The sequence below is a fragment of the Mobula birostris genome, chromosome 22, assembly GCF_030028105.1.
Source record: "Mobula birostris isolate sMobBir1 chromosome 22, sMobBir1.hap1, whole genome shotgun sequence".
NCBI lineage: Eukaryota > Metazoa > Chordata > Chondrichthyes > Myliobatiformes > Myliobatidae > Mobula > Mobula birostris.
In genome coordinates this window covers 32,094,330-32,238,508 of record NC_092391.1, presented here as the reverse complement: position 1 = coordinate 32,238,508, position 144,179 = coordinate 32,094,330, and positions in this window count along the sequence as shown.

Below are 144,179 nucleotides of genomic sequence, written 5' to 3'. Positions count from 1 at the left end.
AGGTTTGTTGAGGCTTTATAAGGTACTGGTGAGGCCTCACCTTGAGTATTGTGAACAGTTTTGGGCCCCTCAAGTGCAGCCATTGGAGAGGATCCAGAGGAGGATCACAAGGATGATTCCAATAATAAAAGGGTTATCATACGAGGAATGCTTGATGGTTCTGGGTCTGTACTCACTGGAATTCAGAAGAATGAGGGGAATCTCACTGAAACCTTTCGAATATTGAAAGGCCTAGACAGAGTAGATGTGGAAAGGATGTTTCCCATGGTGGGAGAATCCAGGACAAGAGGGCACAGCCTCAGAATAGAGGGGCACCCTTTCAAAACAGAGATGCAGAGAAATTTATTTAGCCAAAGGGTGGTGAATTTGTGGAATTTGTTGCTATATGCAGCTGTGGAGCCCAGGTCACTGTGTGTATTTAAGGCAGAGGTTGGTAGGTTCTTGACTGGACATGGCATCAATGTTACAGGGAGAAGGCCAGGAACTGGGGTTGAGGAGGAGATAGAAAAAAAAGTATCAGCCATGATTGAATGGTGGAGCAGACTCAGTGGGCCAGCTGGCTTAATTCTGCTCCTATGTCATATGGCCTCATGGTTTTATGAAAATGAATGTGATGTATGGAGGTAAAAAAGAACAGTTAGAGTTTATGTGGTGACAAGTGGAGTTACAGCAATTTTCGGATGTGAATGATTGGGAAGCATCCAACTAGACAGGCACACAATCAAAGCTCTCAATATGTAACCAGTGGGAAACTGAAGCCCAAACTGTAGCACTAAACATAGACTGTTATAGCTGCTTAATGCTAGCAAGTTGTTTGAGAAGGGTATTGGAAAACTCAAAGGCATGAGGCCAGGATTGAACTGGATGAAGCAGCAACACCAAGTTTCCATGAAGCTACGTTTCAAAGTGGATGGTAAACTTCAGAGCTTGCAGGTGTCTCGCATTCTCTCCAAGGTTCAGTGGAATGATTGGGCCAGGCCCGTTGTCATGATAATCAAGGAAGGGAGGTCAGAGCTGTCTGCATGTGCAAGGACTTCAAAGTGGGCATCAGCCCAGTGCTGCATATTGTGCAGTATCCTCTGCCATGAATAGAAGATATTTTTGAGTCTTTGGCGGGCTGGGAGAGATTTTCAAAGTTTGACAAGTCTCTGTCTCTGTCTCTGTGTGCAGTCCAATAATTGGTACAAGTAATTGTCTTGGATGTTTGGGATCACAAGACCCTGTTGAGCATTGGTAATGTAAAATACTGCATGTCCGTTCACTGGTTCTTTTGTGAGACTGGCGGGAGAGCTGTATTGCTAGGCCAAGGCCATGGAGTTGCCTGTTGCAAATGCCCAAGAAAGGAGACACCAAGGTGGTGTGGGACAGCCTATGTGATGCACGCTGGAATCCTACTGTACTGGGGTCTGGCTCCTCCTGTCTGTGCTGCTCTCTGGTGTTCCCTCAGTGGAAGAACAAGCTGGACCATGACTATATCCCCGTAATTCTACAGGCATGCCACCCATAGACTTGGGGTATATTTATTATTTTTTATCTTTGTTACTAATTTTTTCTGAAAACCTAACCATATGTACTATTTATGCTACATGCTGTTGGTCATATGATTTGACTTCTAGTCAAGATGGCACTTGCGTACAAAGCTCCTTTGATCGACATTTTCTTGATAAATCATGAAACCATATATTTCACTTTTTATGGCTTTTACGTTTGCTTTTCATCTTGAATGTGATCCTGGAACTGTTGGAGCCCGTGATTTGCAGTTTGGAGATGGTTTGGGTGTCCCAGCACTCTGCAGTCTCTGAGAGAATTCTAGGAGGCAAAGTAGCGTATGTGAACCTCATTGCAAGAAGGATCAGGTGCGAGCTGATGTTCGACTGCATTTTTCTGATTGAAGCTACCATTGTTCACCAATTAAAGTGATGAGGGAGATTGAAACATGAAGCAAATTGCAAAGCTGAGCACTGACTGCCTGTCTTTTGATTTCTGTTGGGAGAGGTATCACTCTGCTGCTAGAGAGGGGAGACTGCCTTTTGAGTTTTGATCACTGGTGAGTCTGCACTGCTAAGAGAGGGGTGACTGCCTTTTGATCGCTAGTGGGTTCGCTCTGCTAAGGAGAAGGAAAGGCCTGCCACTGTGCCTGGAAAATATTGTCCATATTTTCTGCATTTTGGATATGGACTTGGATTATAGACTTTTCTTCAGTCTTATAGTTTTAATATTGTACCAGGGATGGGGAGTTGAAGGTCGATGTGCCTGTTCTATTTTTATTTGTTTTTTGTGCGTGGAGGAGGGATTTGGGGTGATGATCATGTTGCCATTCTTTTCTTTCTTGGTTTCGTGGCTATCTGGAGAAGAAAAATTTTGGAGTTGTATAGTATGATAATAAATGAACCTTTGAACTTTGGCCCAGATTAGCACTGTTTTGTTTGGCTGTATTCATGGATGGTTGAATGATAATTTAACTTAAACTTGAACTTTAGATAGTGTTAGGCCTCTTAAAGAACATGAAGATTAGTAAGTCCCTGGGGCCTGATGATATATACCCCAGGTTATAGAGAAGCAAGAGGAAAGATTGCTGGGCAGTGACTAAGACCTTCATGTCCTCTCTAGCCACAGGCAAGATCGTGGAGAACTGGTGACTTGCTAATGTTGTTCCATTACTCCAGAAGGGAACCAAGGATAATCCTGAAAGTTGTAGACCAATGACTTTCACATCAGTGGTAAGGAAGTTACTAGAGAGAATTCTTAGGATAGAATTTATGAGAATTTGGAAAACCATGGCCTAAGAGGGGAGAGCTAGCATGGCATTGTGAAGGACAAGTTGTGTCTTATTAGAGTATTTTGACAAGTGGATGAGGGTGATTGATGAGGGTAGAGCTGTGGATGTTGTTGACATGGATTTTAGCAAGGCATTTGATAAGGTCCTTCGTGGAAGGCTCATCCAGAAGATTAAGATGCATGGGTTCCATGGTGAATTGACCATTTGAGTTCAGAACTGGCTTGTCCTTAGAGGTGGCTGTCAAAGGGACTTATTCCACCTGGATTATGTGATTATGTTCTACAGGGATCTATACTGAGACATCTGCTGTTTGTAATGTATATACTGTAAATGTCTTGGATGAATGTGTGGATGGGTGGGTAAATAAGTTTTCAGATGATACGAAGATTGGTGATGTTGTGGAAAGCATAGAAGACTGACAAAGAATACGATGGGATATACAAGGGGTGATTGATAAATTCGTGACCTAAGGTAGAAGGAGTCAATTTTAGAAAACTTAGCACATTCATTTTTCAACATAGTCCCCTCCTACATGTACATTCTTAGTCCAGCAGTCGTGGAGCATACGGAGCCCTTCTTTGTAGAAGTGGTCCAGAGCAGGGGTGATTGATAAGTTCATGGCCTAAGGTAGAAGGAGATAAGTTATTAACTTCAAACTTCCTGCATTATCACTCAAAGAGTTGAACTGCACATGCATGTAACAAGAGCATCTTGGACCTCCAGGTGGTCCACAGCAGGGGTGATTGATAAGTTTGTGGCCTAAGGTAGAAGTAGATCACAGCTCTCGTTACATGCACGTGCGGTTCAAATACTTGAGTGAAAATGCAGGAAGTTTGAAGTTAATAACTCATCTCCTTCTACCTTAGGGCACAAACTTATCAATCACCCCTGTTGTGAACCACTTCTGGAGGTCCAAGACGCCGACTTCTACAAAGAAGGGATCAGTATGTTCCACGACCGCTGGACTAAGTGTGTAAATGTAGGAAAAATAAATGTGCTAGGCTTTCTAAAATTGCCTTCTTCTATCTTGGGCCACGAATTTATAAATCACCCCCCCCCCGTAGATCAATGCAGAAGAGGGTGGAGAAATAGTAGGTCAAGTTTAATCCAGCCAAATGTGAAGTGCTGCACCTTGGTCAGTCAAACGCAAACACTGTTAAGGGCAAGATATTGAATAGTAGTGATGAGCAGAGGGATCTTGGGGTCCAAGTTCATAGCTCCCTGAAAGTGTCTACATAGGTTGATAGGGTGGTTAAGAAGGCATTTGGCAGCCTTGCCTTTATTAGTCAAGGCATTGAGTTCAAGTCAGGAAGTCAATTTGCAGCTTTATAAAAATCTAGTTAGGCCGCATCTGGAGTATTGCATATAGTTCTGTTCACCACATTACAGGAACAATTTTGAGGCTTTGGAGAGATGCAGAAGAGGTTTATCAAAGTGTTGTCTGGCTTAGAGGGCATGTGCTATAACAAGAGGTTGGACAAACTTGGGAGGTTTTCTCTGGAGGGGTGGAAGCTGAGGGCAGATCTGGTAGAGATTTATAAAGTTATGAGAGGCATATATAGAGCAGACAGACAATATCTTAAATTGGATAACTATATGGACAGGAAAGGAATGGAGGGTTATGGGCTGAGTGCAGTTCGGTGGAACTAGCTGAGAGTAAGAGTTCCACACAGATTAGAAGGGCCAAGATGGCCTGTTTCCATGCGGTAATTGTTATATGTTTATATAGTTATATCTTTATCCAAGGGCTGAAACGTCTAATACCAGAGGGTATGCACTTACGGTGAGAGGGGTCATTTCGAGGATATGTGAGGGGTAAGCTTTTCATTCAGAATGTTGGGTGCCTGGAATGCACTGTCTGGGTGGTGGTAGAGGCAGAAACATTAGAGACTTAGATTGGTACATGATTAAGTGGAAATGGAAGGATATGGACAATATCCATATAAGATTAGAAAAGATCAGAAAAGATTAGTATAGTTAGCCATTTGATTACTAGTTTGGCACAACATTGTAGGCCAAAAGGCCTGTTCCTGTGTTATACTGTTCTATGTTCTACCTTGATTTGATTCTAATAGTAAGTGTTAGATTCAGCTTTAATGTGAATCCCCATAGAAAATATATATATGGATTATTTCCATCACTGACATCTGCATTGCTTTCCTGACTGTAGAAGTTCAGCTCCTATGATTAGAGGTTTGTCTGGAATTACATATTTATCTGGAATGCAACCAGCAATGAGAGAAAATTCAAACAAAATTACATAGTTATAAGGCAAGTCACTTAAAATGGAGGTATGTGGAGTTTTCTTCTTGCAGAAGGCAATGAATCACTGATATTTTGCACACTAGTGTTTTGTAGTGGCTAGCTATTTAGAAATACTTAAAGTGGCGTAAATAAACTTTTTGGAGATTGGGAGCTATTTGAGATCTGATATAGAGGAACTGTAGAGGTCTGGGATGGATCAGCTGTGACATCATTGAGTAGCAGGGCAGGCTTGAGGGACTGAGCCAGAGAGTGGTGAATCTGTGGAATTCATCGCCAAAGATGACTGTGGAGGCCAAGTCATTGGGTATATTTAAGGCAGAGGATGATATATTCTTGATTAGTTGGGGCATGAAGGGATATGGGGAGAAAGCAGGAGACTGGAGCTGGATTAGTCATGACAAAATGGCAGAACAGACTCGATAGACCAAATAGTCCAATTCTGCTCCTTTATCTTATGGTCTTACGGACTGAATAGCCTGGACCTGCTCCTTATTTGTATGTTCTGTACTGCACTGTTTTTCAATCACTTTCCATAACTCCCACTCTTAACACATTTTTGCTCAGTCTTAGGACTATATTTGTTGTTTATGCTCTTTATTGTTTAACAGTAACTTGCCATTCCTGCAACCACGTTGTTATTAAAGTATTACATTGGTGTTCTTCTATATAAACCAGTTAAAGGAACCGTGATAAAAGCAAACAGAATTACAGAGGCAGCTGTAAGAAAATGAAACCTTGAACACCTCCACTTTATTTTTGAAGAAAGATATTGCAAAAAGATTCCCTTCAAGTATTTCTCTCTCTGTATAAAATGAAGAATATTAGGGTGAAATGATCCAGACACACCTTCTATGTATGTGATACATTTCTTTGTTATTGATCCCCAAATGGATGGCAACAGAAATTCACACCAAATTTATTTAAAATTTTATATTATATACTCAGTTTGGATCTTACAGGCTATGCACCAAGTCCTAAAGTGGGAACAGATCTTTAACTAGAATGCAGTTGTTTTTTGAGGGATGCCTTTGGTTAATGAATATAAGTTACAGCATATGACACTATGTCCAAATACTTTTAAAATTGCAGAGTGGTGAGAAAATATGTATAATGACGATAAAAGTTTTATCATCCTGCATTTTGGGATGAAATTTAGGGCAGATGAAGGGTGGAAGTAGTCTGGCGATTCCCATCTGACCTCTCTCATTACCAACGTGTTTTCGCACACAGAACTGCTGTTCACTGTAGGTTTCTTTTTTTTTTGTTTTTCACACCATCTCTGTAAACTCTGGAGACAGTTGTGCATGAAAATCTCAGGAGATCATCATTTTCTGAGATACTCAGACCACACCATCTACCACTAACAATCATGCCACCATCAAAGTCACTGTGATCACATTTCTTCCCCATTCTGATATTTGGTCTGAACAACAGTTGAACCTCTTGACCATGTCTGCATGCTTTTATGCATCAAGTTCCTGCCACATGATCAGCTGATTAGCTGTTGGCATTAACAAGCAAGTGTACTTAATTAAGTGGCCACTGATTGTACATGCACTCTCCCCTAAGAGGTGCACATCGGATTAAGTGCACAAAGTATATTTCCCCCGTGTGAGTGGTAGAATATTGGAGCAGTTGAATGGACTGTGGGAAGGAAGTAGGAAGTTAAAGGCTGCTTGAGTCTGGACTGAGTAAACTGATTCCATGCTGTGAGAACTTACAGCACGATCTCCAGCAAACAAAAAGACACAGGAGCCTTTCTAAATAATGCATCTGTTTATCCTCCTGTAATTTAATGCTATGTTTCTGATCTGTGATCAACACATGGGATTAAATGCATCAGTGCATTCTAATTTGGCAGAGCTGAATCTGCCTTGTAGGCATATTTGTGACAAAAGTGAACATCACTCACTCCACTGCACTAAGTTACCATCCAGCACAAGACGTGGACTTGTGAATTACATATGAAATTGGCTAATGTCGCACTGACAACAGGTCTGCACTCATCCTACTTCTAAGAATAACCTCCCCCCTCCACCCAATCCATCCCCATGAGATAATGCTACAATTTCTGCATGAAATTAGTTGGTCTTTTTCCAAGACTATCAAAACCATCTGCTACTCATGTGCAATGAATGCACAGTCACAACAAAGCACATGGGGCACATTCTCAAAAGCATTTAAGCCCATTTTCACCCAGATATTTCTATTCATCAGGATTCCCTGGAAGTAAACTGCTCTCAGAAGCTGCACTGATACCAAAGAAATCTTGCTACTGTGTTACCAAAAATTGAGTCCAAAAGCACAGAATTCTTTAATATTGGATTATGCTTGACTGAGTTTGAAACCTATTGATGAGAAAGCAACTCTAAGAAGATACATAACTCAACCTTTCAAATTTCAAGCTGGTCAGTTGCGTTCATCGTTAGTGTTACGGAAGCTGAAGCTTCAAGATTTATGCCACAAGGAAGAGATTTTTCCAGGGAACCCGGAATCAGGTTTATTATCATTGAAACTGCACATGACATGACATTTATTTTGTACCAGCAGTGTAGTACAAAGACATGAAATTCTACAAATTACAAAAATAAATATATAGCCCAAAAAATAAGAAATAATGATGTAGTATTCTAGAGTTCATGGACTATTCAGAAATCTGATGGTGGAGGAGAAGTTGTTTTTGAATCATTAAGTGAGGACCTTCAGGATCCTCTATGGTCTACTCAGTGGCAGTGATGAGTGTGTTAATATGTGTATGCATAATAAAGAACTTCAGTTCCAAGTGGGCAATGTGGGTGATTCACCAGGAACCAGAAGCTTCGATGGTGACCTAGTCCCGTGCATTCAGAGTTGAACTGAAGCAGCTTCTGTAAATAAAAATGTTCTATCATTAAAACCATGCCAAGTGCATCTCTGCTAAGAACAAACATAACATGCTGTCAGAAGTCGATGTGAGGAATACCATGTGCGTCAAGGAAAAGACACTAATGACAGAGAGAAAAACTGGACAAAGAAGTGACAGTGCACGTTGTTCCTGAATTCACCAAAAGAAATTCAGGTGAGAGACTGAAAATGCCCAAAATGGATAGCTATGTCCTTCTGCATCTATGCAATCTAACTGGAAACACTTCAAACAGCAATTCAATATATATTTAGCAGCTAGCAGAGAGGGAGGGACCGATGAACAATTGAAAGTGTCTATTTTTCTACATGTAATTTGTGTAGATGCTTTGGACATCTATAGTGACTTTCAGATTGATGAGACAGCCTTTACGTTGAACACTTTGATGACAACATTTGAGGAGCTTTTTTGTCTCAAGTAAAAGCATCATGTTTAAGAGATACAGGTTCCTTTCCTGTTACCAGAAACAAAGTGTTAGCTTTGACCAATACTTAGCTGAGCTTCACTCACTGAGTAAATCCTGTGAGTTTGGAGAATTGAGAGACTTGCTAGTCAGAAACAAAATAGTTTGTGGATTCTCAGAAAATAGGCTCAGAGAAAAGTTGTAGGGCAGTGGAGACCACACAGGCGCAAGCTAAGGAGCTGCACAGAGCAAGAACAACTGTGCATGATGTGAAAATAGAGGGGCAGAGCACAAGGCATTTCCCAAAGCAAAGAGGTAGGCTCAAACAGCAAATGAGGCAAATGTCAAGGTAGGCATATTTCAAAGATATGCCCTGCTTATGGAAAGTCCTGCAATAATTGTAGGAAAGAAAAATCATTTTGCAAAGTGCTGCAAAGCTGGGGCTACCAAGAGAAAGGTGTACACTATTGCCAAGGAAATGGAGGAAGTCATTGTGGATTCATTGCAGACTGCTGGTGCTGGTAAAACAGAATGGATTGTTCCAGTGACTGTTAACATTACAGAGCAAAGTGAAGATTAGTTCTGGGGTAAATACTGAGCTGGAGGATTACATAGAAATCGTAAGGAAGCAATTCAGATTCAAGCTTCAAGGTCATTTAATATCATTTCCAATACACAAGTGTAAAGGAGAATTAAATTATTGTTAGTCCAGATCCGTCGCAGCACAAAAAAAATAAGATAAGATAAAGAACTCAATAATAATTATTTTAAAAACACAATAAGTATAAGTACATAATACAACTTGTATAGATAAATTAAGTTTACCTTGAACTTTGAATGTATGCCCATAAAGTGATGCCCAGGTTTGTCTGTATCCAACTGAGAGGAAATGATAAAGTAGTGATGGTTGGGGATGTGAAGGGATATTAGGTGGGCAGCACAGTAGTATAGTGGTTAGCAGAACGCTTTATAGTACAGGTGACCTGGGTTCAATTCATGCTGCTGCCTGTAAGGTGTTTGTAACATTCTCCCCGTGACCGCGTGAGTTTCCTCCAGGTGCTCCAGCTTCCACCCACAGTCCAAAGACATACCAGTTGGCAGGTTAATTGGTCATTGTAAATTGCCCCATCATTAGGCTAGGATTAAATCGGGGGATTGCTGGACGGCATAACTCAAAGGGCCGGAAAGAACTACTCCATGTTGTATGTCAAAAATAATAATGTGAGTGGAAGTGTTTTTCAACCTTCATGCTTGGGGAAAGTAACTGTTTATGAGTCTGGTGGACCTAGCATGGATGCTACATAGTACCTTCCCTGATGAGAGTGAGACAAAAAGTCCATGTGCAGGGTCGGTGGGATCCTTCCTGATATGACTGGCCCTTCTCTGTGTATATGTCCTTGATGGCGGCTAGGCTGTTGCTGGCAATGCATTAATTAATTAACTGCTGTTGTTTGTATCTGACTCTTCCAAAGAATGTTTGCTATATCATTAAAGGAAAGTGAAAACCAGAAGGAAAATAACCAATCAACACTAATTAAAATGTGGCACGTTGCATTGTTTTAAAGCAGTGTTTCAATTTGCTCTCCATGCGTGACCTTATTTAACTCTCTGCTAGTGCCATGAATCTTTTGGCTGGACTGCAGGTTATGTTATTGTTTCATAATGAATTATTGCTGTACTGAGGAGGTGAAGGAGCTTGCAGGGCAAGTTTGCCTCCACAAAATTATATTCCATATGCCAACATGAGGCAGCATTCTGAGATATCCATGGACTAATATCTTGACCTGCACCATTCTGTTCTGACCCTACAGAACAAGCAGGGAATTGCGGGAGGTGGGGTGACAGGTCAGGGGAGCGGAGCAAATGCTTAGTGAGAAATAAATAATCTTATCCTACAGCAAAATCATCCTCGCACAGTACAACTGTCTTAATTTTAACTGAAGTTTTGAAATTAGACTTGAGGGTTTGTTAGGTTTTTTCATAAGTAACCTGTCACTGTCCTGTCCTTCCTCTCATTCCTGCTCAGACTTATTGCTTAATCATATAGTCTTGGTACAGATTCGTTAGACCTTATTGCGATATGATTGAACTTTGCGCAGTGTGCAAGACCATTAGAAAGAACCCATCAACAAATGAAAATACTTCAAGCATAAAATAATTTCTGCACAAGAGATGAAATGGGGATTGAAGCAAACAGACCAGAATAGTTTTATCTTGAGGGAACACCGACCTGCAAGAAATACCATCAAATGCAGAAGATATACGTTTTCCATTCATATGAACGTGATAGATACACCAATGTAATTATCCCTGGTGTTTAGTCACACGATAACAAGACACCCACTGTGCCTAGTTATGTTGTTAGTCTCATGCTGTTTTATGATGTACAGTTTAAGAAGCAAGTGAACCACAACATTCTTAATTTGCTGTGAACAATTTACTGATGTTCTCTGTGTGATCCAACTGTGACCCCTACAGGTCTTTGACAGCAATGTGTTAACTGGAAGTGAAGATGTACTGACTGCCCTTTTTATTGAGTTTCCTTTGCAGCTGGAGTACAATATTGCTGTGTTGTGGAGTACAATGAAATTAAATCAGTGCATGTGTGGTTCATTACTTGACTGTTGTGTTTACAATGGTGGATTGCATTCCACGTTTACTTTGCTGGGATCTGAAATAAATAATACGGCTCCTTCAAGATGGGCCGTTAAATTGGTTTTAAGAGAGAATTGAAATGAATGCCATTAGTAACGAATACACGTCAAGGGTATAATAGTGATGCATACTGGTAGAAACAGCCCATTATTCACTGTCATTACTGTTGCATTGAGCTCCTTATTAATATTCCCTTCACAATTTGGAAAGGATGCAAGAAATCACTCAAGAAATTGTTTTAAAATTTCAGTCTTGATGCTTTTTTAGGCTCATTTTGTGTTATTAAGCAAAGCTTAATGATGGTACTGAAATTCAATAGTAAAGATATGAAAGCATTGTATTTTATATATTGTGAATTCATTGTCAGTGTGCAATTCAAGATCACAGGCATTCTGCTGCTAATAAAGTTGTATAACTGACCTTGTTGGATTATAGTTGGCACTGGTGACAACCTCAGTACATTGTTACATTGTTGGCTAAAGAATTTGGTTACATATCGTATACTCCTACTTCCACTTCTCTTTTCTCCTAGAAACAAATAATTGCTAGGTAGAGGTTATCTTTGAACTTCACTTCACTTCACTTCACTTCACAAACAAAGTAAATTTTTATTGTACTTGTTTCTTTATAACAATCTCTAGTACTGAGAAGTGCATCTCTCCTCTATTTCTGTTGGAACATCTCGCGAACCTTATACCATATATACCATATCTATAGGATGTGTAAATATATACCACTATGTAAGCACACACACACGTTTGGAGTAAGGAATGGAAGCACAAGTGCACACGCACAAATAGGACAAAAACTTAACAAATGAACATCTTTAAGTTTATCAATGGACACGAGAAAAGAGGTCATGGGGTTAGATCAGGAGCCTGCCACGATTTGTTTTAACTTTGACTTTACAAAAAATACTTAAGTTCATGACAAATCTGTCATTGTGAGAAACAAGGTAATAATGATGTTTATAAAGAAAAGAAGAAAAATAACGACGTTGTGCATGATAGCTTTCAAGCATGAACTATGTCATTGTAAGACCTGGAATTGGATAGAGTCTCTGGTTATTTTGAAGGAATGAATTGAAAATACACGTGGACTAAGATGTTAACTGTCCTGTGCTATCACCAGTGGGATCATCAGTTGATCTGCCACCTGTCTTCAGGAGTTTCTGCCCGCTTATGATCAAGACTCCCTCGAGGTGGTGGGCCAGCAGTGCTAAAGCACCACCTCCCACTGGTGAGCTTAAAAACTTGGCATCTGCCTCTATCAGAGTTGTTGGTCGCTTCCATCTAATAGATAGTCTACTCTTCAGGTCTCTATGCAACTACTGAAGGGTTTGCAAGATAGGTATACACTGTCTGACTATCTGCCCCTCTGGACATACTTGGTCCACACCCATGCTGATCCTGTCTCTGCTGCCTCAGCTGCAGCCCTGCTGGTTGACTTGATCTCTCTTCTAGTGAAGCCAAGGACACACAGCCAATTCTGGAAAGTGTATGCAATAAAACCATGGCAGCCTACTTTGAATGGATAGCATGAGATCTTCACCCTCTGTCTCTGCACTCTGATCTTAATTCTGCATACTTGGTTAACCTGCACTCATGGGCTTCATCGATGTTGACTTCCCAGGGGACTGTGAGTTCACCAATAACCGCTTCCCTACTGCTGTCAGACCAGACGATTATATCTGGACACAATGTGGTGAAAGGTATTTGCTCCGGGAAACTGCCTTTTCCGTCCAGGTCGGCCTTGACACACCAATCATTGGCTGAAGAAAGTATGCTTGATCGTAGGCCTGCGCTGTACACCCTTGACTTGGAGCCTTCTTTCACAAATGATATGCGATGTTTTGTGCAGCATGGGGCATGAGATAAGTTGTGCTGCAGTACTCTCTGCTCAACCGCTTCTGTTACAACTTTGAGAACGTTGTTATGTCTCCAAGTGTACATGCCACTGGAAAGATTGACTCTGCACGCACTCAAAATATGTTGAAGTGTTCCCTTCTCACCACAAACAGCACACCTGTCTGTCTTATCTTCATACCAGGTGATGAGGTTGGCAGGTGTTGGGAGCAGATCGTATGCTGCTCTGCATAGAAAAGAAATGTGGAGCAGTTTCATCTGCCATAGAACATTCCAAGATAGATGTCATTGTTCAACACATTCCCACCAAGTCCAAGCCCCTTGTTCGGCCAGGCCAACTGTTTTAGATAACCTCTTCTCCTCTTCTACCTCTCATATTTCTTGTATTACAAGCTCACGGCGCTCCTTACCTGTAGAAGATGTGGGTTGTCCATCCAAGTCCCTGGTGGCCTAGCTGGGTAGCCCCAACTGTCTCCTTGTGCTTCAATCTAGTCTCTGCCTAATCAATTGCTACACAGGCTGACCACTTCCTGCCTGATCTCACATCCGGCTGAGTGTTCTTGATGACAGGGTCTTTTGAGTCTTGAAGCATCAAGAATGATCGTACCTTGGCTACCTTGACCTTTTCAACAAGGGATTGCACTAGGATTGTAAACTTTGTCTGGCTACTGTGGATTGCAACATTGGTGAGGCTGCTCAGTACTCCAAGCCACTTTTTCACGTACTTGTTGATCTTCCGCTCCATTGCCTCAACATGAGACATCGCCACTTCATGGGCAGTTAGTGGTCACATTATCCATGGCATCAGTCCGTACTGCAAGCACCACAACTTCAACTTGCCAGGCAAGCTACACTTGTCGACAGACATCAGACCTCTGCTGATCTGTTCTCCTATCTCTTGAACTCTCTTGGTGTCTCTCAGCTCCTCTGTGTACCATCACCCAAGGCCCTTAACTGGTTGGTCCTGAATGGATGTAATCTCCTCTCCACAAAGGGTGAAATGAAAGTCAACCAGCTTTCCTCTCCTAAGAACAAGATTCCTTGACTTCTTGGTCTTAAACTTAGTACTCTTTCCACCGCCTCCGTGCTAGGACCCAAAAAGATGAGACCATCCATTAACGCTTGTATTGGCGGTAACTCCCCTCCACCATCAAGTGCGACACCTGGTCCCACTGATTCTGCAACCCTCACAATGACCTCCATGGCTAACACAAAAAGGATGGGTGAAATCCCATTAGGATGGGCATATCCCATTAGGATTCCAACATCCAACATCCAAGCTCTGTCACCTAGTTGTAAGCTGCTGAGTGGAAAACCTTATCCGGAAATCGTTGTAGTACTGCATAACAAAGTTCCTCACCTTAGCAGGAATCCATAGGAATTCCATCGCAAACTCAATCAGGACATGGGGAACAGAACCATATGCATTTGCAAGATCAAGCCAAACTACAGCCAGATTTCTTCTCAACCTTTTCAACTCCTGGATGGTATGCCATATCATACTAGTATGTTCAAGGCTTCCCGGGAAGGCTGGTATTCCTGCCTTCTGCACAGATGTATTTACCAATCCATTCTCTATCACAAATGAAGATATTCTTTCTGCTAGAATGCCAAACATAATCTTCCCCTCTACATTCAGGAGTGAAATTGGTCAGAACTGATTTAATGTAGTAGAATTCTCCTCCTTCAGGGTGTATACTCCTTCAGCCTCACTTCATGACAAAGGAACACCTTATCTCCACACCAGCTTTAACAATCTCCACAAGCATTTCCTCAGCTATTCACACTTCTTGAAAGCCTTATACGGCACTCCATTAGGGCCTGGCACCGAGCCTGACCTTGCCTTTCTGATGAACTGTTCAACTTCTGCTAATTTGGGTTCTGACAGATCGAACTTCACTCCTGGCTCTGTATGCTTCACAAGCCCTGAAATGTCAAGCAAAGGAGCCTCCCACTGTTCGTTAGAGTAAGTGCTTGCCGGGTGATCCTCAAGTTCTTGTTGAGAGATGTTAAGCTGTCCGCTCTTACTTTGTTCAAACAGTTTCTTTGTAAACTCCTGAGGGCTCTCAAAGAATGACTTTCTTGCCTTCTCTCTGTTCTTTCTCTTTTTACGTTGTGACTCTGCATGATAGAGTGATGCTAACTTTTTTCGAAAATACTCTCAGAGATCAGCAAGCCCTGGCCTGTTACCCTCACTTGCTACCTTCCACCTCTGTCTCAACGACCTAAGCTCTCTCCTCAACCTACTAATCTCCTTCTGCCGCCTGCTTGGTTGCTGTGTAGGCTTTGCTTTCTTCTACTCAACCAAACCAAACCTGTACTTTCCAACATTGTAAATCATGTTGCCCATCACTTCCAACTTCCTCTTTGACGTTCCCCTGAGAGTGTTCTCCAACATCATACTGATATCCTCATCAAACACACGCCGAGCCTTCTCATCGGCCATTGCTGGCCACTTGACCTTCCTCTTCTTCTCTACCTCCTCACCACCGCCATCATGCGAAGGATCTGCCTGGGTACTGTGGTCTGAAACCTGACCTGGGTTATCTCTCGTCTGACCTGGAGTATGATGACCCTCTCCAGAGCGAATCGTTGTTATATATAAAAAGTATTTTTTTTCAGTTCATGCAAAACATACAGAATTAGCTGTTGAAAATAGCATTGCTGAAATTGATGGTATGAAATAACTACTCAAACCAATACCATTTGGCCATACCAGAAGGCCATACTTTGAGTTGAAATAGTTTGAAAAGTGCACACGATATCAGCAAATGTTTTATGCCATTGAGAGAAAATGTCTTGGTTACCAAAATAATAGAGTTTTCTGGAGCATTTAATTCTATACTGATGTATATTGGGGAGAGCGATAAATTTGGAATAAGGAATCAGAAGTTGAATGAGAATGTCTTTCTGAAGGAGTTGCCCTGATGCTGAATTTAGGCACTTTTGGAGACCATATGCTGTGAAACAAGTTTTCAGCTAAGTGCGGAGCAAATTCAGACAAAGCTACTAAACGTACACGATCTCAGATTAGAGTTTGCACACAGAATTGCAAATCTGTAGAAGTAGTACCAGGAATACAAAAGCTTTTCATCCAATGCAAATTACAACAGTAGTTTCTAGTCTTAAATCAAAAGTAAATTTAACAATCCAAACTGGAACCCAAAGGATATGGATCAAAGTGGAGCAAATTGTGCTTATGGATGTAACAGAAGCCATTCAATGCACTTACCTCAAGTTGAAGCAACAAAATGTCTAAACTGCCTGTGAAGGGCATATATCATCACTATGCAACATTTAACATCAAGGTTATTGATTCAAGATTCCTTAATGTAATTTCCTGTACAGAAGCATAACAAAATAATTGTTACTCTGGATCTGGTGCAGCACAAAAAGACACCAAAGATAAAGAACACACAATAATAAACACACACAATTAATATAAATACATAAGAAAAGCTATATTCATGGATTGTATGTCCATAAAGTGACACTTGGCTGAACATAAGGTGACTGATGAGGAAGAATAAAGTAGTGCTGGAGTTAGTGGCTGGAGGTGTTGATCAGTCTTACTGTTTGGAGAAAGTAATTGTTTATGAGCTGTGCTGGTCCTAGCGTGGATGCTATGTAGCCTCTCTGATGGGAGTGGGACAGACAGTCAATGAGCAGGGTGTGTGGGATCCTTCATGATGTTACTGGCCCTTTTCTGACTCCTTTCTGTATATATGGCCGGCTGGTGGCGTAGTGGCACCAGCGCCGGACTTCAGAGAGAAGCCTCCCAAGTTCGAATGCAGCCGGCTCCCTTGCACGCTGTCCATCCGTGCTGGGTTGAGATTCGAGCTAGCAACTCGGCCTCGTAAAAATAAGAAAGCCTACTAAAAAACCCGTCATTATGGCGTCCCAATGACTCCACTCGGAGCTAAGGGTTTTTTTCTTCTTCTGCTGTATATATGTGCTTGATGGTGGGTATGTGCTTCTGCCAGTCATGCATTGAGCAGTTTTGACTACCCATTATAGAATTTCCCTGTCCATTGCAGTGCTGTTTCTATACCTAGCAATGATGTAGTTTGTTAGGATGCGCTCTGCTGCATATCTGTAGAATGACATGAGTATGGATGTGCAAAGTCCAGTTCTCTTCATTCTCCACAGAAAGTAGAAGCATTGGTGATCTTTCTTGACTGTGCAGGAGGTTTTCTGGGACCATGAGAGGTTGAGTGTGATGTGCACTCTTAGGAATTTGAAACTGCTTCCAAAGTAAAGAGGTGGGTGAGGGGTGCGGGTTTTCCTTTGCCTTATTGACATTAAAGAAGAAGGTATTTGTCTCAACCTCTTTCACCTCTTCTCTGTTGGCCGTCTCATCAATGTTGGTGATGAGCCCCACTGCTGCCGTGTCATCAGCCAGCTTGACAATGTGATTATTCAGGTGTTTGGCCATGATTCTTCTGAAGTCGATGACCATCTCCTTTGTTTTGCTGACATTAAGTAAGAACTTAGTTGCCTGGCACCAGACCTCGAGGTCTTCCACCTCCTCTCTGTGGGCCATCTCATCACTGGTGCGATCCTCACCAATGTCGTGTCATCAGTGAACTTGACAAAGTGATTACTTGGGTGTTTGGCCATGCAGCCAAATGTGTGAGCAGGGTGTACAGCAATGGGCTCAGCACACAGTCCTGGAGGGCAACTGTGTTGAGGATGATGGGGAAGGAGGAACAGTTATGCATCCTGACTGTCTGAGGTCTGTTCGTTAGGAAGTCCAACACCCAGGTGCACAGTCATGAATTTAGACCAAGGAATAGGAGTTTGTTCACCAAGGCCTGTGGAACAATAGTGTTGAATGCCGAACTGAAATCCAAAAACAGTATTCTGACATAAATGTTCTTGTTCACTGGGTGTGTCAGGCCAAGTCACCTGATAAAATTATTCTAAAAGTGTAATTTTTTCACTGGAAGAAGCCATAAAATAGAATTTATTTGTTAACTACTTCAGACTGGAGAGTTGGGCCAATTTACTTTCATTTCATCAATAACAGAAAGCAGAATGCCTTTAAGACCAATAATTAATGGGTTGGTATATTAACATGATTATCCATACTGAAACAAGTTGTTCAATAATGGTCATGGATATGAATTCAAATAGGTTGACTGAAGCAATAATTATAGTAAACATGAGAACAGACTCGCATAAAGTATTGAAGATTACAGGCCTGATAAGATATTTAGTAGGCCACAACCATCACAACAAAATAACCAACATTGACTAACCCACTAATTTTCAGAGTATATAAGGAAGTACAATTTTCATTTAGCTCAATACCTGTCAGCCACCACTGTTAAGATTAGACCATGCATACGGTACCATGTTGAATTTGCAGAGCAGTTGGTGAAAACTTTCAGATATGTGGAGAGGAGAAGATGGTGGTGCAACAGAGCACGCAGTGGCCACTCCGGTGATGAGTATCTGTAATCTGTCAAGTAAGGTGCCGGTCAAAATTCTGATTTGATGGAGGCAGATGTGAGAGCACGGAGGAACATCTGGTGAAACTCCTGAAATGCCTGTTTCGCTGCCGCTGCTACTGTGTGATCCGAAAATCTCCGGAGGGGAAGGCCCCGAGTCCTTGGCTTTGCTTGTTGCTCGGCGGCCGGGGCGGGGTCGAAGCGCTCGGCAGAGATGATTCTTGGTGCTCGGTGTCGGAGGGCTGGTCGGAGGCTCAAAGTTGTCGGGTGGACTCAGAGTCGGCTGTGGTCGGGTGATTCCAGGGTGCTGCATCGGCAAGTTTGCGGCTCTGGAGGTTCATAGCAGGGAGAGTTTCTCCCTTCTACCGTCTGCGTGAGACCTTGGGGCTATCGGGACTTTGAGACTTTTTTTTACCGTGTCCATGGTCTGCTCTTTATCAAATTACGGTATTGCTTTGCACTGTTGTAACTATACGTTATAATTATGTGGTTTTTGTCAGTTTTAGTCTTGGTCTGTCCTGTGTTTCTGTGATATCATACTGGAGGAACATTGTATCATTTTGTAATGCATGCATTTCTAAATGACAATAAACGAGGACTGAGTGTCCTCATAATCTAAAAATCCAATCTAATCATATTCCCTCTTCCGATGGTCCTAGTGCACCTTATGTTGCTGAAACACGAAAAGGGCTTTTTTTTTGATTCTTAACTTCTCCCTCTTCCTCCACATTGCTAATTTGTATTGAATATGTCATAAATTGAAAGCACAGACAGATTGATTATTCTGGAAAATGACTCCAACATAACACACTGCAGGTTTTAAAAGATTTAAACAACTAAACAAAAGAATAAAGTTATGGAGAAATACAAAGGGAGCAGGCAACATCCGTGGGAAAGAAAGCCATCAAAGTTTAGGGTCCGCAACATGAGGTCATCTGACCTGCAGTGCTGGCAAGAATTTGAATTAGGACTTTCTCTTATATGTTTTGGGTTACTTGAAGCAGAATAACGCTGATATCAATTGGTGTAGATAGCAAAGGAAGTTAGGTCACCTGTGCCAAAAGTTAGGCAAAAGAAATGAAGCCCAAAAAAAAAACATGATGCCAATGCTAGAAATCTGAAATAAAAACAGGATATTTGAAATACTTGACAGATAAAACAGAAACTCTGAAGAGAGAACCAAATGATCAAGGTGATGATCTTTCCAAAGATATTGCCTGGCCTGCTAAAACACAAAAGCATTTTCTGCCTTCATTAAATGTGAACAAGACATAATTATATGCAAATAAACAAGCACAGGTATGATGCCAAGAGACCAAAAATAGGAAGTTACAAGAACCAATCTCATGGAAACTTAATCCAGGCTGCTTTGATATTTTGGATATGCAGAAATTTGTTTTTCTCTTATTTTTGGAAAAATTTCAAGAAAATTTGGAATTTCTAATGGAAGCTACGACATGGCCCAAACTAATTAACCGAGCTTGTTAACAGCATTACCTCTTGCAAGGCCATCAAGGAAGAGCCTACAGTGAGCATGGATTTATTCTCTGAGAGTAGTTTGCAACCTTGGGTGTTCAGTTTGATAAGATGCCAACATTTAGCCACAGTGTCCTATTGATATTCTCTGTGTTAATAATAAAATGAGAATATTCTCATAAAAATAAAATCTGAAAGAAATTGATCCTATTTTGTATTTAGTCTTGTTAATTTGGAGCAAGGTCCTGATGAATACAAAACAATTTATTGAGTGGCTTAGGGCAATGGTGTATTCTGGATCTGGAGCATCAAGAAACTGATGGACCAACTTTGATCAAAAATGTTGATTTTTACTTATTTGAATTGGGAAAAGAATTTAATCTTGATTGTAAAAAGAAAAATCTCGCAGACAACAAGAACAACTCCTTAGTGGAATAATAGATACCTCTTAGTAAATGAAAATATATGCAATATCTATAATTGAGTTGGGAGTATTCATTTGTCAATGGATTTATATTACGTGGTAATATCCTTAATCTCAGGATTTCAATGCAACACAAAGTGACCTAAAATTTAAGTGAATATGTTTGTCTAGTGTGTAGAGAGGAGGAATAAAAATGTTGTAAAGCATGAATAGATGAAGGGAAACTCATGAATGCTAATGAAGTAAAAATTGCTAATTTCAGCATCAGGATGAGTGTTCATTTTTTTAAATGAACACTCGCCCTGATGCTGGAATGAGTGTGCTGTGTGAATCATGTGTGAAAGTTTGTGCCTGTCTTAAAGATGTATCATTGGTTGCTCTGTGCTCATATTTTGTATTGTATAGGATTGTTGACTAAGATATTGAGTGTATTTGAAGTTCCCATTGATAGGGTACCAAATTTTCAAAGTTGTATTTTAATCTGAGAAGTCACCAGCCTATGTAGCAATGTTGTTATGGGGATAAATGCCATGGAAATGGACCTAGACCAGAAACACTCTAAAATTCTTCAGTGCTTTGACTGGTTCAAGTTCCTATCATTGAACATCAGGTCATTGTCTTCTAGGCATTCACATACCTCTTTTCCTTCAGGGATCTTCCATCTACACCCTCCAGCCTCATAAACCTGTCTTCTATCCTCCTCGTGAAAGCTATAACCATCATTGTCCGGTGTGTTAGCCTTAGTTTGCCTGACTGGAATTATTTCTTTCTACCTCAAATCCACCTTTTCTCCCTTTTCCATTCCTATCTAATTATATCCACCAATTTGACAGTTTCTACCTGGTCCGAACTAGCTTAGTTTCTTCATAAATCCCTCACACCGCCATCCCAGGATGGTGTGGTGGTCCTCTTGCTTTTTCCCAAATGAGTTTCCTTAGAACTCATTTACCTGACTGGACTCATTCTTACATTGAATACATTCTCCAGCTCCACTCACATGTAATTTCCCAAACTGATATGTGTCCAAGCTATATCCATCTTTTTGTGAGATATGTCGAACAGTCTTGTTTCAGTTCTGTTCAGGCCTCCTCTCTCACCTCTTTGGTTGATACATTGACAATAATATTGATGTCGCTTTCTGCACTCATTGTCGAGATAGCTGTGGGAATATGTTGGATTTGAATATCCATGTAGTCCTGTACCTATCTCAGCTCTATTTCCTCCCATCCTGCTTCCTGTAAAGACTCTATGAAAGGAAAGAGTACAGAAAAGATTTGAGGATGCTGCCCGGACTTGAGGAACTGGGTTATAGGGAGAAGCTGAGCATCCTAGGTCTTTCTGCTTTTGCATGTAGGAGACTGGAGAATGTTCTTACAAAAATGTATAGAATCATGAGGGGCATAGATAGTGAATGTACACAGTCTTTTGTTTTCCCCCCTGAGTTGGGGATTTGAAAGCTACAGGGTATATTTTTAAGGTGAGCCAGGAAAGATTTAATAAGAACCTGAGGGTTGTCAGTGTATGGAACAAACTGCCAGAGGAAGTGGCTGAGGCAGGTGCACTAACAAGACTTAAAAGACCCTTTAACAGGTACATCAATAGGAAAGGTTTAGAGGTCTGGGGAATAAACATGGACAAACGGGACCAACATAGATGGGCACCTTGGTCAGTGTGGATGATTTGTGTTGAATGGCCTGCTTCCATACGCAGTGACTCCACTCCGTTCCCCCAGTCCCTCTACTTATTGCTGTATCTACTTTGATGGTAAGACTTCACCAACAGGTGCTTCTGAGATTTTCTGCTCTACCATAGCTGAATGATACTTGGCACATTTCACCAACTCTCCTCCTGGTTAAACAAGCACATGCTTCCTTTGGTTCTCACATTTCACCCCACTAGCATCCACATTCAGTGGCTCATCCATTATACTTTCCACAACCTTCAAAGCAACCCAGCACCAGAGATCGTTTTCCCCTCCCCTTTGCAACCTTCCAAATGCATCATTTCCTTCCTTTCAAAGATCTCCATTCTGCCCTTCAATCTCTAACAACCACTTGTCTTCTCATAGCACTTACCCATGTAAGTGCAAAATATGCACTGCTGACTGTTCTACCTCATCCCTTCCTGGAGAACCAAACATTCCTTTCAAGTGAAGCAGTGATTCACCTGCCTTTGTTCTACTCCAGCGCAATGCATGGTGTTCACAGTGTGATCTCCTCTGAACTGACAAAGCCAATCACAGATTGGGTGATCACCATGTGGACTACTTCTGGTCAGCTGCAGGTTGACCTAAGCTTCTAGCCACATTTCATTTCAATCCTCCATCCCACTTCCACTCTATCCTGTGTGGATCTGGCTTCCCACACTATCCCAACACAAGCTTGACGTGCAGCATCGTATCTTCTATTGTTAGGCTTAGATATCAAATTGAACAATTCTGGGTAGCTCGCTCCTTCTGTTTTTATCAGAACTCGAAAGAATATTCATCTGTAATATTAACCTATTTTTGTTTTCTTTCAGACCTATTTCAGATTTCCTGCATCTGTAGTTTTATTTTTAACCTGCACCTTGCATTATTTCATCAATGTTTCATTCCACATGGCTAGAATTGTATTTTTCACCCCAAACAGGGCAAGCTCTCATATGTCAGAGGCTTCTCAGTTTCATGGACATAATGCACACACTTATCTTAAAATGAGATTCAGGTCAAAGAGAACCTGTTACGTCCGTTGGTGGGTGCTGTAGCACAGTGAGCATTACCTTGTTAGGAATAGCAAACAATCCCTGCTTTGAGAGTCAGTACACAAACTTAGAGAGGTGTTTAGTGAATGTCATAAATACTTTAGTTTTCTTCATTCCTCAAAATGTGGATGCTATTAGTTTTTATTGCCTATTCTGAAATCTGGTTGAGTCAATATTGGTGGACTGCCTCCTTGAAACGCTGACGAGCCGATGACAGTATTATCATTCTTTTGGGGAGAGGGGGTTAGTATTTTGACCCAGCTACGAAGAAGGTATGGCCATATACTTGTATTAAAGGATGGTCTGTGGAAAAGAGGGAATTTGAGGGTAATGGTTTTCCCCTGGGCCTTTTGCCTTATCAACCCCACAAACTCTGACTGAGAGGAAAAGATGTGCAGAAAGATGATCAATGAGCTGCTACAGTGTATTTTCTAGTGTTCTACTTTGTACTGTTGCAGGAAAAGTGAATATTAAAGCAAGCATGTGTTATGGCAACCAAGTGGCAGCTTTATCTTGGATAGTGTTTAGTTTTCTGGATATTGCTTGACAGTAGGCCAGATTAATCCCGACAGATTAAAAGTATTCATCCACTTCCCTGTTTTGCGCCCTGTAGATGATCAAAGAGCTTTGGCGATTCTACAGGGGAATTACTTGCAGTGGAATTCTTAGCCTCGACCTGTTCTTGAAAGTCAAGTTATTAGGCTTCAAATCAATAATGACTTCCAAAGATTGGACAATGACGAGGCTGCTGAATGTCAAGGAAAGGTGGTTAAATTCCACTACATTTGAGGTATTCACTGCATCATGGGCTATAGAAATTACTTACCTCATTTCAACCCAAGACTGAACTTTGTCCTGTCCATAAGGGTGCAAAATGCTATATTGTCCAAGGAATTGAGGTTTTACACACCTCTTGTTCAATCATTAACAAATATCCCTGAAGATCATATCTCCTTCTTAAACAACAATGAGGGTCATCAACAGAGAAGAAGCTCACAATTTGGAAGTTAGCTGGTACCTCTTCATTTCAGGAGTTGTTCTGAAGACAGACATGGTGCTCAAGATAAAGATTAAACTGCAGTTGGGTAATTATATGATTTTTTTTGCCCTTTATTGATCATTATCCAACATTTGCTCACGGTTATCTAGAATGAGATCCACTGCCAACTCCCTCCATATGTCTTTGGAAATCTTTCTCTGAAGATTGTACCATTCATCACCCAATGTCTTGTTACCACATCTCTTCATCTCACCCTTTACTAATGCTGCAGTTTCTATTTCTTTGTTTCTTTCAAAAGTCCTTCTCCCTTCTCCATTACCCTATTCATTCCATCACTTAATGGTGTGTTTTTAAAATGTTCTTCAAAAGTGCAACCAAGTATTACATGAGGATTAATGCAGTGGCATTAGAAAGATTGCAGAGAAGATTTATTAGAATGGTTCCTGAAATGGAAGGCTTTACTTACAAAGGAGAGATTGGTTAGGCTTGTTTGTTTGCATTCTAACATCATGGGCTAAAATGGTAATTTTTTTGAGGGGGGGGTTTGTTGTAAAATTATGAAGAGCATAGTTTAGGGTAGAATGTCAGAGTTTTTGCTCAGGTGCAAGGAGTCTAAAATTAAATGTATAGATTTAAGGAGAAAGCACAGAGACATTTAATGCGTGGCGAAGCAGGTACAATTTGGATGGATTAATGAACCGGAAAAGAGTAGAGTTATAGGGGGTTTAATGAAAGTAAATGGGATAGTCATGGTTGTCATAGACATGATGGGCTGAAAGGCTTGTTTTTGTACTGTACAAATCGGTTGCATTTTTGGACAAGTTATCCAGATAATTGCACACCTACTATCTGCTGCCATATTTTCATTCTGAGCATTCTTAAACATGATCATTTGAAAATTTTCAGCCTTAAGCCACTTCTTCCTTGGTTTGAAGTTCTGCTCAACCAGCATCAATAGGCATTTAAGTGAAATGGCTATGCAGGTAATTATGTCAAAGCTCAAAAGCCTGACACCAAGACAAAAGATTTAGCGATATTCACCAAAGCAAAAGATGGAAATTGGTTGGGAATTTGGTCCACATCAACTGACTATAAATGCATGTGGATCAGAACATATCACTGAGCTCACATACTCTTCAGCCCAGCATTCCCAGTCCAGGCATTAAGAAAGTAGAAATACTAATCCCATTAAGCCGCATTTGGTTGGTGGCCTTCATGATTCAAGGGCCTGTTCTGATGCTTCCTGCGTGTTGTGCCTCCACCAGTTTGTCAGGAAGTGAATTTTAGACCAAAATCTCTTTTAAATTGGTGAAGTTCCTCCTCAGTTATCCTGTAAGCCTCTTACTGCCCACTTTAAACCAATTGTGTATCAGGAAAACATTTTTTATCATCTGCCTTCAGTGTTGTGGCATGCAAAGGAGAAAATAATTCAATCAAAATGAAACCTAGCAGAACTTTGTGAGAAGTCATCTCACTGCTTTGTGCTTTCATGCGACATTTCACTGCTCTGGACATCATCCTTGTCGGTGTCGAGTATGTGATACTTTGTGCTCGTGCTGGGAAACTTGCCTTTGTGTGTGCCTGTCTCAGTGGGGACTCTGCAAATTGATGCTCTGCTGCCCTGTGCACTTGGAAAGTTAAATGTTTGCAAGTAAGATGAAAGAAAAATCAACAGCAGAGCTTTGAAATAAGCTGCATTAAAGTGAATCACTTTGCCAGATGTTCATGTCATCATGATGCAACTGATGTGTGCTTCTTCTGGAACAACATCCTTCTTCGACAGAAGAAAGTTTAATAAATAGACAACAATAAAGACACTGCCTCTTTAGAGATTTCTGATTTCAGCGTCCTTTAGCCTTCAACTCCCTTCAAAATGAGAAAACCAGCCTAAGTAAAGATTTAAAGTAGTCATGAAATGAGTGGCAGGGAGATTTTGCTCAAAGCAATTTGCTTTTGCAAGTAATAACATGAAAAGCAATCGTCAAGGTTTTCTGCTTTGGCGGGGACTAGAATAAGCCAGTGCTTCTCTTCCTGATCACCAGCTGGTAGCACCAGCTCAATACTGAATGCTTGATTTTGTACCAAAGATCAGGCCTGAAAATGGTGCCCTTCTCGTCTAATGGTCTGTCTGGAATGCCAAGTCTAGAATTTGAGTTTGAATTGGCTTATTATTGTTGTTTGTACGAAGAAATAATGCTTGCCTGCCATCCAGACAAATCATTCCAAACGGAAGAACATTGCGGTATTAAAAGGAAACTAATGCAGAACATAGCGTTGCAAGAGATGCAGAGGGTAATTAATCCTTACAGAGGGGTGGCTGCTTGGAATGCGCTGCCAGGGTTGGAGTTGGAAGAATTTATGAAGCTCTCAGCCAGGCACTTGAATGTGCAGGAAAAGGAGGGACCTAGTCATTGTATAAGCAGAAGGGATTAATTTAGTCAGGCATTTAGTTAGTTTGGCACCAGTGCTTTATTACTCACTGGTTGAAGTTACAGAGAAAGTTCAGAGCAGGTAGGCAAATTAGTTGCAAGAGCCATGAAAAGGTAGATTAGGAGATTAAGAGTTCAGAAAGCTGATAATCAGAATCAGAATCAGGTTTATTATCACCGGCATGTGACGTGAAATGTGTTAACTTAATAGCAGCGGTTCAATGCAATACGTAATCTAGCAGACAGAGAAAAAAAATAAAATAAAACATAATAATGAATAAACAAGTAAATCAATTATGTAACACACATAAAAGTTGCTGGTGAACGCAGCAGGCCAGGCAGCATCTCTAGGAAGAGGTGCAGTCGACGTTTCAGGCCAAGACCCTTCGTCAGGACTAACTGAAGGAAGAGTGAGTAAGGGATTTGAAAGTTGGAGGGGGAGGGGGAGATCCAAAATGATAGGAGAAGACAGGAGGGGGAGGGATGGAGCCAAGAGCCTCCTCTACTGTAAAGATGAAGCCACACTCAGGTTGGAGGAACAACACCTTCTATTCCGCCTGGGTAGCCTCCAACCTGATGGCATGAACATCGACTTCTCTAACTTCCGCTAATGCCCCACCTCCCCCTCGTACCCCATCTGTTACTTATTTTTATACACACATTCTTTCTCTCACTCTCCTTTTTCTCCCTCTGTCCCTCTGAATATACCCCTTGCCCATCCTCTGGGTCCCCCCCCCTTGTCTTTCTTCCTGGACCTCCTGTCCCATGATCCTCTCGTATCCCTTTTGCCTGTCACCTGTCCAGCTCTTGGCTCCATTCCTCCCCCTCCTGTCTTTTCCTATCATTTTGGATCTCCTCCTCCCCCTCCAACTTTCAAATCCCTTACTCACTCTTCTTTCAGTTAGTCCTGACGAAGGGTCTCGGCCTGAAACGTCGACTGCACCTCTTCCTAGAGATGCTGCCTGGCCTGCTGCGTTCACCAGCAACTTTTATGTGTGTTGCTTGAATTTCCAGCATCTGCAGAATTCCTGTTGTTTGCGTTTTTAAAATCAATTATGTATATTGAATAGATTTTTTAAAATGTGCAAAAGCAGAAATACTGTATATTAAAAAAAAGTGAGGTAGCGTCCAAAGCTTCAATTTCCATTCAGGAATCGGATGGCAGAGGGGAAGAAGTTGTTCCTCAATTGCTGAATATGTGCCTTCAGGCTTCTGTATCTCTGACCTGATGGTAACAGTGAGAAAAGAGCAGGCCCTGGGTGCTGGAGGTCCTTAATAATGGACGCTGCATTTCTAAGACACCGCTCCCTAAAGATATCCTGGATACTTTGTAGGCTAGTGCTCAAGATGGAGCTGATTAGATTTACAACCTTCTGCAGCTTCTTTCGGTCCTGTGCAGTAGCCCCTCTATACCAGACAGTGATACAGCTTGTCAGAATGCTCTCCACAGTACAACTATAGAGGTTTTTGAGTGTATTTGTTGACATGCCAAATCGCTTCAAACTCCTAATAAAGTATAGCCGCTGTCTTGCCTTCTTTATGAATGCATCAGTGTGTTGGGACCAGGTTAGATCCTCGAAGATCTTGACACCCAGGAACTTGAAACTGCTCACTCCCTCCACTTCTGATCCCTCTGTGAGGATTGGTATGTGTTTCATCGTCTTACCCTTCCTGAAGTCCACAATCAGCTCTTTCGTCTAACTGACGTTGAGTGCCAGGTTGTTGCTGCGGCACCATTCCACTAGTTGGCATATCTCACTCCTGTACGCCCTCTCGTACAGATTCTACCAACAATAGTTGTATTCTCAGCAAATTTGTAGATGGTATTTGAGCTGTGCCTAGCCACACAGTCATGTGTATACATAGAGTAGAGCTGTGGGCTAAGCACACACCACTGAGGTGCACCAGTGTCGATCGTTAGTGAAGAGGATATGTTATCACCAATCTGCACCAACTGTGGTCTTCCGGTTAGCAAGTCAAGGATTCAATTGCAGAGGGAGGTACAGAAACCCAGGTTCTGTAACAGTTCAATCAGGATTGTGGAAATGATGGTATTAAGTGCTCAGCTATAGTTGAAGAACATTATCCTGAGGTAGATGTTTGTGTTGTCTAGGTTGTCTAAAGCTGTGTGAAGAGCCATGGAGATTGCATCTGCCATTGACCTATTGTGACGATAGGCAAATTGCAATGGGTCCAGGTCCTTGCTGTAGCAGGAGTTCAATCTAGTCATAACCAACCTCTCAAAGCATTTCATCACTGTCGATGTGAGTGCTACTGGTGGTTAGTCATTAAGGCAGCCCACACTGTTCTTCTTTGGCACTGGTATAATTGTTGCCCTTTTGAAGCAAGTGGGAACTTCTACCCATAGCAATGAGAGGTTGAAAATATCCTTGAATACTCCCGCTAGTTGGTTGGCACAGGTTTTCAGAGCCTTACCAAGTGTTCCATTGGGACCTTCTTCCTTGTGAGGGTTCACTCTCTTTAAAGACAGTCTAACATCGGCCTCTGAGACAGAGATCACAGGGTCGTCAGGCGCAGCAGGGATCTTCACAGCTGTAGTTGTGTTCTCCCTTTCAAAGGGTGCATAGACGGCGTTGAGTTCATCTGGCATTCATACTATTGGGTTTCGCTTTATAGAAAGTAATGTTTTGCAGTCCCTGCCAGTGTTGCCGTGCATCTGATATCGCCTCCAACCTTGTTTGAAATTGGATGGAAGCCTAATAGTACATTTTCTCATGTTTTTGTGTCTACTGCCTGACAAGAGGGGATAGAAAAGAGAAAGACTGAAGAAGGGTTTCTTTATTATAGTGGCTACTTTTCTGTAGCAATAAGATGTCGATGGAGAAAATAGAGGGGAGGCTACTATTCAAAATTACTAGAGTGTTAATTTTCAGCAACTCGTTTTCTAATCTCTGTGTAACCCTCAGGCTCGCCCAGCTCATGTTCGTCTAGGGGAATCAGCCTTCGGCCCCACCAAACTGGGTAATCACGTTTGTGTGGATGATGTGTAATGTACCCCCATTTACAAACCCACAACGCAAAATATCAGACAGTACACCATATGCAATTAAATAATAGACTTTATGAAACTTAATCTGAATATAGGATTAGTAATGAAAAGAAACAAAACATAAAAAGGCCCAAGTCAAATTACGTTGGAGCTCACTCAGTAGTCATTCTTCCACCATTGGTCTCTTCCGAACGTTGCCGACCTTCGGACACTCAGATCCCAGTCCACTCCATTCGGTGATCTATCAGCTCTCTCCACACACGTCTTCCCTCTTCATCTCTCCTCGACAAAAGACCGCGATAAATCCCGGCTCCCAGACACACAAGAAAGAGCAACATTTCTCCCATTGGATAGCCACCAAATTCCAATCTCTAGTCATAACCCAAACATTGCTGTTGCAGAGAAACCATTACCTTAACAGTGGGACATTACATAGAAGCCATTACATTAGCCTTAGCAGTGAAATATTAAAGCATGTTACACTCTCTCCCCACCGAATTTAGTCATGTCCTCATAACATTGAGATAATTGGCCAACCCTTCCTGAAAAACACAAAGCCCAATCCAGGTGCAAAAGACAGTGACATAGCGCCCCAAAACAGTAGAGATCATGCCCTGTTCCCCAGGTGCTACATAGGCCAACCTGTCTGGTGGTTTCCTAATTCTCTGAGGCCTTCGTACCTCCTCACCTAACTCTTCAGGCACAGAGGCTACTGGTGATAGTTCGGGTCTACCTGGCGAATCCTCCCTCAATCTATCACTCATGCCCCCCTGAAACTTGGAGCCCCCTGTCCCATGTCCAGGCCCTGCTTCCTCTCTTTCAGGGTTCTGCTGTAACCCAGGCTGCCAACAGATAGCCATCCCCCCCACTTCACCTGATTCAGTTGGAGAAGGGCCAGGAGTCTCTTCCTCAATCAATGAGGAGTTAGCAAAAGGCAGTATGTACCACACATCCAGATCATCATCCTCCGAATCAATATCCCTCTCTTTGGCGGGGCCTAGCCCAGCCTCTCCCACTGTGGGCCCTGCAGCCACCCCTACTAGGTGTAGGCTCCAAGTCGGGCTCTGGGTCTACCTGCATCTCTTGTCCCAGGGGCAACAGGTGGTTCCGATGAAGAATCTTGACAGGCCCAATGCCCTCCTCTGGTTTCACCCAGAAAACTGGTAGGTTTGGCATCTGACTCTCCACCACATAGGGTGTGGTCGCCCAGCAGTCAACCAACTTGTGCTTTCCCGGTAGCCCCAAAATACTTAAGAGGACTCGGTCTCCCGGCAGGAGTTGGGAGAACCTCACCTTCTGATCGTACCTCTATTTCAACGATTCTGCTTGGCGGCCGCAATCCCAGCCAACTCATAAGCCCTTTTCAGCTCTCTCCTCATATCAGACACATACTTCAGTTAAGGCTTCAGTGGTAAGTCACCCTTGTCAGTCCCAAAACAAAGGTCAATGGACAACCTAGCCTTGCGCTCAAACATCAGTACCCAGTAGCTTCATTTCATGTACAGTTGTAACAATGAACCAGATGCTCAATATGTTGGCTCCACTTGCTCTTCTTGCTGATCTCCAGGGTCCCGAGCATGTCTAGCAAGGTCCGATTAAACCTCTCTGGCTGGGGATCGCCCTGCGGGTTGTAGGGCGTGGTCCTCATCTTCTCAACTCCAAGCATGCCCAGTAACTCATAGATGAGTCTGCTCTCGAAGTCCCATCCCTGGTCACTATGCATCCATCTGGGGAGGCCATAATGAATGAAATACTTCTCCTATAACAATTTTGCTACCTAAGTTGCCCTCTGGTCCTCGTTAGGAAAAGCCTGAGCATATCTGGTGTACTGGTCTCTGATGACTAAGACATTCACTGTGTTGCTGGCATCGGGTTCTTTGGACAGGAAATCCATACACACCAGGTCCAGGGGCCCTGCACTCTGCAAGTGGGACAAAGGAGCTGCCCAAGTAGGCAGTGTCTTCCACCGTATGCAGTTAATGCATGACATGCAGTATTCTTCAACCTCCGACTTAATTCGGGGCCAGTAAAACCAGACTCTGAGCAATCCATAGGTCTTTTCCACCTCCAAATGTCCAGAATCATCATGAAGTGACTTCTACGCAATTCTCCGATACTTCTTGGGCAGAACCAGCTGGCAACACCGAGGTCGGTCTGGGGGTGACGTGACCTAGTATAAGATCTAGTTCTTCAACTCCAACCGAGGCCATTCTTTCAGTAATGGGGGCACTGAAGCGTGTTTCGTCTTCTCCACCTGAGCCATGTCTCCCTTTTCAACCGCGGACCAAATAGTGCCAATGCCCGGATCATCTCGCTGAGCTGCTGCCACTTCCCCAGAACTCAATTCTGGCAGCTGGCTTGTCTTTAGAGCAGTCAGGTTACAGTAAACCTGGCGTATGGCGTCATCAGAAGCGCCCAATTGATCCACTGCTCAATCCAGCCTCTCCTTTTCCTCTGCCTTCACGGTGATGGTAAACTGACACATGGCCTTCACCCCAGGGGCAGGAACGCTCTCCTACTCCTTGTCCCTGTCCAGTCCCTCATGCATCCATCGGGACAAAGCATCAGCATCAATCTTCTGGTTCCCCGGCCGGCACTTCAGGCTGAAATCATAGGCAGACAACGCTGCCAACCACCGATGGCCTGTGGCATCCAGTTTCGCCAAGGACAGGATATAAGTTAGGGGCTTGTTGTCCATCCTCACCTCAAACTTGGCCCAGTAGAGATAGTCACTCAGCTTATCCACCACCGCCTGTTTCAACACCAGGTATTCCAACTTGTGAGTGGGATAGTTTCTCTCGGAGGGCAACAAACTCTGGCTGACAACCGCCACAGGCCTCAGCCCGGTGCCCTGATCCTGATACAGGATGCCCCCTGAACCCTCTTGGCTGGCATCTGTGTGCAGTACATACGGCAATCAGGGGTCTGCAAAAGCCAGCACCGATGCCTGGGTCAGCAACTCCTTCAGTGACGGAAAAGCCTCCTCACATTTTACATCCCCACCTCTGAGGGCTCCAATGGGTTTAGATATTCTCCACCCTCCTGTCTCTTCTCCCTCTCCCTTTCTTCCCAAAGGGAGGGTAACCACACAGAAACTGATTCAAGGCGTGACTCACTTTGATGCAGCCCTTCACGAATCTCCGATAATAATCATAGAAACCAAGGAACGAGTGCAGAACACTCACAGTCTGGGACCTTGGCCAAGTGGTCACTGCTTCTATCTTAGCCGGGTCTGTAGCTACTCCATTCTGTCAAATTATGTGTCCTACATAGCTAACAGATGTTTTGCAAAACTGGCACCTGTCCAGGGAAAGTTTTAACCCTTCAGCTTTCAGGCAGCCGTACACCTTTAGTAGCCTCACTTCATGTTCTTCCAAGGTGGATCCAAATACTATGAGGTCATCCAAATACACCAACACCTCAAGCAAGTTCATATCCCCCACCATATTCTCCATAACCCGCTGGAAGGTAGCAAGGGCTCCTGATATGTCCTGGGGCATCCTTTCGGAAGAATCCCAGGAGATATATAAATGCCATCTTCTCTTTGTCAGCCTCACTCATCGGGATCTGCTTATATCCGCTCCTCAAATCCAGCACACTAAACCACTTCGCACCACTCAGACAGGCCAGCGCGTCTTCGACCCTCAGGACCGTATACAGGTCAGGCCTGTTCAGAGTCCTATAGTCCACACACAAGCGTACCTTCCCGTTTTTCTTCCGGGCCACTACTATCGGAGATGTATAGGGGCTTCGAGACTCAGTGATGATCCCAACTTCCTTCAACTTACACAAATGCTGCCACACGTCTTCCACATCTGCAGGGGCCAGTCGCTGTGACCTCTCTCTAAACGAGGTGTCCTCGGTCATCCGGATAGTGTGACAAGTGCTCTTGGAACAACGCACATCAAACTCTCCAATGGAAAAGACACCTTCCAATTTCAACATCTGCTGAGCTCATTGACTTAATTAACTTTGCCTCCAACTTTCAACCTGCCCTCAAATTTACCTGGTCCATTTTTGACACTTCCCTCCCCTTTCTTGATCTTTCTGTCTCTATCTCTGGAGACAGCTTATCTACTGATGTCTACTATAAGCCTACTGACTCTCACAGCTACCTGGACTATTCATCTTCCCACCCTACCTCTTGCAAAAATGCCATCCCCTTCTCGCAATTCCTCTGTCTCCTCCACATCTGTTCTCAGAATGAGGCTTTTCATTCCAGGACAAAGGAGATGTCTTCCTTTTTTTTAAGAAAGGGGCTTCCCTTCCTCCACCATCAACTCTGTTCTCAAACGCATCTCCGCCATTTTACGCACATCTGCTCTCAACCCATCCTCCCGCCACCCCACTAGGGATAGCGTTCCCCTTGTCCTCACATACCACCCCACCAGCCTCCAGGTCCAACATATAATTCTCCGTAACTTCTGCCACCTCCAATGGGATCCCACCACCAAGCACATCTTTCCCTCCCCGCCCCCCTGCTTTCCGCAGGGATCGCTCCCTACGCGACTCCCTTGTCCATTCGTCCCCCCCATCCTTTCCCACTGATCTCCCTCCCGGCACTTATCCTTGTAAGCGGAACAAGTGCTACACATGCCCTTACACTTCCTCCCTCACCACCATTCAAGGCCCAAGACAGTCCTTCCAGGTGAGGTGACACTTCACCTGTGAGTCGGCTGGAGTGATATACTGCGTCCGGTGCTCCCAATGTGGCTTTCTATATATTAGCGAGACCCGACGCAGAATGAGAGACCATTTCGCTGAACTCCTATGCTCTGTCCGCCAGAGAAAGCAGGATCTCCCAGTGGCCACACATTTTAGTTCCACATCCCATTCCCATTCTGACATGTCTATTCATGGTCTCCTCTACTGTAAAGATGAAGCCACACTCAGGTTGGAGGAACAACACCTTATATTCTGTCTGGGTAGCCTCCAAACTAATGGCATGGACATTGACTTCTCTAACTTCGGTTAATGTCCCTCCTACCCTTCTTACCCCATCCCTTATTTATTTATTATTATTATTTTTTTCCCTTTCTTTCTCTCTCTCTTTTTTCTCCCTCTGTCCCTCTCACTATAACTCCTTGCCTGCTCTCCATCTTCCTCTGGTGCTCCCCTCCTCCCATCCCATGATCCTCTCCCTTCTCCAGCCTTGTATCCCTTTTGCCAATCAACTTTTCAGCTCTTGGCTCCATCCTTCCCCCTCCTGTCCTCTCCTATCATTTCAGATCTCCCCCTCCCCCTCCCACTTTCAAATCTCTTACTATCTCTTCTTTCAGTTAGTCCTGACAAAGGGTCTCGGCCCGAAACATCGACTGTACCTCTTTCTACAGATGCTGCCTGACCTGCTGCGTTCCACCAGTTTTTTGCGTGTGTTGCATCTTCTCTACCAGCCTCCTTTTCCAACCCGGTGGCACAAGGGAGTCCCTGAAGTTGAATGACTCAGTGGTCAACTTTTCCCCTTTTCCAATAGTTTCTCCCTGGCATGCCTCACGGGGCACTAGACATTACTGTCACCAGGAAGAAATGCGCCAGGGACATCTCCCTCTTGAAGGTGACCTCCCTCTTCATAGTGTTCCTGACGATCACTGCCATCCTGCTTGCCTGTACAACCGAGGGCCTCTGCAATTCGGCCCTCTCCAGTATCCCAGCCGGAAATCCCGACTCCCCCTCATGGTCGTCCGGAGCATCCACTAAGGGGGCTTCACCCTCAAGCACTCCGGGAAATTTGGGGCTCCCCATCACTCTCGCTACTTCCCCAGGCCATACCACCATTGGCTTCAACTGGGTGAACCACACAGTCCCTCGTTTAAATTCAGTATCCAGCCCAGTGCTGCCATGCACTTCCTCAAAAGCAGCTCGAAACACTGGATGCACGGAAAATGTTCCCAAAAAGCTCTCACCCGCCGTCTCCTTGCAGGCCGCCATGAGCCGCCTCACAAGAGGGGTGGTTGGTCCCCAACAGAACTGAAAGGCCGCTCGTCTCAACAGGGTCCAGACAAACCAGTACTAATATATCAAGAACCTCAGACACTCCCATATTGGCCTCTGAGAGCTCCAGTTTTACTGACAAATAACTGTCGTATGGATAATCACCAGCACTGGGACCCCAAATCTCCAATGCACTGAATGGTATCAAGGGTAAATGCGTCAGATACCGGTTGTAAAATGAACGGTACAGTAACATGACCTGCGTCCTGGTGTCGAGTATGGCTTTAGCATATATTCCCTCTATCCGTAGGGACACACTGGAGCGTGGTCCCACTAAGACTTCAAGAATAGGGTCTTTTTCTTTCGGGAGTTCCTTGGTACATTGCTGGGAACCTGTTCCCCTAGAGACACCAGGCATTCCTTCACTGGGTCTCCTCGAAGTTTCCCGACACATCTCCCTGCTTATAAACCCAGGGGCTCGCTCTCCAAGGGGCTTCCGGCTGCTCACATTCCCACCAGAGGTGTCCCTCTTCCCCACAATTATAGCACACGCCAGCAGTCGCCCCTCTTCTCGCGGAACCCCGGCCATACGCAGCCCTCTGCGTAGTCCGTCCCCTTGGGGGTGCCCTCTCTACCAGTCCTATCATACAGAGGTTCCGCACCCGCTGTTAACACCCAGGACATCTCAGTTCTCAGCTCCGCCACCATCTCCTGTACCATTTCCCAGGTTGGGCTGGCCCCGGTCACTTCCCCACAAGGGACTACTACCGAGGACTGTTACCCTGCTGACAGAGTCCTCTCGTGGCCCCAACGCGTTCTCCTCCTCCCGCACCTCTCTGATCAGCTGAACAAATGAGGGAGGGGGGTGCGTTTTACGGGACTGCCGGAGACCTCAAGCAATCATGTCCTGGGGCTGGGCGCCCTTGGCTATCTAGTTCATCCTTAACCTATCCACCTCAGCCCCTGAATGACTCTCCAGTGCTGCAAACAATTTAGCTGTCTCTCTAGCTGAAAAAGATACGCAGAAAGCCTCTCCCCCTTCTCCTGACACATGTTTTGAACCCCCCCCCCCCCGCCAGGAGCTCCAGTGTGCTCCCTGTCATACCAAAAGCACTCTCTAATGCATCTGGATACTCAGCAAGGGAAGCAGAGGGCTGGTTGACTGTCACGCCTCTTACTACATCAGTCACCAACCCCTTCAAACTTTCAACCAATCTCTGTCGCTTTTCATCATCAGAGCACTGCCACTCATCTAACAACTGAGGGGTCTTCTCCACCCACATCTCATACTCCTCTTCTCCCTCGGGGGTGGGCATTATTCCAGAGAAAATTCTTAGCTTCCAGCAGAGATCTGCTGCCTGTGCCCTGGGCCACTTATTCGCCAGGGAGGTAAGGGCTGACGCCAACTCAGACCCTCACTCTTCACTGGGGATGGGGACTAATTAAACTTCCCAAATCCAACCACTCTTTCCCCTCACTCCTCAGAAACAATAGAACCCTGTCTCTGAAATCTCCGCCCCCAACTGCGGGCAACGCAGCTTGTGACCCAGCCTGCTGGGCTCCCTTCTCCTCCTCCCTGACAGTATGGACAGGCCATGGCCCCACCTCACGGGGGCACAGATAGAAGCTGGCAGTCCCACCACCATTATGTCAGTGCTAGTCTGAACTAAAACGAGGTCTGAGCCCACCATTTTATCAAACTTTCGCACTACAATTTCAACTTTGCCAACAGCTTTAACCATACTCAAGAATTGAACTAACAATTCATCCGGGGTACGAATATCCACCCCACTCAACTTGCACGCATTAATTCCAGCAATCTCACAGAGGCACACCAGCGTTCCGCCCCAGCAGCAGCCATACCAACACTGATTTAGATAGGGCAATCACACTGCATCCAATGGAATCAATCCCAGATGAGCCCCCACAATTGTAACCCTCAGGCTCACCCAGCTTGCGTTCCTCTAGAGGAATCGGCCTTTGGCCCCGCCAAACTGGGTAATCACATTTGTGTGTAACATACCCCCAGTTACAAACCCGCAAAGCAAAATATTAGACAGTACACCACATGCCATTGAATGATAGACCTTATGAATCATAACCTGAATACAGGGTTAGTACTGAAAATAAACAAAACAAAAAAAATGGCCCAAGTCAAAGTCAAAATTACATTGGAGTTCACTCAGTAGTCATTCTTCCACCATCGGCCCCCTCTGAACATTGCCAACCTTCGGACCCTCAGATGCCAGTCCACTCCATCCGGTGGTCTACCAGCTCTCTCCACACGCGCCTTCCCTCTTTATCTCTCCTCGACAAAAGACCTCGATAAAACCTGGCTCCCAGTCACACAAGAAAGAACAACATTTCTCCCATTGGATAGCCACTGAATTTCAAAGACCTGTTATCTCTAGTCATAATCCAAACGTTGCTGCTACAAAGGAACCATTACATAACAGTGGAACCTTACATAGAAGCCATTACATTAGCCTTAGCAGTGAAACCTTACAGCGTGTTACTTCTGCAAAAGCTCCACTGAAACTGGGCAGATAACTGTTGTAACCTTGCATGAAATCACTTTAAAGTGGATTTGAAGCAGATTGACATTAATAGCATCTTCTAAATCCCCGCCTGCTATTTGCAATGTAGGCGACGCATATGTCAGATTTGTCAGGATGAGTGCAGCATGCGGGCAGAACATAGCATAAATTTCCAAAGATCTATGAAACATTTGGTGCTAAGGTTATGGGCAATGCAGTGTGATGTTTCACTGCAGATGCATCTTCCATTAAATGAAAATGTTATATTATAACTTTGATGGACAGGGAGGCAACTCAATTGAACAGTAATGGGCAATATATCCTGCAAAATTTGATATATTGTCCTAGTGTACACTACAGCTTTCGGTCCTCTGTGGACTGCAAGAAACCCTGGTCATGTATTGGTTTTAATAAATTAAACACCACAAAACATTTATTAATATGGAATCCATTATATTTTTCATTTTTAATGCAATTAAACTCCAAAAGTCTGGCATCCTCAGAGCTCTGGAAGGTTCCTCTGACTATGATTTCTGTAACATTGCCAGCACACTTTCAATGCACTCTTTATGGATGTTACATCGAAATACAATAAATTTGCCAATGAATTGATGGAATATAAGGGAAGTAGAGAAAACAAACACTGCTGAGTTCAAAGAGAACGCAGGAATCAGGGCTCCAGTATATTTAGACAGAGTGCAGGGAAAGTGAACCGCAGCAAGCTTAAATGGAGTATGCGAAACCAGACTCATGAATTTAAAATGAGTACAGGACCCAAGCACCTGGTGAGCTTAAAGAGAATGTACAAGGCAGAACCAGTGAGTTTAGAGGGAATGCTGGAACAAAGTCACTACTGTTGAATTTAAGGAGAATGGTGGATTGTATTGGTTTTATGTAATCACGTGTACCAAGGTACAGTGGAAAATATTTGTTTGCATACCTTCCAGACAGATAATTCCATACATAATTATATTTGAGGTAGTAAAACAGAATGTAGAGAAGTGTTATGGTTACAGGGAGAGTTCAGTGCAGGTAGACAAAGTAAAAGGGCCTCAGTGAGATATCTAGGAAGATGAAGAGTTTGTCTGTGAGGGAGTAAGGATAAGCACTCCTATGTTTTGAAAAGTGAGTACTGGAAATGGGGCCTCATTGAGTTTAAATGAAGTGCTGGAACAAGGTCCTGGTGAGCTCAAAAAGGGCAGGAACTCCATTGAGATATCTGAAAAATCAGGTATTGGAGTTTTACTGTGTTCACTTTTCATTCTTTTTTCTCTTCTAAAGTGAATTAGCTTTGAAGAATTACAGGAACCAGATCATAGAATTATCAATCCAGTATGGCACAGATGAAAAATATTTTGGACACTGTATCTGTGCCAGCTATTGTTTTTTTTACAGCAATTCATTCAGTGTCATTCCCCCACACTTCTCTCAAAACTTTCTGTAAATTATTTTTCTCAAGGGCTTATTCTACCATTATGGCAAAAAAAAAGTAATTACTGCACATGCAACACACATCAAAGTTGCTGGTGAACGCAGCAGGCCAGGCAGCATCTCTAGGAAGAGGTACAGTCGATGTTTCAGGCCGAGATTCCTGTTGTTTGCTTTTTAATTACTGCACATGCTGTGATTTATTCTCATGCAAAACATGCCTATCAATCACATGGCCCTCAAACTAAAAAAAACATGATTTCACTGTTTTCCTTTCTGATAACTTTGTGTTAATGATAGCTAAAGTCAACAGGTAATGAAGTTGCCACATGACCAGAGGTATTGAATTAATTCAGCTTTGACTTAATTTCTTCTCAGAGAACTTAAATGCTTTGAGTCATAGTCATAAAGCACAACCTGTCATATCCATGCCATCCTTTTTGCCCATCTATCCTAATCCTGTTTATCTGCATTAAATCCGTATCCTTCTATGCCTTGTCCATTGAAATATCTGTTTACCTGCCTCTAAAACATAGTAATTGTTTCTGAATCCACCATTTTCTGTCACAAACAAGAGAAAATCTACAGCTGCTGGAAGTCCAAGCCACACAGACAAAATGTTGGAGGAACTCAGCAGGCCAGGCAGCATCAATGGAAAAAAGTAGTCGACGTTTCGGACCAAGACCCTTTGGCAGTGCTGGAGAAAAAAAAGATGATGAGCAGATTTTAAAGGTGGGGGGAGGGAAGAGAGGAATGCAAGGTGATGGGTGAAACCAGGAGGGAAGGGATGAAGTGAAGAGCTTGGAAGTTGATTGGTGAAAGAGATACAGGGCTGGAGAAGGGGCAATCTGAAAGGAAAGGACAGAAGGCCATGGATGCAAAGGAGAAAATAGAGGGACATTTCTCACTCTCTAGCAAAGTGGGCATGCTTTGGCCTTCTCTTCAATAGTTACATCCAGTCCTGGCCACCAGGAGTAGCTGTGTGCAATTTCTTTCATGCCCACAACACCACAGTGTCCTGCATGTAGCTCGTCAAACACTTACTTACTGTTGGAGGAATGACAACACGGTAGCCCCACGGTAAATGTCATGCTTGGACTGTGAGCTCCTTCCATTCAAGCCTGGCAGGGTTTCAATTCTATGGTTGGCTCCTCTTTCTTTTTGTGAGTTACCATGTCCAGCACTTTAGATAGAACAGGCTCATTACGTGTGTGCTTCTGGACTTGCACCATAGTTATCAGAACTGTAACAGCTAAGGGAAGTCTGCACAATCCATCAGCAATCCAATGGTCCTCGGACCTCCTATACTTTATATCATACTGATGTGCTGATAGTAACAGAGTCCAACCTTGCGTTTGTCTGACAGCTAGGAAAGAACTGCCCACATGTGGACCAAAAATTGATGACAAGGGCCATTGTTCTGTCAGTAGTGTAAATTATCAACTAAAGAGGAATTAATGGAATTTCTGAACTCCAAAGATAGTTTTGAGTGCTTCCCACTCAATCTAGGCATTGTGACTTTCTGTCTTGTGTAACGTCCTTCATGCAAAAGTGATTGGACATTCTTCATCCGATGGCATGATATGTGAGGTAACTGCCCCCACACCATACGGTGATGTATTGCAGGTCAAATGTATGGGCAATGATGGGTTGAAATATGTGAGTGGTTCAGATTGTGACAAATCTGTCCATGGCCAGTGTGTCCATGGCCAGTGTGTTGATTTATTTTAAAGCACATGAACTGGTTTCATCATACTAGCTAGGTTCAGAACAATCTTTGTGTAGTATGCTCGTAGCCTTAAGAAAGATCTTAATTGACTTACATTCTATGGTAATGGAACCTCCATGATGGACTTCACCTTTATTGCTTTTGTAAAGCCCTAAGTTGTCCACTACATGGCCCAAATATTCAATCAAATATCAAAAGATCTCACACTTGTCCATCTGGACCTTGAACCAATATTCTTTGAGTCTTTGTAGTGTAGGATATACATCTTGTAGGTGCACATGCTCATTTTTCTCACTAATTGTAAGTCATCCAGATAACACCCCTGTGAGTCTGCTCAGGATCAGGTCTATCACTCGCTTAAGAAGTGCAAAAACTGAGGTGATGACAAACAGAAGCCTTTAGTACCTAAACATTCCTTTGTGAGTCACTATGGTCAACAGTTCCTGTGACTCTGGCTCCATGTGCTTCTGCGAGTGCACTTGACGTAAGTCAATCTTGCTAAGTGGGTTCAATAGATTCAATAGCTACATTTAATGTCAGAGAAATGTACACAATATACATCCTGAAATTCTTTTTCTTCACAAATATCCACGAAAACAGAGGAATGCCCCAAAGAATGAATGACAGTTAAACATGAAAACCCCAAAGCCCCTCCCAGCTCCCTCCTCCCACGCACAAACAGCATCAAGGCAATGACCACACCCCCAACTCCACCAGCAAAAGAGCATTGGCGCCCTCCACTGAGCACTCAGTGGTGCAGCAAAGCATTAATAAAGTCACAGACTTACAGTACCCCAAAGACTGCTCGTTCACCCAGTAATTTGACGTACTGCAAGTTCTCTCTCTCCCTATTAAAGGAAAAAGAGTTGTTCCCACTTCACAGTGAGAAGGGAGATATAACAAACAACTCGCTGATTTACGGTGTTAAAAGTCTGTTACATCGCTTTATCCGAGCTCTGTGACCAAAGAACTCAGGTCTCTGGACATACAGCCAGAAGCTAGCCTGATGGTTAGATAGAAATAGAAATATCTGTCTTCCATCCAATTCTGCAAAACGGTCATCATTGAGCGAAGGACAGTATTGTTCAGTCATAAGAATTGGGTTAATGGTTACCTTGTAGTCTCCACAAAGCCTTAAAGACCTACCCTTTTTAGGACAGCAGCCACTGGACTTGGTTAAACTTATAATGCTGATCCCAATACCTTGCTCTTGACCAGGCATTGCAATTCAGCCTCTACCTTTGGTCTGAGGGTGTATGGAACTTGCTTTCAAGAACTTGGGTGTTATGTTGAGCTTAAAAGTAATTGTTTGATCTAAACCTCGCAACAAAATTAAAGGTTCAGGTGAATAGTGGTCCTTTAAGACTTTAACTATGTCCTCACAAGGGTTATCACTAGGCTTAGCAGGTTAAACTAGATGCATAATAAATTAAAGAGTTTTGTGCCCATCAGAATCGCAAAAGTTGGAACGAGTATCATCTGAAATTTGATTTGCCAGTGCAAAATATTCAAGTTTTTCAGTATATAAACTCCATTGCTCTGTCTATTCATCATATGGCCCCCTTACTTCTAAATATAATCGTCATTTTCAAACACAATCATGTTCCAGAAAAGTTAACTAATTTTAACATCTATCTCCCTCTCTTATTTATTTTATTTAACCATCCCATTGTCTTTCTCTCCCCTTGGATCCTCCACTCATCTCACTTCCTGTGGCCGTTTTCTTGTGGCGTGCAGCATCTCCATTTCACTGGCCCATGTTACACAGCAGTACATTGCCAACATTGCACGTGGACTTTTCTTGCCGAAAGGAACAAAACAATAAATATCGCATGGTGACTTGTCACTTCATCGCCAGTTGTTATGTTTGTGATTCTGGGAAGCCGGGTGGCCATGAATAACAAACATGAGAGACGGAGAGGTGAGGAAGAAATGTGCTGCTATTTATTTTACTTGTTTGTTATCTACCCAGAATTCCCTCTCACTTTACACTCAGTACATAACACACAGGGGAGCTTGTCAGCAACCCATAAGGTTCAAATTATACGTGAATACATAACAGATAACTCTACCGTAGGGCAAAACACGGTTGCCATCTGCCCTATTTATGCCTTTCATAGTCTTGTGTACTTCTCTCAGGTCACCTGTCAGCCTCCTCTATCCCATGGAAAATACAGTTGAAGTCAGAAGTTTACATACACCTTAGCCAAATACATTTAAACTCAGTTTTTCACAATTCTTGACATTTAATCCTAGAAAACATTCCCTGTCTTAGGTCAGTTAGGATCATTACTTTACACCCTATCCTCGTTATATGCAGGGGATACGTTCCTCGAAGTCGACGCATAATGTGAAAATGCATAATGTGAATAATTATTTAAATGGAGAAAATAGGGATGCGTTCTTGAGAGCTTCCTAAATATGTTTTATCTGTGTGCAAGGGGTTTCTTCTTTTATGTTACTGTGTAGGCTAATTAAAATGGCTTCTTTGTTATGTTATAATCAAAATGGCTTCTCTGTGATGTTAACTGCTGAGACAGTGGTTCTCTTTCTAGCAGCTTGTTTGGGTTATATTACTGATAAGGAGGATTGTATCCATTTATTAACCAATTAGGATAAGTGTTATTCTTTCTTGTGTGTCTGTAAGTTATTGTGATGCCCGGATTTTTGGGCAGAAGGCACGATGGGGAGAGAGAGAGTGGATGCGATGCCGTGAGCTGGCCGACGGGTCGGACCCCAAGTCGGAGTCCGAGGTCCAAGGTCTTCGGCGAGCAGAGGAGACGAAGGCAGACTCATGTGGAGAGTCTGGTCGACCACCGTGGTTGGACCCAGGCGGCGGGTCGAGGTGGTCAGAGGGGATCGAATGGTGAAAAGAGGATCGGTACTAGAGCTCCAACTGTTTGTGCACAAAGAGATTGAACTTTGATAAGTTTGGCGCCTTTTATTTTCCTTTTATATTTTATCTCTATCAATTACATAGTTCCAGTAATATCTGTAAACTGTAATTCATTTAATTGTCTATGGTGTATTGTCTGCTATTTGGGCGGGGTGGGGTACATCACACAGCATACACACAAACTTAATTACCCAGTTTGGCAGGGCCAAGGGCTGTTTCCCCTAGACGACAGTGAGTTGAGCGACCCTGAGGTTTAACGGGGGGGCTACATGTAATTTATTCACATTTTCATACCAATACGACACAAAAGCAGTACCACAAGGCAACATTCGTATTATATTTCATCAATTTCAGGTAATATTCAATGTAATAAATCATAAAAAGTTAACATACTAGGTTGCACAGTACTCACTAACAGTGGCAGGTATGTTCGTTCCAGGAGATGAGTGGTTGTTGTGGTGTCGAGCAGCTTTACATGGATGAGCTGGATGGTTGTGCGTCGTCAGGATCATCAAGGACAGCGAAGGGGTGAAGGAAGACTCACAAAACTCTCAGTACAGCCGGCAGCAGGAGATGACACCGGTTTGAAGAAAGTGGTGAGGATTGTTTGCTTGGCAGCATTTTGTTTCTCAGCATAAATTTGCTTGTAGGGAAGAAGGCTTGACTGCAGGGAATGACTGAAATGCTGACTCCGTTCTAAACTTGGGTCCATGTCCATCGCCATTTGTGCCATGTGTTCCACAGCCTTAAAAAATTCTGCCAGTTGCTTCAGAGTGGAAGGCCTGACCTCTTTCCAGGATTCATCAGTGTTGTTGATGGCATGTCTGATGTTGAAGGACTTCCGCCATTCCCTCACCATTGGTAAGCTCCCGGGATTTTCAGAATCCTCTGTTGCTTGCGGCATCTGAGAGACAGTTCGCCATAAAAAAATACGCCTTGAATGTGGATATCACACCTTGGTCGAGTGGTTGAATCAGCGATGTTGTGTTAGGCAGCAGGAAATGCACTGTTAATGTTAGGATGAACGCTGTCCAAATATTTAGGATGGGCTGGTGCATTGTCAAGCAACAAAAGAACTTTAAAGGCAAGATTCTGTTCCCAGTAGCAGTGTTCAACATCAACAGCAAAATGATTAGCAAACCAATCTTCAAAGATTTGACCAGTGACCCATGCTTTCTTGTTAGCTGCCCAGTGGACAGGAAGCATATTCTTACTCAAACCCTTAAGAGCACGGGGGTTTAGTGAATGGTAAACTAAGAGAGGCTTCATCTTATAGTCTCCTTCGGCATTGGAACACGTAAGCAAAATCAAACTATTGCTGCCTTGAAACTTGACGCAGTTTTTTCGTTCTTAAGTGCATTTCAGCATACGCTTCCAAAAAAACCTGGTCTTGTCTGCATTGAACGCCTGCTTTGGTGTGATGCCTAACTCAGCTACCATAGCCCGCAACTGCACGGGGTAGCATCCCAGAGCTGTGTTACCTTCACCTGATGCCACCCTGTTTATAATTTCCAATTTGTTTTCCAAGTGTTAAAGTGGTTCACTGCTGCTTGGCTGATGGCCCAGGACTTGACACCAGACAATTTGGAGGCATAGTTAAATATTTCAAGCACAAAATCACTGCACCATAGGTAAAAACACAAAAGTTTAAGAGCGCAAGATCACACATCCACGTGTTGCCAAAACCAATACGAGACTAGAAGGAGTGAGACTGTGAGGCGTGCGCACGTGACTTGTATTGGTGGGACAGTAGTGTTCCTCGTATAACTGTGAGTTTTGGACTCATGTAATGAGAAATTGGTAGAAATAGGTTCCTCGCATGACTGTGAATCTGTATTGTCTGAAGATGCATATAACGAGTTTAGGGTGTATTTTAATAATGTGAAATGTCAGAATAATAGTAGAGAGAATGATTTATTTCAGCTTTTGTTTCTTTCATCATATTCCCAGTGGGTTTGAAGTTTACATACACTTTGTTAGTATTTGGTAGCATTGCCTTTAAATTGTTTAACTTGGGTCAAACGTTTTGGGTAGCTTTCCACAAGCTTCTCACAATAAGTTGCTGGAATTTTGTTCCATTCCTCCAGACTGAACTGGCATAACTGAGCAACACACATCAAAGTTGCTGGTGAACGCAGCAGGCCAGGCAGCATCTCTAGGAAGAGGTGCAGTGGACGTTTCAGGCCGAGACCCTTCGTCAGGACTAACTAAAGGAAGAGTGAGTAAGGGATTTGAAAGTTGGAGGGGGAGGGGGAGATCCAAAATGATAGGAGAAGACAGGAGGGGGAGGGATGGAGCCAAGAGCTGGACAGGTGATTGGCAAAAGGGAATACGAGAGGATCATGGGACAGGAGGTCCGGGAAGAAAGACAAGGAGGTGGGGGGGGACCCAGAGGATGGGCAAGAGATATATTCAAAGGGACAGAGGGAGAAAAAGGAGAGTGAGAGAAAGAATGTGTGCATATAAATAAGTAACAGATGGGGTACGAGGGGGAGGTGGGGCCTAGCGGAAGTTAGAGAAGTCGATGTTCATGCCATCAGGTTGGAGGCTACCCAGACGGAATATAAGGTGTTGTTCCTCCAACCTGAGTGTGGCTTCATCTTTACAGTAGAGGAGGCCGTGGATAGACATGTCAGAATGGGAATGGGATGTGGAATTAAAATGTGTGGCCACTGGGAGATCCTGCTTTCTCTGGCGGACAGAGCGTAGATGTTCAGTAAAGCGGTCTCCCAGTCTGCGTCGGGTCTCGCCAATATATAAAAGGCCACATCGGGAGCACCGGACGCAGTATATCACCCCAGTCGAATCACAGGTGAAGTGCCACCTCACCTGGAAGGACTGTTTGGGGCCCTGAATGGAGGTAAGGGAGGAAGTGTAAGGGCATGTGTAGCACTTGTTCCGCTTACATGGATAAGTGCCAGGAGGGAGATCAGTGGGGAGGGATGGGGGGGACGAGTGGACAAGGGAGTTGTGTAGGGAGCGATCCCTGCGGAATGCAGAGAGAGGGAGGGAGGGAAAGATGTGCTTAGTGGTGGGATCCCGTTGGAGGTGGCGGAAGTTACGAAGCTACCCCGCAGTTCCCGTTTCTACCTCCTACCCAAGATCCACAAACCTGCCTGTCCTGGCCGACCTATTGTCTCAGCTTGCTCTTGCTCCACCGAACTCATTTCTGCATACCTCGACACTATTTTATCAGCCCTTGTTCAATCCCTTCCAACCTATATTCGTGACACTTCTCACGCTCTTAAACTTTTCGATGATTTTAAGTTCCCTGGCCCTCACCGCTTTATTTTCACCATGGATGTCCAGTCCTTATGTACTTCCATCCCCAATCAGGAAGGTCTCAAAGCTCTACGCTTCTTTTTGGATTCCAGACCTAATCAGTTCCCCTCTACCACCACTCTGCTCCGTCTAGCGGAATTAGTCCTTACTCTTAATAATTTCTCCTTTGGCTCCTCCCACTTCCTCCAAACTAAAGGTGTAGCTATGGGCACTCGTATGGGTCCTAGCTATGCCTGCCTTTTTGTTGGGTTTGTGGAACAATCTATGTTCCATGCCTATTCTGGTATCTGTCCCCCACTTTTCCTTCGCTACATCGACGACTGCATTGGCGTTGCTTCCTGCACGCATGCAGAACTTGTTGACTTTATTAACTTTGCCTCCAACTTTCACCCTGCCCTCAAGTTTACCTGGTCCATTTCCGACACCTCCCTCCCCTTTCTAGATCTTTCTGTCTCTGTCTGTGGAGACAGCTTATCCACTGATGTCTACTATAAGCCTACTGACTCTCACAGCTATCTGGACTATTCCTCTTCTCACCCTGTCTCTTGCAAAAACGCCATCCCCTTCTCGCAATTCCTCCGTCTCCGCCGCATCTGCTCTCAGGATGAGGCTTTTCATTCTAGGACGAGGGAGATGTCTTCATTTTTTAAAGAAAGGGGCTTCCCTTCCTCCACTATCAACTCTGCTCTTAAACGCATCTCTCCCATTTCACGTACATCTGCTCTCACTCCATCCTCCCGCCACCCCACTAGGAATAGGGTTCCCCTGGTCCTCACCTACCACCCCACCAGCCTCCGGGTCCAACATATTATTCTCCGTAACTTCCGCCACCTCCAACGGGATCCCACCACTAAGCACATCTTTCCCTCCCCCCCTCTCTCTGCATTCTGCAGGGATCGCTCCCTACACAACTCCCTTGTCCATTTGTCTCCCCCATCCCTCCCCACTGATCTCCCTCCTGGCACTTATCCGTGTAAGCGGAACAAGTGCTACACATGCCCTTACACTTCCTCCCTTACCACCATTCAGGGCCCCAAACAGTCCTTCCAGGTGAGGTGGCATTTCACCTGTGAGTCGACTGGGGTGATATACTGCGTCCAGTGCTCCCGATGTGGCCTTTTATATATTGGCGAGACCCGACGCAGACTGGGAGACCGCTTTGCTGAACATCTACGCTCTGTCCGCCAGAGAAAGCAGGATCTCCCAGTGGCCACACATGTTAATTCCACATCCCATTCCCATTCTGACATGTCTATCCACGGCCTCCTCTACTGTAAAGATGAAGCCACACTCAGGTTGGAGGAACAACACCTTATATTCCATCTGGGTAGCCTCCAACCTGATGGCATGAACATCGACTTCTCTAACTTCCGCTAATGCCCCACCTCCCCCTCGTACCCCATCTGTTACTTATTTATATGCACACATTCTTTCTCTCACTCTCCTTTTTCTCCCTCTGTCCCTCTGAATATACCTCTTGCCCATCCTCTGGGTCCCCCCCCCTGTCTTTCTTCCTGGACCTCCTGTCCCATGATCCTCTCATATCCCTTTTTGCCAATCACCTGTCCAGCTCTTGGCTCCATCCCTCCCCCTCCTGTCTTCTCCTATCATTTTGGATCTCCCCCTCCCCCTCCAACTTTCAAATCCCTTACTCACTCTTCCTTCAGTTAGTCCTGACGAAGGGTCTCGGCCTGAAACGTCGACTGTACCTCTTCCTACAGATGCTGCCTGGCCTGCTGCGTTCACCAGCAACTTTGATGTGTGTTGCTTGAATTTCCAGCATCTGCAGAATTCCTGTTGTTTGCTGGCATAACTGAGTCAGGCATGTAGGCCTCCTTGTTCTCACACACTTTTTCAGTTCTGCCCACAAATTTCGGATTGAGGTCAGGGCTTTGTGATGGCCATTCCAATACTTTGACTTTGTTGTCCTTAAGCAATTTTGCCATATCCATTTGGAAGACCCTTCTGCGACAAAACTTTAACTTCCTGGCTGATGTCTTGAGATGTTGCTTCAATATATCCACACAATTTTCCTTCCTCATAATGCCATCTATTTTGTGAGGTGCACCAGTCCCTCCTGCAGCAAAGCACTCCCACAACATGATGCTGTCACCCCCATGCTTCACGGTTGGGATGGTGTTCTTCGGCTTGCAAGCCTCACCCTTTTTCTCCAAACATAACAGCGGTCATTATGGCCAAACAGTTCAATTTTTGTTTCATCAGACCAGAGGACATTTCTCCAAAAAGTAAGATCTTTGTCCCCATGTGCACTTGCAAACTGTAGTCTGGTTTTTTATGGCGGTTTTGGAGCAGTGGCTTCTTCCTTGCTGAGCAGCCTTTCAGGTTATGTTGATATAGGTCTTGTTTTACTGTGGATATAGATACTTGTCTACCTGTTTCCTCCAGCATCTTCACAAGGTCCTTTGCTGTTGTTCTGGGATTGACTTGCACTTTTCGCACCAAAGTACGTTCATCTCTAGGAGACAGAATGTGTCTCCTTCCTGAGCGGTACAACAGCTGTGTGGTCTCTTGGTGTTTATACTTGTGTACTATTGTTTGTACAGATGAACGTGGTATTTTCAGGCATTTGGAAATTGCTCCCAAGGATGAACCAGACTTGTGGAGGTCCACAATTTTTTTCTGAGGTCTTGGCTGATTTCTTTTGATTTTGTTTGTAAACTTCTGACCCACTGGAATCGTGATATAGTTAATAAAAAGTGAAATAATCTGTCTGTAAACAAATGTTGGAAAAATTACTCATGTTGTGCACAAAGTAGATGTCCTCAACGTCTTGCCAAAACTATAGTTTGCTAATAAGAAATCTGTGGAGTGGCTAAACAATGAGTTTTAATGACTTCAACCAGAGTGTATGTAGAGTTCTGACTTCAATTGTGAGTCAATTCTGTCCTACCTCTCCTGATAATTAAATTCAACCAGTCTGGGCAACAGTCATGTCAAAAGACAAAGTCAAGTTTATTGCTGTTACACAATGTAGATGCTTATTTGCAGCAGCATCAAAGACACATAGCATCATAGAAGTAGTATTCACAATTAAGTATAGACGATACAGAATCTTGATAAAAAAAGAACACAATTACAATGAAAAAGCAATGTTTACTTCTGTACAAAGTGATCATAGTGTTGCTAAACACTATCAGGCTTGCATTAATTCAGTTTCTACTCTGAGAACTTAAACACTATGAGTCACAGAGTCATTTCTTTAGCCGGGGGTGTTGAATCTGTGGAATTCATTGCCACAAACGGCTGTGGAGGACAAGTCATTGAGTATATTTAAAGTGGTGATTGATAGGTTCTTGAGTAGTAAAGGCATCAAAGCTTACAGGGAGAAGGCAGGAAATAGGGTTGAGAGGGAAAATCAATCAGACCTGATTGAGTGGCAGAGTGGACTCGATGGATCAAATGGCCTAATTCTGATTCTATATCATATGCTCTTGTATCCTCTGCATTTATTTTGAGGTGCTATCGAATCTTGTAGGTCAAAAGCTTAAATCGTGAAATTCCCAACAGAAATGAAAAATGCCAAAGTAAATGGGTAAATACATGGGTAAAAATGTGTAAATGATCAAAAAGTTTCTCAGTGATGGTAAAAGTTAAAGAAAGCCAAAAATGTTGAAGACTTCCTCAAAGCAAATCTCAGCAGGAGCAGAACGGAGGGTATCCCACTCCCTGTGCAAAACCTCCGCCCACCTCACCACTCCTCACCACCCAGCTTCCCGTTCTCCCATCTCTAGCATTAAATTAGGGGACTGCTGGGCAGTGTGGCTCAAAGGGCTGGAAAGGCCTACCCCACACCGAATCTCAATCAATAAATAATATTCTGAGGGAGGAGATGGTACAGTTCCCCTGAATCAATTTAAAGGTTTAAATCCCTAGCAACCTATACAGTTATCAAGTGCATGTTAGGAAGGGTAATGTGACAATGACTGCTCATGAAACTTAACATTGCATGTTTTAACAGTCGTGTAAAGAGACTTGCCTTTTTTCTGTGTTCTATAAATCTTAGAAGAAAATAGAAGTAAATTCGAACCATCTTCATTAAATAGTCCTCAGGTGATGCATGGACACCTAATCTTAAATATGATTCATCTGTTCTCAAGGAACAACTGTTTCCTTGAAAGGAAGACAATTGGTGGAATTGAAGAAGGGCGCAAATTGTTGTCATGAAGTGATAGAGGATGGAAATAGGCTCATCAGCCCAGCACATCTTCACTGACCTTCTGCCACCCATTTACACAAATCCTATATTAATCCTATTTTCCTTCCATTCTAAATACTCCTTCCAGATCCTCCCTACCGAATTATTGTCCGGCTTTACAGAGCTGGCTGCTCTGCGCTTCTGCCCCACTGGTGTGAAAACTGGGGACCGAGGCTTGGCTTAGGCCTACTCTGGCTGCTCTGGGAGCAGGTCTGGGACTCATTCTGGTTTGGAATGCTGTTGACTCACTTCATTTGTTTGCACAATGAGCTTTTTTTTAACCTCCCTCTTTCTCTGTGCAGTGGTGTTTGTTTTTTTTGTTTTTTTAAATTGGGTTATTCACGTTTCTTGCTTTGTGACTGCCTCTAAGCAGACAAATTTCAAGGTGTGTAATTTATAGATTTATTTGATAATGTACTTTGAATTTTGAATCTACTTGTTACTTGCACACTGCAGGTAATTTGCAGCGGCCAACCAATGCACTGACCCACGAATTGTTGAAGTTTGGGAGGAAACCTGAACACTTGGAGGAAATGCACACACTCAGAGAGAGAGAGAGAGAGCGCAAGCATGCAAATTCCACACAGGCAGCGCTACAAGGCAGGATTGAACCTACCTCTCTGGTGTGAGATGGCACTTCGACTAGCTGCACACTGTGACACCCTGAGAAGAGGTAAAACGTAAATAAGAGGATTGAACTGGCTGAACTTCCAGGGAGGACTTGGCTAGTCAGGGATTTAATTAAATTGGAGAACATTAGAAAAAGAGTGAGTGATGTTAAAGTGAGATCAGCTGTTATCAATAAAAATGCAAAAAGTACCCAGAATGAACTGAAACTATTAATATATAATAAGTGCAACAAGGAGAACTATAACATGCCACAGGAAGATCAGTTCTGGAATTAAAAATTTAAACAAGAAAAAAGGTGAAAGCAAAGAAGCTCCTGGGATACCCAGCCAGTTTGATTCACTGTACATGACATCAGAAAGTGGTAAATCTGTAGATAAAACAATAGCAATGGGAGCAATATTATTCAGCTGTAGCATTGAAGAAATGTGCTCCAGAATGAGCTGTGCCTTTACTGAAGCTATTCCAGCACACTTACAACAATAGATCTGTCTGATGAAGTGGAAAATAACCCTTGTGTGTCCTGTTTGCTGAAAAGATAAAATGAGTTTGTTCAAATATGACCCAACCCCTATTCTCAATCACAACAAAATGATGTAAACTTCTCGTGGTAGCACTATGAAGTGGCACTTGCTATTTCTCAGTTTGAATTTTGCAAGGACCATGAAGCTCTAGATCTTATCACGTACCAAACAGCTTAATTCCAAAAGCGGCCTTTCCATATTAACAACATTTGACAGAGTGTGATACTTAAGGTGTACTGAACTGCTTCCTTAAGGTTATTATAGCTGGGGGTGGTAACGGGGACAATTTCCCACTGCCTATTGAATATTCCCAATGGCGCACACCTCAAATAGCCTCTGACTACCAAGTCCAGCTCCTGGCCTTCACGTGTGGCTTAGCTACTAAGCCCAGCAAAATCATTTCTACTGACAGGAGAAGGGGCAAAGATGTGTTACTGGTGCCTTAAAACCAGTCACTTCGGGCAGATGGGGCTCAACAGCTGTGGTTGGCAGCTCATCTAGGAGAAGAAAAACTCTGATCTCAAACCTCCACTACCTTGCAGCCATACCCACTCATGAGGAATGCTTCGGGAGTAAACCACAAGGGAAAAATCCGGAGTTAGAGTTCCTAAAGCAGTCCTATATTGAGCCAATGCTGACTGGCATCTCCTGCAATGCTGCTGGTGCCAAACTGTATCGGTCTCTGCCATTCCTTTGGATTCATTAATTGCATGGAGAACGGGAGCTTGCTACATGGGCAGCACCTTGCTCTCCATATTGTACTGCCCAAACTAGCATATCTAGACAGCTAGGACATAATATCCAGTATCAGCTCTGACCGACGGAGGCCTCGGAGACTGAACAACTGAAATCAAAGGGGAAGCACACTGCTCAGAGTAGTTGGAATCGAATATCAGACAAAGGAAGATGGCTGTGATTATCAAAGGTCAATCATTCCAACTACAGGACATTACTGAAAGTATTCTGTGCTCAAACAGCTTCGGATGCTCCATCGTTGACCTTTCGTTGATCATAAATTCAGGATTGGGGAAGTTCAATAAGAGTTCTTCAATATTCAATTTCATTTGTAATTCCTGAGTAAATGCGGCAGACTGTAAATGATAAGTAACATTTGGTTTACAGAAGTGTCAGACAATGACTTCTCTAGCAACAGAGAATTCAGTCACCCACACTTGACATGTAATGACATTGTCAGAGCTAATATCCCCACCATTTAGCATGCTGGGGAGACTCCATTTATCTGCACCTAATGCACTAGTCACATAAATCAAAGTTGAAAGGAAATTTATTATCAAAATACATATATGTTACCATATACAACCTTGAGATTCAGTTCCTTCAGGGCAGTTACAGGAAATAAAAAAATATAATAGAATTTTACAAAAAAATCTATACATAGATAGGCAAAGATTGACAACCAATCAACGTGCATAATGAGATAAATTGTGCAAACACACAAACCGAGAACAAGAGTTGTTTGGAAAGGATCTTTGGAAGTGAGTCATTAGGTTGTAGAATCAGTTCAAAGAGTGGGGAATGAAGTTATCCATGCCAAATGTCCACAATAGGGAGGCCACAAGTGCAAGTCAGGGAGTGGATACTGAAGAGAACGACTCAACTCATGAAGTCCTTTGGACCATCTACAAGTAATAAGTCAGTGGTGTGATGGAATGCTCTCCACATGGCTGAATTTGAATTGCTCCAACAATTTGCAAGAAGCTCAGCAATGTCCAAATCAAATCAGTCCACTTGACTGGCTCTGATTGAACAAGGAAACATTTATTACTTAGACCAATGGCACACAACGGTTGTGATGGGTACTGTCTGCAAAATGCACTGCCAATACTCACTGAGGCAGCTCTAACTGAAGACTATAGCCTCTGTCACCAAGAAGGGTAAGGGAGCTGACCACCTTTAAAATCATATACAATTCTGACTTAGAAATTTCACATCAGTCATTCACCACCAGGTCTAAATTCTGGCATTCCCCCTGCAGTATTTTGAGACCAACGTTGTGAAAAAGATGGGGGCAGCTCAATAAGATACTGTAGTTCCTTGCCATCTTCTTAAGGGCCATCAAAAATGGGTAATAATTGCCTTGTCAGCAACATTAATATTTGAAAGTTAGTCAAATAAAATGGAAGTACAACAATGTCTAGGGATTTAATTTGGCAATAAACACAACTTGGGGAAATACTATAAACAATAGTGACATACAATAATGGGTATCATTTGAAACTGTATTAAACATACTGCTCTAAAACAGGGACAGATAATTCACTGAAGAGATTCAAGGAATGGCTAAAAGCAAAATACAAAATTAGTTTACATTGTGTACTTGTACAGTAGAGGAGGGCATTACTCATAAAAAGACAAGATTGGAAATCAAAAAATTGTAAAGTTGAGGAACTGTGAAATTAAATTATTCAACAAACTAATAAAGCAAAATATTTTGAACAACACACACAATATGCTGGAGGAGCTCGGTGGCCTGGCAGCATTTATGGAAAAGGGTAAATATTTGATGTTTTAGGCCGAGACCCTTCATCAGGACTGGAAAAAAAGACGAGAAGTTAGAGCAAGGTAGGGGGAGGGGTGGAACAAGTGCAAGTTGATAGATGAAACTGGGAGGGGGGAGGGATGAAGTAAAGAATTGGGAAGTTGATTAGTGAAATAGATAAAAGGTTGGAGAAGGTGGTATCTGATAGGATAGGGGGGAAGACCATGGAAGAAAGGGAAGGGGGCGGAACAAGAAAGTCAGGCTGACAACAAAGTAAGGAAAACATGGACAGGATAAAGTGGAAGCCAACATAATGAAATAGCTGTCATATTTAATAATTTCTTAGCTCTTGTGGATATGAAGACAGACTTGAGAATTAATGGAGGTGTTTTAGCCTTTGTAAGTGGCCAGGTTTTGGGAGTGGTTGTGAGCATGAAACTAGTCTACATGAGACATTGGAGTAGAAAAGCAGCATCCACCACTGAAGATCCTCACCACACAGACCATGCTCTTTTCTCACTGCTGCCATCAGGAAGAAGGTGCGAGTGCCTTAGGACTCACACCAGCAGATTCAAAATCAGTTATTATCCCTCAATCATCAGGCTCTTGAACAAAAGGAGACAACTGCACTCATTCTACTCCTGGTGTTCCCACAAACGATTGTCTTATTTTAAGGACTCTTTATCTTGTTACTTCATGCTCATTACTTATTGCTATTTATTTATATCTGCAGTTGCAGTTTGTTGCCCATCGATCCTGTTTACAGTTACTTTTCTGTAGATTTGCTAAGTATGCCCACAGAAAAAAAATTTCAAGGTTGTATGGGGTGACATCTATGTATTCTGATAATAAATACAACTTTGAACTTGGGGTTCAAATTAACAGACTTCAGAAATTCATTTCCAACCAGATGAGTTCTACATTTAACGTGTTGTATTGGGGAAATCCCCTCCTGTGGCTATATCAATGATTCTGATGTGTGTAGTTATATCAACAAGGTTGAGGATACTTGTTCAATTCTCAGAGGTCTTCTGATCTTCCTGGGGCAGTCAGGAGCCCAACATAATTGGGAATAGCCCAGGGCTGATGAATGTGCTAATAAAATCTGTAGCTTTCCTGAATAACAATATTGAGAGTTTGTACTAGAAGCTTTGGTTAAATATTTGGTGCAATTTTGTAAATTTTACCACGCACTTTGTTATCCTTGGAGCGTGGATAACCTCACTTAGCTCAACTCTAACCTGACTGCAGAATAGATGGATTCACTTTCAAGTACTCTACAACTCATGTTCTCAGTATTATCTGTCTATCTAGTCTTGTTTTCCATATTGGTTGTTTGTCCATCTTTGTTTGGGTGTATTTTCTTGGATTCTGTTATATTTCTTTGTTTTACTGTGAATGTTTGCAAGAAAGTGAATCTCAGGGTAGTGCAGTATATAATGACGTTTCCATGCCTTGGTAGCTGCCCTACTGAAGCTGCCCAGAACGGCTGGAAGACCAAGATTTTTCCTGTAGAAGTGGGATGCAGGGGATTCGTTGCTACATCTACGACCAGTCTATTGAAGAAGATGGGGGTGAGGGGTCACTCCCTCCAACAAGCAATCAAGTCTTTGTCAGATGCAGCAGAAGAAAGCAGTAGTTGGATTTGGATTAAAAGGAAAGACAACAACTGGGCTACAAGATGAAGACAGGAGGGTATGGAACTGAAGGGGGCATATCTGGGATGCCAAGTAGCACCGTTGAGCCCTCTGGAGATGCCGTGGGCTTATCAACGAAACGTCAAAGAAGGAGGGTGCCCACCTGAAGACCCCAATGACGTACCTACCCTCCCTCCTTGTCACCACTCCAAGCCCACTGCCAACATCTAGAGTGCTGACTTACCATAAGGATTGAAACATCAAGTCCTAGTAGCTCTACTAATTACTTTGAATTTGAATTATTATTGAAACTCACAGTCACCAAGGCCCACACTTCAATGAATGTTTCTATATTGTCCCAGGGAAGGGACATGATGGGCAAATGGAAGAGGTTTGGAGTGGTGGAGAGTTCCCCTAGTACCTGCAGCATCACAGGATAGAGGGGGTTTAGCACACGTTGGCTTTAAGTGGAGGCTAAGCTACCTTGATCCAACTGAACACCAAAGAAGCTTGAGGTGATGTCAGGCACTGGCAGATACATGCAGCATTGTGGAACAGATGTTGCTGCTAGCTGGACATACTGGTCACATGTACCGGTAGCTCTTTACGTGAAAGTTGCTCTCAGCGTCTGCAACAGTTCAAGAAAGTGGTTCGTCAGCTCTTTCTCAAGGACTAATTTCTGCAGAGCATTTTGCATTGGGAAGGCAAAGATCCAGTTGTCATGGTCTATGTGGGTATCAACAACATAGGAAGAATGAGGAAAAACGTTCTGAAGGTATTTTAGCAGCTGACAACTAAATTATTATCAGATGACATAGGAGCAGAATTAAGCCATTTGACCCATTGAGTCTGCTCCACCATTCCATTATGGCTGATTTATTGTCCCTCTCAACCCCATTCTCTTGCCTTTTCCATGAAATCTTTGAGCCTTTACTAATCAAGAACCTATCAACCTCCACTTACAATGTACCTAAAAGACTTGGCCTACAAAGCTGTCTGTGGCAATGAGTTCCAAAGATTCACTACCTACTGGCTAAAGAAATGCCTCCTTATCTCTATCTAAAGGGACATCCCTCTAGTTTTAGGCTGTGATCTCTGGTCCTAGACTCCCTCACTATAGGAAACTTCATCTTCTCCATATCCACCCCTCCAAAGCTTTTCAATATTCAACAATGAGATCTTCCCCTCATGCTTCTAAACGTGACTGCATACAGGCCCAGAGTCTTTAAACACTCTCTCATGTTAACCTTTTCAGTCCCAGAATTATTTTCTTGAACTTCCTCTCAACCATCTCCAATGCCAGCCATATACTTTCTTAAGTTAGGGGCCCAAAACTGCCTACATTATTCAAAGTGTGCTCTGACCAATACATTATAAAGCTTCAACATTACATCCTTGCTTTTATTTTCTAGTTTTCTCGAAACTGTAAAGTTAGCTTTCATTTCCTTCCTTACCACCTACTCAACCAATAAGTTAACCTCTAGGGAATCCTGCACAAGAACTCCCAAGTCCCTTTACACCTCTAATTTTTGATTTTTTTCCCCTTTTAGAAAATAGTCTATGCCTTTATTCCTTCAATCAACGTGCATTGCCGTACAATCCTCAATTCTAGATTCCATCTCTCACTTCGTTGCCCATTCATTAACCTAAGTCCCTCTGCAGACTCGCTGCTTCCTCAACTCTACATGCTCTTCCAACTTCTACTGTATAATCTGCAAACTTGGCCACAAAGCCATCAATTTTGTCATTCAAATCATTGACATATAACGTGAAAAGGAGCAGCCCAACACCACCTGTCACCCAGTGCAGATATGGCCCAAGTGCGGAGTGAGAATCACTGAAACAGGTCGATAGTTCACAAACTTTAATGCGAACAATGTTAAGGGGTAAAGTAAACAATAAATGCTAGGCCAAGCAGGGCCATTAACTAAAACTCTCAGATGGAAAACAAAGCCTACACTACAGCTGAAAGGAACAACTAAGAATAAAACAAGCACCGCTAGTATTCAGAGTCAGTTGACTCGATAGTCCAATTTCAGAGGCAGTGAAGCACTGCTGTGTCCAAGTCTCAACAAATACTACGACAGAATGAATGGAGTTAAGTGCTGTCACAATGAAATAATAATTAGCTGACATGTGCATATTTGTTTGTCATATATATTAATGATCTGGATGATGGGGTTGTAAATTGGATTAGTAGGTATGCAGATGATATTAAGATAGGTGGAGCTGTGGATAATGGAGTAGGTTTTCAAAGCTTTCAGAGAGATTTAGACCACTTAGAAGAGTGTGCTGAAAGATGGCAGATGGAGTTTAATGCTGATGAATGTGAGGAGCCACATTTTGGTAGGCCTAATTAAAATAGGACATACATGGTAAATGGTAGGGCATTGAAGAATGCTATAGAACAGAGGGATCTAGGAATGCATAGTTCCCTGAAGATGGGATCTCATGTGGATAGGGTGGCGAAGGAAGCTTTTGGTATGCTGGCCTTTATAAATCAGAGCATTGAGTATAGGAGTTGGGAATTAATGTTGAAATTGTACAAGGCATTGGTAAGGCCAAATTTGGAGTATTGTGTACAGTTCTGGTCACCCAATTATAGGAAAGATGTCAATAAAATTGAGAGAGTACAGAGGAGATTTACTAAAATGTTGCCTGGGTTTCATCTCCTAAGTTACAGAGAAAGGTTGAACAAGTTGGGTCTTTATTCTTTGGAGCGTAGAAGGTTGAGGGGGGACTTGATAGAGGTATTTAAAATTATGAGGGGGATAGATAGAGTTGACGTGGATAAGCTTTTTCCATTGAGAGTGGGGGAGATTCAAACAAGAGGACATGAGTTGAGAGCTAAAGGGCAAAAGTTTAGGGGTAACGTGAGGAGGAACTTCTTTACTCAGAGGGTGGTAGCTGTGTGGAACGAGCTTCCAGCAGAAGTGGTTGAGGCAGGTTCGATGTTGCCACTTATAGTTAAATTGGATAGATATATGGACAGGAAAGGAACGGAGGGTTATGGGCTGAGTGCAGGTCGGTGGGACTAGGTGAGAGTAAGAGTTCGGCACGGACTAGAAGGGCCGAGATTGCCTGTTTCTGTGCTGTAATTGTAATATGGTTATATTCACGAGCACAGTTGCCAAATCTGCTGTGCTGCTGAATCTGTGAGTTGTGACATCACCAGGCTCAAGCTGCCAACCAGAAAAGGCCCTCTTTATTCCCATCCTTTGCCTCTTGCCAGTCAGCCAATCTTCTATCCATGCTAATATATTTCCATGGGCTCTTATCTTGTTAAGCAGTGTCACGTGTGGCATCCTGTCAAAGGCAAAGGCAGTCCCTAAAGGTTACCTGGCCATGTGCAAACTGGCCTAGGGCTAAAAAAAGATCAGAGAGTTAAATGCATGGCTCATAGATTGTTGTGGGAGAATTTGTTTTAATTCATGGGACATTGGTATCAGTATTGGAGAAGGAGGGAGCTGTTCCAATGGGAGGTTCTCATTGTGAACTAGGCTGGGACCAGGATCATGGTGATTCACATTACTAGGGGTAAGGATAGGTCTTTAAACTAAACAGTATAGTGCAACAGCTTGAAGAATGTGGAGAAAGTAAAAGTGAATGAAAGGGCGATAAAATAAAGTGAAGGAGAAGTCTCCAGAAAAAAAGAATAGACAAAAAGTTTCAAAAACGGTAAGCATTTAACTTCAAACAACATGGAGACAAAATTGAAAAGACTGGTTCTTAGAAGGGGACTGAGAAATTATATTTCAATGCAAAATAAAGTAGATGATCTTGTATTGCAGTTAGAAATTGGCAGGTATGGTATTGTGGGAATCACAGCGTAGTGGTTGAAAGAAATTCACAGCTGGAAGCTTAAAATCCAAGGTATTGAATTCTATTAAAAATACAGGCGAATGGGCTTTTTTTTTTGGTCTTAAAAAAAAAACCAAATGTTTGGAAAAAAAGTGAAAAAGCATCAGAAGTTGTAGAATTCTTGTGGGTAGGGATAAGAATCTGCAGGGGTTAAAAAAAGACTCCCTGATGGGAATGATATAAACAGTAACCAAGATATGGAATAGCAAATCTTAGGCATGAAACAGCCTGCAGATGCTGGATTTCCAAAGAAACACACACAAAACGCTGGAGAAACTCAGCAGATCAGGCAAGATCCATGGAAATTAACAGATAATCAACGTTTCGGGCCAAGATCCTTCTTCAGGACTGAGAAGAAAGGGGGAAGGTGCCAGAATAAAAAGGTGGGAGTAGGAGAAGGATGTTAGCTAGAAGGTGACAGATGAAGTCAGGTGGGTGGGAAAGGTCAAAGACTGGAGAAGAAGGAATCTGATAGGACAGAAGAATGGACCATAGGAGAAAGGGAAGGAAGAGGGGACTCAAGAGGAAATAATAAATAGGGGAGAAAAGGTAAAAGATCAGTGAGGAATAGAGGGAGGGGGGAAATAGCTTTACCAGATGCAGAAATCAATATTCGTGCCATCAGGTTGGAGGCTACACAGATGAAATATAAAGTATATATTCCCGAGGGTGGTCTCATCTTGGCACAAGAAGAGGCTGTGGACCGACATTTTGGAATGGGAATCAGAATTAAAATATTTGGCCACCAGGAAGACCCGCTTGTGGCAGATGGAGGGGAGGTGCTCGATCAAGCAGTCCCCTAATTTACGATGGGTCTCGCCAGTGTAGAGCAGCGGTCCCCAACCACCGGGCCACTGACTGTTACCGGGCCGCACGGAAACGATATGATTTGGCGATAGGAGTCAGCTGCACCTTTCCTCATTCCCTGTCACGCCCACTGTTGAGCCATCATGCATGAAAGGTCATTACCCACGCGTCATCCATGTCAGTGTGGGAAGAAGATCAACTCCTCGAGCTTGCAAATGATGGCGGGCTGAAAAGTATGTTTGACATAACATCTCTGCCGGCATTCTGGATCTCAAAGTCAAGGCTAAATATCCTGAGATAGCCACGAAAGTACTGAAAACGTTGCTTCCATTTCCACCATACCTCTGCAATGAATGCAACAAAAACTAAATTGTAGAATAGACTGGACATAAGGAACCCCCTTCGAGTATCGCTGTCTCCCATCACCCCTCGATAGGACCGTGTTGTTGCAGGGAAACAAGCCCAGGGCTCCACTGATTCAGCGATATTGGTGTGTTGCAATGATTTTATATGTTCATACGGGGAAAATATGTGCTGTGTGTTTAATATCCAAACGTTACTTAAAATGTTATGATGCTATTGACTTACTTATATAACCATATAACAATTACAGCAAGGAAACAGGCTATCTCTGCCCTTCTAGTCCAAGTTGAACGCTATTCTCACCTAGTCCCACCGACCTACACTCAGCCCATAACCCTCCATTCCTTTCCTGTCCATATACCTATCCAATTTTTCTTTAAATGATAATATCGAACCTGCCTCTACCACTTCTACTGGAAGTTCGTTCAATACTTATTTCAAGCTCCCCTGTCCTCCCCTGATAATTGACTTATCACTATATTCATGCAAGGAAAATATACACTGTGTGTTTAATATTAAATTTGTTAGAGAAACCCTTTTAGAAACGAAATTGAGTGTATTAGTCACTGATCACCTATATTCCGGTCGTGATTAACAACCCCACCCCCCCACCCCCCCCACAGAATCGCCAAAAACAATTTGTAGAAAAACTCGGCATGTACACGCACTGGTGCTCACGCAAGGCTTCATGGTCATGGTAGTCTCTCGGGGTAAGCAATGTATTTGACTGCTACTCTTTTCCGTTCGCAACCCTACCCCCCCCCCCCGCCCCCCCCGGGTTGGCCAGTCTGCAAGAATATTGTCAATATGAAACCAAAAAAGGCTGGGGACCCCTGGTGTAGAGGAGGCTGCACCAGGAGCACTGGACACAACGGACGACCCAAGCAGATTCACAGCTGAAGTGTTGCCTCACCTGGAAGGACTGCCTAGAGCCCTAAACGGAGGTGAGGGAGGAGGTGTATGGGCAGGTGTGGCACTTTGGCCACTTGGAGGGACAAGTGTCGAGCTAGATTAGTGGCAAAGGGCGAATGGACAATGAACCACGGAGGAAGATATCCCGGCGGAAACCTGAGTGGGGGTAGATAAAGATATCTTTAGTGCAAGGAACCCTTTGGAGATGGTGGAGGTAGCAGAGGAATATGTTGGATGCAGAAGCTGATGATATGGTAGATAAGGACAAGGGGAACTCTAGCGTGGATATTCAGGAAACGGAGGCGATGTGCCTGAGGGCAGCATGAATAGTGGAGGGAGGGAAACCCCATTCTTTGAAGATGGAAGACATTTCTGGTGTCCTGGAATGGAAAACCACATCCTGGGAACAGATGAGATGGAGGCATAGAAACTGAGAAAACAGAATAATATTTTAACAGGAGACAGTGTGGGGCAAAGTTTAGTCCAGATATTAAAGGGAATCCATAGGTTTATATAAGATGTTGGTTAACAGTTTGTCTCCTGAAATGGAGAAAGAGTGATTGAGAAAGGGGAGGGAGGTGTCAGAGATGGACCAAGTGAATTTAAGGGCAGTGGAAGTTAAAAGGCAAAATTGATTAAATTGATGAGCTCAGCATGGATGCATGAAGCAGTGTCAATGCAGCCATCAATATAGCAGAGGAAGTGTTGGCGGCTTTGAACATGGATTGTCCTACATAGCCGACAAAGAGACAGGCATAGCTAGGGACCTTGAGGATGCCCATGGCTACCCCTTAAATTTGGAGAAAGTAGGAGGAGCTAAAGGAAAAATTGTTCAGAGTTGAGTACAAGTAACAAGAGGGAATAGAGGAAGAAGGTGCAGGAACCAAAAGAGAAGCAGTGAGTATTGTTGGGTAGATTACCCATCCAAGTACACGTCACGTAGCCTTCAGCAGTCAACTCAATAATACGGCTGTTTTTATGTTACCAAAGCCATCTTCTATTTCCTTCCATCCACCAACACAAATCACCTACAAGAGCCATGTAGGCCTTGCTTACCTCACACTGCAGGATATTTTTTGCACATGCACAAGGAACTGTCCCTTAACATTTGAACATTGTGGAAATATATCATCTAGACTCCTGTTTAACATTTCCATTCTCATGTGATACAACCCCTGTTCTTCAGCAGCAGTAGGTGGAGGAAACTTGGATTCTTGAACTAAGATGATGATTCTTTCAGTTTTCGAGCTTATGAGGACCTTGACAATCAATTATAGTAGAAATTCAGTTTAGTCATTTAGAAATAACAGACATGATGTTGATTTTCTTTTGAAAAAGAAAGGTAGATTAGTGGTTCAGTGGTTAGGTTTAATATTGGGAAATTACTTGATTGTATATGCACAATTAGAATGTGAAAGAGAGGAGTTCAAATTTCCCAAAATAAAGTAATCATGAAGAAAGAAAATGGGAACTGAGAAAGAAATACTTTGCTAAATATTTTGTGAGAACATAGATAGACAAGATTATGAGGTGCATAGGTAAAGTATATACATAGAAGTAGACTTCATATCTCCTAGTATCTCAAGCCAAATTTAATGTGACGAGCAGGAGATTTAGAAGCAATCTAAGGATTTTTCTCATGTGAAAGAAGGTGGTGGATACAGACACTCTCACAATGTTTAAGTATCCATACACACACTTTAAACCCCAAGGCAGAAGAATGGAGAAGAAATGTGACCTTACTGAGTTTGACTATGGAATGTCTATTGGTGCCAGACAGGGTGGTTTGAGTATCTCAAAAAGTGCTAATCTCCTAGGATTTTCATGGTCAACTCTCTAGAGCTTACAGTGACTAGTGCAAAAAACAAAAAAAAATAAATCTAGTAAGCAGCCGTTCTGTGGGCAAACATGCCTTGTTAAAGAGAGATGAGAAAATCTGCAGATGCTGGAAATCCAAGCAACACACATAAATTGCTGGAGGATCTCAACAGGACAGGCAGCATCAATGTAAAAGAGTAAATAGTTAATGTTTCGGGCCAAGATCCTTCTTCAGGTCCAAAACATCGACTGTTTACTCTTTTCCATAGATGCCACCTGGTCTGCTGAGTTCTTCTAGCATTTTGTGTGTGTTACTTGTTAATGAGAGAGATCAGAGGAGGATGGCCAGACTGGTACAAGCTCACAGGAAAGCAACAGTGACTCAAATAAATGTGCTACAACACTACAGAAGAATATGTCTGAAGACGCAACAAGTCAAAGCTTGAAATGGATGGGTGACTGCAGCAGAAGACCATGAACATACACTCTGTGTCTACTTTATTAGGAACAGGAGGTGTCTAATAAAGTGACCACTAAGTGTATAAATTTTAAAAGAGAGGCAAGACTGGATATTGGACTGTTGGAAATGGCACTGGAGAGGCAGTAATTGGGGATAAAGAAATGGGGGATAAACTGAATAAGTATTTTGTGTCAGTCTTCGATGTGGAAGGCACAAGCAGTATATAAATTCAAGAGTGTCATGGGGCAGAAGTGATTGCCATTATTATAACTAAAGCGAAGGTGCTTGAGAAGCTGAAAGGTCTGAAGATGGATAAGCCACCTGGACCAGATGAACTACACCCCATGGTTCTGAAAGAGTTAGCTGAAGAGATTGTGAAGGCGTTAAGAGTGATTTTCAAAAAGAAATCTAGATCCTGGAGTAGTTCAAGAAGACTGGAAAATTGCAAATGTCATTCCACTCTTTGTAAGAGAGGGAGGCAAAAGGCAAGAAATTATAGACTATTCATTTTAATTTCAGTGGTAGGGAGGATTTTGGAGTCCACTATTAAGGATGAGTTTTCAGGGTACTTGGAGGTACATAAGATAGGCTGAAGTCGGCACAGTTTCCATAAGGAGAAATCTTTGACAAATTTGTTTAAATTCTTTGAGGAAATAACAAGCAGGATAGTCAAAAGAGAGTCAGTATGTTGTTTATTTGGATTTCCAGAAAGTCTTTGACAAGGTGCCATACATGAGGCTGCTAAACAAAGTAAGAGCCAATGGTATTATGGGAAAGATACAGTAGATTGGCTTACTGACAGAAGGTAAAGAGTAGGAATAAAGAAGGCTTTTTCAGCTTGGCAAAAGGCTAAGTACAGGAAAATGGAATTAGCATATAGTACTGTGCAGAAGTCTTAGACATCCTAGATTTTTATATAGTTTCAGATGGTATGGCCTCCACAGAACCCTGATCATCGAGATTATCTGCAATTCCCTGGAGAGACAGAAGCAAGTAAGATAGCCAAACTCCGCAGTAAAGCTGTGGCAAATTCTCCAAGATACTTGGAACAACCTACCAGCCAACTTTCTAATAAAATTGCCCAACAGTGTACCTAAGTGAATTGATGCTGTTTTTAAGGCAAAGCAAAATATTGATTTAATACCAATTATTGATTTGGTATTCACACCAAATATTGATTTGGTTTAGGTTTTTTATTGTTTACTCCTCTATTTTTTTGATGTTTTGAAACTTTTCATTTCATTATTTAGGAAGCATCTTCACTTTACAGATTTTTTTACATGTGCCGAAGGCTTTTGCACAGTACTGTACACGGCCATTTGATGATCAGCACAGATTTTGTTGGCCAAAGGGACTGTGACATAGAATTTAGGAATGGATGAAGTGAAAAAGATAAAATGCATTTCAAGGAAATCTACATAAAATCAAATATTCAAATATCCTATAAAATTACATGAATTACTAGATAACCCAGACATAGAAAACTGACTGTAACAAACTCAATATCAATCTTTGGATAGCTCTGGTCGCAATCAATGTCTTGTCCCTGCCACTGTAGAACTCAGAGCTATCTTAAGGTCTTGTTACTAATGCTAAGAATTTGCCCAAAAATGGCACATTCGCACATAAATCAGCTCACTTGGCAAGGAATCAGGCAGGAGGTTCTCTCTCCCAACACGTTTTCTATGATATAATTCCCATTCAATGTAAAATAAAGCTAAAACAAAGAAAATGCAGCTTGTAGGTTACCAAATACAGAAGTTTCTTGATTGAATATACCAAGCAAGTGGAATATTTTTTTCTTAGTCATTTGTACTACACATTTTACTTTATATTTGAATTTAGTTGACCAATCACAGGATAAATGTTGCAACATTGCTCCATTTCATGGATTGCAGAAGAGAATTGCTGTTGAAATTTTGTGCTGTATAATTCTGATACTGTGATTTATTGAAAGCAATTCGCCACTGACATTGCTTACAAAATAAAGCTTCCAGAAAATGTACGGCTCCCCGTAGGATGTTGGCCAACAGGTGTTAATTCATCTGAAGCACAAGCTGTAATTATTAACCAACATGTGACCGGTTTAATTTTATTGCCAAGACAAAAGGTGCAACCATAAATCAAACAATTTACTTCAAAGTGGAAGACAACTCTGTTCAAACAGAGCATCCTGAAGGTCATGATTTTACATCCAAAGATGTTTAACTTTAGTGAATGGGAAATAAGATCCACTGCTGTAAAAGGATACTTAAGTATCTTGTTATTGGTTAAAAATATATTGCGAGACACCAACACATGCACAGTATTATCACAGAATCAACTTCCACCAGCTTTGAATGATATTTCTTAAACCAGCTTGTCGTCTGGAGAAATTATTATGATTTTATAATAAAATTTGCAAAAAAAAACTATTTGTACATTTAAATGAATGCCAAGGACAGATTTTATGGCAGAAAAATAATATTCTAGATCTTCACTATCATATAATGTGTTCTCTAGAAACCCATTTTCAAAATGAGACACCGTATTGAGTGCAATTGTGAAACACAGAATTACATTCTCAAGTCCCCAAATGACATCTTAATGTACCTTGACATTTTAAATAGACAAGAATACTAGAGAACTGATACTTTGGTAACAATCTTTAATCAGAATATTAAATCAATAGCTGATAAACTGTTAAATTAACTCCATCATCTTGCAAAAACTCAGATTAAATAATAATAAATCTCTTATTAGGAACAGGTATGTTTTAGTGGTATTGTGTCAAATGCACACATCCAGATGGCTCAGAACTTGCAACTCCTGAGAGTGACTTTTAAAGGAATCTTTCTGCTGTGTCACCATACTTTATCTGTGATTACCTCTCTTTATTTTCACACTTATCTTTATTATTATCAGAGTGAAGATAACTTAATCACTAAAAGAAGGCAAGGTTGTGGTAAAATAGCCATTCTCTTAAAAGGGTTTGCCTTTGACTTCTGAGGGCAATTCTAACACCTGGAGCTTTGAAGCCTCCTGAACGTTATCGCCTGCAGTGTAAAATAAAGTACTCGTCCTATTACATGGGAGTATTTGCCTTCTCAATGAGTATCATCCAGCTTTATTGATTCCTTTAAATTACCTCTGGCACAAAGAGATGAGATCAGAAGATCTGATATATTTGGTGTTGTCCGGGCAGTACTGGGTGTTGATAGAACTGTTTATTTTCCATTGTTTCAGGTAATTTATGCAATTGTCAATGCCCACTCGTAATAGAGGTCACCCCAAATTCTTCAATGGAGGAATGGTAAATCCTAGTTATCTGCACGTCAGCTTTCTTCAGATTTCCATCGGGATGAGTTAAAAATTGCCAGCAGTGTTTCCTCAGCATTAACCTGTGTGGCATTTACCTTGCTGTGTTGTCATTAATAGCTGCCCTGGCTTTGCAATGATTGAACCCTGTCCGCAGAATTGATTCTTAGTAGTCTCATCCCTTTGTACAAGATAGCTATTCAGCGTTTAGCTGAAGCAAAAGGAGAGGGCAGATGGAAATTCATAAATGTGTGCATGCAGGTTTCTGTGGATTACATATCAAATCACTCAGTACTTTCACCCTGCTGCTTTACTTTGAGCAGACAGGCATCAGTTAGACATCTATCTTGACTCTGTCCTTGCCCTTTGCTGTTTAGTTCAGTTTATCACCATAAAAAAGCATGGGAAACAGAAATAACTATTTCTAAACCAAAAATAACTATATCATCACCACACACTGCACTGTCTGCCACTTCCCTACACACATAAGATGCTGTGAGTATTATAACATCAGATATAGGCAGCTAGGGACATATGTATGCTTTAAGAAATGTTGGTTCAAATGATTTGCAAGTAGGCATGATCTCGGTTGCTACTCAATAAAGTTGGTTAGGTTACCTGCATTGCCAAGTATGAATGATGGTGGGAGAACCTAAATCTGAGAATTGGATTTGCAAAAAAGAACCCACTATTAACAAAGTCTATTTCCGCAGACTTGTGACTCTCCAGGCAAAATGATAGTGTGACAAGATGGAAAAATTTTACAATGCCATAATGCTATGTTCGAGCATTTGATAGAAATGAAGTGATTTTTTTTAAGGGAGATAAAAATTCAGTTTGAAACTCGTATTTCTTCTACAAGGAGTCCTCTAGTTATATTCCAGGATTTGAGAAGCTAGTGATATTCAGCTTCATCAGTTTGACATCGGGGACAGTCAGCTGCAGAGCTACAGATAAATGAAAATCTTTGAGTATGTGTTTTCTTCAAATCCCCAACAACTGAAATATTTCATTCAGTTTTTCTTTCACCACCCAAAAATGTCAAAGATTTCTTTCGGCAGATTAACAGTTAATCTGTTTACAGTTCCAGAGTTATATTTTCTTCTAGCTATTTTCCTCATGTAACAATATATTATAATGCTTCCAGCCATGAAATATGCCATTTGTTCCTACAAGTCAGTACAAGTATTCATGTCCGTACCAGGCTCCTTATCCACAATTTCATTCAACTATATTAACAGAAAAGTCTATTCTCAATGTGTCTCCCAAGGTACGTTGTAAACATTAATCCCACAAGTTCCATATTCTGAAAGCAAGTTCCATATTTTAACCCTTTTCTGTTTTCCCTGTATATTTGTTATATTTATTGTCCCTTGCTCTCATCTTGTGGAAATATCTGTTCAGTGTTTACCCTATGAAATAGCTCCATTGTTTCAAACATCTCCATCATGTAAGCTTTCACTCTTGTTCCTGTACTAATCAATCAGGTTAGAGCTTCAATTTCAGTAAAAAAAATACACCTTCTCTGGAGTTCCAAGTACTTTCTGTAATATGGAAACTGGAACCTTTATCAATATCCCAGGTACAGCCTAACTATCATGCTTTACAAATTTAAATTAAATTGTTTGCGTTTCAACTCTATCCCTCTCAACAGCAACCCCAGTGACTTAGTTATTATTTGTTTCATTCTGCTAGTTTTAATAAACTGTATCCCTGGCTGCCATTGTTATTCTGGCCCATTTGGACACAATATAAAGGATGTATGTTTTTTTTTATTTCCTGCTAATGTATTTTACCTTGCACTCATCTATACTGAAGTGCCTTTTCCAATTACATTATCATTTTGCAAGCATTGCAGCTGAAGTCTATATCGGTTGTTGTGATATGTTAATTGCTGAAAGAGTCTTCAGATAGACAATATTTAGTGTTTTTGATCTTTTTCTGGGATCCTGTCATTGAACATGGAATATAGAACAGCAGAGACAAAAATAGTCCCTTTGGCCCTCAATTTTAATGCTAACCAGGTACCTACATGTTCTCTTTTTATGTGTCTGTCTGTCTACCTGCTTCCTAAGTTTTGCAGTCACATCTGCTTTCACCACCACCCCAGTAGCATGTTCCAAGCACTTAGCACCCTCTGTATATTAAAAAGAATGCCACATAAATGTCTTTTAAACTTTCCTCTTTTCACCTTAAAGCTGGTCCCTCTAGTATTTGACGTTTCTACCTTGGACTATCTACCCCAACAACGTCTCTCATAATTTTATATACTTCTGTCAGGTCACCGATGAGCCCCCAACACTCCTGAGAAATCAACCTAGGTTTGTCCAGCTTCTCCTTGTAGCTAATTTCTCTAAACCAGCCAGCATCCTGGTGAGCATTTCCTGCTATTCTCCAAAGTCTGATAGAAGTTTTCAACCGGCTGAAAGTTTTATTGTGGATATTACCTGTCAAAGTTGTATGCAGGGTCAGTTTTAAAGAAAATACTTCCTTGTAACTTTCTCAAACACTTTGCAAACAACAAATGAACAATTGTTCTCGTGTATGGACTGAGCAACAGAAGGGCCCCACAAATAGATAAGTTAAGTAAGTCACAAGATGAATGTTTCTACTTGATTGAGGGATAACTTTTTGACAGGACAGTGGAAGTTCTTTGCTCTACTTTTCAGCATGTACTGAATTAGCTTACACTTGGTTGTTTGCTTTCACAGCTACCATGACAATGCAGTGCATTTTCATCACTGAGTTTATGATCACAGTCTCAGCTGGGGTTTAGACTCATAAACCCTGAATCAGAAACCTTTCAACATTAGCACAAACTGGGGCAGATTTCTGTGTAATCACAGCTATTGAAAAGGCATCATCTATACCAAGCCCATGATATGACATACAAAGGAAGTGCTTCCAGTCAAGCGTCCAATTAAATTTAAAGTTCATGCCCCATTCTCATTTAATCAGAAAGTTGCAGACAAGCTTGTAGTTGATTGGTGCATTGTTCCAAAACTGCAACAGCTTGGATGACTTCTCAAATTTTGGAATTAACATTTTCAGGAGAATAACCTGAAGCTTCACAGGATAATAGTGCAATATTAAGTATGATGGAATAGCTTATTATTCTCATTTACCTGAACCAGCTCTGCCTGTTACTTACTCAAGCTCAATTCAGCTCTTGTATATCTCCAGTAAGCCAAATAAATTGAGATGTATTGATACTTACATTGTCATTTGTGGACCCCACTGATACCATTGAGTAAGGAAGCCATGCCAAGCCTACAACAAAAGCAAGATTAGATTGTAAATTGAATAACATCATTCTGCCTCACGTGGCTGGCTGTTGAAGACTTGGTCACATATATGAAGTATCACACCCCTCACAATCACTCAGAAGTGAACAGATTTTCCAGGCACACAGAGTGCAAGAACCCTGAGTGTCGCCTCAGTCGAGCAAGCCTGCACCTTCCGTCACTTCAAAATAACATCTCAGTATTTCAGTACTGGAAGTATCACCATTACAACATGAGATATTCCGGGGCTAGGGTCTTTTGATCCCCATTTGCATGTGGAACATACCACTTAAAAAATCGTCATCATGAAGATAGTGGGGCACCAAGCACAAAGATTGCAGTTTTAAAAATATTTGATGTTGAACAGTACTAATGGTGCACCCACTCAAACTCATCGTGATGATGGAGCATCTGGGCTGTGATCTGTAAAGCTGAATTTAAAACACAGTTGGGTGTCTGTCTGAAACCTGCAGAGAATTTGAATTTCATGCACAGTTTTTTGTGAAACTGGTTCCACCTTTATGTAAACCCCTTTCATTTTTGAAATGGTAAAAATGGTCAAGGGAATCAACCAAAGGAGGTCAATGAGGTAAGGACCACCATATTTTGTTTGTCTGTGAAATCATCCTGCATTCAATTGGAAGTTTCTGACTTTGATGATTACACAGAGGATTTCTATTTGGCACTAGTGAGTTATGGTTGTTCTTTTGTATATATGAGAGACTCATAACTCAAAAGTGCTGCACATGCTGCACTGTGAGGCAATTTCTAATAGCATCATAGAGTGAACAACTGGAATCTGCTGCTACTAGCAAAAGATTCTATCTAACCATATAACCATATAACCATAAAACAATTACAGCACAGAACAGGCCATCTCGGCCCCTCTAGTCCGTGCCGAACTCTTACTCTCACTTTTACTCAGAAATGGCATCCAGTTCATGGGTATGCACTTTGGAAAATAATCAAGAACATTTAATATTGTTTAATGTTATTTCCAGTACACAAATATAAAGAAGAACAAAATAATTGTTATCCTAATCGAATGCAGCACAAAAAATACAATAAATGTAAGTACATAAGATAGCTTATATACAAGATTGATTGCATGTAAGTAAAGTTTCACAGGTCAAGGTTCAAGGTTCATTTTATTGTCAAAGTATGCATGCACAATACAACCCTGATATTTTCCTTCTCCAGATAGCCATGAAATACATATGAAAAAGTAAAAGAAACAAAACCCACAAACCCTTGAATCCACAACCCCCTCACCGCAGAAGAATAACAGTGACTATAACAATCCCTGACTCCCTCCTGCGCAGAAAGAAAACAGCAGCAATAACAATCCCTGCCCCTCTCCCCCACTGAAAAGACAGCGACCAACCCCCTCGCTCGCAAAAAAGAACAGTGACAGTCACATCAAAAAACCCCTCCACCCACACATAAGGAAGTTACAGATCAACCATCCGCAAATCAGCCACAAGAAAGAACATACCAAAAAAGCTGAAGGAGACCAATATAAGGTCACAGTCCAGTCACATAAATCTCAGAAAATTGAACAGAGATGATAGATACAGGAATGATGATAGGCACAGGAGTGTCTATGCATAAGGTTACTCTGACAGAAAGTGATAAAGTAGTGATGGTGGGTGGTGTGGTGGGGTGGGTTAGTGATTGGAGGTTTTGGTCAGCCTTACTGCTGAGGGATGGTAACTGTTCTTGAGTCTGGTGGTCCTGGTATGGATACTACATAGCTTTCTCCCTGATGGGAGTGGGACAGACAGATCATGAGAATCTGCGGCTGTTTCTGATCACACTGATAGTGACAGGTTCCTTCCTCTTTTATGTTTGAATGTTTTTGCTCTGTAATTGAGTTGTCTGCCCAATATACTCCTAGTAATTCATCCATTGTTCAGAAGAATAATAATTAGGAAGACATCATTTAGTACATGGTTGCAAGAGACCAATATCTATTCTGTTTCTGAGGGCACAGCTCACATTGAAAGGGAAAAGACTGGCAGGTTAAGTAAGGAGCACACAGGAATTTGTGTCATGATGGTCTAAACATGGTGACAACTACAGCAGTCTTAACAATGGTCCATGTGGATGACAATTTGCTGACTTGTCAAATAACATTGTACAAACTCAAATAGATGATTGACGACGAGCAATTTTTAACCAGCAACAAAGTAATATCCCAACTCACAATTGGGAGCTGTCATTTCTTTTCCGTTGCCAAGCTGAATGTTCATTATAACATGTCTTCTATTCATGAAGCTATGTAAAATACCTATTCAAAAAAGTGTTCTCATAACAGACGTAAGGCTATACCTAGCTGATGCCGAGGCTCCTTTTGAATACTAATATAACATTTGCCCCAGATAGTTTCTGGGCATGATTTCACAGACATCTGTGCATATAGACCAACATTTCTTCAAAATTACATCCATGTCTTTGAGTTTTATTGCTGGATAAACATTACAATAATGTTAATGAGCATAGCTCCTGGCATAAATACCAATGGCACCTCTGTCCTGATGAATCATTTGATGATCCTGTCCAATACTTCATTATGCTCTGACATCTAACTCTGTTAGATATTGCAATCAGCTACTTCTTTCTTGTCCCAGGACCTTTGAGATGCTCTATCAATAGCTTTAAGAGTTCTCTAAACTTATCCTTGTTGTTTTGAGAGTCACTTTGCTTCGTTCAAATTCGTATTCCAGCCTTAGTCTGATTTATCCCTTCAAATAACAACTTCATCAGCTTATCTTTCTTCTACTATCTAAAAGTTTAGTGACATCTTCTACAGTTGTATAGGGTGCCGTCGAGGCCACACCCAGAAAACAACAAATATCTTGATCCTCTTACCTCAAAAACAATAGAGGAACATTGCAAAGGCAATTCATTGTGATGACAAGGTTATCCTACCAGATACTTTACTGTGCATGAGTCTTAGGAACATATATAGCTAGGGAGCCTAAGACTTTTGCACAGCTCTGTAGTAATTTTATGCATTGCACTGTACAGAGGACATAAAAAGAAACAAATTTCATAACATACGTGAGTGATGATAAACCTGATTCTGATATGGGTCTCTATTATGGACTGAAAATGGGAAGGGGTCAGGGATAGGAGAATCATGGTTAGAAAAAGGGGAAGGGAGAGGGGAGGGCACAGGAAGCACCAGAGAGACATTCCGTAATTCTGTACATTCTGTAATGATCAATAATCCAAATGTTTGGAGTCAAATGAACCTGCCTTGTGTCTCAGGGCTAGGTGTGTCTGCACCCATACTACCACACCCGCCCCCAACTCCTGGTATTCCATCTCTGACACCTGTCCTACACCTCTCCCGCAGCACTCCACCATTCCCAACATCCTTTGCTCCTCACCAGATTTTCAAACCTGCTCTCTGCTCCACATTGACAAATATAGTACTGTGCAAAAGTCTTAAGCACCCTAGCTATACACATGTGTCTAAGACTTTTGCAGAGTACTGTGGTCTGCGCCTTTAATTCCCTTCTGAGTTTCCTTGTCCACAATTAGACCATGAATTCCTGCACTCTCAAACTCAAATTCACTCCTATCCCTGGATTATTTTGCCTGTGGAGGTCGGAGGGACAGTTACACTCAGGTTCTTAGTGTTATGTATTGTAATTCTGAAAGCAAAAACACAGAGCTGAGAATGTGAGTCTAACTTTATTTTTCATCTTTAGGCGAGGCATACATATATCACATGGTCGCATCATGATGTATGCAATTCATATTTTTTACACATAACACAGAATAAATTTTTGAAACAAATAAAAATGCTTCATCACGCAGTATATTTATAATATTACTCAAATACTACTGAAATATTAAATTCACAGCATGCTTCATCATGATCGTTCCAGACTGCCTTTTTTTTCCATCTTTTTGAATGACTTTTCATTATCTTAGCTGCTTCTGTCTGGGCTAGGGTCAGCTTTTCTTTCTGGGTGAGTTTGGGCCTTGGCCTTGGCCTTGGCCTACATTGTGCAGACCTGTGAAATACACCTATGCTTTGTTTCTTTTATGGAGACCTCTCTGGCAACTCAGGAATGCAAATCTATCTAGCAAACTTGCCTTCTGGTGTACTCTTTCTCCAGGTCACTCTCATTCACCAGAAATGTTTTCCACCCTGCTTATTATTGCAGTGTTGTGTGTTCCCAGGGCTAGTTTCTGCGATTACAGCTGCTTTGCTAAGTTATATAGGCTGTGAGAACTTTCAATAGATCAAATCAATAGTGTGCACTGAAGCTGACAGAGCAGGAAATCTCACTGTGGAACCCAACAACACACTTCTGGACTGTGAATGGAAGACTGCAATGTCAAAGTGACTTTACAAACAGCATTAGCATGAGATACAACTCCACTTCACTACCACTGAAATACGGTAAAGATATTTTCTGTGTTTGTGTGCTCACCGACAGGTTACATGAAAACCCAATGTTCAACTTGCAGCAGCGACACCGTAATGCAAAAGAGCCCTCTCCATTTTCAGGTGTTGCACTGTATCACGTCCCCTACCTACCAACATTTACACTGGGCCAGTAATTGAATTGTTGCCAGCTGTGTCAATGTTCTGACCGGGGATTTAGCAAACAGAGCAGAATGCCTTATTCTGTAGTAATGTACTTCTGCCTGAGGTTAAAAGACTTTAGTATCTTTACATAACAGATGGTGCTATGATACTCTTTCCTTTCTCTCTATCATCTCTTGGGGACTGCCTTGGGGGATAATCTGCAAAGAAATCTGATGAGACACAATTTCTAGTGACTGCCGGATGACCTTCCCCTAATTGCAATATCTTTATTGGTTCAGAGTTCTTTTAAGTTAAAGCATCATCAGCCATTTACAGCTTATCCTTTGAGCTAGAACTCATCTTTGCACACCTCTCTCCTCCCTTGGCTTTTAAGCAAACAGGCTTCAGTTTTATCCGCCACGCCTGTTTAGTTTCTGTATCAGATCCCTGATGTAATTTTTCTAAGCTATTAAATCACAATTTTGAAATATATCCCAAGTAATCATGCAAGTGCAATAGTTATAATAGGATTACATTTTAATCAGGAATACTACTTCAAATGAACTATACACTTACAATGGGGTTATACACTCATTGGCTACTTTATTAACACTTGAGTACTAATTGGTCCTGTACCTAATAAAGATGCCATTGAGTGTATGTCATGGTCTTCTGCTGCTGTAGCCTACCCACTTCAAGGTTTGCTGTGTTGTGCATTCTTCTACACACCACTGCATGTAATGCATGTCACCTTCCTGTCAGCATGAACCAGTCTGGGCATTCTCTTCTGACCTCTCTCATTAACAACTTGATTTCGCCTACAGAACTGCCGCTCACTAGAATTTTTTTTGCACCATTCTCTGTAAGCTCTAGAAACTGTTGTGCATGAACATCAAGGAAATCAGCAATTTCTGAGATACTCAAACCACCCCCTCTGGCACAAACAGTTATTCTACAGTCAAAGTCACTTAGATCACATTCCTTCCCCATTCCGGTCCAAGCAACAGGCTCAACCTCTTGATCATGTCTGCATGCTTTTATGCATTGAGTTTTGCCACAGGATTAGATACTTGCAATTAACGAGTGGATATACTATTTAAAGTGGCCACTGACAACATCGAACCTGCCTCAATCACTTCTGCTGGAAGCTCGTTCCACACAGCTACCACTCTCTGAGTAAAGAAGTTCCTCCTCATGTTACCCCTAAACTTTTGTCCTTTAACTCTCAACTCATGTCCTCTTGTTTGAATCTTCCCCACTCTCAACGGAAAAAGCCTATCCACATCAACTCTATCAATCCCCTTCATAATTTTAAACACCTCTATCAAGTCCCCCCTCAACTTTCTACACTCCAAAGAATAAAGACCTAATTTGTTCAACCTTTTTCTGTAACTTAGGAGATGAAACCCAGGAAATATTTTAGTAAACCTTCTCTGTACTCTCTCAATTTTAATGACATCTTTCCTATAATTCGGTGACCAGAACTGTACAAAATACTCCAAATTTGGCCTTACCAATGCCTTATACAATTTCAACATTACATCCCAACTCCTGTACTCAATGCTCTGATTGATAAAGGCCAGCATATCAAAAGCTTTCTTCACCACCCTATCCACATGAGATTCCACCTTCAGGGAACTATGTACCATTATTCCAAGATCCCTCTGTTCTATAGTATTCTTCAATGCACTTCCATTTACCATGTATGTCCTATTTTGATTAGTCCTACCAAAATATAGCACCTCACATTTTTCAGCATTAAACTCCATCTGCCATCTTTCAGCCCACTCTTCTAACTGTCCTAAATCTCTCTGCAAGCTTTGAAAACCTACTTCATTATCCACAACGCCACCTATCTTAGTATCATCTGCAAACTTACTAATCCAATTTACCACCCCATCATCCAGATCATTAATATATATGACAAACAAGGATGCACATTATATCAATGATGTGATGTTCCCAAAATGGGCTGTTCTAGGACAAGAGTGCACACCTCAGAATAGAAGGATGTCCATTTAAGACAGAGATAAGAAGAAGTTTATTTAGCCAGAGTGGGAATCTGTGGACTTCATTACCACAGGTGGGTATTGGGGTCAAGTATTTGTGTATATTTAAAGTAGAGATTGATAGGTTGCTGATTAGCAAGGGCACCAGATGTTATGTGGAGAAGGCAGGAAAATGGAGTTGAGAAGGAAAATAAATCAGCCTTAATCAAATGGCAGAACAGACTCGGCATGCCAAATAGCATCATTGTGCTTTTATGTTTTATAGTCTTATGGCCTTCTTCCATCTTGCACCTCATCTCATAACTCAACAGGATTTATATGCAATATAGTAACAATTGGACATAATTTATTGTGTTCACACTTCGATCATCTGGGATATTGGATTTCAATGTTGATTGGAGAATTTCTTGTAAATGTTTAATCAAAAATATGCAAGACAACTTCTTGTTCAAGAATTCTGTGCACAGGCACTTAACAGTCATCAACTTCATGCAGAGCAGGCAGGTTTTTGATTTATCTCAATGTCATTGCTGATTTGTGGCCCACATTGCTTTATTTCAAGCTCTGCTCCTGCATGCTGATGTAATTATATCTGCAGCAGGATTATTCTTAGAGTTGGCTAACGGCTGAGTACTTGGCACAAACTGGCTGTTTGCTGGAGGACCTAGTTTATTTGAATGCTTGTGATATATAAGGTTGCATATAGGTAGCTGGCAGAGATTGTATATTCAGATAATTGAGTGTAAATGGAAGAATCTCTCATTCAATGGCACTCCACTCTGCCCCCTGAGTTTGATCCACCATAGCATGCTAACCGATTGTTACTCATCACGCTGGCTAGATTCCACAAACTCACACATAATAACATCAACTTTAAAACAGGTACAGGATAATTCCCTCCACCCCTCTCTCCCGTCCCCTCCTTCCCAATCCCTGCATTCCTATAACCTTTGGCCTTTCCTCCCTTGATTTCTTCCCCACTGTCCATGGCCCGTACTCACTTAGTTTTCCTTGCATGATCTACCAAGAAAAAAACTGATTCTAGTTTGCTCACTTTTCAGTCTCTTACAGTGTACTCAAACTAATAAGGAGTGCTCATTGCAGCAGTTAACTGCTGAACAACTCATTTCAGAGGCTTGAGCCCAAACTGGTATGCCTTCTTATCTATTCCCATGAGTTTATTTTTTCCAAATATATGATTTGGCATTTGTTTCCAACTCAATCCATACTGAAATCTCTCATTAAGTTCAGACATAAGAGAAGAAGGATAGATCAGAAGTGTGCCCCAGGGCTTCTCTGACACATCTCATGAGCTCTGTAACATCGAGGTACTAGATGACTGATAGATAAGAGCATCATCACTTGCAAATGTGCTTTCAAATCGCATTCCATCATGCCTTTGGAGTATATAACTATTCTTTAAATTTTGTTATGTATTCTGGAACAATTTAAGTGCACAGTGGGAGTTCAAGAAGAAAGTTCATGGTCATCGTCATAAGGGCAATTTGAGATGTCCTGTAAATGATTCAATCAAAGATAAAAGAAAATGAACCATTAGTGCCCTACTTTGCCATTAGAGAACAGGTAGAATTGCTGAAAAGGAGCCTTTTAACTTCATATCTTTTTGCTGCTTTAAGTAGCCAATTGGGTAACCCGGCAACGGCTCAAACCTACCCATTAAGGGAAGGTATCAGAAAGGAGAGGAATGTATCAGGATCAGGATTTGTACTTGCGCCTACATTGTTTGAGCACATCATTATGCTGAATATCAATGCCTTCTTCTTAAGCTACTTTATTTTATCCCTTTATTTGAAAGAAAATTACAATTTTCCTTTTATTTTGCTAAGGCATATATTTTGGAAAAAAAGTCTATATTCTCTAAAGCATGACAGGGGAAGAGTGCAGAGAAGATAGTGAACTACTAGCATTCTATTATTTATGGCATCATGAAATGATGCTAATGTTGCGATCTGTTCCCATATTGAACTAAAGCCAATAGTGACATAATAGCGGAACTGATTTCTAATGCTCATATAATAAATAGAAAACCTTCAATGCCATGATGGAAACTAAGTTCACAATGTGAACAGGGGCTTGGTATTAACATCATTTCCCACTACCACAGGTAATGGGATACCTCCAGTTCCATCATCTCCTTTGCCTTCAAAACTCCCTCTGTGCTTTAGAGACATATAAATTGCTTCAAGAAGTTGTTCCATGCCGGGTAAGGAAATGAAAAGTGGATTTATAATTGCAGATCAGGACAAATTAAAGCAGTTTACAATAGGCGAAAAGATACTTAACAAGATACTAGGCTTGAATAATTTACACTGAAGTACAGATCCATTCATTTAAGTTATTTTGTCACTTAGCAGGTAGGTTTGAACAGTTGCCAGGCTACTCAATTAACTACTTTAAAGCAGCAGAGGGATGCAAAGTTAAAAAAGCTTCCCAGCAGTGTGCCTGATAGCTGCGTGCAAAGCAGGACATCACAAATGCTTCTTTTTCATTTTGACATGTGAAATTCATACTCCCAGGCACCATACAAAAATCAGCCAGTCAAGAACTTAATTTCCTAAGGAAAAGTTAGCACTAACTTCAAGAATTGACGTTTAAAGTTATGAACTAGAGAAGATCTGCAGATACCAGAAATCCAAGCAGCACACACAAAATGCTGGAGGAACTCAGCAGACCAGGCAGTATCTGTGGATAAGTGTAAACTGCCAAGGTTTTGGGCCCTAGATCCTTCATCAGGACAGAAGAAAAAAGATGAGAAGTCAGAGTAAGAAGATGGAAGGAGACGAAGAAGAAATATAAGGTGATAGGTGAAACTGGGAGGGGAAGGGATAAAGCAAAGAGCCGGGAAGCCATTTGGTGAAAGAGATAAAGGCCTGGAGAAGGGGGAATCTGTTAGGAAAGGACAGAAGACCATGGAAGAAAGGGAAGGGGGAGGGAATGGGCTGGTAGGAAGACAAAGTGAGAGAAGGAAATGGGAATGGGGAATGGTGAAGGAAAGGAAGTTGGGTATTACCAAAAGTTCAAGAAATTGATGTTCATTCCTTTAGGTTGGAGGCTACCCAGACGGAATAAGGTGTTGGTCCTCAAACCTGAGTGAGGTCTTATCGTAGCAGTAGACGAGGCCAGGAGGCCATGTACTGACATGTTGGAATGGGAATGGGAAGTGAAATTAAAATGGGTGCCACTGGGAGATCCCACTTTTTCTGGCGGACATCAAGCAAATAGGTGCTCGGTGAAGCAGTCTCCCAATCTAGGCCGAGTCTCACCGATATACAGGGGGCCACACCCTGTGCACGAAATACAGTATATTACCCCAACAGGCTCACAGATGAACTGTTGCCTCACCTGGAAGGACCTGTTTTGGGGCCCCGAATGGTAGTGAGAGAGGGGATGTAGCACTTATTCCACTTGCAAGGGTAAGTTCCAGAAGGGAGATCAGTGGGGAGGTATGAGTGGACAAGGAAGTTGTGTAGGGAGCAATTCCTGTGGAAAGCTAAAAGTGGGAGGGGGGGAGGTAAAGAGGTGCTTGTTGGTTGGATCCTGTTGGAGATAGTAGATGTTACGGAGAATTATGTGCTGGACGCGGAGGCTGGTGGGGTGGTGGGAGGATGGTGTGAGGGCAGGTGTGCATAAAATGGAAGAGATACAGTCGAGGGCAGCGTTGATGGTGAAGGAAGGAAAGCCTCTTTCTTTGAAGAAGCAGGACATCTCATTAATTCTGAAATGAAAAGCCTCATCCAGAGAGCAGATTGAGTGGAGATAGAGGAACTGAGTGAAGGAGATGGCATTTTTACAAGTAATTGGTTGACAAGAGGTATAGTCCAGTTAGGTGTGAGAGTCAGTAGTTTTATAAAAACATCAGTAGATAAGCTGTGCGCAGAGATACAGACAGATAGATCAAGAAAGGGGAGGGGGTGTCGGAAATCAACTAGATAAATTTGAGAGCAGGGTGGAAGTTGGAGGCAAAGTCGATGAAGTCGACGAGCTCCGCAAAGGTGCAGGAAGAAGCACCACCAATGCAGTTGATTGAAAGTTATGCTTCCTTTTCATATATTTCATGAGTGTTATTACTGAGAAGAAACAAAGGCTTGATGTAACACACATCAAAGTTGCTTGAATTTCCAGCATCTGCAGAATTCCTGTTGTAAGGGCTTGATGTGTCGGCTGGGCCAGAAGAAGAAAAGAATGAAGCTTACTCCTGCTCCTTTCTGCTCCCTCAAACCTGCCTCGCCATTTTATGTGCTCATGCTGAATCTGCCCTGGGCTTTGACTCTTCTTCTGTGCCAGTTCTGCATAACCTTCAATTTCCCTCCCTTTCAAAAAATTATCTATCTTCTCTTTAACCATGCAAATACTTAGACCTCTGGAATATAGTGTTTCTGAGATCGAGCACCCTTTGTGGAAAGGTCCAACCTGTCACACCCAACTTCATACCCATTAGATGCAAATACAATGCAGATCTCTCAGCACCATTTAGCAAGGTCTCGCTGGCTCTGCTATATTCCTAACAGAGTTCAGTGGTCACTCCCACTGGCCCAGTGTTATTGGAGAAGTCCAGCCCTGTATGTGTTTATGACATCAACGTTAAGGTCACACAAGCTCAAAATCTTGGTTTGCAACTTAACAGTATCTGAATTTCCTTTATTATTGCTGAATATTAGAAAACAAGAATAAAAATTCCACCACTGGGAGTTCAAATAATGCACATTTTCTTCACAAAGCATAATATTTTATTGCCTACATTATTGAGCCTAAAATATATAGAATTCAACTCTCCAGGACCAAATCCAATTTCTTTGATTGTTTCCTGATACATCAAGGGTAATTCAATTGTCTTTAATGAGACTTGAGTATACTCTCATTTTAGGTAAATTTTCAATAGTGTTTCCTGTTGTGTTGAAAATGTTAATCCATTCCATAAGCTTTAGCTTTCCTTTCGTTTTCTCTTGTGTGTGTAAAATAAACTTTTCTGTGTGCACTGTAAACATTTCTGCAGATTTACAATCCCTAAAGGGCATTACAGAATAATTTATCCTACAACCTGTTACGAAACTCGCAGGTTTCGTTTACTGTGGGCAGTCACTTCAAGAGCACCTAAATGAGGCGGGACTCTGTTGTTTACTGACTGACTTGCAGCTTGCTTAACTTTAAAACAAGGACACAGGCAGTCACGGTCAGAAGTCAGTCGAGAGGGAGAGAGAGAGAGAAACTGGGAAGCTGGTAGCTTCAGCTTGTCGCAGCTAAGGCTTGGAACTCTCTTATGCCCACAAGGGTGGGTTAAAGATCGACACAGAGTGCATAACAGAATGTGTATCTGTCACTTCGTAAAATCCCAAAGGAGTGGATCTTTCAGGATATCCTGTGGAGACTACTCATGTGTTAACCCTTGCCTGGGTATGTTGAGTGGTAATCCCTTGAAGACGATATCCCTGTGACAGATCAATTTCAGTGATAACTCATATGTGGATTTCGTATGTGGAATTCAATGTAACCACCTTTTCTCTATGTTTCACCCTGGATTACAAATATTTCTCTCCTATCACTTATTCCGTGGATGACTGAACTTTCCCTACTTTACCATCTTAAGACTTTAAGCTTTATTTCCGCAATCTTAACTTAGTTTAGGAGCTGTATTGCACATATATACACATAACACTGTTAGCATTTGTTTATCTTGGTTAAGTTACGATATTATAAGTAGACACTAATAAAGATAGTGGTTTTAACATCAAAACCCAACTCAGTGTGAAATCTCTTGTTGCTGGTTTATTTCAAAAATGCTACAGTTCGTAACAAATCAAAAACAAGGATAACTTCATGGTGTTCCAGGCAGGGAGCAAGAGTAAGGTGCAAATGTGGGAACTTTGAGCAGGAGAAGGCTATGTATACTCCTGACATTGCTTCACATCCATTACAATCACATTGGATTTTCCATCTCCTCCTTGTTTCCTGTATACCATCATTCTTTGCTTATCCAAAATTCTATTGATCTTAGCCATCTAAGAAGAGAAATTCAAAGAATCGCCATCCTTTGAGTGAAGAGTCTCTTGATTTCTGGCCTGAATGATTTGTGTCAGTCTGTGACAACCCGCCACACCTGTTCTGGACTCTTCAGCCAGTGGAAGTCACAGCTCTCTATGAATTTTGCATGTTCATTCATTCACAGTCATCTGCATACAGCCCAGACCAGTAAAAGAATATACCCTCTTGTTGATTGAACAACATAAACAATTAGTGCTGATTTGCCTCCACCACTAATTTAATAAGTAACATGTTCATGAAGATGTAGCAATATCTGCCTTTCTCCCAGCCCCACTCTGACCTAAAGTCCCAGACTTGAAGGCTTAGAGCAGGGCTCCTCAACCATTTTTATGCCATGGACCAATACCATTAAGCAAAGAGTCCTTGGACCCCAGATTAGGAACCCATATCTTAGAGTCATAGAGCACTACAGTGCAGAAACAGGCCTTTAGCCCATCCAGTCAATGCCAACATGTATTTCTTCCTTGTCCAGTCCCTCTCACAATAGATTATATCCAGATCCATATTATTCTCGGGGTCTCACTTGTCCAGAGTCCTCCCCACTGCGATCCACCATTAGCCCAACAATATAGCCAGCACCTCACCCCACCCTCACCTGATCATTGTTCAATTATCTCTCCAGGTACTCTCCCTGAATGTCTAGGATTCCCCTTTTCATCCTCTTCACACCACAATAGATAATAAATTTTTCTGTTTGTACTAGGATAGCATATGCACTTTATCGATACTACCAAGATTTCCAGTACTTCCGCTTTTACTGTATCAAACCTCATGAAAAAAATAGATTTATTTCTTCTATGCTTTTCATCTCAAGATAGACAAACTATATAAAGGGTAAAAGAGAGTTGAGGGTAGATATAGGATCAATACAAAATGATACTGGAGATATTGTAAAGAGAGATGCAGAGGTGGCAGAGGAACCAAATGCGTCTTTTGCATCAGTCTTCACAGTAGAAGACATCTGCAGTATACCGGGCATTCAAGAGTTTCAGGGAAGTGAAGTACATGCAGTGAAAATTACAACCGAGAAGGTGCATAGGAAGCTTAATGGCCTGAGCATGGATAAATCTCCTGGATCTGATGGAATGCACCCTTGGGTTCTAAAGGAAGTAGCTGGAGAGATTGCGGAGGCATTAACAGTGATCTTTCAAGAATCGATAGACTCTGGCATTGTACTGGATGACTGGAAAATTGCAAATGTTACTTCACTATTTAAGAAGGGTGGGAGGAAGCAGAAAGGAAACTATAGACCTGTTAGCCTGACATCAGTGGTTGGAAAGTTATTGGAATCAATTGTTAGGGATGAGATTACAGAGTATCTGGAGGCATATGCAAGATTGGCCAAAGCCAGTATGGTTTCCTGAAAGGACAATCCTGCCTGACTAACCTACTGAAGTTTTTTGAGGAAATTATGAGCAGGGTAGACGAAGGAAATGTAGTAGATGTGGGATACTTGGATTTTCAGAAGGCCTTTGATACGGTGCCGCACATGAGGCTGTTTTACAAGATAAGAGCCCATGGAATTACAGGAACGTTACTAGCATGGGTGGAGCATTGGCTGATTGGCAGAAAACAGAGAGTGGGGATGTGATGTTGAGGCTCTATAAGGCACTCATGAGATCACACATGGAGTATTGTGTGCAGTTTTGGGCTCCTTATTTTAGAAGGAAATACTGACATTGAAAAGGATTTGGAGAAGATTCACGAGAATGATTCCAGGAATGAAAGGGTTACCGTATGAGGAGCATCTGGCAGTATTCCCTGGAGTTCAAGAGAATGAGGGGGGATCTCATTGAAACATTCTGAATGTTAAAAGGCCTGAATAGTTGTATGGCAAACTTATTTCCCATGTTTGGGGAGTCTAGGACAAGAAGGCACGACTTCAGGATTGAAGAACGTCTATTTAGAACAAAGCTGCAGAGAAATTACTTTAGTCAGAGGGTGGTAAACTTTTGGAATTTGTTTTCATTGGGTGCGTTTAGGCAGAGATAAATAGGTTCTTGAATAGCCAGGGCATCAAAGAGTATGGGGAGAAGACGGGGGAGTGGGGATGACTGGAAGAATTGGATCAGCCCATGATTGAATGGTGGAGCGGACTCGATGGACTGAATGGCCTACATCTGCCCCTATATCTTATGGTCTTATGGCCTTGTAGATTCAGCTAGACCATCTTAAAACGTAGTACATTTTGAAAAAAAAAACAGTATGGGCTTGATGGGAAGAAGTTGTCTTCAAAATGTACTACGTTTGGTGATACAGCAGAACAGTTGATTTTCAAAGTAAAGCTGTGCTTGAAGTCACCAGATCACTAAATGAATTGAGGTGAGCCTGTTTTCAAGCTGGCCATTTTCTCCCTTTGGTAAGATGCTCTCTGCATATCAAGGTCTTTGGAGGCTAATTGCTTTTACTTAAGAGTATTTAACATCCAATTTTGAGCTTGTGTGGAAATCACCATCTCATTGTTTTGGGGAGTATTGGGACTTGAAAGTCAGAAGAAAGACAAAGGAAACATCATGCTTTCCATTCCTTTACTTCACAGGACCAGGCATTTTCAAACATGGCAGGTCTTGAAGTATGATTCGTTTTGTTCATCTTCCAATTCCTATCCCTCTTTTCCAAACTTCCATCCCTCGTAATCACCCAATTACCTGCAATTGATTCTTGCCGGAATTATAGTCAGAGATGGTGTTACAGTGAAAATAGACCACAAATAAACAACTGTGTTGAAAGTAGGGCCTGCTCTTTTGGTGTGGTACCATGTCACCTTCTTTCCTTCCTGAAATGGACAGCTTCTATACGAAACCAGACTGGTAGGAAGGCTTTTTTTTAACTCACTCTTGTCTTCTTGCTTACTCTTGGTATGCACAGTCCCTGAGTGAATGTCGGATTCTGTCAATTCTGCCAAAACTATCAAAATATCAAGATAATGTACTCAAAACCACGAGGCAAAATGTGACGATATAGGTGCAATGTGCTATTTGTACAGTAAAAGAGCTTGGTATATTTCTTGTTTTTCCTCTTTTCTTTGATACTTTGCAGGGTGATGTTGGAAGCAGACAAGATAGTCATGTTTAAGAGGCATTTTGAGAGATACCTGAACATGCAGGGAATGGAGGGACTTGGATCATGCCCAGGCGGACAGGTTCAGTTTAATTTTATGCCATGGTCAGCACATAGTGGGCAGAAAGGCTCATTTCTGTGCTGTAATCATCTGTAATGTTGAAATGTTCCTTGTTCTGGAGCAGGGGTTCCGAACTTGAGGTCCACGGACCCTGAGCTTAATGGTAAGGCTCCATGGTATAAAAATATATTGGGAACCCCTGTTCTAGAATATGTATTTATGAAGTAATGTTTAGTTTCTCTTGAGTTGCAATGGATCCGAAAATCCATAAATATGGTTAGCCACTTATGAAAAAGGATTTGGGACAGTATAAAGGCAGTGACCTTTGGTCAACCCTGACCTCTAGTGCTGACTATATGGTGTTTGTACCTTAAGGCCGTAAGATATAGGAGCAGAATTAGGCCATTCAGCCCATTGAGTCTGCTCCACCATTCCAACATGGCTGATCCTCAAAGCCATACATCTACACATTCTCCATATGACTGCAGTTGCTCCAGTTTCCCCCCACATCCCAAAGAAGTGGAGGGTAGTAGATTAATTAATGACCATCAATCATTCTGTTGTGTATGTGAGTGACAGAATCTGGGAGGAGTTGCTGAGAAAGGGTTACAGGAAAAGCCATTGAAGCATGAATTGCTAGCATGGACTTGGTGGGCCAAAATGGCCTCCTATTATTTCATAAGAAAAAAAGGAATATGAAAAGGATCAGATATACAAGTACTCAACAAACAGATTACAATTTCACAAAAAAAATCAATGTAAAATCCCTTATTGGGAAAAAAAAATTCTTGACACAAATACATTAAGCATAAAATAGCTTTGTCACTCTGTCCGGAATTAAGTTAGTTGGCTGTGATTGTCTGATGTGAAGCAAATAAAAATAAATCACATTTGCAATTATCTCTGTGCTTTGCTTAAGTTTATCCTTCAGATTCTGTTAAGAACATAAGCACCAGTTATGCAGAGAATTAAGTCTTTCATTTGTTGTTGCATAGAACAGGCGCAGAGATTTCTGTGTCTCTCACCACTCTTCATGCACCCCCTTTATATATATTAAGAACATAAAGGCTGCTCAGTAATTCATTAGATTTGTTGAATTGTTCTCTGGATCATTGGATTCCTTACAAACAAACATCAAAATAAACATGCAAACAACAGGAATTCTGCAGATGCTGGAAATTCAAGCAACACACATCAAACTTGCTGGTGAACTATGGGCACCCGTATGGGTCCTAGCCATGCGTGCCTTTTTGTTGGCTTTGTGGAACCATCTATAATCCGTGCCTATTCTGGTATCTGTCCCCCACTTTTCCTTCGCTACATCGATGACTACATTGGCGCTGCTTCCTGCACGCATGCAGAGCTCGTTGACTTTATTAACTTTGCCTCCAACTTTCACCCTGCCCTCAAGTTTACCTGGTCCATTTCCGACATCTCCCTCCCCTTTCTAGATCTTTCTGTCTCTGTCTCTGGAGACAGCTTATCCACTGATATCTACTATAAACCTATTGACTCTCACAGCTATCTGGACTATTCCTCTTCTCACCCTGTCTCTTGCAAAGATGCCATCCCCTTCTCGCAATTCCTCCATCTCCGCCGCATCTGCTCTCAATATGAGGCTTTTCATTCTAGGACAAGGGAGATGTCCTCCTTTTTTAAAGAAAGGGGCTTCTCTTCCTCCACTATCAACTCTGCTCTTAAACGCATCTCCCCCATTTCATGTAGATCTGCTCTCACTCCATCCTCCCGCCACCCCACCAGGAATAAGGTTCACCTGGTCCTCACCTACCACCCCACCAGCCTCCAGGTCCAACATATTATTCTCCGTAACTTCCGCCACCTCCAACGGGATCCCACCACTAAGCACATCTTTCCCTCCCCCCCCGCCGCTTTCCGCAGGGATCGCTCCCTACGTGACTCCCTTGTCCATTCGTCCTCCCCATCCCTCCAAACTGATCTCCCTCCTGGCACTTATCTGTGTAAGCGGAACAAGTGCTACACATGCCCTTACACTTCCTCCCTTACCACCATTCAGGACCCCAAACAGTCCTTCCAGGTGAGGCGACACTTCACCTGTGAGTCGGCTGGGGTGATGTACTGCGTCCGGTGCTCCCGATGTGGCCTTTTATATATTGGCGAGACCCGACGCAGACTGGCAGACCCCTTTGCTGAATGCCTACGCTCTGTCCGCCAGAGAAAGCAGGATCTCCCAGTGGCCACACATTTTAATTCCACATCCCATTCCCATTCTGACATGTCTATCCACGGTCTCCTCTACTGTAAAGATGAAGTCACACTCAGGTTGGAGGAACAACACCTTATATTCCGTCTGGGTAGCCTCCAGCCTGATGGCATGCACATCGACTTCTCTAACTTCCGCTAATGCCCCACATCCCCCTCGTACCCCATCTGTTACTTATTTTTATACACACATTCTTTCTCTCATTCTCCTTTTTCTCCCTCTGTCCCTCTGAATATACCCCTTGCCCATCCTCTGGGTTCTCCCCCCCTTGTCTTTCTTCCCAGACCTCCTGTCCCATGATCCTCTCGTATCCCTTTTGCCAATCACCTGTCCAGCTCTTGGCTCCATCCCTCCCCCTCCTGTCTTCTCCTATCATTTTGGATCTCCCCCTCCCCCTCCAACTTTCAAATCTCTTACTCACTCTTCCTTCAGTTAGTCCTGACAAAGGGTCTCGGCTGCACCTCTTCTTAGAGATGCTGCCTGGCCTGCTGCGTTCACCAGCAACTTTGATGTGTGTTGATCAAAATAAACATCATGAGCGAACCTTTCAGATGACTAAGGCATTAAACTAAATCACATTATACTTCTGTTATAATTCCATTTATTCAATATGGACTAAATGTTTGCTTGAGTCAACATCAGCTATCTGAGGGAGAGTACCACCCAATCCTGACCATCCTCTTGTGGGATGTTGTCATACCTAAAAGGCTCAATTCTAATTTAATGTCCCTTTTGTCAGGGCTGTCTCAGCCAAAGGAAATGTTTCCTTCCATCAATGCTCTGAAGTTCTATTACATACTTTTGATCACACTTTATTCTATAGTTCTTTGTTATGATGTGTTTCTGGTTTCTGGCCATTCCTTTTTTTGTTGCTATTTTAGGCAATTTCAATAGGGGCAGACTGCAGATAATGGACTGCGCTGAACTGAATACGCCTGCACTTTCGATTTTGTGTTTCTCACTCATTATTTTTATTGCTGTTTGCACAATTTGTTTTTTTTTGCATGGGATGGGATGTTAATTTTTTTTTTTGACTAGGTTCCACCATTTTCTTTGTTTCATGGCTGCTTGTGGAGAAGACAAACCTCCAGGTTGTATTTTGCATTCATACTTTGATAATAAATGTATCTTGAACCTTTGAATTTTTGAATCATTCATACTCAAAACTAACCTTTACAATTCGTCCTGAAAATTTAATTGGTCTGAGTTTCTAATTTCTGAGTCTCTATTCTCCTTAAGTTTCATTGGAAAGGCAAACTGAAGAGGAAGTGTCAGGTTACACTGGGCCACATGATGTAACCCATGCCCTCCTGTCTTCCTCTGCATGAGCCCTATGGTTGTACTTGCCTTTTGCAATCACAGCACATTTTCCAATGCCAACACAGCTGCTGCTGTTATCCTATGAGTTGAAGATACCCACAGGCAATGATAAAGCAGCAGATTATTTAAGCTAGATTGGCAGTAGGTTGGGTTTTGAGAGAGTGATGTCAGTGAGAAGTCAGGGGTACTGGAGCAACCAGAGTGTAAGCCTAGCAATCAGGACAGCCACGTTTACAGTAAAAGATTAGATATGATCATGCTTCATATTGCATCTATTTCAATGTACATTACCTAACAGGTAAGGTAAATGATCTAAAGGCAAGGATTGTCTCTCGGGATTGGGATATAGTAGCCATAACAGAAATATGGCAGAAAGAATGGTAGGGCTGGCAGCCCAATGTTCCAAGATACTGAAGCTTTAGGTATGACAAAGGAACAGATAACAGTGGAGGGGGCATTATCTTTTTGATCAAGGAGAACATTGCATCAGTTCTTAAAGAGGATATTCTTGAGGGATCATGTAACATTTAGGTCAAAATTAGAAATACAAGGGGGATGATCTCCCTTGGAGGTCTGTATTAGAGGCCTCCTCAACAGTCAATGGGAACTTGAGGAACAGATGTGTTGAGGAATTGCACGTAGTTGTGAGAACATTAGGGTAATGTTTGGGGGGGGGTGATTTCAATTTTCCCGTATTGACTGGGCCACCCAGTTTGCAAACAGCCTAAATGGGACATAATTTGTGTGATGCAGGCAAGATAGTTTCCTCGAACAATATATAGAGGAACCAACTGAGGAAGCGGCTTAGTCAGTCAGGGCATCAAGTTAAGGAATAGGGATACTATGTTGCAGATGTACAAGTCATGATCAAAGACATTTAATAACAGTCGAATTTAAAACATAAACATTATTAATAACATTTAAAAATGATTAGAATGACATTGAAGTAATGTAAATTAATTAAAACATTATTAATTATAATAAAGTTCAAAGGAAATGAGCCATTTGTTTCACTTAGCTTTCTAATGAAGATTGCTGATACCCTGAAATGAATGGGCTCACACCAGATGCTGCAGAAAAAGCTGACAATAAGCAGAGTGCCAAATACAAAGTGTATATGGCTCCTTGCCACAGTGTATTATGGAATACACCTCGCAGAACTAGCGCAAAAGTCCAGATACACCTGTATCCTGCAAACAAGTCTAGTTTGCACGGATGTTGACGGGAAATTAGTCAGTAATTCTTAATGAAGCTGCTCTCTAAACATCAGTGAAATCCAGTCTTGTACTAAAAAAAGTGTAAAGTGATTTAGTTTCCCCATTTATTATGATGCATATAAAGGGTTGACCTCCTATATAGATAAATCAAGCATCGCAGTTGACAACAGATTCATTTCCAGATGAGCTCAATGCTTTCTATGCTTGCTTTAACCATCAAAACATAGAGAAACCATTACACACTCCCACAACTCCTGATGATCCTATGATTTCAGACTCAACTGGTTGGACTATTCACTGACATGTTTAACCTCTTGCTTCAACAGTCTCAGGTACCCACTTGCTTCAAGCAGGATTCAATTATACTGGTGCCTAAGAAGAACGTGGTGACCTGCCTCAATGACTATCATCCAGTAGCATTAGCATCTACTGTGATGAAGTGTTTAGAGAGGTCTGCAAAGATCCAAACATCAGATGCTTTTTATCAACTACAGCTCAGCATTCAATACTATCATCTCCTCAAAACTGATCAATATGCTCCAAGACCTTAGCCTCAATACCTCCTTGTGCAATTTGGATCCTCAATTTTCTCACTTGCAGACCCCAGTCAGTTTGGATTGGCAACATTTTCACAATTTCCAGCAGCATAGGAAACCACAAGGCTATGTGTTTAGCTCTGCTATTGTTCTATTATGGATTTGCTGTGCATACCAGCAAGAAAATGAATCTCAGGGTTGTATATGGCAACATAAGCTCTACGTACTTTGATAATGAATTTACTTCAAACTTTGCAAGCTCCTTCATCTGGAGTACTAACAGGAGTGGATATGAAACAAGAGCAAATCTGCAGATGCTGGAAATCCAAGCAACACACACAAAATGCTGGAGGAACTCAGCAGGCCAGGTAGCATCTATAGAAAAAAGTACAGTCAACATTTTGGGCCGAAACCGTTTGGCAGAGCTGGATGGAGAAAAGCTGAGGAATAGATAGAAACCATAGAAACTACAGCACAGAAACAGGGCTTTTGGCCCTTTTTGGCTGTGCCGAACCATTTTCTGCATAGTCCCACTGACCTGCTCACGGACCATATCCCTCCATACACCTCCCATCCATGTATCTGTTCAATTTATTCTTAAATATTAAAAAAGAACCCCCATTTACCAACCCGCCTGGCAGCTCATTCCATACTCCCACCACTCTCTGTGTGAAGAAGTCCCCCCTAATGTTCCCTTTAAACTTTTCCCCCCTCACCCTTAACCCATGTCCTCTGGTTTTTTTCTCCCCTTGCCTCAGTGGAAAAAGCCTGCTTGCATTCACTCTATCCATACCCATCATAATTTTATATACCTCTATCAAATCTCCCTTCATTCTTCTACGCTCCAGGGAATAAAGTCCTAACCTATTCAACCTTTCTCGGTAACTGAGTTTCTCAAGTTCCAGCAATATCCTTGTAAACCTTCTCTGCACTCTTTCAACCTTATTTATATCCTTCCTGTAATTTGGTGACCAAAACTGAACACAATACTCCAGATTTGGCCTCACCAATGCCTTATACAACCTCATCATAACATTCCAGCTCTTATACTCAATACTTTGATTAATATTGGCCAATGTACCAAAAGCTCTCTTTACGACCTTATCTACCTGTGATGCTACTTTTAGGGAATTTTGTATCTATATTCCCAGATCCCTCTGTTCCACTGCACTCCTCAGTGCCTTACCATTAACCCTGTATGTTCTACGGTGGTTTATCCTTCCAACGTGCAATACCTCACACTTGTCTGTATTAAACTCCATCTGCCACTTTTCAGCCCATTTTTCCAGCTGGTCCAAGTCCCTCTGCAGGCTCTGAAAATCTTCCTCACTGTCTACTACACCCCCAATCTTTGTATCATCAGCAAATTTGCTGATCCAATTTACCACATTATCATCCAGATCATTGATATAGATGACAAATAACAATGGACCGAGCACTGATCCCTGTGGCACACCACTAGTCACAGGCCTCCACTCGGAGAAGCAATTCTCTACTACCACTCTCTGGCTTCTTCCATTGAGCCAATGTCTAATCCAATTTACCACCCCTCCATGTATACCTAGTGACTGAATTTTCCTAACTAACCTCCCATACAGGACCTTGTCAAAGGCCTTACTGAAGTCCATGTAGACAATATCCACTGCCTTCCCTTCATCCACTTTCCTGGTAACCTCCTCGAAAAACTCCAATAGATTGGTCAAACATGACCTACCACGCACAAAGCCATTTTGACTCTCCCTAATAAGTCCCTGTCTATCCAAATGCTTGTAGATTCTGTCTCTTGGTACTCCCTCCAATAACTTACCTACTACCAACGTTAAACTTACTGGCCTATAATTTCCCGGATTACTTTCGATCCTTTTTTAAACAACGGAACAACATGAGCCACTCTCCAATCCTCCGGCACCTCACCTGTAGACAGCGACATTTTAAATATTTCTGCCAGGGCCCCTGCAATTTCAACACTAGTCTCCTTCAAGGTCCGAGGGAACACCCTGTCAGGCCCCGGGGATTTATCCACTAATTTTCCTCAAGACAGCAAGGACCTCCTCCTTTTCGATCTGTACAGTTTCCATGATCTCACTACTTGTTTCCCTTAATTCCATAGACTTCATGCCAGTTTCCTTAGTAAATACAGACACAAAAAACCTATTTAAGATCTCCCCCATTTCCTTTGGTTCCGCACATAGCTGACCACTTTGATCTTCAAGAGGACCAATTTTATCCCTTACAATCCTTTTGCTCTTAATATACTTGTAAAAGCTCTTTGGATTATCCTTCACTTTGACTGCCAAGGTAACCTCATGTCTTCTTTTAGCCCTCCTGATTTCTTTCTTAAGTATTTTCTTGCACTTCTTATACTCCTCAAGCACCTTATTTACTCCCTGCTTCCTATACATGTCATACAACTCCCTCTTCTTCTTTATCAGAGTTGCAATATCCCTTGCGAACCAAGGTTCCTTATTCCTATTCACTTTGCTTTTAATCCTGACAGAAACATACAAATTCTGCACTCTCAAAATTTCTCCTTTGAAGGCTTCCCACCTACCGATCACATCCTTGCCAGAGAATAACCTGCCCCAAACCACGCTTTTTAGATCCTTTCTCATTTCTTCAAATTTGGCCTTCTTCCAGTTAAGAACCTCAACCCAAGGACCAGATCTATCCTTGTCCATGATCAAGTTGAAACTAATGGTGTTATGATCACTGGAACCAAAGTGCTCCCCTACACAGACTTCTGTCACTTGTCCTAACTCGTTTCCTAACAGGAGATCCAATAGTCCCCTCTAGTTGGTCCCTCTATATATTGATTTGGAAAACTTTCCTGAACACATTTTACAAACTCTAAACCATCTAGACCCCTAACAGTATGGGAGTCCCAATCAATATATGGAAAATTAAAATCCCCTACCACCACAACTTTATGTTTCCTGCAGTTGCCTGCTATCTCTCTGCAGATTTGCTCTTCCAATTCTCGTTGACTATTGGGTGGTCTGTAATACAATCCCACTAATGTGGCCATACCTCTCCTGTTTCTCAGCTCCACCCATAAGGACTCAGTAGGCAAGCCCTCTAATCTGTCCTGCCTGATCTGAAAGGTGAGGGTAGGGGAGAGAGAAGCGCCAGGCTATAGGTGAAACTTGGAGAGGGAGGGATGAAGCAAAGAGCTAGGAAGTTGATTGGTGAAAGAGACAGAAGGTCATAGAAGAAAGAGGAAATGGGGGGGGAGGAGCACCAGAGCAAAGTGATGGAAGGGAAAGGATATAACATGAGAGAGGGACAAGAGGATGGGAAAAGGTGAAGAGTATGGAGGCAGTACTGGAAGTTTGAAAAATCGATTTTCACGCCAAATGGAATATAAGGTGTTGTTCCTTCAACCTAAATGTGGCCTTATCCCAACAGTGGAGGAGGCCACAGATGGACATATTGGAATGGGAATGGGAACTGGAATTAAAATGGGTGGCCACTGGAAGATCCTGCTTGTTCTGGCGGATAGAGCATAGATGCTCAGTGAAGTGGTTTCCCAATCTGCGTCAGGTCTCACCGGTATACAAGAGGCCACGCGGGGAGCACCGAACATAGTATATAACCTCACCAACTCACAGGTGAAGCATCACATCGCCTGGAAGGACTGTTTAGGGCCCTGAATGGTAGTGAAGGAGTAGGTGTAGGGGCTGGTGAGGCACTTGTTCTGTTTATAAGGATGTGCCAGGTAGAAGATCAGTGGGCAGGGACAAATGAACAAGAGAGTCACACAGGGAGCGATCCCTGTGGGAAGCAGAAAGTTAGGGGGAGGGAAGGATGTGTTTGGTGGTGGTATCCAGTTGAAGGTGGCAGAAATTTCAGAGAATTATGCGCTGGACACGGAGATAAATTTCATTCAATTTATGTATTGAATTTCCTCTATTTCCATGCTGGTATATATTTAAGGAGTGTTCTAATTTGAAATATTTTCTATAAATGTTCGGTCCTTTTGGTGAAAATATTCCCAGAAGATTTTTATCAAGGGAGTAGGAGTAGATGGGAAGTGTTTTTTCGTGTTGGATGATTGCTTAGTCAAACAATAATTACATGGTTCTATGGTTCTTCTTTGTTTTGTGACTCTCTGTGTGGAAGATGAATTTCAGGGTTGCATAACATAATTTGAAAATATATGTACTTTGAACTTTGAATTTGAAACAATAGCAACAATGCTTTACAATTAACATGTGTTGGGTATAAAAACAAATAGGTGCATCCAAGGAAAACAATACCATCTTCATAGTTACTCTTGCAATAGAACCAGAAAATAGTGGAAATACTCAGCAATTCAAAGTTTCTTGCAAGACCTGAATTGTTAGTGCTGTTTCTTTTTCCACATGTTACTGGAAATGCTGGGTGTGCTAGCACTTTCTGTTCTTATTTCCGATATTTGGCAGCTACACTTTTTTTCATTTTTATTTACCAGAAACTTGTAGCTCTGTGCTCCCATTGTCCCTGTTTTTTTTAACAAACGTGTTAAAAATGTCCAATTTAAGAAATGTGAAATCAATTTTTGGCAAAGCTGAGTAAAAAAAATAAGTAACATAAAACGGAAGAGCTTGTTTCAGCAGAGTCTTTCCCTGATTTCATTTCTCAAAAATTGTCTCCTTAGAAACATATTTCAAATCATAACTTTCCAAAATTGCTTTCCTTTTATTGTAGATATTTTTACACTTGGTGTTAAAAAATGTTTTGTTGCCATCAGAGATTGTTAATGTTTTTGGAGATTGTTGACAAAGATGGCTACAGTTAAAGTTAGGGGAATAGAGGTATGATAAGATCTTCTACGTATTAGGATATGGGAAGTCTCCAGATAGTAGCAATCTCTTCCTATTGTAAGATGAGATCACCAGTAAGGACAATGCTGGAAATGCAAGTCATAAACAGAAGATGACATTGCATTATTGATTGGCAACAACAGTACGCCGGTGAATTCAAACCAAAATCTGCTGATCTGGAGCAGAGAGGGCTGGCTGTTATTGTAGAGACACTCACAAATTCTGTGCCTAGCAACAACATAGAGATCACTGCCGGTGAACCTGTACCAGTATTGTGTTCTCTTTTTCATGTTCCTCTTCACTTTTATCCTTTTTCACCCAAAAAGGACAGGTTACACGTGAACCCGAAGGAGACCAATAGCCTTGCAGGTAGTTTTGCAAAAGCTGTTGAGGAGGGTTTAAATAATTTGGTAGGACGATGGGAACCAGAATGTTAGGGCTGAGGATGGGGCAGTTTGTATACAAGTAAGCACAGTGTATAGTGACACACTAAGGAAGGACAGGCAGATGATAGGTTGAGCCCATTAGGGAAATGGCAATCCTGGATCCTGGGTTGACAGGATTAACGTATGAGGAGTATGGCGCTGGACCTGTACTCGCTGGAGTTTAGAAGAATGAGCAGAGTGGGGGGGATCTCATTCAAACCTATCAAATATTGAAAGACCTACGTAGAATGAGTATGCAGAGGATATTTCCTGTAGTGGGGAAGTCTAGAACCAGAGAATACAGCCTCAGAATAGAGGGACATCCATATAGAACAGAAATGATGAAAAATTTCTTTAGCTGGAGGGTGGTGAATCTGTGGAATTCATTACCACCGATGGCTGTGCAAGCCAAATCATTGGGTATGTTTAAGGCAGAGATTGATTGGTTCCTGATTAAACTGGGTCTCAAATGTTGCTTGGAGAAGGCAGGAGAATAGAGTTAGAGGGATAATAAATCAGCCATGATGGAATGACAGAGCAGACTCAATAGGTTAAATGGCCTAATTCTGCTTGTATGTCTTATGATCTTATCTCCCAATCACTTCAAGCTGAGTGCACCTCTGGGTGCAGTTTAACGGTCTTGGTTTGATGGAGTAAGTCGCCAAGCACAAGAGACTTGTAGCCTGGGCAAGGTGTGGAGGCTAGTGTGGGTGCTGGAACCTCAGTGGAAAGTTATTAATGTAGTGTTCAGAGATCTTCATTGGGAAAACCTGCAGGCAAATGCTATTAGTAATGTACAGGTGCTGAGGTGATTAGCAATAGAGTGAAAATTGAACTTACAATGGAATGAAACTTTATTCTTTATTTTTATTTGCTCCCTGGATGTGGGCTTTCCTGGCAAAAACATCATGTAATACTCAATTATTATCCGTGAGAAGATGCTTGGAGTTACCTTCTTGAACAAGACATGTTTGTTCTTGTTCCATACTATTACTAGTTGCATTTAAAATCTTCTTTGTACTTTGTCTTATGTATTGAATTTCCTCTATTTCCATGCTGGTATATACTTAAGGAGTGTTTCATTTGAAGTATTTTCTATAAATGCTCAGTCCTTTTGGTGAAAATATTTCCAGAGGATTTTTATCAAGGGAGTAAGAGTATGTTCATAGCAGCTGACCAGATCAGAACCTCTGCCCCAATGGTTGTTAGGAATGCCAGATGTATGTGCTAACTTTCATGCATGTGTATATTGTGTATTTCAGGTTCTCCTCCAAAAGTGGTCACATTTAAAAGCTTGCACACACCACTAGTAGCTGCTGTAGTGTGAACAAAGTAGCTAGAGAGACAGTGAAGTTATTGGATACCAAACACAAGGAAATCTGCAGATGCTGGAATTTCAAGCAACACACATAAAAGTTGCTGGTGAACACAACAGGCCAGGCAGCATCTCGAGGAAGTGGTACAGTCGATGTTTCGGGCTGGGGCCCTTCTTCAGGACTAACTGAAAGAAGAGCTAGTAAGAGATTTGAAAGTGGGAGGGGGAGGGGGAGATCCGAAATGATAGGAGAAGACAGGAGGGGGAGGGATGGAGCCAAGAGCTGGACAGGTGATTGGCAAAAGGGATATGAGAGGATCATGGGACAGGAGGCCTAGGGAGCAAGAAAGGGGGAATGGGGAAAAGCCCAGAGGATGGACAAGGAGTACAGTGAGAGGGACAGAGGGAGAAAAAAGAGAGAGAGAAAAAGAATGTGTGAATAGAGAGTCAGAGAAAGCAGGATCTCCCAGTGGCCAAACATTTTAATTCCACGTCCCATTCCCATTCTGATATGTCTATCCACGACCTCCTCTACTGTAAAGATGAAGCCACACTCAGGTTGGAGGAACATTGACTTCTCAAACTTCCGCTAATGCCCCACCTCCCCCTCGTACCCCATCCGTTATTTATTTATTTATATACACACCTTTTTTTCTCTCTCTCTCTTTTTTACTAGCTCTTCTTTCAGTTAGTCCTGACGAAGGGTCCTGACCCAAAACATCGACAGTACCTCTTCCTAGAGGTGCTAATGGATACCAAAGTGTATTATTTATTAAAATGAGACACTCTTGGGAGAAGATACCTGATTGATGCAATATTACATGACATTTTAGATGCTAAAGATCTATAATGCTTCCTTTAAATTACATACAATTTTCACACCTCCTTCTTTGCACCCACACTTCAGACGCACAAAATGGAGGTTAATCAGCATTGTCTGGTTTTCAATCAACTAGTGTCCACAGCTTCAGGAAACTACTGTCCAGAACCACATTTTAAATTTTATTCACAATCCACATTCAAGTCTAAAGATTGGTTGCTGAAGCTAATATTTGCTATATACTCTAACTACAGAATACACCCTAACAGAAACAAAACCCAGTGTTTAGCTCAGGTACAACTGAGTGACACAGTTTTATTTCTAAATCTAGATATAACATGACATGGAAGCAAACTTCATGCTCGAAGTCTTTATATTTGCTTGTTGGTTGAGTCTCCAGGTTTGTTAGGCACCATTGAAGAGATCTTAGTGAATTGCTCGCATGCATTGTGGATTCAAAACCCTGCCGTGATATAGAATCGATGGTGAAGTGAAGGATTGCTCAGGGTGATGAATGGGTGTCGATGAAGCTTTATCTTGCATGTTATCGAGATATCTGATTATAGTTGAATCTGTATTCTGCGAGACAATTGTAGGATATTCCAACACACACCTAATTTGTACCTTACAGGTGGTGGAAATGCATGTAAGAAGTCACTTACTAAAGAAAAGCTAGCGCTTATATTCACTTAGATGTGGTAATTATGTAGCTGGTCTAGGTGAGTTTCCAATCAATGAAGAGTGTCAGGATGTTTATGGTGGAGAAAGTGGCGATGCTATTCCATGTCAGGAGAAAGTGCCTCTCACGGACTAGGTGCCACAAAGCACATAGCAAATCCTGACATGAAGTACTGAAAGAAAAATTGCGGCTGAACTCAATTTCATGGCTTAATTATTTGGACACACGTTGAATGCATAAAGAATAAATCTCAAATTAAAAGCCTCTTGAAATGTACAGCAGCATGCAAATGAATGAAAATGCAATAAATAAAACATATGAGAGATAAAAGTACGAAGAAGATATTAAGTGACACTGACAATGATAAGTTAAAGGAAGAAGCACAGATATTTAATACATTTCTTATTGTATGCAATATCTTTTGAGAATCCTTTTCTACACGGAATAAAATGAAATTAGAGTGGTAGACGCTGCTATAGAATGAAATTTATAGCAAGTTAGGGTTTCAATTGTATTATTTGAGATATTGGAAAGCAGTTTTATGGATCTGCAAAACAGAATTTCATTCCATTTGTTATATAAGCCATACTGCCAGGTCTTTCCTCTTGATATAACAACAGCTGCTCAATGGCATTGTTTTCTTGTAACATTCTCCCTCCTATGCGTAATTCTTCATAGCCTGATTCTGTGATGAAACATTGGTCATGGATTCATAGTTCCTTCAAAACTGAGGCATTAACTTTTTTAATGTGTATTAAATATAAATGATTGTGTGCAATTGCCTCCTCCAATATAACAATGAAAACTGGAATTTTATGTTAAGTATTCCATTATGTTAACTGGAAGATTATGTTAAGTATTTGGATATTCAGGCTGACAGTAAGTTATCATTCACCTTTTAGAATCTAAGATGATATCTCTCCTACTAGCGTTGAAAATCCCCTGCATTTTTTATTAAATTCCGTGATTCTCTTTAGTGGATACATGAGAATGATATTTCAAATTGATGCACCTTTTTTTTAAAAAATAAGCTACTCATCTCTGATTTAGAATGTGAAATTCACAAGTAGTTATGAGTCATTTGAAAGACCACAAGAATTATCTACAGTTCATTGGATCATTATTTAAAGATTGGCTACATTTGTCAGATCTTCTGATCTACTACATCAAAACATACAATGAAATATTTTCTTAGCATCAACGACCAACACACTTCAAGGATACGCTGAGGGCATCCACAAGTGTCATCATGCTTCTGACACCAAAATAGCATGACCAGAACTAACTACCTTGTATGACTTTGGATGTGGGAGAAAACAGAAGCACCTGGTCACAGGGAGAATGTATGAACTCCTTACAGACAATCAAAGCCACATATACTTGAAGTTTGAGAACTAAATATGTTTGCAGCAAGATATGTGAAAGTGATTGAGGTTTTAGTTTTCTCAGCAGTCCAACAATGAACAGTCAAAATCCTAAGAACTTTCTACAGGGGCACAATTGAGAGCATCCTGACTGGCTACATCACTGCCTGGTTTGGGAACCGTACTCCCTAACTGCAGGACTCTGCAAAGAGTAGTGCGGACAGCCCAGCGCACCTGTAGTTGTGAACTTCCCATGATTCAGGACATTTACAAAGACAGGTGTAGGATCATTGGGAACACCTCAACCATAATCTATTCCAGCTGCTACGATCCGGGAAATAGTACTGCAGCATAAAAGCCAGGACCAACAGGCTCCGGGACAGCTTCTTCCACCAGGCCATCAGACTGATTAACTCACGCTGATTTGAGTGTACTCTATGCTACATTGACTGTTCTATTTATTATATATGATTATAAATTACTATGATTCCACATTGCACATTTAATGGAGAAGTAACGTAAAGATTTTTTACTCCTCGTGTATGTGAAGGATGTAAGAAATAAAGTCAATTCAATTCAATTCAATGGGATGTGTCAAAAACAAAAGCAAAGATGCCAACAATTAGGAAGTTAGAATTATAGAAGCATAACATTAAAAAAAACATAATATTAAATGTTAGAAATTCTCTTAGTCCCCACCATACACTATTTCATACCTACCAGCAGCAGGCAATCTCAAATGTATTAACAAGTAATATGCACTCCTCACTGAGAGACTGGTGCAGGCAGAAGATGTAATCCAAGTACAGCAGATTATTTAGTTCCATGGTTTGCTTCAGGAGATAGTAGTAATCAAACTACAGGATTCGTTATTGTTGCAAATTAACTTTCTCTAAAAGAAACTAAAATTTTACTATTATCCAATCTTTACCTTTTAACCATGGCTGAGCTTGCATAAAGTCATTAAAATTTTAAACATTACCAGTTTTTCTCCACAAGTATTAAGAAAAAATAGAGTTAATGTCTCATGTAAATAACATTCCTCCAGCTTTGGTGAAAAGTCATTAACTTGAAATGCAAGCATTTAACATACTAATGTGTTTCATTTTCCATGGATAGGTCTTAATCTTCTGAGCAATTCTGATTATTTCTGTTTTATATTAGACCTCCAGTATTTTGGTTTTTTTTAATTAGATTGTCATTTACAAAATGAAAGGGGAATATGGATAAGCATTGATCTAAAACTGTTTTGTGTATAACCACAAAAAGCACCAGTGTCTACTTTTGCACACATTAAGTTGTAACAGATTCTTTCATTTTATTGATGTTGATTGAAGTCTAAATGTTGGGCAGAACAATGTAGAGAATTCAGCTGCTCCTCTTTGAATTAGAGCCAATGGGTTTTCCCTATTCACCAGGAAATAAGACAGTAGCTTGGGTTAAATATCCTACCCGACAGACACAATCTCCCTCCAAATAATGTTGCCTCAATGCTGCCTGCATTTTAGTGCTCAAAACTTTGAAGTGGGTATCTCAGAATCCTATGTAGCCCCCTGGCCAACCTTAGGGTCGCTCTGCTCACTGTCGTCTAGGGAAACAGCCCTCAGCCCCGCCAAACTGGGTAATTAGTTTGTGTGGATGCTGTGTGATGTGCCCCACCCCGCCCAAATAACCGACAATACACCAGATACGATTAAATGATTTACAGTTTATAGATATTACTGGAACTATATAATTAATAGAGAATAAAATACAAAAGGAAAATAAAAGGCGCCACTCTTATCAAAGTTCGATCTCTTCGTGCACAAACAGTTGGAGCTCAGGACCCTTCTTCTTCACCCTGTGACCCCTCGGACCACCTCGACCGGCCGCCTGGGACCAGCAATGGTGGTCAACCAGAAGCTCCACATGAGTCCATCTCCGTCTCCTCACCGAACGCCCTCCTCGGGGTCCAACCCCGTTAGCAGACATCACAGCACCTGGTCCATCCTCTGTTTCTCTCTCCCGCCTTCTGCCTCCAAAACCCCGCTCATACCAATCTTCCAGATACACCAAAATCATAACAACTATCCTAATTGGTTCGTAACATCTTCTTATCACTTCCTAACCCAAAACAACCTGCTAGCGCAAAACTTTCTCAGCGTATAACATAACAAAGATGCATTCCCAAGTATAACATAACAAAGAAGCCATTTTAGTTAGCCTACGCAGTAACATAAAGACGAAACCCCCTTACACTCTCCCCCCACCAAATAAAGTCATGTCCTCATGACTTCTAAACAACTCGCCAACCAGTCCTGCAGATACACAACACACACATACACAGATACACACAGTGACAGTGCTCCCCAAACAGTGGACCTTACACCCGTCCCACGGGCGCTACATAGGCCAACATACCTGGGAACTTCTTAACCCTCCGAGACCTCCATACCCCCTCACCTAAACCCAAAAGGCTCAGACACTACTAGGGATGCCTCAGACCTGCTTGCCAACTCCTCTCTCACTCAGGCCATCATTACAACTCAGAGCCCCCTGTCCCGTGTCCAGGGCCCCGCTTCTTTTCCTTCCTGATCCTGCCCTAACTCAGACTGCCCATAGCTAGCCCTCCCCACTACACCTGACTCAGTGGGAGAAGGGCCAAAAGTTTCTTCCTCAATCACGGGGAAGGTAGCGAAAGGCAACATATACCACATGTGCAGCACATCATCCTTCGAATCCATATTCTTCCTCATTCCCTCGATCGGTAGCTGCTGTTTAAGTTTCTCCAAACTGAAACATTTAGCCGGGGCTATCCCTTCAGCCTCCTGCAGTCGAGATGTCAGCTTCTTCGGGGACTCCTTCAACTCTCGCCACAGCCTCCACAGCTCTGACTCAGGGTTCTTGGCCATCTCCATCTGGGATGCAGTTACCCCACCAGCTTCTTCCACCCTGACCTGAAAAGCAGCAGTTAAAGAATGTTCAACCTCCAGTTTTTTCTTCTTGATGACTTCTTCCAGGTCAACTTTCAGTTTTTCCACTTCATTTAAACTTGTGATAGTCATCTTCAGGTTCCTTTCAAGCGTCCGCCTCCCCTTTCCGAGATCTGTCCTCCATTTCTTCACCTCCTCGGGAGTGCAGTCAAACTCCCCTCCCTGGACTCTTGGTTTTCTGTTGACCTTAGTCAGAACATTTCTTTGATCTTCCCCAACTTGTGAGTCTTCCAATCTGTTCTGAATCGACGTCTTGAGTTTCTGCTGATCCCTTCGAAGGTGGGTCATTTGTTTCTTCTCGCTGGATTAATTCATCAGTACATGACCACAGTGTCGGCTCGGAATTCCGTTGTTCCTTCTCCACGTTGACGAGCGTGAATTCCAAGTCTGCAATGGTTGTCCCACAAGCACGGCACTCAGTTCAGCGGTGCAAATCCCCTCTCTCCCCTGAGTCTCATTCAGATTGACAACCTGGGTTTCCATCCCCAGGTCCACCACCGGCTGTTCCAACACCAGGAAGTTCAACTGGTATGTTGGGTCATTTTTCTCACATTGCACCAAACTCCTCCGGCCAAAAACTCCTCCACATTTGTCACTTCACTTCTGTCGCCCGGGCTCAGCCACTTGCCTTGCTTCATAGTCCCCCCAGGCGAATCCAAGCTCTAGGCAGTCATCCACATACGCCAAAACTCCTTCACTTCTCCCATGGTCTTCCTCATGCCCCGCGGGAAGGATGCAGGGGCTCCGGATAGGCCCTTGAGCATCTTTTCAGATCAGAAGAATCCTAGGGAACTATAACGGCCATCTTCGGCTCAACAGCCGCATTCTTCGGGATCTGGCAGCATCCACTCCTCAGATCCAGCACATTAAATCACGTTGCATAATCCACACACACACGCTGCCTTAATCTTCCATGCCGCTAGGGTCCAGTTGCCGTGACTCTCTCTCACTGAGGTGTCTTCAGCGGTCAACTCTCCTCCCTCGTGGTAGTTTGGAGCATCTACTAAGAGGGTCTCACCCTCAGCTACTTTCTCCAAGCCGTACTACCACTGGGTCTCGCTTAAATTCAGTACTGTCTCAAGGCTGCTACACACGTCCTCGGAAACAACTCGACACACTGGGTGCCCAGACAATGCCTCCATGAACTCCAGGGTCATTAACCCATCATCGTCTTCTGGATAACTACTGGCACTGGTACCCAAAATCTCCGGTGCCCTTGTGGTTGTCAAGGGTAAATGCTTCAGACAACGGTTGTAAAACAAACTGTACAACAATTTGACCTGTGCCCCGTGGTCCAGGATGGCTTTAGCATCGCTTCCCTCTGTTGATAACGACACCCTGGGGCGTGGTCCCTCTAAGCCTTCAGGAATAGGGTCTTTTCCTTGCAGAAGTTCATTGGTACATTGTTGGGAAGGTGCTTACCCAGAGACCCCAAGCTGTTCCCCACTGGGCCTCCACTAAGTTTCCCGACACCTCTCTGATCAGCTGAACAACTGAAGGAGGAGCTGACCCCCTGAAATGATCCCCCTGGCCTTGCAAGCAATTTAACCACTCTCCTAGCTGGAGAAGACACACTGAAAACTTTCCCCCCTCTTTCAAATAACTGACAGCTGTCACTACGGTGTAAGTGAACCTGACAGCTCTAACACCGTCACCAGCCCGCCTACTCAAACTTTCAACCAATCCCTGTCGCTCTCCCTCAACCGAGCACTGCCACTCATCTAACAACAGAGAGATCCGCTCCGCCCACGTCTCGTACGCCTCCGCCCCTCTTGGGGTGGACACTATCCCAAGCGCCAGGCGGAGCCTGCCAGAGCTAGAACATTTATTCGCACACACTACCTCCAAATCAGACCACTCTTTCCTCTCTCTCTCTCAACAGCATGGACAACCCTGAATGCCACTTCCAACTCATCAATGCCAGCCTGAACTCGAACAAAGACCGTACCCACCATGCATACAGTAATAACCAGCAAATAACCCACAGAGACACACATTACAGATTTAAACAGGGCACCCACATAGCATACCAGTAGACCCAATCCCGGACAAAAGCCCACACAATGTAGCCCCCCGGCCAACCTCAGGGTCGCTCAGCTCGCTGTCGTCTAGGGAAACAGCCCTCGGCCCTGCCAAACTGGGTAATTAGTTTGTGTGGATGCTGTGTGATGTACCCCACCCCGCCCAAATAATAGACAATACACCAGATATGATTAAATGATTTACAGTTTATAGATATCATTGGAACCATATAATTAATAGAGAATAAAATATAAAAGGAAAATAAAAGGCGCCACACTTATCAAGTTCAATATCTTCGTGCACAATCTGTTGGAGCTCAGGACCCTTCTTCTTCACCCTGCGACCCCGCAGACCACCTCGACCGGCCGCCGGGGACCAACAACGGTGGTCGAGCAGATGCTCCACATGAGTCCGTCTCCGTCTCCTCACCGAATGCCCTCCTTGGGGTTCGACCCCATTAGCGGACATCACAGCACCTTGTCCATCCTCTGTCTCTCTCCCGCCTTCTGCCTCCAAAACCCTGCACATACCAATCTTCCAGATACACCAAAATCATAACAACTATCCCAATTGGTTCGTAACATCTTCTTATCACTGCCTAACCCAAAACAAGCTGCTAGCGCAAAACTTTCTCAGTGTTTAACATAACAAAGAAGCATTCCCAAGTATAACATAACAAAGAAGCCGGTTTAATTAGCCTATGCAGTAACATAAAGACGAAACCCCCTTACACCTACTTTAGAAGTGGGAGAGGACCATTGCTGAGAGGAGAGGGCTCTCCATTGGTGAGGGTCAACCATGGATGTTGAGTCCAAGCTGTCAACTGTGCAAGCCAATATGCGGGCCAGGGCAGTACAACATGGAGAGCAAGCTGTTGCCTATGCAGCAGGTTCCCCTTCGCCATGCTGCTGATGAATCCAAAGAAACATCAGAGACCAATACAGCGTGGCACCAGTGGCATTGCAGTGTTGACCTCAACGTAGGATTCCTCTAGGGACTCCAACTCCATTTTTTTTCTTTGAGTTTACTCCCGAAGCCTTCCCGTGAGTGGGAATGGCCACAAGGCAGCAGAGGTTTGAGGTTAGAGCTTTCCTTCTCCTAGATCAGCTGCTAACCTCAGCTAGTAAACCTAATTTGCCGAAAGTGATTGGTTTTAAGGCGCCAGTAGTCCGCCCTAGCCCTTCTCCTGTCAGTAGAAATGGTTCCGCCAAGCTTAGTGGCTAAACCACAAGTGAAGGCCAGGAGATGGAGATGGTTGTCAGAAGCTATGTGAGGCGCACACCATTGGGGGCGTTTAATAAGCAGTAGGAACTTATCCCCAGTACCAGCACCCCCATGCCCGGTTAGACAACCTTAAGGAACCAGGACCACAGCTGACACAGTGACAAATTCTGTGTATGGGCACTGGTGTCCAAATGTCTAGGAAAATGAATGCTATTTCAAGATTTTTCTTCTTCAAATAGGGATGACACAGATGGAGAAAATTTCCAGCACTCTTCCACCCTGTAATTTTGATCTGGGACAAACCAATTTAGACCAACAATGATTAAAGCCATCCTTAGTCCAATATTAACAGTTACCTGATACCTAACTGATGTAACTCAATTTTTAAAACTTTCGGACTGATTTCATTCAAATTACACTGATAATGTTATCACGAACTAATGAAAACTGCTTCGTCTTCATCTTTACTTCCCATCAATGTTCATCTCTCTGCAGACTGAACAATTATGCACTTCCACCACCTTCTGCCATTGTTTATGTACAATATTTCTCCATTGGTCCAGACGTAAAATTGCAATGCTTTTTCCTCTCATTAAACCCTAATCTGAACTTCATCGGATTTTCATGTTGAAGTCTCCACAACATCAATTGTCTAGTTGATGTACACACAGTAAAATTTTTCTCTCTTTCTAATGGCTAAGCCAGACTGCAGGGTGTATAAGAGCATAAAACCATATGACATACGAAGAGAATTAGGCCATTCAGCCCATCCAGTCTACTCTGCTATTCTATCATGGCTGTTCCTGGATCTCACTCAACGCCATACCCTTTGATGTCCTGACCAACCAGGAAACTATCAATTTTCACTTTAAATATACCCATGGTCTTGGCCTCCACTGCAGTCTGTGACAGAGTATTCCACAGATTTACTACTCTCTGACTAAAAAAATTGTTCTTTTCCTCTGTTCTGAAGGGTTGCCCCTCAATTTTGAGGTTGTGCCCTCTAGTTCTGGATAATCCAACCATAGGAAACTTCCTCTTCACATCCACCTGATCTAGTCCTTTCAATGGTAGGTTTCAATGAGATCCCCATGCATTCTTCTAAATTCCAGTGAATCATCCTCGTGAACCTTCACAGGACTCTCTCCAATGGCAAAACATCCTTTCTGAGATGTGCGCCCAAAACTTTTGACAATACTCCAAGTGGGGTGTAAAGTGTCTTATGAAGCTTCAGCAATATCTCCTTGTTTTTATATTCTATTCCCCTTGAAATGAATGATAGCATTGCATTTGCCTTCTTTATCACAAACTCAACCTGTAAATTAAACTTCCAGGAGTCTTGCACGAGGACTCCCAAGTCCCTTGCCACCTCTAATGTTTGAATTTTCCCCCCATTTCGATAATAGTTTGCACTATTGTTCGTTCTACCAAAATGTATTATCATACATTTCCCAACACTGTATTCCATCTGTCACTTTTTTACACTTTCTTCGAATTTGTCTAAGCTCTGCTGGAAATGCATTGCTTCCTCAGCACTACCTAACCCTCCACCTATCTTCATATCATCTGAAAACTTTGCCACAAAGCCGTCAGTTCCATTATCCAAATCACTAACAACACTATGAAAAGTAGCGGTCCCAATGCTGACCCCTGAGGAACACCACTAGTCACTGGCATCCAACCAGGAAAAGGCCCCCTTTATTCCCACTCGCTGCCTCCTGTCGTTCAACCATTCCTCTGTCCATGCCAGTATCTTTCCTGTAATGCTATGGGATTTTATCTTGTTAAGCACCTTATCAAATCCAAGTAAATGATATCCACCGCCTTTCCTTTTCCACCCTGCTTGTTACTTCCTCGAGGAACTCTAACATATTCTCCTATACTGCCCAATTTGTCCTCCAAATCTAAACTGTTTAAAGGAGTTCACATTGCACCTTCCTTACCACAAAACCACCACTTTATTTGTTCATTGTTATGATTTCAGAAACTGATTGTATTTTTTTGTATTTCCCCCTTAACCTTTACATTTAGTGTTGTGGTCAGGGTAGCAAAAAATACAATAAAAAGTAATTTCATTGCTGATGCCCTCTCAATTTTATGGCCGGCCTGATGCAAATTAAGATTCGAGTTATCTTAAGCAATAATTTACTGTTCCACTGCGGGAAAGTAGTTGACCTTCATAAATCCATTGCAAACCCTATTCTCCACCATAACAAAAGAGATAAATAAACCTTGGTGGTAGAAATGTTTCAAGTGTTCCCAGGACTCCATTTAAAGTAATTTATGTGGCAGCATTTAATCTCTGTGCTTAGAGGAAACAAAATTTCTTCTCCTTGGAGAGCCACCTTTGGATATCCAGTCACACCTGCTGGTCTTAATGCCACATCTGGCAGTGGGAATATAGAAAAGCTGCTTAATTATTTCCAGGAACTTACATTGATTTTTTCCCTTAGGTTTTCAGAATCTTCTGGCCTGGATTTTTAAATAGTCTTGACAATTAAGGCAACATACTGGGGAACATTTACAAATATCAACCAGAATGGTTGGGTTGAGTTGTTCTCCAGTCTTGAAAATCTATTCACAAATGTTTCATTATATGAGACATTATCAGTACAGCATGCATAGAGTTCGCCATGCAACCAATCAGTGACAAGACTAACTCCTTATATCACAGTGGAATTTCTGTAATGATGATCAATCAGCTGATTGATAAGTATATAAAGACCAAGCATTCGGAGGACACACCACAAGTGAACAGCACACTGATGACGTCTGCTCGTACAGTGATGAAACATTTGCAAATGGATTGCCAAGATCGGAGAACAACTCAACCCAACATCAACCACCTGAGCTACACAAATTCCGAGTTATCAGCCAGAATACTAAAGGGACTCTGTCACTGAGGAAGCATAAGGACTTCCTTGGCTGGAGAAATACTTTCAGAAAATTTGAGTAGGATGCCAAATATTAGTTGAAAACAAAATAGAATCTTATCTCTTTCTGATATTTCTGAAGACATTATGTGAGAATGAACTTAATCGCACAGAATAGAATCACTCCCCGTTAGGTTCAAGGTAGGAAGGTCCACCTGGCTTCATTTGGAAGTTAAGGAGTAATGATATTGGTGGGTATGAGAGGGCTGCATCCAGAGTCAGGCACCTACAGAGGTAGTCAGTTGTTTTCTGATAGATAGAAGTTTGTGGCCTTTCAAGCATGTTGTAGCAAATCACAAACATGAAAAACTGGAAATCCAAAGCAACACACACAAAACACTGGAGGAACTCAGCAGGTCAGGTAGCACCTATGGAAAAAAGCATGCAGTCAATGTTTTGGGCTGAGGACCTTCTTCAGGAATGAAAAGGGGGAAGATATCAGAATAAAAAGGTCGAGAAAGGGGATAGAAGCTTCCTGGAAGGTGATAGGTGAAGCCAAGTGAGTAAGAAGGTCAAGGGCTGGAGAAGAAAGAATCTGATAAGAGAGGAGAGTGGACCATAGGAGAAAGGGAAGGAGGAGGGGACCAAGGGGGAATGCAGGAAGGGGTGGTGGGTTGTGAAATATGTTTACCAGAGGGAGAAATCTACTGTATATTCATGCCATCACATCAGGTTATTAGGTACCCAGACAGAATATAAGGTGTTGCTCCTTCACTTTGAAAGACGCCTCATCTTGACACAAGAAGAGGTCATGGATTGGTATGTCAGAACAGAAATGGGAATCTTAATTAAAATATTTGGCCACAAGGAAGTCTCACTTGTGTCAGATAGTGCAGAGGTGCTTGACGAAGCAGTCCCCTAATTTACAACAGGTCTCACCAATGCAGAGGAGGCCGCATTGGGAGAACCAAGCACAATGGATGACACCAGCAGATTTTCAGGTGAAGCATTGCCTGATCTGGAAAGACTGTCTGGGGCCCTGAATGGAGGTGAGGGAGGAGGGTATGGGCAGGTGTAGCACTCAGGCCACTTGCAGGGATAAGTGCCTGGAGGAAGATTGGTGAGGTGGATAGAATGGATGAGGGAATCGTGGAGGGAGCAATCCCTGCCAAAAGCAGAGGTAGTTTGAAACAAGCCAGAACCGATCAGAAGTGAAGCGTCGGGTGGTTGACTCTGTATAACATGGTCTCCCTCAAATAACAAAGTTCTAAAGTTGAAGAAAGTAAGTTCGATCCTTTATCGAGAAACCAGCAGAGTAACCAGCAAAAATAAACTATCTTGTAACGATAAAACTAATAAAGCTAAAGTAACGATGTAACAATATAAACAGTTTAAGCATACTTAGGCATACCTAACCTAAGCATTCTTAAATATATTTAAATGATAAACTAAGTGAAGTGTAACAAAGCGAAGCGTTCAACAAAAAGATATCATTCCCAGCTACCTCTAAATCCAACAAACTAAAAACTGAACTAAAGACAAAGCATGGATATGTAACTCTACTTGTCTCTTCTACCATGCTCCAACCCATGTGACAAATTGCCAACAATAAGCACGCAACACAAAATACAATACAGACAGAGAGACAGAAAATGGATGCTTGGTTCCTACGCATATTAAAGGATATTTTGATGATACTTTCTCTCTGTGGAAGATCTCTAGACACAAGTTGTCTGCAGACAGGCCATGAGGCAAAGGCTGGGAAAACACTAGCACTGAGCGTTCGAGTTCATGCAGGAGTTCTCCCCTAGAGGGCCTAAACGAGGACAATGACAGGTCAGGAGAAGACATGGCACATATGCACACAGAAGGAGATGCTTGCCCATTGTCCAGCCTGCCTGAAATCCTGTGAGGGATGTCCTGTAGCACAGCCTTGTGGACATACAAGTGGTGATCAGCTCCATGCCAGTCCTCACCAAATTATTGTGTAGGGAGAAAGAGGTCCGAGCCTGTACTGCTGCACAGACTGAGACTACTCACCAAATGAGACCGCTCAGTCCAAGATAATCTTGATGCACGAGAAGTCCACACAGTTGCTCCAGATTGCTGTCTCAGAGAACTGAGATTGTCTTGATATTCTAACAATCTGTGAGTACTCTTCAACTATTACAGAGCATGAAAACAGAGCCTTCAGCTCAACTTGTCAGTGCTGATCAAGATGCACATCTAAATTAGAACCATTTGCCCACATTTAGATTAGATTAGATTATGAGGACATTCAGTCCTCGTTTATTGTCATTTAGAAATGCATGCATGCATTAAGAAATGATACAATGTTCCTCTGGAGTGATATCACAAAAAAAACAGGACAAACCAAAGACTAACACTGACAAGACCACATAATTATAACATATAGTTATAATATGTTAGTGAAAAACATAGCAGTGCAAAATAATACCATAATTTGATAAAGAGCAGACCATGGGAATGGTAAAAAAAAATTCTCAAAGTTCCGAACGACTCCTGATAGTCCCGATAGCAGGTGTCAGTAGGGAGAAACTCTCTCTGCCATAAACCTCTAGGCACCAACAACTGTCGATGCATTGGAAGCACCCGACCACAGCCGATACTGAGTCCGTCCGAAAACTTTGAGCCTCCGACCAGCCCTTCGATACCAAGCACCAAGAACCATCTCTGCTGAGCATTTAACTCAACTCTTTCTGATTCTCTCCTATGTTGAATGTCTTCATCGCTGATGATGAATGACTTCGAACAAAAGGAGAAGAGGACAAGTCACTGTCCTGAACACAAGTCCTCTCTCAACATGACAGGATCTCGTCACTGCAAACTACTGCAATCCATTGGCTAGCCTGCAACTAGAGGGGAACTCTGCATGACAATATCTGGACAGCCAAAGCTAGTTGAAGCACAGGTGCTAAGGAAAAGCTTGCACATTTAATTAATGGCTCTATGCTTCTGTTTATGCAGGGTCTTGACCTGAAATATTGACAGTTGCTTTCCTCCCAACAGATGCTGCTCGGTCCATTAAATTCCTTTAGCAATTTGTTTCTTGCTCCAGATTCCAGCATTTGTAGACTCGTGTGTCTCTATTTTATTTCTCTGCTTGACTTTGCAAATGGAGGCAGTAAAATGTGCAAGTATGGGAGCTACTGCACAACCCTGCAGAATGGGCTTCTTCTTTTTGTTCATTTTCACTCCTCATCAGTGGGTATTAAGGAGAAGTCAGGACTTATTGACCATTTCAAGTTGTTGCAGAGTGTTGGGAGGAGCTGTGCCCCTCTCCCACGTTAGGGAATTCTAACATAAAGGAATGATATATTTCCCAGTGATTGTCTGAGAGTCTCTGTTGAAGACATTAGAGTGGCACAAGTCACTCGAATTTCCCTGCTGGTACAGATCACTGTGATCAGAAAGAGGCTATGACAAATTGCTACCATTAATTTGGCACTTGGCACCCACTGTAATCATAGTCTTGGTGGTGAACTGCAGTGAAGCATGGAGTGGGTTGTGGGGTTTGGAATACACGTGCTGAAATGGGATGAAGATTCTTCAGTGGAATTGCACTCTTGAAGCTAGGCATAGCCCATTTTAGCAGTTCCTGTAAATGCAATTAAGTTTTGCATTGTTGTTGATAAAACAGCTTTGTAATGTAGATATTTTAGTGCTTCACTGCAAAATATGCACATTGTAAATTGCTCCTGCAGATGCTAATTAAGTTGAGTTCCAGGTAATTTTAAAGCATTAATTCCAATTCTACTACCACTGAATTTCAAAGAGAAATGGCAAGACTTCCACTTGAGGGTTGAAGCGAAATGATGCTGGTGCTAAATGGCGACTCCTTTGCTTGCTTCTTCAGAAACAGCTCTATTTCTAGCTTTGATTTCTCTTTTCTTCCTTTTCAAGTTTCTTTTGAAGACCCTGACCTGGAGTTACACTCTGACTTCATTTCTTTGCGGGAATGGGACCCACTCTCAGGGCCTCACGACCGTCTGCATTTTGATATCCCAAGGATGCAGCCTGGAAGACCAGCGCACCTTCAGGGTGCAAGGTTTTCGTGGCTCTGGAGACGGGCTGATTCAAGGCCAGTGCCCCTGACTGAAGCGTCATAGGAGAACACAGAACATCGGGAGCTGCGAGTTAGTTGCCATGGGCCGTGTGTCCAGAGACCTGAGCCTTTCTGAGGCCGACTCTCGGGGCACAGAGCTCGGAAAAAGCGATGCAACGGGCTTTTAACATAATAAATCAGTGAGTTGTTTGTTATGTCTCCTCTCCCACTGTGAAATGAGAACACCTTTTTTTCCCTTATTAAGAACAGAGAGAGCTTGTGGTATGTCGAATTACCGGGTAAATGAGTAGACTTTGGGGTACTGCAAGTCTGTGTCTTTATTGATGCTTTGCTGCACGCTTGAGTGCTCAGTGGGGGTTGGAGATGTTTTTTGACTGGTGGGGGAGGGGCGTGGTCAGTGCCTTTCTGTTGCTTGTGCATGGAAGGAGGGAACTGGAGACGCTTTGGGATTCTAACGTTTAACTGTCATTTATTCTTTGGGGCACTCCTCTGTTTTTGTGGATGTTTGCAAAGAAAAAGAATTTCAGGATCTATATTGTATACATTTCTCTGACAGTAAGTGGATCTATTGAAACTTATTGATGCAGGTAGTCACAGTCACAGAGTGACACATATGGAAACAGACCCTACAGACCAACTCATCTATGCCAACCAAGATAGAAATTCATCCGCTTTGCCTATGTTTTACCGATAACTGCCTACATAAACCTTTCCTATCAATATATCAGTCCAACTATCTTTCAAATGGGTGGCGGGGTGGAGATAGATCTCTACCAAAGGAGGTGCAAGGTGCTCCTTCCCTCCATCAGACAGCAGGTCACCCTTGGGCAAGGTGTGATATCTGATTAGTCACACCACTCCCCCCTCCCCAAACCAGGGTCACATGAAACCATGGGGACACATGGTGGATGGTTGTATGAGCAGCTGGTGCATATCGTAATTCCTGGTTATGCAACCTTTGATGTCAGGCAGACAATCTGTTAGTGTATTGATAATGGCTGGGGTCACCAATCTTGTAAAGACACTGCACAGAAGAAAACAATGTCAAACTACTTCTGTAGAAAAATTTGCCAAGAACAATCATGGTCAAGACCATAATCACCCATGCAATACAACACAGCACATGATGAATTGAATTGAACTGAATTGACTTTATTACTTACATCCTTCATATACATGAGGAGAAAAAAAAACCTTTACGTTACGTATCTGTCTGAATGTTCAATTTATAGTAATTTATAATAAATAGTAGGTACAACAGGATAGTCAATATAACATAGAAATACAATTGTATCAGCATGAATTAATCAGTCTGATGGCCTGGTGGAAGAAGCTGTCCCGGAGCCTGTTGGTCCTGGCTTTTATGCTGCAGTACTGTTTCCCGGATGGTAGCAGCTGGAATAGATTATGGCTGAGGTGACTCGGGTTCCCAATGACCCTACGGGCTCTTTTCACAACCCTGTTTTTGTAAATATCCTGAATCATGGGAAGTTCACAGCTACTGATGTGCTGGGCTGTCCGTACCACTCTCTGCAAAGTCCTGTGATTAAGGGAGGTACAGTTCCCACACCAGGCAGTGAAGCGGCCAGTCAGGATGCTCTGAATTGTGCTCCTGTAGAAAGTTCTTAGGATGTGGGGGCCCATACCAGACTTCTTCAACCGTCTGCGGTGAAAGAGGCACTGTTATGCTTTTTTCACCACACAACATGAGACCACATGAGATCCTCAGTGATGTGTATGCCGAGGAACTTAAAGCTGTTCATCCTCTCAAACCCTATGTAACACAGGTGCCCCTCAGGGCTTAAGACACAGCCCTGAGGGGCACCTGTATTACATAGAAAAAGAGAAACATAGAAAAACTACAGCACAATACAGGCCCTTCGGCCCACAAAGCTGTGCCAAACATGTACTTACTTTAGAAATTACCTTGGGTTACCCATAGCCCTCTGTTTTTCTAAGCTCCATGTACCTATCCAGAAGTCTCTTAAAAGACCCAATCATATCCGCCTTCACGACCATTGCCAGCAGCCCATTCCATGCACACACCATTCTCTGCAAAAAAAAACTTAGCCCTGACATCTCCTCTGTACCTACTTCCAAGCACCTTATAACTGAGCCCTCTCGTGCTAGCCATTTCAGCCCTGGGAAAAAGCCTGTAACTATCCACATGATCAGTGCCTCTCATCATCTTATACTCCTCTATCAGGTCACCTCTCCTCCTCCGTCGCTCCAAGGAGAAAAGGCCGAGTTCACTCAACCTATTCTCATAAGGCATGCTCCCCAATCCAGGCAACATCCTCGGAAATCTCCTCTGCACCCTTTCTATAGTTTCCACATCCTTCCTGTAGCGAGGTGACCAGAACTGAGCACAGTACTCCAAGTGAGGTCTCACCAGGGTCCTATTTAGCTGTAACATTACTTCTTAACTCTTAAACTCAATCCCACGGTTGATGAAGGCCAATGCACCGTATGCCTTCTTAACCACAGGGTCAACCTGCGCAGCTGCTTTGAGCATCCTATGGACTTGGACCCCAAGATCCCTCTGATCCTCCACACTGTCATGAGTCTTACCATTAAAACTATATTCTGCCATCGTATTTGACCTACCAAAATGAACCACCTCATACTTATTTGGGTTGAACTCCATCTGCCACTTCTCAGCCCAGCTTTGAATCAGGGGTAGACAATTTAGAACGGAGTTGAGGAAAACTTTTTCACACAGAGGGTTGTGGTTCTGTGGAATGTTCTGCCTTAGAAGGCAGTGGAGGCCAATTCTCTGGATTCTTTCAACAAAGAGTTAGATAGAGCTCTTAAAGATAGCAGAGTGAAGGGATATGGGGAGAAGGCAGGAAAAGGGTACTGATTGTGGATGATCAGCCATGATCAGAGTGAATGGTGGTGCTGGCTTGAAGGGCTGAATGGCCTACTCCTGCACCTATTGTCTATTGTCTATTGTCTTTGCAACCTATCGATGTCCCTTTTTAACATCTGACAGCCCTCCACACTATCCACAACACCCCCAGCCTTTGTGTCATCAGCAAATATACTAACCCATCCCTCTACTTCCTCATGCAGGTCATTTATAAAAATCACGAAGGGGGTCAGAGGGGCAGAGGTGGGGGAGCCCACTGTTACCACCTGAAGTCCGTGATCCATTTATACAAGGCAGGGTGAAGGCCGAGGTCTCTCAGCTTCTTGTAGAGTCTAGAGGGAATTATGGTGTTGAATGTTGAACTGCAGTCCAAGAACAGCATTCACATAAACATCCTTCTTCTCCAGATATGTAAGGATGGTGTGTAGAGCTGAGGCTATTGTGGATGAAGAATTACACCCAGTTAAATCACTTCTTCTTCCAGTTCATTCCATACAGTCAATTGCATTCATTATGGTATCATTATCTTTTCTTGCCAGTCATCTTGTCAACATCCAAATATCACTGTCCTTCCATATTTCAACCCCAAACTGTTCCTTTGTCTGTGCCCTAAGCCAACAGAGCTTCTGGGCATGAACACCCTTCTCATTCTTTTCTACACCTTCTTCCTTCTACTTCTCCTCCTCATACTGCTTCCATGTAGTGGACAATGGCTAAGCAGAAGATTATGGTGAGGGATGCTGAGAAAATGAGAAGGAGTGTTCCCAGTTCTGCTGAAATATCCCCAACCTGATATTTAATATTTCTTTCTGCCTGACCAACTGATTGTTTTCGATATTTTCTGTTTCATTTCAGATTTCCAGCACCAGTAGATTTTTTTCAGCTCATTGTGGCCCAGTGTTTCCCTTTGTAATTGTAGGCTCCAGCAGGTGAACTGCAGTGAGTGGGTAGAGTGGTAGCCTTCAATAGGAAATAGACAGTCAGTGGCTTGGGTCTAGAAAATTCATCTAGACTCTGGATAACAATTGACCGCAATACATCCGGACTGATAACAGTCTTCTAGGTGAAGGGTCTAAGCCCAAAATATCAATTGTCCACTTCCCTCCATAGGTGCTGCTTGACTCACTGAGGTCCTCTAGATTTTAAATTGTGTTGTTTTTGTTACCTGCATCTACAGTCTCCATGAGGTCTCTTGTCACTTAAGAGTCATCCACCTGTTCCGGTACAGTGGCTAAACAATGGGAGACCGAATGGATGGTCCTACAGTCCATCAGCTTTCTTATCATTTAGTACTGACCGCATCTCATTCTGGTAATTGAAGAGTTTATGGTGATTCCCCAAGCACCACACCCCAGTGCCATCTACCGTTTCCTAAATCCCTTGGCGAATTCCAGCAATTCCACCAGCCTTCACAACCTCAGAATCGGAATCAAATCTATTATCACGGACATACTGTATGTTGTGAAATTTGTTGTTTTGCAGTAACATAATATATAAAATACATTAAAATACTATGTTAGAATAAGATACATAAAAGAAACAAATAAATAGTGCAAACATACAACAAAATAAGGCGGTAGTGTTCATGGGTTCAAGGACCATTCAGAAATATGATGGAGGAGGGGATGATGCTCTTCGAAAAATATTGAGTGTGCATCCTCAGTCTCCTGTACTTCCTCCCCCATGGTAGTAATGCGAAGAGGGCATGTCCTAGATGGTGAAAGTCCTTAACGATGGATGCCACCTTCTTGAGGCACTGTCTTTTGAAGATGTTCTTGATGCTGAGGAGGTCAGTGCCCAGGATGGTGCTGGCTGAGGCCACAACACCCTGCAGGTATCTTAGATCCCGTGCGTTGGAATCTCCATACCAGCCATTGACGCAAGCAGTCATAATGCTTTCCATGCCACTCCAATAGAAATTTGCTGGAGTCTTTGTTGTCCTACCAAATCTCCTCAAACTTCTAATGAAGTATAGCAGCTGTCATACCCTCTTCATGATTACCTAAATATGTTTGGTACAGGATAGATCCTCTGAGATGTTGAAGTCCAGGAACTTGAATCTGCTCACTCTTTCCATTACTGATCCCTTGCTGGGGACTGGCATGTGTTCTCCCAACCTCCCCTTCCTGAAGTCCACGTTCAGTTCCTTGGTGTTACCAACATTGAGTCCAAGTTTGTCATTGCAACACCACTCAACCAGCCTATCTATCTCACTACTGCATGCTTCCCCATCACCAACTGAGACTCTCAACAACAGTTGTATCAGCAGTAAATTTACAGGTGGCATTTGAGCTCTCCCTAGCCACAAAGTTACGTATATAGAGAGAGTGGAGTAGTGGGCGAAGCACACATTCTTGAGGTGTGCCTAAATGGATTGTCAGTGAGGAGGAGATGTTATTTCCAATCTGCACTGACTGAGGCTTCCCGATGAGAAAGTCAAGGATCCATTTTTAGAGGGAGGTACAAAGTCCTAGGTTTTGAAGCTTGTTGATCATTGCTGAGGATATGCTGATGTTGAATGTTCAGCTATTGTCAATGATATTCTCTGCTCATAGACAAAGAGATAAGTTGTCTTTACCTTATGCTGAGAATCTCTGCAGTATTGTGTAGACAGCAGTGAACCACAAGCAGCAACTCACAGCAGGAATCCATTACCATTATTCTGAGTGTCCAAAAGGCAAAGTATTTCAGGCTGAAAGAGACAAATACTTTCTCAAACAGATTAATCCAGGCCCTAGATCGTGGCTTATTCTCTGCTTGCAAGGATTAGGTGTTTGCTCCAACCTTTGCGTCGGGAAACCTTGATCTCATGTGTAGTGTTCCTCATTCAGTCAGTGATTGGAGAATGGCTCCCAAAACAAAAATTTCGGTGATGCTGTTATGTTTCATAACTCCAAAAATTAATGAACAAAAAAACACAGAGATGGAGACAATGTGTCTGCTTTGCTTTTATTTTAGTGAGGCATGCACTTATGACATGGTGGCATGATGATGTATGCCATTCACATATTGTACTGAGAACCCATAATGAATTATGTAAGCAACAAAGAATGTTTAATCAAATGATATATTTCCAACATTACTCAAGTATTACCAAAATATTACATGCACAACAAATATTCTGTCCTGGATAGAACCCTTATCTTTTTCCTCCTTTACCTTCTCTGCAATAGCCTGCCTTGAATCTCTCTCCACCTGCTCCTGGTCATTGGAGACCCAGCAAGACTGTGGCTAAATCCCACATGTTTTGAATCAGAATAAGAAGGCTTCACCTATAAATTGTCCTGAAATCTTCAGAGTTCTATGTCTCTAGGTACAATGAGTTCAGCTCCACCTGAATCCATAATGAATCTGCAAGTAATTGATTTCTTTAAATGGGGCTTCAACAGAGCCTATTCATGTCATCCAGCTTTTCTTTCATGATGATCTCTCAATGAGTATCAATTGTGCAACCTCAAAGCAGTTTCTAAAATGTATCAATGTACATTGTGCAATGGTTAGCACTATCTCACGTGCTCTGTATGCTTCAGGCATCTGAGTGTGGTACATCAAGATTGAACACTTCATTATGTTCCAAGAAAGGATCCTGACGAAGGGTCTCGGCCTGAAACGTCGACTGCACCTCTTCCTACATATGCTGCCTGGCCTGCTGCGTTCACCAGCAACTTTGATGTGTGTTACTTCATTATGTGCAAGTTCTTCCGTGAGCAACCTCCCATACTCACTGATTTTACACTGCAATTCAATACTTTAGTACTTAAAAGTAACACGCTGAATGACATTCTTCAACTTTGGTCTATCCTTCTTTTTCACTGTCTTTCTGTCATCTAATGTTCATTGCTTTCATGTTATGAATATGTTAGAATAGAAGAATGTGAGAGCTGGGACAACAGACAATTTGGCCCTTCGGGGCTACTTCACTATTCCTTAATCTGTAACTAATCTCTACTCCACACCAGTTACCAGCATAATCCTTACATCCTTTGATTCCCTTAATATCCAGAGATCTATTGATCTGTATTTTGGAGGAAGACAAGGACCAAACTTCCACGACCACAGAGTGGATAACTCCAACATTTATCCTTTGTCTGAGTATGTAATCCCACCCTTTATTCTCAAACCTTGACTCCTGTTCTTAGACCACTCATCGTGGGCAAGCATTATCTCTGCATCTTTTCTGTCAGCCTTTTATACCAGAGTACATAGGTTAAAATTTCAAAGTTTATTATCAAAGTGCATATAGGTTACCATATACCGCACTGAGATTCATTTTCTTCAGAAAATACAAGAAACATAATAGAATAAATGAAAGACCACCCACAGCAGGATGGACAAACAACCAATGTGCAAAAAACAACAAACTGTGCAAATACAAAATGAAAGAAAAAAGCAATAATAATCATCATCATTATAAATAAATAAGCAATAAATATCAAGAACGTGAAATGAAGAGTCCTTGAATGTGTTTCCAAGGGTTGTGGGAATAGTTCCCTAATGGGGTGAGGAATGTTATCCCTTCTGGTTCAAAAGCCTTCCTGTACCTGGTAGGGTTAGCTCCTGGGGCTCCTGCATCTTTTCCCTGATGGCAGCAGCAAAACGAGAGCCTGGCCTGGATGGTGGGGGGCCCTTGATGATGGATGTTGCTTTCCAATGCCAGTGCTCCTTGTAGATGTGCTCCATGGTAGGGAGAGTTTCACCAATGATGGACTGGGCCATATCCACTGCTTTCAATCAAGGGCACTGGTATTTCCACACTAGGCCATGATGCAACCAGTCAATATACTCTCCACCATACAACAATAGAAGTTTGTCAAAGTTTCAGATGATGTGCCAAAACTTTGCAAACTTCTAAGAAAGTAGAGGTGCTGTCATATTTTCTTCGTAATGGCACTAATGTGCTGGACCCAATACCAATCCTCTGAAATGATATCACCTCGGAATATAAATTCTCTGAGCTCTCCACCTTTGATCTCCTAATGAGGACTGGCTCATGAACTCCAAGTTTCCTCTTTCTGAAGTCAATAATCAGCTCTTTTGTCTTGCTGACACTGAGTGAGAGGTTGTTATTATCACACCATTCTGCCAGATTTTCAGTCTCCCTCCTATACACTGGTTCATCACCACCTTTAATTCAGTCAATGACGGCAATGTCAGCAGCAAACTTATATATGGCATTGGAAGTCTGCTTAGCCTCACAGTCATAAATATAAAGCACTTAGAGTAGGGGGCTAAGCACAGAGCCGTGTGGCACACCTGTGCTGAAGAAGATTGTGGAGGAGATTTTGTTGCCAATTCAAAATGGCTGGGGTATAGAAATGAGAAAATCAAGCACCCAGTTGCAAATGGAGGTATTGAGGCTTTGGACTCAAAGCTTATTGGCTTTTTTTGAGGTGTTAGTAGTACTGATTGCTGGGCTGTAGTCAATGAAGAGCATCCTGATGAATACTTCTTTGCTGTCCAGATGCTCCAGGATTGAGTGAAGAGCCAAGGAAATGACATCTGCTGTTGACCTTTTTGTGATGATAGGCAAATTGGAATGGATCCAAGTTACTTCTCAGCTGGAATTGATATGTTTCATTACCAAACTATCAAAGCACTTTATCACAGTGGTTTAAGTGCTACTAGATGATAGTCATTCAGGCAGTTTACCACATTCTTCTTAGGCATTGATATAATTGAAGCTTGCTTGAAGCAGATAGGTACCTAAAACTATCAAGGCGAGAGGTTAAAGATATCGATAAATACTCCAATTAGTTGATCAGCACAGGTCTTTAGTTCTCAGCAAGATACCCCATCTGGGCTGGTTGCTTACTGTATGTTCACCCTCCTCGATATTACTCAATGTGCTGAGTTAGCCTAGACATAATCCAGAGACATGGATAGGTTTGTGTTTGAAAGCATGATATTTGACTTCAATAATGGATGACCTGAATCCTTTTGCTTCATTGTGTCATAAATCAGGATGCATTTTAAATAATTAGCACTATCAGTGATGTATCTAAGATATGGCTTGTGCCCTGGGAGCCACTTGAAAGGGGGCGCCACTGAGCAGTTTCTATTAAAGTCAGACAAGCCATCCTCGGATAGTGAAAAAAGAATTTTCTTCAGATGTATGATCTGTCTTTGATTATCATGGGTGAGAAGCACTAGGATGGCCTTATTTCAGAGCATTGTGTAAGAATACCATGAAACGTTTCTTCATGAAGAAGAAGGGAAGTGGAGCTGAAGGATGGAAGAAACGGAAGTTGGAGGCGGAGGAAGCCAAGAAGTCGAGTAAGTACTTCATGCCCTTCTTTGAAAATGCCGGAACAAGTAGTTCGACACGTTCCATGGAGTCGCCTGCACCTGCTACAAGTTTGTTAGAATTGTGACGAGAATACACATAGATGTTAGCTGTCCTGTGAGATCAGCAGTTGGTCTGCCACCTGTCCTCAGGGGAAGGAGAGATAAGGGACAGGCGATCTGGAGATGTGTAATGAAGGGACGGGTGAGAGAGCTGTCTGGAGCGGCTCCCCCTTTGAACTCTGAACTGTTTGAAGTGATGGACAGGCGATACCCCAGCAGGGGGATAAAAAGGGACAGGTTCGCTAAGGCAGGACACACACGACACCCGAGGTAACGAGACCCTGGAAGCGGTGCGCCTCTCACAAGTCGGTGGGAAGTACCGGACCTTAAACGCACAGGGTGGAAAGGTACGATCAGCGGGAACCCGGTGTGTGTCCACCCTCGCTTGGGTGCCGGGTTCACTGCAGAGGATCGACCGCATCTGGAGGAGGGGTCACAGTCGGTGACCTCAGGTGACATCACCAAGGACCCGCCCGAAAGCTGCTTGTGAGCAATATCGCCGGTCTGTGAGTGAAAGCCGTGTCTGAATGATCAGTCATTCCCGTTCTCTCTCTCTCTCCCCCCATGTTGTCCATCGCCATGGCAACGATTACTGCCACCTGAACTAAATTGGACTGAACTTTTGTGTCACTTTGAAATTTGGTCATTTACCCCTAGACAACGATAGAGCTTGATTGATGCTGTTATCTTAATTCTGTGCACATGTGTGTTTATCATTGCTGAACTGTTGCATTTATTATCTTTTCGATTACTGTGTTGCTTTTAGTTCTAGTTATCCAGACTCCAACTGAGTGATCCATTTCTGCTGGTTTGGCAACCCAGTTACGGGGTACGTAACAGAATCCAAAGGTGGATCAAGTACAAAGCTGAGGAGGAAGTTAAGTCAGATAAATCCGAGTATGATGAGATTAAGAGTGAGGCTGCCACAGAGAACGTGGATACGACAGGAGGGGAAGACGATAGTGGTGGTGGTGATGTTGAGTTTATTGACGAGAGTTTACCTGACGACACTGAACCTAGTGAACTGGGCGGTGTGAAAGAGCCTCGAACTGTCATTCCAGAAGTGATTGAACAGCATGACATTGGACTTCTGAAGTTCAACAAAGATACTGGAAAAGCAATTCTGCCTGATGCGTTGAGAACAGAAATAATAAAGTTGGGTTCGAAGTACTTCCAGAACAGTGAGGGGCCTTTCCTACCAACAAATAACCACTCAATGAACAAAACTTGGTTCAAGAGGAAATTGGGAAACGGTTGTGGTGAGGAAGTGACTCGCTCATGGTTGGTCTGTTCCCCTTCTAAAAAGTCTGCATTTTGTATCTGTTGTCTTCTCTATTCCCGGTCAGACCATCAATCCTCATTGGAGCAGGAAAGTGGATTCAACCAGTGGAAAGCACCTGAAAGGATTAGTGTTCATGAAAATGCCAAGAATCGTTGGGAATGCTTCACACAGTGCAAAGAAATGGAAAGAAATTTAGCTGGAAACAGAGGAGTTATTGATGCGGTAATTTTGTCACAGATTGAGAAGGAAAAGCAGAAGTGGCATGATATCTCGACGAGAATCGTTCACTGTATAAAATTCCTTGTGACTCAGAACCTGGCTTTGCGAGGACACAGGGAGTCACTTCAGCTAGACGATGACTCCAATGTGGGAAATTTCCTTGGCTTACTGAAACTACTGGCCATCTTTGACCCTGTCATAAAAGAACAACCTTACTCATTTGGAAAATCATCCTGGATCCACGTCTTATCTTTCACCAGGTGACCAGAACGAATTCATCCACATGATGGCATCCACTGTTCACCAGAGTTCACTGAGAAGCATTTGTAAAGCCAAGTACTCTGGGCTCATGTTCGTCTCGACTCCTGATCAGGCACACCGTGAGCAGATGTCAGAAGTAGTGAGGTATGTGGATGTTGATTTTGAGAGGAAAACAGTCCGTGTTTGAGAGTCCTTCCTTGGTTTCATCTAGGTAAGCCAGAAGGATGCTGAGAGCTTGGTTGAAGACATCTTGAAACAGCTAGAGAAGGATGAAGTGGAGCTACAGGATTGTCGGTCACAGTGCTATGGCAGAGAATAAGTGAGAAAAATAACCTGGCAGTGTTTGTGAATTGCGACAATCACTCACTCAACTTAGTGGGTGTACATGCATCCAAGCAGGATACAATGATGGTCACATTTTTTGGAACCATTGAAGCTCTCTACGTGTTTTTCTCTCGCTCAACACAGCGCTGGGAAAAACTCAAAAACACCATGCCTGTGGTTGCTAGGTCGGAGTCCAAAACCAGGTAGAGTGCAAGGACAGAAGCAGTGAAGCCCGTCAACAAGTACCTTGAGGAGGTACTTCAAGTTCTCCAGGACATGATAGGCAATGAAAACAAGATCAAGGAAACAAGAAGTGACGCAAGGCAGCTGTGCAACTGCATGTTGAGTTACGATTTTCTGATTTTGCTAGGATTTTGGAACAAAGTACCCATTCACATTGACCGTATTTAAAAGAGGCTGCAGGATCCTAGCATGAACTTCCATGATGCTGCCCTGGATTTGAAAGTCCTCCGAGATCATTTTTATGATGAAAGAGAAGTGTTGGTTAGTGAGTTACTCAAAGAAGGAGTCGGTCTCTGTCAAGAATGGAATATTGAAGTTGAAAGATATCAGAGACGAAAGAAACGAATGGCTGTTGAGAACTTGAGAGACGCCGGGTTAACAGCTAAAGAGGAAATGGAAAGAGTCATGAAGGAAACACTCGACCACCTTCACAGAGAAATGGATGAAATATTCGCTCGTTTGCACAACACTGACACCAAGTTTGGGTTCCTTCTCGATGTCGAGGGACTATTTTATGGCGCCAACAGTAACAACCTAAAGAAGAAGTGTGAAAATCTGGGTGAATTGTACAGATCTGATGTTGATGGACAGCGGCTATATGAAGAAATATTGGATTGCAGAATGTTGCTATCAAGGCGGGTCAACATGAAAGACCTGAAGAACTTCTTGAATTTATTGTTCAGTATGGAGATGAGAGCGTCTTCCCCAATCTTCGCATTGCTATTCAGTTAATGAAACCATCGCAGTTTCCATCGCCTGCTGTGGGAGATCATTCAGCAAGTTAAAACTAATACTTTCGTATTTGAGAGCCTCCATGGGTCAAGGCAGACTCTGTGATCTTGCCCTGCTGAGTGTAGAAAGAGAAGAAACTGAAAAAACTGACTTTGATCACATCATAGACCAATTTGCATCAGTGAAAGCAAAGAAGGTGCAGTTATAATTTTCATGTCGTGCCATAATTTGTTAATTAAAAGATTTACGATCTTGACTTGTATTTTTGAGTTGATATTATGGTAAAGTTTTCTAAAAGATAGGTGTCAGATGTTTGGACAGGGGCACAATTTCAGTGCTTGCCATAGGCGCTATTTTCCGTACATATGCCCCTGAGCACTATGGAGCAAGAAGACAGGATTTGACAAGTGCAAAGCCTCAAGTTATGAATAGTCAATTCTGAACAAGTATAAGGAAGGTTTAATAAGATGCATATGCAGAAAAATTAATAGTAAAAGGCAACTATAATCTGAATTAATGAAAGGAAACTCACATAGCAGGCCCCAGTTAACTATTGCACTGTTCTGTGCCAAAAAAGTGGAAGATAAAATTATTCATGTTCATATGAATAAGAATAATGTGACTAAATTAATGAAGACATACATTCAGTGGCCACTTTATTAGGTACATCTGCACACCGTTGCAGGTAATGTATTAGCATGGATAGAGAATTGGTTAACTAAGAGCAAACAGACAGTTGGGATACACGGGCATTACTCTGGTTGGCAATCAGTGGTGAGCGGTGTGCCGCGGGGTCGGTGCTGGGCTTGTGACCATTCACAATATACATTAATGATCTGGAAGAGGGGATCGAATGTAGTGTATCTAAGTTTGCTGATGATATGAAATTGAGTGGAAAAGCAAATTGTGCAGAGGATATGGAGAGTCTGCAGAGAGATATAGACAGGTTAAGTGAATGGACAAGGGTCTGGCAGATGGAGGTCATCTACTTTGGAAGGAAAAATGGAAGATCAGATTATTATTTAAATGGTAAAAGATTGCATCATGCTGCTGTAGGGAAGGACTTCAGAATGCTTGTGCATGAATCACAAAAGGTTGATTTGCATGTGTAGCAGGCTATCAAGAAGGCAAATGGAATGTTGGCTTTCAGTCACAACACACTGGAGGAACTCAGCAGGTCGGGCAGCATCCATGGAAATGATCAGTCAACGTTTCAGGCCGGAACCCTTCGTCAGGACTGAAGAGAGAAGGGGCAGAGGCCCTATAAAGAAGATGGGGGGATGGTGGGAAGGAGAAGAATGTTGGCTATCATTGCAAGAGGGATTGAATTTAAGAACTAGGATGTTATGCTGCAGCTGTACAGGGTGCTGGTGAGGCTGCATCTGGAATGCTGCATGCAGCTCTGGTCTCCTTACTTGAGGAATGATATACTGGCTTTGGAGGTGATGCAGAGGAATTTCACTAGGTTGATTCTAGAGATGAGGGGGTTAGACTATGAGAAGAGTGAGTCACCTGGGACTGAAATTTAGAATAATGAGAGACATCTTATAGAAACAGATAAAATTATGAAAGGGATAGGTAAGATAGAAGCAGGAAAGTTGTTGTTTCCATTGGTAGATAATTTTAGGACTAGGGGACATAGCCTTAAAATTCAGAGTAGTACATTTAGGATGGGGATAAGGAGGAACTGCTTTTCCCAAAGAGTGGTTAATCTGTGGAATTCTCTGCCCAATGAGGCAGTGAAGGCTACTCCAGAAAATATATTCAAGATAAGGTTGAATAGTTTTTTGCATAGTAGGGGAATTAAGGGTTATGGGGAAAGGCAGGGTAGGTGAAGATTTATCCATGGAGATCAATCATGATCTTATTGAATGGCAGAGCGGGCTTGACAGGCCAGATGGCCTACCCCTGCTCCTATTTCTTGTTTCTTATGTTTTTATGAACCTTGAGGTGGGTGGGCTTCAGCAGCAGAAGACCACACTCCATTCTACTCTTAGACCTAATAAGCTGACCATTGAGTGTACGTCTGTACCTAAGGCCAAAACCTAGATTTTCACAAAGTGTGGATTATGCACCTACAGTTAACACTTTTCTTGTAAAAGCAAGGAATAGGTAAAATAAGGGTTCAAAATTGGATGATAATGTTGCAAAAATCTAGCATGCTTAGAAACAGTAACAGCAACAACCAAAAAAAAAAGATTGTTAAAAAGAAGGAATGATCACATTGCATGGAACTTGAGTTTGCAAAATATCATCTGAAAGGGAAGCAGTATAGATCCAAAAATAGATATGATCTTATTGAGCTATGTCTGAGTCAATTAATAATTAAGTCAGAAATTCCATTCTTCACTTACATCTTTTGTGTGTGGTATCTGAAAAAGAGGTTTAGTAGAACTAGTTGAGAAGTCGAGTAAGCCACAGATATCAGAATGTGATGGTTGTTTCAACAAGGCTTCAGAGAAGTAGGGAGAGCATGCTCAGATCCTGAAATGAGGAGGTGACTGGTATATCAAGGAAGCACTTCAGTAGTCTGGACAGAGGATAGACACATCAGTGAAAAGGACCAGCTAAAGGCACATTGGGAAGGCTTATTGATGCATGGCATACTGTGTTGAGGTACAATACATCGAGGGAAGGCATATCCTGTGATTGAATTAAGGCATCTAGAATCTGAAAATCAATCAGTCTTGGGTCTGTGGTCATGAGTTGGTACATAAACAACAACAGCAGTAACGGGATGGTGGTCAACAATACAAAAAAAAAATATTTTTAAGAGATCCTTCCTGCTGGCAATTTGGTATTAAGGACAACTTGGTCCCAATCCAGATAGGTCTATTCCCCCTTGAAATTGTACAGCAGCAGATCACGCCTTTTAAGATGGGCGACAGTGTATGTGTCCATACCTCACGTGCTTCAGCTACACATGAAGGATGCACCTGTGTGTTACATGCAAAAAGGGATCAGAACAAAATGCACTTAGGGAGGACCATATCTGGTTTTATATTAAATTCATCATGGAGCACATAAAATCATTGTGCTGAACAAAATAACATTCACAGTATTATCTATTAACAGAATTAACAGAGATACAGTGATATCCTAGAGTTTGGGAACTATTAGGTGACAACAGCACATGGATCCTTGTAGCAAATACAAGCAGCAGTTGTCTAGGTTTTAGGTTAACCATTGAAATTATCCTGGTATGAATCTCCAATCACAATGAATAACAATACCTATTAATCACAAAATCACAAAATCACTGACTCATTTCATAAAATTAACTCTGCCATTAGTCCACCCCTCTCTACTTCTTGGAGTGTGGTAATGGAGTACTGAAAGATTTTCCATTGACCTCAGCAGCCACAGATACGATTTCTGCATTGAAAGCTTACACGTTGAGCGAAATCTAATTCATTTTTGAGAAAAATGAATGTATTTTTCAGGAATGAGGGAAGAATGTAGGAAAATGTGCCTTATGATAGGACATTATTTGTGAGCTAAATGATTATAATAGTCAGCACAGTAGAACTCTGTAAAAAAATTTAATGTTACTTTATTAAATAGCTTCGATTGGAGATTGGAAGGGGTAACCACATGGTTTGACAGAACGGAGGATTGAGGACTGGGAAACTAGCACATAAGAAAAGCTGAGTTCTGGAATATGGATCATATTGAATAGCAGAACAGGCTTTATGATACCTGCTTGGCTTGCTCCTGCCCCTATTTCATTTTGCTCTTGTGTTACCTTGTATTAACTTTTGCTCTTTTCCATGACTGTTAGCAGAACATGAGCATTTGTATCCAAAGGAAAACAGACTGGAACTTATTGACAGAGACTTACTTACGAGACGCACACCAGTATTTACAAATAATGCCACTACACCAAAAGCAAAAGCATTTTTAATCAGTACCTGCAATACTCAACTACTTTGCAGGTGACGAGAGGGTATCCAAGAGCAGGGTATGCCAACTAGTGGAGTGGTGTCGTAGCAACAACCTGGCACTCAGCGTCAATAAGACGAAAGAACTGATTGTGGATTTCAGGAAGGGTACGACGAAGGAAAACATACCAATCCTCACAGAGGAATCAGAAGTGGAGAGAGTGAGCAGTTTCAAGTTCCTGGGTGTCAAGATCTCTGAGCATCTAACCTGGTCCCAACATATGGATGTAGTTATGAAGAAGGCAAGACAGTGACTATACTTCATTAGGATTCCGAAGAGATTTGGTATGTCAACAAATACACTCAAAAATTGCTATAGATGTACCGTGGGGAGCATTCTGACAGGCTGCATCACTGTCTGGTATGGGGGGTCGGGGGGCTACTGCACAGGACCGAAAGAAGCTGCAAGGTATCATAAATTTAGTTGGCTCCATTTTGGGTAATAGCCTACAAAGTACCCAAGACATCTTCAAGGAGCGGTGTCTCAGAAAGGCAGCGTCCATTATTAAGGACCTCCAGCACTCAGGGCATGCCCTTTTTCACTGCTACCATCGGGTAGGAGGTACAGAAACTTGAAACTCAGCGATTCAGAAACAGCTTCTTCCCCTCTGCCATCCAATTCCTAAATGGACATTGATCCCATGAACACTACCTCACTTTTTTAATATATATTATTTCTGTTTTTGCACAATTTTTAATCTATTCATTATACATATAGTAGTATTTACTTATTTATTTATTTATTACTATTATTTTATCTTATTTTGTTTTCTTCTTCTATTTTATGTATTGCATTGAACTGCTGCTGCTAAGTTAACAAATTTCATGTGACATGCTGGTGATAATAAAGCTGATTCTAATTCTGAGTTATGCTATCTGGTCTTTCTTCCAGGGACAGCCGACATACTAGCCCCAGGTTGATGCATTAACATAATAACTGGCAGTAGAGCAGGGTTTAGTTGTTTGCAAAGAGAATAGAGAACAAAAATAAAATGGAAAAAACTGGCCTTAAATTTATTAGATTCATACAATAGCGCTTAGATTGAGAGATTTCTTAAAATGATTGTTTCCATATTGTGATCATAGTAAATGATAAAATCTGTGAAGTATGGCCTAAAAAAAAACTTTCAATATACAATAGATAATGTCTTCTACACAATATATGTGTCTTGGGATCAGTAAAACTGTTAATGACCAGTGTCCTGGAGGGTTTTAGAATTAATCTAACCAATTCACAATTTACTGATTTATTAGCCAAGTGCATCTCTGTGATCCATGCTGATCAGCAAATAGCTATTAAAGTTAATTTTTATATATGATTTGATGCATCAGCACTCTGCCTTGCCAACAAATTTATTTCATCTTGGAAAAAGGATGAACAGCTTCCAGTGACCAGCCAAATTCTTTCACTGATCTCAGTCCTTTTGGTCATCAGGTTGGAAACTGCCATCAACAGCTCCAGAAGTAAAAGCCTTTGCAATGATGTCTTTGGAGATATAATGGAATGACTCAGCCATGACTCAAACACTATAATGTTTTCGTTAAACTCAAATTCCCTGCATGATTCAGTTGAGCAGATCAATAAGGAGCACTCCCAGATAAAAGCAGTATCTGTCATCAAGGATGCCCCTCCCCCCCATCCCAACCAACACCATACAGACCATGCTCTCTTCTTGCTGCTGCCCTTGGGAAGGAAGTAGAGGGGCCTAAGGTCCCACGCCAACAGGTTCAGGTACAGCTATTACCCTTCAACAATCAGGCTCTCGAACGAGCATGCATAACATAAGTCGCATCAACACTGAACTGATTCCACAACCTATGGATTCACTTTCAAGGACTCTGCAACTCACATACTCAGTGTTATGGGTTTATTTATTTAGTTGTTTGTTTTGCTTTGAATTTACACAGTTTGTCTTCTTTTGTACGTTGGTTGTGCGTCCGTCTTTATTCATGTGTAGTTCTTCATTTTTTCTATTGTATTTATTTGTTCTGCGGTGAATACCTACATGAAAATGAATCCCAGGCAGTTTATGGTAACAAACACATACTTTGATAATAAATTTACTTTGAACATTGAACATTGAAAAGAGTATAAAATATGAAGTGCTGCTTGGAAACATCTGTGAGCAGGTGGCTGTGCACTGAACTAAGGATTTATAGCTCTCCTTAACAAGGAGGGTGAGAAGCTCCTCCTCTCTCTTACTTCTTCCATGGTTTTCTATCCTCTCCTGTCAGAATCATCCTACTCTGGCCTTGTATCTCTTTCACCAATCAACTTCCCTGCTCTTTACTTCATCCCAACCCCTCATGGTTTCACCTGTCACTTTGTGTTTCTCCCCTCCCCCCAGCTTTTAATTCTATTTCTCCTCTTTTCTTTTTCTCCAGTTCTGCCAAAGGATCATGGCCCAAAATGGCAACTGTACTTTTTCCCATAGATGCTGCCGGGCCTGCTGAGTTCCTCCAGCATTTTGTGTGTGTTGTTTGGGTTTCCAGCATCTGCAGATTTTCTCTTGTTTGCAAGAAGCTCTTTGTCCATTTTCCTAGTCTTCAAAATTATTGTTGAATCTAGAAATTAAATACAGTAAAACTCTGATAATTTGGCATCCCCTGCACCATGCCATCTGACTTTCTGGATTATTGAATGTTGCACCACATTAATACCCATTTTTAGCTTTGCACGCTATATAACTGTTAAATAAGTTTTCCATTCAACCCAATGAGTAGGAAATATACAAATTCTCTGGACGTTGATCTTGTCTCTGGCCATCCAGCTGACCCACAGTCAGGACTCTGGCCCAAAATGAAATGCGGATCCCCGACTATGATTCCACTCCTGCTCACTTTCAGGAGTTATGAGTGAGTCAGATTCTGGGTGATCAGGATTTCTGAATAAATGCTTGCTATATTATGGAGTTTTACTTGTTAATGTTTTACACTGAAATTGGATATTTCAAATTTCATTGTGACCTATTCAGCAATTGAAGTTTTTGTCTCTGGTCTACCCACACCTCCCAAATAAACACAAAGCCCAATGCGGGAAATGACCATTCAAAATCAGAATGAGAATCAGGTTTAATATTATCGGCATACATTGTGAAATTTGTTGTTATGCAGCTTAACAAGAGGACCATAGCCTTGCTGTGGTTTGAGGCTTGCATGCCTCAATGACCCAGACAGCTAGGTTGGCTGGTGTCAAAGCTTTACGCTTTGTCTCTTGGTGGGGTCACTCATGCCAAACAGGTCAAAGGGTAGAGGACAGACTAAGAGTGGTCCACCGGTCCTCCAGGTTCAGGAGTTCAGCTCAGGGCTAACAACCCTGATTTGGAAAACAAATTTGTTATGGAAACAACACTGAAGAATCTTTCTACATCTGAGTACGACAGTATTCCTGAGTCTCCACCTGAGACTTACATGACTGACAGTAGTGAAACCTGAGAGGAAGCCACCGACATGATGAAGGAAGCCCTGAAGGCTGCCAGAGATGGAGGACCTGCATTGCTGCCCTAAGCACCAGTGGCGTTACAGGCAGTAAGTAACAATAAAAGTAGTGAGGTAGTGTTTGTGGATTCAATGTGCATTCAGTAATCTGATGGCAGAGAGGAAGAAGTTGTTCCTGAATCATTGAGTGTATGCCTTCAGGCTCCTGTATCTCCTCTCTGATGGTAGCAAAAAGACCTTTTTATTTCATCTTCAGCTTCTTCTGCCTCAGGCACTCCTGTGACTCTTCCTGTTTACTTGGGGATGCCTCTGCCTGCCTATCACTCGTACCTTCCCGTGACTCAGGTCCCCCTGCCGCCTGAGTGAACTCAGTGTCCTTCAACTGAAGCAGGTGTTGCTGATCATCTGCACCCTCCACTGGTGCTAAACAGTGGGACGTCTCTCAGAGAGGGGCCATCCCCTGGCACTCCAGCTGCTCCTCTAGGGTGTAACATGATGGGTTTAGAGTGGGTGTACCACACAGCTCCTCGTTTATGCTCATCATTCTGTTTAGAAGGAGATTGTACCCTCTCAAAAGCAGATCTGAACACTGGGTGAATGGACAAGGTTTTCAAAAAACTCTCTCCACTTCTCTCCTTGCATGCTCCCGTGAGCCTTCTCACAATAAGAGTGTTCGTTCCCACAAAAATGGAAGCTTCACCTTTTTCAACTGGATCTGGGCAGATCAACACTGGTGTGTCAGTAGTCTCAGTTACTCCAACACCTGCTTCCAAAAACTCCTGTTTCAATGACATAACCATTGTACATTCTCATTAGTACTAAGCCCCCAAATCTCAAAGGAACTGAGTGGTGTCAATGTCAAAGGCATCAAATACTGGTTGTTAAAGGATCAATAAAACAGAGTAACTTGAGAAACTGTTTCAAGAATAACTCTAGTTATAAACACTTTCAATACATATAGATCTGCAGAGCTGGGTCCCACTAAACCTTCAGGAATAGTGTCTTGCAATTTAATATGTCCCTTGATACACTGATTAGGATGTATCCTCTCTGAGAAGCCAGCCTGTTCCTTTACTGGGTGCCTCCATAGTTTGTCTTCTTTTCTTCTTTGTTTGATTATCCACTGATTGACTTTTTGAAGATTTTCCTGTTCCCCACAGTCTCACTCGAAATGTCCATCTTCTCCACAGTTGCAACAGAAAATACCAATCCCCTCTCTCGTCAGGAGACACTTTTCAGCAGACTTCCTCTGCTTTGTAAGTCCTACAGGTCGGTCAGGTTTGCCAACACACGTGTCACCTTTAGCTGAAACATTAGCCAATATCCATTGAGTTAGCTCAGCTTGAAAGCTTTTCTCAAAAACTCATTCCTCAAAAGCCCTATTTCTGTGGTATCTGGGGTCACTTTAGGCACAGAGGCTACCACAGAAGACTTTACTCAGCTTTTGGAAATATTCTGCTTGTCAATCATGTTTTCCTCCTCTCTAACTTCTCCGAATAACTTGGTAAAAGATGGAGAGAGTATGCGTCTTGTGGGTCATTGGAATACATAGAACAATCACGTTCATGTGACAGTGTGCCCTTCATAATTTACTCCATCCTCAGGCAATCTTTCTCAGACAGTTGAATGCCCTCTTTGTGGTGCAAACACTGCAGCAGTTTTTCCAACCTGAAAAAGTAGGCAGACAACTTCTCTCCTTTCTCCTGAAATGTGTGCCCAAACTTCATCATAAGATCGGCTGAAGTTTCAGTGGTGCCAAAAGCATCTTTTAGAGCTTGCAAGTAATTAGTTGACATGGCTAATGGGTTTTCTGTTTTTGAGAACCTCATCATAACAGCTGGTGGACCTTTTAAACTCTCTACCAGTCTCTGTTCTTTTCATATTATCTGAGCATTGTCATTCATCCAGCAACTGAGATGTCTGCTCAGCCCAAGCCTTATATTCTTCTTCCCCATTGGGTGTGGGTTTGACTCCAAAGAACACTCTCAGCCTATAATAACTTTGGCTTTCCACAGGTAGACTTCTGCATTTATCAACTCAATGCTGTAATAGCTGAAACCGGCTCAGAATTTAAATCAGATACTGAAGGATCCATTAGACCTTTCATATCAGACAACTCCTTTCCCTCACTTCTCAGAAACGAGAAAAACTTGTCTTTAAAGTCATCCTTTGCAACATTCCCCCATTTCTAAAAATATGGACTGTCCATGGCCCCACCTCTCCAAGCTCCCCAATGTTATCAGGCAGCGCACCGTCAGTCACATCATTGGCAGCCTGGACTAAAATGGCATCCTTACCCACTGACTGGCCCAAAATGCCGTTCCACCAGCATAACTCGCCCCAATACTTTTACAGAACTCGGCACTCTGAGTAACGGTTCTTTGGGGAGTCAAACAGAAACATGACATGTGGATAATGCTTCAAATCACACCAAACCTTAATCCCCACGGATTCCATAGTAAAGTACTTTAATTACAACACACCTCACTTTCCCCAAACACTAGTTTAAACTCTGAGTTAAACACAAAATAAACAGCTTAATCAATTCTTGAGCATCATTTACACAGCATCCAAAATTTCGGATAACCACCCCACAAATGTAACCCTCTTACTGGGGCTTATACGCCAACTTGATCTACTAACTAACTCTGCTAACAGCTGCATGACTCAGCAGTATGAAGACTGCATTTAATAATCAATAGACATCTAGTGTCTGTAAGATTTGAGGTTCAAATAATCAGGAACATTGGGAAGTTCTGACCGAAGGAACTTCAATTTGAGCGAATAAAGTGCAAATACTGCTCACACACAATCATTGGTCGCCAGGAAAAGAGATCATATACCAGCATAAAATAATAAAGAATGTATCTTTACCAATTTTCAACTTTATCAAACAGAGACAGGAAAAGAAAGAGAAAAAGGGTCCATTACAATTAAGCCAGTCTGAATGTGTACATAAACGTTGGAGCTCATTTCTGGAGTAGTCGGCTGTATCGCCTTACTCACGCGCTGGATCCACGGTCTGCATGCAAACACCACCACAGTCTGAACTTCTCCCAAAGACCATCTCAAATGAACTGGCTAACTCAGGAAAACTGACACTCTTTCTTTGTAGCCACTCATCTGCGCAAAGCACTTCTTACAACAGGGGTCTCTCCTTCGAACAGCATTCGGCAGCATCTTCCCTTGTACCCCACTCTGCTGCTCCCGCCAAAAAGACCCCAAGCCAGACTAATGTCTTTCCAAACTCTCTTCTCACCTTGCTCTCGAGAATGTTCCATGCCATCATAATTGGCTGAAACAATATTCCTAAGTTAGACATCATGGCTCCTTATCTTTGGCCGAAGCCAAAACACTCTTACCAGCAGCACACACTGTTCTTGCAGAAAACTGCTAAAATAAAATGCCTCACAGCATAGTAGTAGAAATCTTGACCGGGACATTACACTTGGTTGATGACAATATTCAGGGCAGCAATTGACAGGTCTTTAGATGTTAAGGGAATTCAGCGACATGTATTTCATGTGGAAGAGTGTTCTTTGGTGAAACATCAGCTATGATTATATTGAATGGTTGATTAAGTAGGAGGTTCTAAATGACCTTTTCCTCTGATCTTTATGTCTCCCTGCTGCTGCCATTTGTAATGGAAAATCTTGCTGCAGATATGCTGATGCTCAAAAGCATTTCAGGAGATAAAACATCAACATTGTGTAGAGGTCATGTGGTTTCATGAGAAAATGTTATCTGCAGTAATAACTCTCATCTATGAGTGCCATTTGTAATTGAAACCCTCCTTTACAACAATTCCTTCCCAAGTCCACTTAGCAATTTTGTTCCCTTCACTTGACATGAAAAGAATCAGATTTTGATGCCCAGTCTGTCACTTCAGTTAATGGAGACCAGGGTTGGGTCCAAGAGAAGAGAAGGGATGGCGCTTGCTACAAATCTCCCGGGAGGGGGGAGAAGATGGCGGCACGACGGCAGCACGCGCGGCCACTTCGGTGATGATATCTGTTATCTGTCAAGTAGGGGACCGTGCACATTTCTGATTTGATGGAGACAGGTGTGAGAGCACGGAGGAACATCTGGAAAACTTCTGAAATGCCCACTTTGCTACCGCTGCTACTGTGTGGTAACCGGAATCTCCGGAGATGAAAGCCCCAAAAACCTCGGCTTTGTGTGTTTCAGCGGACGGGGAGAGGTCGAAGGCGCTTGGCAGAGGATGGCGCTCGGGAAGCTGTATCGGAGAGGCTGGTCAGAAGCTCGAAGTTTTCAGATGGATGGACTTAGTGTCGGCTGTGGTCGGCTGCTTCCAAGGTATCGGCAAGTTGACGGTGCCTGGAAGTTTATGGCAGGGAGTTTCTCCCTTTTGCCGCCTGCTATCGGGGACTCGGGAGTCGATCGACTCGTGATTTTGAGACTTTTTTTACTGTGCCCATGGTCTGTTCTTCATCAATTTATTGTACTGCTTTGAACTGCTGTAACTATATGTCATAATTATGTGGTTCTGTCAGTGTTAGTCTTTGGTCTGTCCTGTTTTCTGTGATATCATTCCGGAGAAACATTGTATCATTTCTTAATGCATGTATGCATTTCTAAATGACAATAAAAGAGGACTCAGTGTTCTCATAATCTAAATCTTTATGTAATTGATTGTTATGGGGGGGGGGTTAGGGTTATGGGGAGAAGGCATGAGAATAGGGTTAAATAAAGTAAGCCATAATTGAATGCAAAGTAGATGCTTTAGGCCAAATGGCCTAATTCTGGTCCTATATCTTATGGTCTAACATTTGTCCTCCACTCTTCGAGGCTAGTAAACACAGATGTACTGAGGGTTATCAACCATACTTGATTTGTAGAGCAGGTGGCCATGCCATCTATAATATGGGCAGCTTCTACTGAGGCCATCTACTGTCTTTGATTGTGGTCAAAGGTAGGAACTGCCACAAAAGGGTTGGTAATAAGATATTTATTCAGCTTTGTTGGCTACACTCTCTTTTCTTTTGCCAGAGGACAGATCTGTGATACTGGCAATGTTGTCAATGATTTGGTGAAGGGCACAAAGATGGGAGGTGGCAATACACTAATTGGTGTCCATTTAGCGAGTGGCAGTCATTTGACTTTTGTGCATGGGAATGGTGGCCATAAATTGTACTCTTCTCAATTCAGTAGACATTTCATGTATTGCATTGGCATGGATTGTGAGAGCTTTTTAGGGCAATTGTGGCAAGTTATTGAAGCACATATCACAGAGGAGTTTTAGAAGAGGAAGTTGTCCTTGGAACACAAAGGGATATGAGTGCTTGATTCACAGTAGGAACTGTCATAGGAGATTGCTGTCCGACAGTGGGATCAAATACTTAAGCACAGCAGGGAGCATTGGTACAAAACAGATACACAAGAATGGTGTCAGAACAGAGAGGGTATACTTACCTGTGAAACAAGGACATGCTGAGAATTTTTCTCAAAAAGGAGAAATCTTGTAGGTGATCTGACAAAGCTCTGTAAAACTGTGAGGAGTTTTATTAGGATAGATTGGATAGTGTTTTCACTTGCGAAGAAGACTGAAACTGGGAAATTATTTCCGTGTGGTAACTCTGCTTTTTCTCGGGGTAAGTTTAAGGCTGATCAGAAAGCCACTACTCAAGTGTGTTTTCTGAGACATTAAGGCCTGCAGAGCTATATTAACCATTTCCATGCATCGGCCATGGGCGTAAGGTGACTTGTATTCGATTTGTTTACCTCATTTTATGACTGACAGTTTTAAAATATTGCTGACTTTTATACCAATAGAATGGCAATAGATTCCTGGATTTTACACACCTCCATAATACTAGTCACCTTTTACCTTGCTGTAAATTTGTAAGTGATGATAATATATACTGCTTTTCAGTAATCTTATTTGAAAACAGTCCAGTATGTTTCCCATTTAACATCAGATGGATTTGCAATAAACTGCAAATCCTCAACAATAACTTCTTAATTTATGAGCTTCTTCTTCATTCTGTAAAGATGCAACAAGTAGCGTTTCTGTTTGGTGATCCGATTGTCTCCTTCAACTAAGGAACATAAAGCATGTACGTAAACCTTTCTATCTGAATTCTCTACAATCTTTACACCATGATAGATTGTGAGGGAAATTATTGCATTTTGACATGTATATAATTGATACAGATCACAGGCTAAATGATTAACTTTGAATGTAGCAGAAACTGAGTGGCATCTTGAACCTTGACTGATGCATTTCAGATTCTCGCTCCCATTGTAACATCTGCAAGCTTAGTGTAACTGTTTTAAATGCTTTATTGCTAAGAGCACTCTCAGCTTCAAAGTGCCAGAAATAATAACATATGTTTGTTAATCTGTTGTTAAACCTTTCCCAGTCTTTACTCAAACTGACGTATTATGGTTTCCATTGGAACAGGGCAGCCATGGTGAAACAGTTTGCCTACAGATAAAGACATGAACAATGGCTGTCACTGTGACTTGGAAAGGGGCAGATGCACATGGCTTTGAAAACCAAGTTTAACAGTGACTAGAAGTCCAAGAGCAGTCATCCCATCGTGGAACTGGCAGAGGATGTTAACAAATTTATTGGGACAGCCAAACCTACAGAGGACATCCCATAAGAGCTCTCTTTGAAGACAGCAGCGGTGTGGCAGTGGACGTCAGATTAGATGGCAACCTCTTTGACATCAGGAGGCTCCATGCAACCACCAAACTCCATAGAGAGCGGGTCCTGGAGCTGCAGTATGCAGACGACTGTGCTCTTGTGGCCCATGCTCCGGAGGATCTTCAGACTGTCCTTGCTGTGGCGGTGAGAGCGTACAGCAGGATGGGGCTGACTGTCAATACCACCGAGACAGAAGTGGTTTGCCATTGGAGTACCAGTGTCCCACCCACTCTACCTGCCTTCACTGTTGGTGATGAAAAGCTGTCAGTAGCGCCATCTTTCAAATATCTGGGGAGCATTCTCTCTGAGGATAGCGGCATTGACAACAACATCCAGAGCCGCATTAAACAGGCATCAGCTACCTATGGGAGACTTTGGCGTAGAGTCTTTTAGAACAGGAGCCTTCATCCCTCCACAAAGGTCACCGTATACCAAGCGGTCTGTGTCACCACCCTCCTTTATAGCTGTAAAGCTTGGGAAACCTACAGCTGTCACATCAAGTCCTTGGAGCGCTTCCACATAAGCTGCCTCCAGCGCATCCTGGGAATTACCTGGCGTGAGCGGGTGCCTCACACTGAAATACTTGTAAAGACCAACTGCAGGAGTATTGAGGCCGTGATCACCCAGCGCCAGCTGCAGTGGCTGGGGAACGTGAGAAGGATACTTTATACTTTATTGTCGCCAAACAATTGGTACTAGAATATACAATCATAACAGCGATATTTGATTCTGCGCTTCACACTCCCTGGATTACAAATATTAAATATTAAAAATAGTTAAAATTGGTAAATATTAAAAATGTAAATTATAAATCATAAGTAGAAAATAGAAAAATGGAAAGTAAGGTAGTGCAAAAAAACCGAGAGGCAGGTCTGGATATTTGGAGGGTATGGCCCAGGTGCCCCCATGTCAGCTACCCCGCAGTGTGTTATATGGCCAGCTACATCATGGTCGACGCTCAGCTGGAAGGCCGAAGAAGCGCTATAAGGATCAGGTGAAGAATGCTTTAAGGAAGTGCAAGATCAGACCCAAGGACCTGGAGGAGGTTGCTGCTGACCGTACCACTTGGTGACAGCTGTGTAGGGATGGGGTTTGTATTCTGGAGATGGAAAGAACAACCAGAAGACAGCAGAAGACAGCCAGGAGAAATGCAGCTATGGTTGCCACCACTACTACATATACATGTCCCACCTGCAATAGAGCTTGTGGGTCCAGGATAGGACTGTATAGTCATCAACGATCTCACCGTTAAAGGAGTGGACGCCGTCACCAGATTTCAATGGACAACCGAAGAGAGAGAAGTCCAAGAAGATAGAGGTGCAGAATCTGGGAACATTGTGTGAACTGCACACGAGATGGATAAAGAGGAAAAAAGCAAAAAGCAAGTTTCATTCATCCTGGTGCCTGAAGCACCATTTTGGAACACTGAACACAGAATAGTACAACACAGAAATAGGCCATTCATCCCATGATGTTGTGCCAAACTAATTCAACTAGTAATTCAGAATCAGAATCAGAATCAGAATCAGGTTTAATATCAGTGGCATATGTCATGAAATTTGTTAACTTAGCAGCAAGCAATACATGATAATACATGGACAGGAAAGGAATGGAGGGTTATGGGCTGAGTGCAGGTCAGTGGGACTAGATCAGAGTAAGAGTTTGGCACGGACTAGAAGGACCGAGAAGGCTTGTTTCCGTGCTGTAATTGTTATGTGGTCATATGGTTATGGTATAGAAAAAATTAAATGAGTAAATCAATTACAGTAAGTATATATATGTACTGTATATTAAATAGTTAAATTAAAAATGGTGCAAAAACTGAAATAATTTTTTTAAGTTAGATTGTATTCATGGGTTCAATGTCCCATATTCAATGTCCAAAGTCAAATTGAAAGCATAACTAAACTAATTCCTTCAGCCTGCACAACGTCCATATCCCTCAATTCTCTCCATAGTCGTATGCCTACCTGAGAGCTTTTAAAGTGCCTCAGTTATACCCACTACTCTATGTAAAAAAAAAATCTTGCCCTGCACATCCTGTTTGAACTTACTTCCTCCCACCTTAAATGCATGCCCTCTGGTATTAGCCATTTTGGCCCCAGGAAAAAGATACTGGCTGCGTGTTATATGCCATTCATAACCTTAAACCTACTAATTTGTCCCTCAGCTTCAGGCACTCCAAAAGGGAGAAAAAACAAGTTATAGGCACAGAAGGCACTTGCCCTCTAGTTGTGGGAACATCCTAGTAGACCTCTTCTGCAACCTCTTTAAAGCCTCGACATCCTTCCTATAAAGAGATGAAAAGTACTCCAGATACGGTCTAACGAGAGCTTTCTACAGCTGTAGTATAACTCCCTGACTCTTAAACACAATGCCCTCAACTGATAAAGGTAAGCTTTCCATATGCTTTCTTTGCCACACTATATACTTGTGCAGCCAGTTGCAGTGAATGATGGACTTAGACCCCAAGATCCCTCTCTACATCAATACTATTTAAGAGTTCTGCCATAAACTCTGTATTATCCCTCCACATTTGATGTCCCAAAGTGCAACTCCTCATACTTGGTCAGATTCAACTCCATCTGCCATTTGTACGCCCATTTTGATGTACAGTGAATGGGGACACTTTGGGACCAGCACGTTTTGGTCCAGTTAAGCAGCTGCCCCAATTAGCCAAGGTTTCATGGAAATAGTTAA